General features: G+C 50.7%; 4 protein-coding genes and 1 long non-coding RNA gene across 5 annotated transcripts; 2 read left to right on the top strand and 3 right to left on the bottom strand.

The window, feature by feature from the left end:
• The first annotated feature begins 7,191 nt into the window (after positions 1-7,191).
• On the top strand, positions 7,192-12,034 carry LOC117061499 (zinc finger protein OZF-like). The gene is made up of 7 exons (XM_033174336.1): positions 7,192-7,267; positions 8,057-8,235; positions 8,551-8,632; positions 8,921-9,000; positions 9,709-9,835; positions 10,501-10,707; positions 10,798-12,034. The coding sequence occupies exons 1-7, from the start codon at positions 7,192-7,194 to the stop codon at positions 11,379-11,381; spliced, it is 1,335 nt and encodes a 444-aa protein (XP_033030227.1). The 3' UTR covers positions 11,382-12,034.
• Positions 12,035-16,287: 4,253 nt separating this feature from the next.
• Positions 16,288-39,462, bottom strand: KCNJ10 (potassium inwardly rectifying channel subfamily J member 10). Its single transcript, XM_033174834.1, has 2 exons — positions 39,146-39,462; positions 16,288-18,074 (listed from the first exon to the last, which is right to left on the bottom strand). Exon 2 carries the CDS (start codon positions 18,072-18,074, stop codon positions 16,938-16,940), a length of 1,137 nt encoding a protein of 378 aa, XP_033030725.1. The 5' UTR covers positions 39,146-39,462; the 3' UTR covers positions 16,288-16,937.
• Positions 39,463-47,481: 8,019 nt separating this feature from the next.
• Positions 47,482-61,939, top strand: KCNJ9 (potassium inwardly rectifying channel subfamily J member 9). The gene is made up of 3 exons (XM_033136037.1): positions 47,482-47,694; positions 57,575-58,538; positions 61,162-61,939. Exons 2-3 carry the CDS (start codon positions 57,611-57,613, stop codon positions 61,488-61,490), a joined length of 1,257 nt encoding a protein of 418 aa, XP_032991928.1. The 5' UTR covers positions 47,482-47,694; positions 57,575-57,610; the 3' UTR covers positions 61,491-61,939.
• Positions 61,940-67,823: 5,884 nt separating this feature from the next.
• LOC117039013 lies at positions 67,824-77,966 on the bottom strand. The gene is made up of 3 exons (XR_004425728.1): positions 77,646-77,966; positions 75,386-75,390; positions 67,824-67,839 (listed from the first exon to the last, which is right to left on the bottom strand). It is a non-coding gene; the product is annotated as an uncharacterized LOC117039013 (long non-coding RNA).
• A 2,001-nt stretch (positions 77,967-79,967) lies between these two features.
• On the bottom strand, positions 79,968-98,440 carry IGSF8 (immunoglobulin superfamily member 8). The gene is made up of 7 exons (XM_033135980.1): positions 98,338-98,440; positions 91,541-91,918; positions 88,113-88,592; positions 86,403-86,828; positions 84,797-85,201; positions 81,554-81,708; positions 79,968-80,061 (listed from the first exon to the last, which is right to left on the bottom strand). Exons 1-6 carry the CDS (start codon positions 98,390-98,392, stop codon positions 81,593-81,595), a joined length of 1,860 nt encoding a protein of 619 aa, XP_032991871.1. The 5' UTR covers positions 98,393-98,440; the 3' UTR covers positions 79,968-80,061; positions 81,554-81,592.
• Between the last annotated feature and the right edge of the window lie 15,759 nt (positions 98,441-114,199).

Below are 114,199 nucleotides of genomic sequence, written 5' to 3'. Positions count from 1 at the left end.
CCATGATTGCATGAATCTCTGCCATGACTTCCTTATGCAGAGCTCTCTGGTCAGGATCCAGCAATGCCCACTCCTCGTCTGTGAAAGAAACGGCGACGTCTTCGAAGCACACTGAACCCTAAGAGAGAAAAGGAAATGTCCTCCACTCAGACAGCATAAAGGTGATCTACTGCCCTTTGCTCTGTGGTTTTCTGCCACTTTGTTACTTTTAAGGGATTGTTTTCCTGCACATTTTAAGTATGGATGCTTATTTTAATGTATCAAATGAATTCTCCCTCTTGCGTCTTTTAATGATGGGTATTAATCATAGTAATAGTCCATGGACAAAGTAAAACTCCATGGACAAAGACAACAGGCATATAAAAGATATGACGCTGGAAGATGAGCCCCTCAGGTCGGAAGGCGTCCAACATGCTACTGGGGAAGAGCGGAGGACAAGTACAAGTAGATCCAGAGCTGATGAAGCGGCTGGGCCAAAGCCGAAAGGACGTTCAGTTGCTGATATGCCTGGAAGCGAAAGGAAAGTCCAATGCTGTAAAGAAAAGTATTGCATAGGAACCTGGAATGTAAGAACCATGAACCTTGGAAAGCTGGATGTGGTAAAAAATGAGATGGCAAGAATAAACATTGACATCCTAGGCATCAGTAAACTAAAATGGACAGGAATGGGCGAATTCAGTTCGGATGACTATCATATCTACTACTGTGGGCAGGAATCCCGTAAAAGAAATGGAGTGGCCCTCATAGTCAACAAAAGAGTGGCGAAAGCTGTACTGGGATGCAATTTCAAAAATGATAGAATGATCTCGATACGAATCCAAGGCAGACCTTTTAACATCACAGTAATCCAAGTTTATGCACCAACTACCAGTGCTGAAGAAACTGAAATTGATCAGTTCTATGAAGACTTACAACATCTTATAGAAATGACACCAAAGAAGGATGTTCTTCTCATAGGGGATTGGAATGCTAAAGTAGGGAGTCAAAAGATAAAAGGAACAACTGGCAAGTTTGGCCTTGGAGTTCAAAATGAAGCAGGGCAAAGGCTAATAGAGTTCTGTCAAGAGAACAAGCTGGTCATCACAAACACTCTTTTCCAACAACACAAGAGACGACTCTACACATGGACTTCACCAGATGGGCAACATCGAAATCAGATTGATTATATTCTCTGCAGCCAAAGATGGAGAAGCTCTATACACTCAGCAAAAACAAGACCTGGAGCTGACTGTGGCTCAGATCACCAGCTTCTTATAGCAAAATTCCAGCTTAAACTGAAGAAAGTAGGAAAAACCACTGGGCCAGTAAGATTCAATCTAAATCAAATCACTTATGAATACACAGTTGAAGTGAAGAACAGGTTTAAGGATTTAGATTTGGTGGATAGAGTGCCTGAAGAACTGTGGATGGAGGCTCGTAACATTATACAGGAGACAGCAACGAAAACCATCCCAATGAAAAAGAAATGCAAGAAAGCAAAGTGGCTGTCCAATGAGGCCTTACAAATAGCGGGGGAGAGAAGGCAAGCAAAATGCGAGGGAGATCGTGAAAGATACAGGAAATTGAATGCAGATTTCCAAAGAATAGCAAGGAGAGACAAGAGGGCCTTTCTAAACGACCAATGCAAAGAAATAGAGGAAAATAACAGAATGGGGAAAACCAGAGATTTGTTCAAGAAAATTGGAGATATGAAAGGAAGATTTAGTACAAAGATTACCACAATTAAGGACAAAAGTGGAAAGGACCTAACAGAAGCAGAAGACATCAAGAAGAGGTGGCAAGAATACACAGAGGAATTATACCAGAAAGATATGGAGGTCTCATACACCCCAGGAAATGTGGTTGCTGACCTTGAGCCAGACATCCTGGAGAGTGAAGTCAAATGGGCCTTAGAAAGCCTGGCTAACAACAAGGCCAGTGGAAGTGATGATATTCCAGCTGAACTATTTAAAATTTTAAAAGATGATGCTGTTAAGGTGCTACACTCAATATGCCAGCAAGTTTGGAAAACTCAGCAGTGGCCAGAGGATTGGAGAAGATCAGTCTACATCCCAATCCCAAAGAAGGGCAGTGCCAAAGAATGCTCCAACTACCGCACAATTGCACTCATTTCACACGCTAGCAAGGTTATGCTTAAAATTCTACAAGGCAGGCTTAAGCAGTATGTGGACCGAGAACTCCCAGAAGTGCAAGCTGGATTTCGAAGGGGCAGAGGAACCAGAGACCAAATTGCAAACATGCGCTGGATTATGGAGAAAGCTAGAGAGTTCCAGAAAAAACATCTACTTCTGCTTCATTGACTACACAAAAGCATTTGACTGTGCCGACCACAACAAACTATGGCAAGTTCTTAAAGAAATGGGAGTGCCGGATCACCTCATTTGCCTCCTGAGAAATCTCTATGTGGGACAAGAAGCTACAGTTAGAACTGGATATGGAACAACTGATTGGTTCAAAATTGGGAAAGGAGTACGACAAGGCTGTATATTGTCTCCCTGCTTATTTAACTTATATGCAGAATTCATCATGCGAAAGGCTGGACTGGATGAATCCCAAACCGGAATTAAGATTGCCGGAAAAAATATCAACAACCTCAGATATGCTGATGACACTACCTTGATGGCAGAAAGTGAGGAGGAATTAAAGAACCTTTTAATGAGGGTGAAAGAGGAGAGCGCAAAATATGGTCTGAAGCTCAACATCAAAAAAACTAAGATCATGGCCACTGGTCCCATCACCTCCTGGCAAATAGAAGGGGAAGAAATGGAGGCAGTGAGAGATTTCACTTTTTTGGGTTCCACGATCACTGCAGATGGTGACAGCAGTCACGAAATTAGAAGACGCCTGCTTCTTGGGAGAAAAGCAATGACAAACCTAGACAGCATCTTAAAAAGCAAAGACATCACCTTGCCGACAAAGGTCCGTATAGTTAAAGCTATGGTTTTCCCAGTAGTAATGTACGGAAGTGAGAGCTGGACCATAAAGAAGGCTGATCGCCGAAGAATTGATGCTTTTGAATTATGGTGCTGGAGGAGACTCTTGAGAGTCCCATGGACTGCAAGAAGATCAAACCTATCCATTCTCAAAGAAATCAGCCCTGAGTGCTCACTAGAAGGACAGATCCTGAAGTTGAGGCTCCAGTACTTTGGCCACCTCATGAGAAGAGAAGACTCCCTAGAAAATACCCTGATGTTGGGAAAGATGGAGGGCACAAGGAGAAGGGGACGACAGAGGATGAGATGGTTGGACAGTGTTCTTGAAGCTACTAACATGAGTTTGGCCAAACTGCGAGAGGCAGTGAAGGATAGGCGTGCCTGGCGTGCTCTGGTCCATGGGGTCACGAAGAGGCGGACACGACTGAACGACTGAACAACAACAAATTACTCATAGTAGCACAAACCACAACAAACGTAGCCTGCTGAGTATCATAAATATAATATCTTGTTTTATGTCACTGCCATCAAACAGGGTATGAAATTCAACTAAATGCTAAACAAGGATTACAAAATAAAATATATACAGGTCTACTTCACATGTGTAGAAAGAGGCCCAAAATAATCAATGCATGGAGGAGTGATAATAATTCATAAAGTTCAGTAATGTTCCATGCATAGGAATACTAGACACGAGCAAAATACGTGGAATGTAGTAGTTCCATGAGAAGATACAAGAAGGAACAAGGATTTCCAGAATATATTCTCCCTGTTTCGCCCTTATTTGGTGGTTTGTTTGGGTATTACGCATAGTTCAAACGGGCAGAGGTCCACACTGTGGTCCTCGTGTCTTTCTGCCTGCGCAAAGCATTCCAGTCTGCTGGAGAGAAGGATCCTCTCTGTCCTCTCCCTGGACGCTGTTCTTGGAGGAACCCCCCTGATGCCCTCAAGCAAACTTCAAGGGGCGAATGGGGACATTAGAAGAGAGAAGGGGGAGGGGAAGCCCTGCTGTGAAACTGATGGGGCAGGTTAGGTGAATCCTGGCCAGTGCTCTTCATGGTTTGTCAACTGCTTAGAAGCCTATTTCAGCATTCAGCGACAACTTTATAAAGAAAGCAGCAACAATGGAGCGACATTCAGAAGGTTAGCTGAGGTGAGGCAACTGTTCCTTATTCTCAGCACAGAAACCACCCGGAATGGCCTTTCCAGCTTTTGTGAAGGGCAACGTGGACAGAAGCCAAGTGAAGCAGGAATGAGACTCATTGGGGCCCAGAGGCTCCTGGCTGCCCCACCCCTCTGCCTCTTGACCCACACGGCTCCTTCCTCCTACCTGATCTGCTTCCACAGCCACCGCTTCCCCTCTGACACCATGAAAAGATGGGTGAGGTTTTGCCAAAGTCTTTCTGTCACCTGCAGGAGACAAAGGTAAGGTCTAGCAATGCACCTCTTACTACAGATGGGCGTTAGAGAAAGCCTCACTTGCTGGACATCTGTACCCATTTCGTAGCTCAGTTGTGTACATATCGTAAATCACCCTGAGACCTCCGGGTATAGGGTGGTATATAAATTCAATACATGAAATATACACCTCTCCTCCTTGGGGCTCTTGGCTTCAATTGTCTTCCCCCAAAGATTCAAAGAACCCACAGAATGTGACCAAACAGAGACAAACCTCATTCCTCCTTACCTAGTGGCCTCTCTCTGCTGTCCAACCGAGTCCTCTCTGCCTCAGAGGATCCTGAGCCCATACCTGCAAACAGATCCTTTCCCTGAAATCACAGAATCATAGAATGGGGTCAGCAAATCCACCCTCCTGCAATGCAGGAATCTCAACAGAAAGTCCAAACAGAAAACGGGGTGAAGGATTAGAAAAGGAACAGCAAATGAAAAAATGTTACGGTTATCATATAACACTCCTTGGATTATTTCCTATGAATAATTTGGGGACACTCTCCCTCATGTTGGGAGCCCCTTGGGAGTATCCAGAGGAAAGTCTCTCTCACCTGCTCCTCTGCCTGCTGACTCAGGAGGAAACCTTCGGCCAGGGCCACTGCCTGGGAACAGGTCTCCGCTCCACATTCCCTCACCCAGCTCTCCATCTCCACTGGAAGGACAGCCAGGAACTGCTCCATAACAACCAGGTCCAACATCTGAGCTTTCGTATGCCTTTCTGGCTTTAGCCATTGATGGTCAAAGCGGAAGAGCCGGCTGCAGATCTCTCGGGGTCCTTTGGTCTCCTGACAGCAGAACTGCCTCAACTGCTGGCTCTGCACCTCTGAGCGGAGGGTGTCCTCCTCACCCAGGATCTTCTGCACAGAGTTTTCCCAGAATCCCCCACTGCTCCCAGTTTTGACGCCATGGCCTCTTCCTGCTTCAGGGCCAGCTGAGGCTCGCTCATCCATCTCTGTTCTCACGAAACCACCAAGCATTCAGAAAGAATCCTTTTTTTCTCCTGCCATGCTCTGTCTGTCCAAATTAGAGCAGCTAAAAAATCCTGCAAAGCAAATGCATTACTCAGTTATAAAATGGACACACTGTCTGGAGAAAAGAAAAATGTCCCCTGATCAAGCGTGGATGAGGCCTGCTAGGAACCTGGCCTGGACTGCACCAAAGCCCTGATTCTGAGCTTTCTTTAAAGAAAGAAAATGAAAGAACAAGAAGTGAGCCTCGAGGCCCCCTGGAAGCAAAGTTCCCATGCAAAATGTGCAGGCACCTTAAGGGATCTCCTTCTCCCTAGAAAGAGAGGAGACTCCGCAGATCCCACGAGGCAACTGTGGCGGAGGGCGGGGGGGGGGGTTGCTTCTGCTCTGGAGGACTTCCCCCCTCTTTACCCCCCCCGCCCTTTCTAGGAATCCTGCTCAGTGCCTTTTTAACCCTTGGCAAGTCGAGCGCTCCCTGCTCTCTCTGCAACCGCCCCAAAACCCCGCCTTTTAACCCCCTTCTGCTGCTTCCTGGTGGAGCCTCCCGCTGCCGAGGCAGTCCACCCGAAGTCCCGGGCTCCCGGGCAGAGAGGGCGCCCCGTGAGAGACTCTACCGCGAAATGGCCGCTCCGCCGGTCCCCCGAAGGCCTTTCCCACCCTGCTCAGCCCAAGGCGCCCGGGAGGCAACACTTGCAGAGGAGAGAGACAATCGCCGCCTCCGCCCGGCTTTTGTAGGCGACTCAACCTGCCCTCTTCTAGCATGGCGGAAGGGGCACTTCCGCCCGCCCTCCGCCCTCCGTCCAATCAGCGGTGCCTCATCCGAGCGACGGGCGCGTCACTTCTCGCCCTTGGGGCCCCTCCTAAAATGGTGCCCTCGTCCAAGATGGCGGCGGCTCTCCAATGATGACGCCTTCGCCTCGGCCCACCGTGGCGGCGGTGCTTTCTCCACCCGCTTCCCGCGCTTCTTCTGCCCCCGGTGCCTCTCCTAAGGCGGCGCCACTCGCTCACTTCCTAGCCGCGTGCCCTCGTCCAGCAGAGCGGCCCCATCCCTTTCGGCCGCTTTCCGCCCTCTTCCAAGATGGCGCTTTTTGGTGTCTTGGCGTCACGTCGCTAAGCAACACGACGCCTCTTCCCGCCTCTCCTGAAATGGCACCTGCGGAGGACAGGAAATGACGAGAAGAAGCGGGCGAAAGCACCTCCCACACGTCACTTCCTGCCAGGGACAGTTGTGCCTGTCTCCTTTTTCCTCCATGGCGCTTCCGGGGTGAGGCTCCCCTTTTGGGGTGCTTTGGGGGGGGGTGCTTTGGAGCAGAGGTTGTGGGGTGTCAGGGGAGGGGGACACGGGGCGCTCCTCCTGGGGGTCCTTCACCCACCTTCAGAATGACAGAGCTGCAGGGTTGGAGGGGACACACGAGGTCCTCTAGTCCAACCCCTGCAATAATACTGGAAGCTGCGGCTGCTGCATCCATTCCCCAGGGCACTTGGAATTTCCGTCTCGGAACGAATGAAAGCCAGTGGCAGTGGCAGGAATGGGGGTGGGTCTCTGCAAGTGGGGTGGGGTGGTGGGGGTGCCAGGGGCGCCTCTGTGGGGAGGAGATTCCCCAAGTGAGGAACCGCCACCAGGGTGGCAAACCAAAAATCAGAGGGTGGCCAACCCTCTGCCCACCTGAACACCAAGAGGGAATGTAGGGAAGGAGGAGGCTCTTCGGATATTTGGGGGCCTAAGCGAATGGCAAATTGCACTTGCAAACAATCTGACAAGCCATGCAGCTGTGTTTAAAAGAGCTGAATGTGTTCTTAAGGGTTTTTGTGAGAATTGCATGAGCATGGGTAGATCCATGGATAATACCTTGAGCTCCTTGGAGAGGAAAATGACTGTCTTTAAAGGGAACTGTGAAATGGAGGGGAACCCAGGTAGGAATCTGGCCGCTGTGTTTTAAACCGGTTTCTGAGTCTTCTTCAAAGGCAGCTCTGCATAGGGAACACTGTAATAATCCCATGGGATGCAGAGTGTAGACTAGGACTGGCAAACAAGCCAGAGCTAGAAATGGGCACTGTGAGTCACCAAGGCCACCTGAGCCTCACGTGACACTCTTGGATCCAGGAGTAACCCTAGTTTCTGTTTAATATTTATGCTTCATCTTTTATTGGTGGGTTATTTTTGAAATTGAGACCTGCAGTTTTAATTGAATTTTTAAATTTATATTTTAATCTGTTATTTTAAATTGATCGTTTTTATGTTTCTTGCTGTGATTTTAATTGATGTTAGCCGCCCTGAGCCCGGTTTTCTGGCTGGGAAGGGCGGGGTATAAATAAAATTATTATTATTATTATTATTATTATTATTATTATTATTATTATTATTATTAGTTGAAGGATAAGCTTGAGTCAGTCCTAGCAGGCCTCATCCACGCTTGATCAGGGAACATTTTTCTTTTCCCCAGTGTGTCCATTTTATAACTGAGTAATGCATTTGCTTTGCAGGATTTTCTAGCTGCTGTAATTTGAACAGACAGAGCATGGCAGGAGAAAAAAAGGATTCTTTCTGAATGCTTGGTGGTTTCGTGAGAACAGAGATGGATGAGCGAGCCTCAGCTTGCCCTGAAGCAGGAAGAGACCATGGCATCAAAACTGGGAGCAGTGGGGGATTCTGGGAAAACTCTGTGCAGAAGATCCTGGGTGAGGAGGACACCCTCCGCTCAGAGGTGCAGTTCAGGCAGTTCTGCGTCCAGGAGACCAAAGGACCCCGAGAGGTTTGCAGCCAACTCTTCCGCTTTGACCATCAATGGCTAAAGCCAGAAAGGCACACGAAAGCTCAGATGTTGGACCTGGTGATTATGGAGCAGTTCCTGGCTATCCTTCCAGTGGAGATGGAGAGCTGGGTGAGGGAATGTGGAGCGGAGACCAGTTCCCAGGCGGTGGCCCTGGCTGAAGGTTTCCTCCTGAGTCAGGCAGAGGAGCAGGTGAGATAGACTTTCCTCTGGATACTCCCAAGGGGCTCCCAACATGAGGGAGAGTGTCCCCAAATTATTTATAGGAAATAATCCAAGGAGTGTTATACGATAACCCTAACAGTTTTTCATTTGCTGTTCCTTTTCTAATCCTTCACCCCGTTTTCTGTTTGGACTTTCTGTTGAGATTCCTGCATTGCAGGAGGGTGGATTTGCTGACCCCATTCTATGATTCTGTGATTTCAGGGAAAGGATCTGTTTGCAGGGATGGGCTCAGGATCCTCTGAGGCAGAGAGGACTCGGTTGGACAGCAGAGAGAGGCCACTGGGTAAGGAGGAATGAGGTTTGTCTCTGTTTGGTCACATTCTGTGGGTTCTTTGAATCTTTTGGGGGAAGACAATTGAAGCCAAGAGCCCCAAGGAGGAGAGATGTATATTTCATGTATTGAATTTATATACCACCCTATACCCGGAGGTCTCAGGGTGATTTAGAATATGTACACAACTGAGCTGCGAAATGGGTGCAGATGTGCAAATGCACCCTGCAAGTGAGGCTTTTTCTAACGCCCATCTGTAGTAAGAGGTGCATTGCTAGACCTTATCTTTGTCTCCTGCAGGTGACAGAAAGACTTTGGCAAAACCTCACCCATCTTTTCATGGTGTCAGAGGGGAAGCGGTGGCTGTGGAAGCAGATCAGGTAGGAGGAAGGGGCCCTGTGGGTCAAGAGGCAGAGGGGTGGGGCAGCCAGGAGCCTCTAGGCCCCAATGAGTCTCATTCCTGCTTCACTTTGCTTCTGTCCACGTTGCCCTTCACAAAAGCTGGAAAGGCGATTCCGGATGGTTTCTGTGCTGAGAATAAGGAACTGTTGCCTCACCTCAGCTAACCTTCTGAATGTCGCTCCATTGTTGCTGCTTTCTTTATAAAGTTGTCGCTGAATGCTAAAATAGGCTTCTAAGCAGTTGACAAACCATGAAGAGCACTGGCCAGGATTCACCTAACCTGCCCCATCAGTTTCACAGCAGGGCTTCCCCTCCCCCTTCTCTCTTCTAATGTCCCCATTCGCCCCTTGAAGTTTGCTTGAGGGCATCAGGGGGGTCCCTCCAAGAACAGCGTCCAGGGAGAGGACAGAGGGGATCGTTCTTTCCAGCAGACTGGAATGCTTTGCGCAGGCAGAAAGACACGAGGACCACAGTGTGGACCTCTGCCCGTTTGAACCAAGATTAATACCCATCATTAAAAGACACAAGACAAGAATTCATTTTATACGTTAAAATAAGCACCCATACTTAAAATGTGCAGGAGAACAATCCCTTAAAAGTAACAAAGTGGCAGAAAACCACAGAGCAAAGGGCAGTAGATCACCTTTATGCTGTCTGAGTGAAGGACATTTCCTTTTCTCTCTTAGGGTTCAGTGTGCTTTGAAGACGTCGCCGTTTCTTTCACAGACGAGGAGTGGGCATTGCTGGATCCTGACCAGAGAGCTCTGCATAAGGAAGTCATGGCGGAGAATCGTGGGATCATGGACTCTCTCAGTAAGGCTCCCTGTCGGATCAGAGTATCTGTTTTAAGATTCAGTGCCTATCTCTCTGTGACCTACCTTCCGTATTTGGATGGAGCTCAACAGCACCAGCTCCCGCCTCTGGGATTCTAGCCCTCCCCAAGCTATCTCCTGTTTGGTCTTTGAATATTCTTTCTCCAGTTCTTCTTATTACTATCATGCGCTTCATTTCTATACCACTGTATATTTTTAAGAAAAGAATCTCAAATTACTGTAGTTTGCAACCTACATTAAAAGTCAAATAAAACAATCCAGAATTAAACTTTGCAGAAGATAGTCTGGCTAGTCTGAACTGATAAGGGCTTTTTACTGTACGCTTCAAAGTTCTTAAAAAAGTGGAAGGAGCTTCTGTCAGGTTCTTTTGTTTTTGCTGGTACGCAATTTCAGTTGACCAAAGAGATTACTGACCTTAGAGATGAAGTGGATCCCATGATTGAGCCCAAAAAATCTCTCCCAGAGAAGAGTCAGGCTTTTTGGATCTGAGGTTCCCATAAATAGGCCTGTGATTACTGGTCAATGAAGACCATGAAGTCTGACATCTAAATCTCTTCAGTTCTTTGTCTATAACAATCTTTCATTCCCATTTCTCAATAATTGGGGGATTCCTGAGGATCTAATCTGTTTTTCTCTTCATTGTAGGTGGTGAAATGTTAGAAATCCACACAGTGGAGAAGGTACACAAATATTTGGGGCGTGGAGAGAGTTTATTTCGGAAGTTCCGTCTCACTTCCCAGGACAGAACTCGCAGAGGAGAGAAACAATATCGGTGCTTGGCATGTGGAAAGAGCTTCAGTCACAAAGCCAACCTCGCAACCCATCAAAGAATTCATACCGGGGAGAAACCCTTTCAATGCCAGGAGTGTGGAAAGAGCTTCAGCCAGAGCGCCCATCTCACTACCCATCAAAGAACTCACAGCGGAGAGAACCCATACATGTGTTTGGAATGTGGAAAGAGTTTCAGATACAGGCGCACCCTCACTTCCCATCAAAGAGTTCACACAGAGGAGAAACCGCATCAGTGCTTGGAATGCGGAAGGAGCTTCGCCGGGAAGAAATGGCTCACTTCCCATCAAAGGATTCATAAGGGGGAGAAACCCCACCAGTGCTTGGAATGTGGGAAGAGCTTCAGCGAGAGCACTTATCTCACATCCCACCAGAGAACTCACAGCGGGGAGAAACCATTTCGTTGCTTGGCATGTGGAAAGAGCTTCAGTCACAGGGCCAACCTTGCAGCCCATCAGAGAATCCACACCGGGGAGAAACCGTTTCAGTGCCAGCAGTGTGGAAAGCGCTTCAGCCAGAGCACCCATCTCACTACCCATCAAAGAACTCACAGCGGAGAGAAGCCATACCTGTGCCTGGAGTGTGGGAAGAGCTTCAGTCACAGGCACACTCTCACTTTCCACCAAAGAATTCACAGCGGGGAGAAACCGTACCACTGCTTTGAATGTGGCAAGCGCTTCAGTCGTAGCGACAATCTCGCAGCCCATCAAAGAACTCACAATGGGGGGAAACCATAGCAGTGGCTGTGTACATATTTAAATTTATGAGACTTTAATTAAACTGTAGGTGGGTGGGGATTGCAACTGTGTTCATGTCCTTTGACTACCCAGCAAAGAAGTCCTCCTCCTCTCTCAGGACCATGGAGTGCACCAATAACTCGGTGCCTAACATATCTTCACATTGCAGACCCAGATGTACAAAGTGCAATTTGGATTACTTTTTTGACGTTCCATTGGGGAAGAGGGTCACAAGTGGTTTGGCAACCCTGGTGAGGTCGTTGTCAACCAGTGCCATCCAGTTGCATTTCCCTAGGTGCTCTGGTCAGGAGAGAGAAAGGGAGAGTTTTAGGCAAATCACCCTTTTTACTCCTCTCCCTGGAGAGAAGAGGGATCAGTACACTCAAAATACTCCTGGTTTTGCACCTGTTGGTCACTGAATGAAGATGCGTGTGTAGAATTACAGAATCACAGAACTGTGGAGTTGGAAGGGGCTCCCAGAGGCATCTAGTCCACCCCCGGCTGCAGTGCAGGAATTGCAGCTAAATTGGGAGTGGATTGACCACATCGCCATCGATTAAAACGACACACACTTTAAAATCTGATTTCTTTTTATTGTTATTGAATGACTTTGTTCTAAACAGAAGAAGTAACACAGCTCCTTCTCTCTCTCTCTCTCTATTACCCCCTCGCGTCCCGTCCCCCCCCCCCCAAATTGGACCTTTTCTTTTTAGTGCAAAGTCTTCGGTGGATACAAATCTTCATATTTATGAAGTACAGTACGTAATTATGTCAGGCACAAAATAAAGTCGATCTCTTTCTTTAACAACAACAACAACAACAAAAAATCAAGTTAACACGAAGCTCAATTCCGTTATCAAGAAGCATTTGGCCTGTTTAACCACCTTCAGCCCCACAAACACCCAGCCGTCAATAGTTGAGAAATTAATGCCATGGTTTACTTGAGTTGCCAGCCAGCTAGCCAGCGCTAAAGGTCCCCCTTCCCCCCCCCCAGGGGTTGAGATTCTTTTAATAAATGCTTAGTTAAACATACTCACAGCCTTTTCTTGCTAATAGGAAAATGGCAAACAGGGATATTATTATTATTATTTTGGTAAATATTGTACTCTGAAAGGGTGCTATTATACGCATTTATTTATTTCTGGCATTTCTACTCCACGTGGTTTGCTCCCTCCTTGTTTAATCCTCACAACAACCCTGTGAGGTAGGTTAGGCTGAGAGAAATGGGACTGGCTCCCAAGGTTACACCCAGTCAGTTTCATGGCCCATTGTGGGGATTCGAACCCTGGTCTCTCTCAGCTCCTCGTCCTGCATTCACTACAGTACCACTGGCTCTTAAATGGGGGATTAATCCTGTAAACAGGTGGTTGAGGTATCACAACCAGGTCATTGGTAACAGGTTTTTTTTAATTTACCAGATTTCCCCCTGAAAAGGAAAATCCAAATTAATGTGTGTTTGGGGATATCGGTTGGCATTTTGATGGCATTGCCATATGGACCCTGCGAAAAACAACAACAGAAAGCTGATTCCATTATCAAAACCCTTCTGGGAGCGTCCCCTGATTGTATTCTATATCTCATCAATGACCAATTAGGGTGGGAATCCATTGTGCCTGAATTAATCAGATTCTTGTGATCCTCCTAAATCTCTCTCTCTCTCTCTCACACACACACACACCACCACCACCACAGTTCACTTGTTTAGGAATCGTGGAACTGATGAGATCTTTCCTCCCACATTTCGATGACGAGGGAGAAAATGCAATGTTATTTTAAAGACAAGGAACTAAGGCTCAATCATTGGCCCCTGATCCAGGTCACTTCTTGAAGCGGGATCTGAACTCTCTACATAACAGCTTATCAGACAGATGGACCCTTTGTTTTGTGGCCAGGAAAACATGCAGTGGGTGATGGAGTGGCATGACCCCACATAACGACACAATTCCCTGTGTGGTTGCATCGCTGCACTGAAGGATGAGTCAAAAATAACTGCATGATGGTGCTGGGGTGACACTTCCTTGCAAAAGTTGGGCTTTGCCAGCCATTGCCTCCAAAACTCAGGTGCAACTTGTGGCAGGGCAGAGGGAGAGAGATTCATCATCCAGCGTAACTGGAATTTCATCCGTGGGTCACAGGCCAGCTCTGCTCCAAGGCAGTGTGAGGCGGATGCCTTGGGCAACAGCTTAGCGAGCCAGAGGTAAGAAGGCACCATTTTCCATGCTGGCTTGTATCTATTACACGGAATCATAGAAGGGACCCAGAGGGTCATCCAGTCCAACCCCCTGTGATGCAGGAACCGCAGAATTCATTTCACCAGGGAGGAATTAACATAATCTATGTAATTAATCGGTGACATTGTTATCCCACCCTGTTTGCATTAATACAAGAAAAAGTAATGTGAACTGGGAAGGGCATAATCTACATAAATGTAGCAACAGTGAATCTCAATCGTATTTGCCAGATTGATTTTTGTTCCGGACATAAGGGGGCGTTTTCATTGGGATTCTCCAACATCACCTGTTGGAGAGCCGAACGGGGTATGTGCCAGACAGCCATCCATGTCTTGCAGCCCCTAAACTAGACTGCGCTCCTCGCTGTGACCCCTTGCCAGCATTGAAGAAAGGGTCAACTGCCCTTCCTCTTGGCTTTTGTTCATGGAATCACAGAGTGGTAGAGTTGGAAGGAACACCAGAGGACACCTAGTCCACCCCCTGTGATGCAGAATTGATGGAATCACCCTTTGCTCAAGACAGTAAAACATTTTGGGCCAGCTTTGGTTAGTTCCCCAATTTAAACAAGCTCCCCACCCCACTCCCATTGCAGAAATATCAGTGACTCATTTCAGAGAATGGAGTGGGAATTGCCACACTGGGCACAGTAGAATTTAGGAAGGAAGGAAAGAGCGAAAGGAAAGATGCCTGCAACATCTTGTATTTGCTTCCTCCTCCCGTTTTTCTTTTTGGCTCCGATAGCAATTTTTGAATCCAACTTATTTCCGACAAAGTGCAAAATAGCTCCATGACTCTCTCTCTCTTACAAATAACTACATATATCTCATTTGTATAAATAGATTTATATATTTCAATAGATTCTTTCTATGAAGAGGAAGTGACTCCCTCTTTTTGGATGCGTGTAACAACCGTTGTAGAATTTGTTCCTGTAAGAAACCATCTTAGGCCCATGACGATCCGACTCCTAAAAAAAAAGAGCCAGTAGCCACCCCCAAACTCCACCCCCACGACCCACAATGCTGTTTTATCTAGCCAGAAGTAGCTGTTTGGGACAGTTTCTGCACAGCTGTGGGTCTCCCCACCCACACACCCCAACTCCAGACAGCATTGGAGGCCTCTTGGAGATAAAAAAAAATAAAAAATCATTGGCCTCCTACCTCCACCCCCCCCCCACCCCAAGCCCCCAAAATCCAGCTCCTTCCTTTCCTCTGGAAGGCTCCTTTCAGCTGCAGTGACAACAGAGACCTGACCGGCCCCAGAAAGGCAAACAGTGTCTCATCCTCCCCAGAAGATCTCCTCCTTCCACTTCACCCTGGTGATGAGGTTGTTCCTGGGTTCACGAGTCTTATGACTGACCTTTGGCTCTGAGTCTGCTTCCAGGCGGGCACATATTTTCGGGTGGGAATCGATCACATATTGGGAAATTCCGTTGGAGTTCTCGTATGACCAACCCGATTCCCCAAAAGATCAGGCTTTCTCGCAGGAAGGAAAGTGACGAGGAAATGCATGGAGAGCGCAGGAGGACATTTGCTGTGATGCAACGGCATCTGACCTCCCCACAAACAGATCAGGGGGAGCGCTCAAAAAACAGGGTTGTGCAGAAGCGAGCTAACTCCACAGAGCTTTATGGAATTTGCTGTCAGTTCCGTTCACTGGGAGGTTCGCCCGGCACTAAAAATAAGCAACAGCACTTGAGAGCTGCATCCTGATGGATCTGTGTTAAAAGCCCATTTTGAAAGTGTGTTAGCTTTGCAAAGATGCAGCGCCTGCCTGTGGGGGAGGTCTTTCAATAGGGACTATCTGTCTGTCAGGCCAGTCTTCAGATTGGTACACCATGACTTCTTTTTTATTTTTTTGTCCCATCACAGACAAACAACCCTGGCCCCGTTACTTTTCAATAAGCCAGCTTCATCTCAACACACACCCAAAGTCCTTTCTCCGCTCAGTTGGGAAATGCCACAGGTGGGAGGTCAAAGAGGATAAATACGTTCTCGACAAGGTCTTCTTTCTTACTCATCTCCTTGGCTCCAAAGTTCAGCATTTTTGATGTTCAGAATTTACAGTAATAATAACAAGTACAGCAGGTCTGTTGTGATCAGAGGTTCACCTGTTGCTTTAAGGAGCAGGATTCAGGAGACAGAAACACCTGCGTTCTTTTTGGACTCTACCTGCATTCAGCTTGGTGCTTTCAACATATGCACCCTAGGCTGTTGGCTAGCTAAAGAGTCATCGATCCTTCTTTAGTCCAGGGATTGGAAGCTCTCTAGCATTGAAAAACAAGGATCATGACAGCACATTCCAGTTAATAAACAGGACATGCCTCTCCTCACACTGCAGCACAACTTTGCGAACGGACACACATCCAGGTTCCAATTGTTACAAAGCTTTCAAATGACACCTGCTTGTCCTCCCGCTCCACCTCCCTATTTTAATATGAGGGAGGATGTGTTTTTACTTTTTAAAAAAGTGGGTGGGTGGGTGTGCTTTAGAACGAGTCATCAGACCTCCAGGTTGGAGGTCACACGATAATTCTTAAGGTACAGCTTTGTCATAGGATACCTGTGCATTAAATATCAAGTGCTGGGGTGTGTTTCAAAACTTTGACGGGCTGCTTCTGAATTACAAATCGTTGAGGTCTGGTGGGTTTGTTGAATGCAGATTACCAGGCATGAATGTGTTTTCCAGCTTCATCTGAGGTATCCCATGGTGACCACAACAGAATATTAATTTGCACAGTTTGCACTAGTAGGATTTACACCCTCCGTTTCACAGAGCCTGGTGCGGTGGGGCACCCCCAGTGCTCTGTCCTAATCTTTGTGTTTCCCTTTCGCATGCATCCATCAATATCTTTCAGGTTAGGTTGGCATTAAAAGCTAATCTATGTGGTAAGAGTTTCCAAGGCAAAAAGAGAAAGAAAACTCCATATATTTATATTTTAAAAAGCATTTGACACAATAGTGTTGCTGGTACGTGTGCCTCTGCCTCCTATTAAAAACCACGACCTGGTGGTCCCCTGAACAATGACTGCACAATTATTTGTATTTAAGAAAGAAACACAATTAAAAATAGATATACTTCCAGCAGTTGGTCAAAACCACGGAGGAGACCTCGAATTCTGGCGCTAACTGTGAGCTGCTGTGTCAAGAGGGGAGCTGACCTTTGCGTTCCTTTAGCAGATTCCTAAAGAGAAGAACAGATTGCTCATCCTGCAGTTTGAGAGAGAGAAAATGCAGCCACAGAAAGAAGGGCGGAAGGAAGTCTGGAAGCTAATGAAGACACTTGGGTGCAATACTCGTGTAACAGGCCTCACAAGTCCTCTGAAGGGTCAAACGTTGCTGATCCGGACGCTCAAGGGGGTCCCTTCCCTCTCCGCTTTCTCCCGAAAGGATTCCTCTAGCTTCAGTTTCTCGGGGTCCCCATACCGCACCGTCTCGTGAAGGCAGCAAGGGGGCGCCACTTTGATCACCTGCTCAAAGAGGCTGAAGTCGGCCACGTATTTCCCGCTGGCCGAGAGGGAGATGACGGGGGTGAACTCGTAGCCCCAGAGGATCTCCTCGGGGAGGTAGGAGGTCCGGACTTGGCACGTGGCGCTGGTGGACTCCACAGTGCCGCTGAGGATGACCACCAGCTCAAAGTCTCCTTCCCCGGTGCGCAAGGCCATGTCCCGGAAGGGGCTGCTCTCGTTCACCACGTGGTAGAAGGTCAGGGGCAGGATGAGGAAGGGGCTGTCGGAGGACGTGTCCACCTGGAAGTCCACGTTGACCTGGTTGAGCCGGATGTTCTCACCTTCCTTGGTGAGGTAGGTCTGGAGGAGTTTGCCGGTCACCTGGCACCCGATGAGGAGGCTCTTCCTCATGTTGGCCACCCGGATCATCAAGCAGGTCTTGCCGTCGTGCTGGGCCACCACGGCATTCTGGCTGAACTTGATGGTCTCTGCCCTCTTCTTGGGACGGGCGATCTTGGCCAGGAAGGTGCCCGTGATGAAGATCTCCATGATGGTGGTGAGGACCAGCTGGCTGATGAGCAGGACGATGGCCAGCGGGCACTCCTCGCTGATGTAGCGGAAGCCGTAGCCGATGGTGGTCTGGGACTCCAGGGAGAAGAGGAAGGCCCCGGTGAGGGTGTGGACTTGCATGACGCACGGCGTGTGGTTGGCGGGAGGGTCGAATTCCAGGAGGTCCCCGTGCAGCACGGCCACCAGGTACCAGATCACCCCAAAGATGAACCACGTCCCGGCAAAGGAAGCGGAGAAGAGCAGCAGCTTGTAGCGCCACTGCATGTCGATGAAGGTCGTCCAGAGGTCCTTCAGGTAGAGGAACCTCTTGTCCGCGATGTGCTCCATGCGGACGTTGCTACGCCCGTCCTTCGTCATGACCCGCCTCTTGCGCAGGGTGGAGCCAATCAGGGGGCGACTGTCGGTCTGCGTCGTCTGGCTGTAGTACACCTTGGTGGACGACGTCATCTGGCCGGAGGCGGGAGTGGGGGAGAGGAGAAAAGGAAAAGAGGACGGGGTGAGATGGGAGAACTGACACCAGAACGTATAAAGAGCCCATCCAGGCCAGCATCCTGTTCTCACGGTGGGCAGGTACCCATGAGAACCTAAGAATCTAGGTAGACTTCCTCTACACCTGCAAGCTCCATGAGAAGATAAGAGCCTGGATGCTGGGTCAGGCCCAAGGGCGCCCATCTAGCCCAGCATCTTGTTCTTGCAGTGGCCATTCAGGTGCCTATTATGGGAAACTCACACAAGAGCCCTCTTCCCTCCTGTGGTTTTCAGCAACTGGGAAGCATTGCCGCCTCCGACTATGGAGGTGAAGCACAGACCTCCTGGCTAGTGGCCTTCGGGAATGTGTCTCATCCTCTTCTCAAGCTATCACCTTTTGGTGGCTGTCACTGCCATCTTGTGGGAGGGAGTTCCAAAGTTTAGCTCTGCATTCCCCATAGGGGAGTCAAGCTAAGAAGGAACGAATCACGTTTTTGATGTGCATTGTCAGTCCTATGGCAGATTAGATGATTTAAAAAGAGGATTAGAGACATTTGCAGAGGAGGCGGCTCAGCTCTGCCTCTGAGGTCCTGCTTGTTACATTTCCTGTCGGTTATTTTAGAGGTGTTCATTAGGAGGCTTAAGCAACTTAATTTTACCAAAAGCTTTTAAAAGTGGGTTGATACTGCTTTAAATGCATACAGGGCCTACATTTAAAGCATCCTGGGAGTTATAGTTTCTTAAGGGTGATGAGAGCTGTTGGGGGAGATCCTCTCTTCCTCCTCCCAGAGAAACAATTCTCAGAATGGCCCAACCACCAGTCTCTTCTCGGGGAAGTCTGCAAATCGCAGACCTTACAGGAAATCCTAACAACTCGCAGCACCCATAGCAAACTGCATCCCCCAGGGTGCTTTGGGGTGGAGAGTTTTAGCTGTTCACAGTGGGAAAATGCTGCTTTCCACATGGAAGACGGAGCAAGCTTGTTTCTGCTGCTCCAGAGGGGAGGACCCGAACCCATGTCTTCAGAGGACAAGGAAGGGAACCCCCACTCAACACTGAGGTGAACTTTCTGTGGATGAGAGCTGTTTTCAGACCCCCTGGGAAGGTGTTGGGCAGGGCCGGATTTAGCTTTGATGAGGCCCTAAGCTACTGAAGGTAATGGGGCCCTTCATATGCCCAGCTGTCCTTTATCAACAACAAATTGCTGCTGTTTTTTGTGTTGAATATATGCAGAATGTGGGCACCCTATATATAGAAATGAGCAAACCAGTGATATTTTAGGGAACAGGCTAGCAGGCAGGGCCCATGATTTACATCAGGGGTGTCCAAACTTTTTTCAAAGAGGGCGAGATTTGATGAAGTGAATGTGTGTGAGGGCCGACCAAAATTGTTGACCTTTTTTTTTGGATTGAAGTTGTTGACCTTTTTTGAAAAACGATTTTACCCCAGAGTTGTTGAGCTGCTTAAATGTAGGTTAAACTCACCGGCGGGCCAATACAGACTCTGGACATGCCCCTGATTTACTGATTTCTTTTTTATCTTATATTTTGGAAATGTACATCCATGTGTTTTTTTCCCTTTAAATTTTTTTTGGGGGCCCCCAAGAGAGTGGGGTCCTAAGCTATAGCTTGTATGGCTTATACGTGAACCCGGCACTGGTTCGACTAGATGACCCTTGGGGGTCCCTTCTACGATTCTATGGATGGCGAGACCATCAGTAGCACAACGGCGCCGGCCGGCCTCTCCCCTTTGCGCCAGCAGGTGGCGCCATAAAACTGGGCGCGCGGCTGCTGCCCATTCATTTCCCCCTTGCTCTTATGCAACCGCGAGCGAAAGGCTGGTGGCGACGCTCTTTGTGGGCAGTGGCTGCCTCCTGCGCACATCTTTCCAAATGCCCCCCCCCTTTCCCATCCGCTGCAACGTTTTCTCGAAGCGATGCTGTGCAAACTCTGGTGGGCTGGAGCCCCCCCGGCTGCTGATTATGTGTGTGACAAAAGACCACACACAAGGTCGCAACAGCCCTGCAGCTGATTTAAGGGAGGGGGGGGGCAGCTGCTGCAGGCTGAACCAGACGACTGCTCCACCTGGCCCAGGGTTGTCTGCACTGACAGGCAGCAGCGGCTCTTGGGGTTTCGGGCAGGGAGTGTGTGTGTCCCCGCCCCCCAAACTGGAAATATTGCCAGGGATTGAAGCGGATGCCTTTCCTTTGGCAAAGTTAAGTGCTCTACCACCGGGCTGCTGCCCTTCCCCTGAAAATGAAGATTCTAGTCCTCATGAAGGGCTGATTTAAATGAGAACATTGGAAGCTACCTTTTAATAATCCATTTATTTACTTCATAAAATACATATGAGGCTGGATTGTTGCTGTTGCTGTTTTAATCCTCAGTTTATACAGCTTTGTCTACACGGACCGGCATTTCAGAAGAGGAGTCTTTCCCCAGCCCTATCCGGAAACGCCAGGGATGGAACCTGGGACCTTCTGCACTGCGGAGCTCCCCTTAAAAATAAAGGTTCTAGTCCTCATGGCAATGAGAAGGCAGGAGGCTGACTCATTCTGAAGAGAATGACTTCAGGGGAACGTTCTCCAAACATGAACTTTTGTCTGTCTGCTTGTTTCGTTTGACCAAAGCAAAAATGCCCCCCACCCCCCACCCCGCGCGCCTTCTTGGTTTTGATTGTTTGAGTCCAGCATGTTTCTGCGTCTTGACTCTGGGAAGAGCACAGCCATGAGAGCCACTGGGAGTCCCCCCCCCCCCAGCAAGACGGGGCTGGTGCAGCCGTGCTGCGGGCCTCATAACCAGTTTGCCCAGTTTAAACCGTGCAAGTTGGTCGCCCTCCACGCCTCCTGAGGGAGAGTGTTCCGCAGTTTAACTCCCGCTGATGCTGGCAAACCATTGCGGGGGGTTGGACTAGATGACCCCGGGGTCCCTCCACACTTCTATGATTCTATGCTGCTTCTCCTGAAGCGGCCTGGCTGGCGCCACGTCTTGACAAAAGCAGAAACACCCGTGAAGTCAGCCCCGGTCCTGTCTGATTCAGAGTGACACCTGTCCCTCGGCCTGATCCTCGGAGGAGACGACATCCCCATCTCCCTCTCTCTCTCTCTCTCCCGCTGGCCTCTCATTCTGCCAGACTCAGCTTCCCTTTCATAACATCCGCCTCACATTCAGTTTTGCACACACGGCTGAGATGGCTCCATTGGAGGCTGTCAGGATCAGCCCCCTGCAGCTGGAACAGCATCTCGACAGCTCCTGCTCACAGAGCACCAAAACCAGCATTTGCGGGGGGGGGGGGGGGGAAGTTTCTCAGCCTGGCTGAGCCCCCCCCCCTCTGCTCGCCCCCTGGCACCCAAGCGCCACACTCTTGGATCCTGGGCAGTGAAAAGTCTTTCCCTTGTAGCACCAGGACTCGTGGGTGTCCCATCCCACGAAGCTGAATGCTGAAAGATTCAGGACAGATAAATGGAAATCCTTCTTCCCGTGGAACTCCCTCCCACTGGAGGCAGCGATGGCCGCCAACCTGGATGGCTTTAAAAGAGGATGAGACAAATTCACGGAGGAGAAGAGGGCTATCGAGGGCTAATAGCCACGATGGCTTTGCTCTGCATTCCCTCCACGGTCAGAGGCAGCAGTGCTTCTACCAGGTGCTGGAAAACACAGGTGGGGAGAGTTGATCTTGTGTTCGAGTCCTGCTTATGGATTTCCCTTTTAGGGCATCTGGTTGGCCCCTGTGAGAACAGGAGGCTGGACTAGATGGGACCCCCTTTGGCCTGATCCAGCAGCCAGGCTGTCCTTTTGGAGCTTCCAGGTCCAGAGGCAGTCTATCTGGATTCCTAGGATCTTAGGGGCCTTTGGCCACTGTGAGAAGAGGAGGCAGGGCTAGAGGGGCTCTGGCCTGATCCAGCAGGCACTTCGTATGTTCCTGGCAAACCCATGTTCCTTGGATGGAAGAATGCTTTTGCTTTGCCTTGCCACCCTGGGCTCCTCCTGAGGGGTGGCAGGGTATAAGGGCAGCGTTGCCTAGCCGTTAGAGTGTCTGAATAGGACCTGGGAGACCAGGGTTTGAATCCCAGCTCAGTCATGAAGCTCATTCAGGAGAACTTGCGCCAGTCGCTGTCTCTCGGTCTAACCCACCTCACAGCGATGTTGTGGGGATTTAATGAAGATGGGACAAACCATGTTTCCCCCTTGAGTTCATTGGAGGAAAAGGTGGGATAGAAATGCATAATGACGAAGAAGAAGAAGAAGAAGAAGAAGAAGAAGAAGAAGAAGAAGAAGAAGAAGAAGAAGAAGAAGAAGAAGAAGACCCCATGAAAGTGGAATCGATTTCACTTTAATTGAGATTTCTGCATTGCAGGGGGTTGGACTAGAGGACCCTTGGGGGTCCCTTCCGACTCTATACTGTAGTTCTATGAGTCTAGATTCTGAACAGACAGATATTTATCTCCCTCTCCCTTTCTTTCTGTCTGTTTCCTTCCTTCCCCCTCATTGCTCCTTCCGGCCTCTGACACATTCTGCATTTCAGGGAGGGAGGGAAGCCACCCGTGAACGCTGGCCAAAAGGAGAGTCAGGAGGAGAGTGAGAAGCCATGGCGAGCCAGGCTCTGCCACCTCACAGGCCCAGAGTCCTGCTGGTGGTGCCGGCCCTGATGATGGGCACCCTGTGATCGCTGCCTCTCCTCCTCCTGTTGGGTTTAGCGCGCAGCTTCATAAATGAAAGGGGGAAAGGAAAGCAGCGAGAGACAAACCCTTGTGTGTTTCCGACTGAGTCACTCTGCTCATTCCCCAGCATCTCTCTCACCCCCCTCCCCTTTAACCTCATTCCCTGCAAACAGAAAACATCCCCCCCCCTTCCAACTCAGAAAACAAGAAAGGGCCTTTTCATCTTGGCATCTCAACTGTTTGGAAACATCCCATGGAAACCAAGCGCTTAGATGGCTCCTCCCCAGTTGCCAGACCTCTGTATGGCGCTTTCTCTGGGGAGAAAGAGGGTTTTTTGGGGGGTGCATTGCTGCTCCTTCCTTCACCCCCCAACAATAAAATAATCCCCTGCCCCCTCTTCCTGAGGAACTTGCCCATCTCCCTCTGCAAAAAATTGCAGAGCCCCAATGTTCCAGGTCCCCTGGCATGAAAGGTTTCCTCTTGGCTAAGTTGGGGACACTGCCAAGCTCCCCAGGGGGCGCCCCAAGGATAAATCTCCCTTTTGTCAGGGATGAAGGGGGAGCTGCAATGGGTCCAAGGGATGGTCACAGTCCTCAGAGCCCAAACAGAGGTGTGGGGTGAGTTTCCGAGCGCCGGCTTCCATTGTCCCCCTTGGCGACGGCAGTGGGGTTTTCTGAGGCCTTGGGTTGAGTCATCCAAAATGGCGGAGGGCCGAAAGTGTCCCTCAGAGGGAAACCTCTGTTTCCTTTCCAGGCTTGCCCTCCAGCTCCCGGTCCCACCTTCCAAGAGGAGCGTTGAACTGGCAGTCAATAACCCCGACTGAGGGTGACTTCAGGACACCATCGCCAAAGTCCCCTCTCCTTCACTGTCATCTTTGGAAATCTTGGCTGATGCTCAGCCTCCAAGGAGATGTCTTCACCTTGGCTGGAAAAATGTCCTCTCCCTACCTCCCCAAAGTCCAAAGTGGGGCTGGAAGGAGGGCAAGGCCACAGGCTCAACAGAATTGTAGAGCTGGAAGGGACCCCGAGGGTCATCCAGTCCAACCCCCTGCAGTGCAGGAAAATGGTCACTCAACCGCTGCTTAAAAATCTCCAAGGAAGGAGAGTCTTCCCAGGGAGTCCATTCCGCTGTGAAAGAGCCAACAGGAGAGTAAATAAGGGCAGGGAGGAGAGCAAGTTCATGGCCCAGAGGAGCGAAAGAGGAATAGAGGAAGCTGCTTCAGGCTGACCAGGAACCCATCTAGCAGGCACGGACTGGCAGAAGCTCTCCAGGGTTTCAGAAACGGGATATTCCCAGCTCTACCTGGGAATAGGTTTTGATATCTGTTGGAAGCCGGCCAGATGGGTGGATTATTATTATTATTATTATTACTACTACTACTACTACTACTACTACTACTACCACTCTTAGATGTTAGATTTTGAATCTGAGACCTGCTTGCAAAGTAGGTGCTCTCCCACTGAGCCCTTTAAACGGAGGCAAGTTTCTAGTCCTCCTGATCATGAAGGAAAGGCTGCCTTTCCCAGTTAGGCCACCGGTCTTTCTAGCTCAGGACTGTCCACATCCCTGACTCGCACCCTCCGCTCCAACCTCACTAGTGCAGCTGCTGCTGCTGCTCCTCCCAAACTGGTTTGTATTTTATCTAACTTCCAGTTCGCCGGCGCATCCTCCAAGAGGCTGAGACTTTGAGCCTTTTCTCAGGAGGGGGGTTGAGGGGGCAATGCCAGCCTCCTGGCCACAGGACTGCTCCCCCCCCAGCCACCTCCTCTTCCATCGCTTATCTGAAACCTGAGCTGACCATCTGCCTTGGCAGCAGGTGGACAGGAGATCTCGTTCTGTGTAGCCTCGTGCCTGGGACCATCTCCAAGCAAATGTTTCTTAAGGAGGAGATTTTTAAGAGTTCCAAAAAGGGGGGAAAAAAGGTGTGTATTTGGCACCTGCCTCCCTTTGGGGCCAGGAGAGGGACTTCTGAAAATGGAAGTACCCAGTTGTATTTATGAGACTCTGGGGACCCTGTCATGGTAGCTTTTCCTCCATGAATGGAAGGGCCAGTCTGTGGCCAGTTGCCCTGGGCTCAGGGTGGGGTGGTACAGGACTCAGTCCTGGCAGAACAGGCTTTAGCCCAGGGGTGCTTTAAGAATCATGGAATCATGGAACTGAAGAGTGGGAAGGGAACACGAGGGTCATCTAGTCCAACCCCCTGCAATGCAGGCATCTTTCACCCAATGTGGGGCTCGAACCCATGACTCTGAGATTAATAGTCTCAGGCTCTACTGACTGAGCCAGGGCCGTCTTACCCATAGGCGCTAGGGGTGCGGGGCACCCGGGCGCTGGGCTCTCAGGGGCGCCAGGCAGAGAGTCTGGGGCCCGAGAGTTGAGTCCAGGGAAGAGGCCGCCAGTCGGTCGAAGCACCACACTGGGCTCTTCTGCTGCGGGCAGCTGTGTGCCGCGAGTTCGGGGGCGACTGAGCCAGCAAGACACTGAGGTGGCCGGCCAGCTCCGCCCTCCTGCATGCCTGGGACTGGGCAAAAGGGGGGGGGGGTGCCAGGCAGATCTTTGCACCCCAGCGCCACATATGCTTAAGACAGCCCTGGACTGAGCTATCCTTCAGGACATGAGCCTGCTGGATCAGGCCAATAGCCCATGAAGTCCAACATCCTGTCATCACAGTGGTCAAAGGCCCCCACAGACCTAGATAGACTGCCTCTGGACCTGGAGGCTCCATAGGCACATAAGAAAAGGCTGCTGGACCAGGCTCATGGCCCATAGAGAGCAGCATCCTGTTCTCACAGCAGCCAACCAGATGCCTATTATGGGAAATCCTGCAGGAGTGAGTTCTACAGTCCCAAACGCTGCAACCTGCCAGTTATAATAACTTTTTTCATTTTTGGTACATTGACTGTAATTAACTGATGGGTTGAAAACAATGGACAAAAGTACCTCTGAGCATGTACAAAGTACCTTGCCCTGGAGGGACCCCTCCAGGTGTCTATTTTATTGGGCATTCATAATGATTTGTGCTCATGTTGGGATCAGGGAAGTTGCCCACGATCCCACTTTCAGTACTGCTGCTTTGGACCTGAAAAGGTTTTGGGTCAGGCCTCATGCTTTGCTTCTGAATGGTGTAGATCCAGGGCCTCCCCCCCCCACCCCCACCCCGCTGGAGCTCAGCTCCGACCCCTCTCAGGTGGGTGCCACGGCCATTCTGAGAGTGCAAGGGAGAAGTTCATGGTGAGCAGACTCCGGCACCTCTTTTTCTAGAAAAATAGCACTGCACATATCTCATAACTTCCTACTGAAATAATGTGACTTTTCACATGGCAGATGAACTATGCAGTATATTAAAAATTGACTTCCAACTCTACAATTTTATGATCCTGTGGGTTCACGCAGCACTAGGGGAACTCCTTCCTGCAGGGAGGGCCACCAATTTGGGCGGCTTTTAAGAGGATTGGACAGATTCATGGAGGAGGAGGAGGAGAGGGCTCTCGGTGGCTCGGCTCTGCCTCCACAGTCAGAGGCAGGAGGGGAGAGTTGCTCTTGTGTTCGAATCCTGCTTGTGGGCTTTCCAAAAAAGGCATCTGCTTGGCAGCTGATCCACCAGGCTCTTCTGATGTTCCTGTGCAGGGTGGGTTTATTTTATGCTGGTGATGTTTTGCTATAGTACAGGGAAGACCCTCCAGGTGGCAATAGTGTGTTAACATTGGGCAGGCATTGCAGAGTGACTGATTTAAGAGGACGGTCTGGTACACCAGGCCACATTTACACCCCCCCTTTAAAGCTTTATCACACCACTTTAAGCAGTCATAGCTTCCCGCGAAGCACCCTGGGAATTGTAGTTTGTTAAGGGTGCTGAGAGTTGTTAGGAGACCCCAGAGCTCTCTGGGAAAAGGGACTGAGCCTTAAACCTCTCTGGAAATGTGCAAACTGTGTATATATTAGTAAGGACAGCGTACAAACACGCATTGCCTATAATGGAAAACCACCTTGCAAAAATTGTGTCTTATTAGGCAAGATTGCATACAAAGAATGTGTCGATTTGGAGAATTTAGCACTAAAATCCTGATTCATTTTCACGAGGACCTTTTTATTTTTATTTTTAATTGGGAACTGATTTGGAAAAGTGAAGATGTGAATTTCAGACTGGAAACATGCAAAACTGAGTGAAAGCGAAATTGACCAATTGACTCTTCTTTGTGACTTCTGGTTTGGAGGTTGTGAGTTGCAAAGGAGTGGACTTTGGGTGTGCCATGATTGCATCAGTATTCATTGCAGGTGGCTTTCCACCCCTTGGGTGATGAGTGACGCAGGGTTGCAGCCAAAAGAATCTCAGCGCTTGGCATGTCAAAAGCATGTTTCACGAGCGAGCACATGGGCTTCACAATGGAGTATACGGAGGGTGGGTTGTGCAGAGAAAGCACAAAGCTTTGAAGGAACAGGCAGCTTCAACAAGCTGTGAATACACAGCACTCTGGTACAAAACTGGGATTATAGTTTAATTTTCATTGTTGAATTTTGACAATACAAGTGATGGACAGGAATCTGTCTCCAAGAGGTAAGCAGAGCCAGCACATGCAGATACAAAATTGGATTTTCTTTTCAAAGCAGTTTTGAGGGGAGGGCACCCTTCCCCTTTGGAAAGAAGTTTCAGGGCTCCACAATCCAGGATGAAACTCATGGGCTTGTAGAGCTGGAAGGACCCCCAGTGGTCATCTAGCCCAACCCCCTGAAACGCAGGAATCACAGCTGATGAGATTTGGAAGGAACCCCTAAGGATGTGACCATCGGGCGACTCAAGGAGCCACCACCTTTGCACAGAGGAGAGAGCGCCAGTTTAGGGGGGGCAGGTCAAGGGACACATTTGCAAATGCTGCTCTCAGCCCACCTGCTCAGCTCCAGCATCCGGGGGCCCCCAAGACATTTTGGCACCTGAGGTGAACCACAAAACGTTGCTTCTTCCCCCGGTGGGTGCAGACCCCAGGAGACCCCAGAGGGCAGCTCCTCCTGCCATTTCCTCCCTAGGGGTGGAGGGGACCACAGACTGCTCCTCTTTGCCCAGAGGCTGCTGTGAAGGATGCAGGGGGTGGGGGCTGCCAAGGAACAGGCCGGTCCAGCCTCCAGGGAGACCACCACCAGCAGCAGCGACAGGTGGCCAGGCATTCCTTGGAGGCTGGGTCTGCTGCCCCTGAGTATCCTGTCGCCCAAGGCAGTTTCCTCATCTTCCCCCATGGGTGGGCCGGCCCTGCCAGACTCCCTCCTGACCAGTTGCATGACAGAGGCTGCCTCCTTTGCATAGCTGCTGCGGCCCTCCAGAGGTCTCCGGTGGACCCCAACTCCTGTATTCGGAAGCCCTGGGCGCCCCAAGTCCTGTTTCCAGAATGGAAGGATTCCCATCACATCGCCACCCAGGGCTGGATTTAGGTTTGATGAGGCCCTAAGCTACTGAAGGGAATGGGGCCCTTTGTATGTCCAGCTGTCCTTTGTCAACAACAAATGGTCGCTGTTTCTTGTGTTGCATATAGCATATACTGTATTCATGCTATATGGTCATTTATGGACCTAATGGGTATCTAAAGCCATTTGCACATAACAAAATATGTATTTTATCAAAGTAATTGTTGAACTTGAAATACAATTAAGAAGAAGTATATTAATAGTGAAATACAATTAAGAAGTATATTAATAATTAATAATAATAATTAATATTAATAATATTATTAAGCTCTAACTTAAAATGATTGGGAGCCCGTTACTTACATCATAGGAGCCTACACAACACAAAATACTGTTGCTGTATGTAGGTTTTATTTTATTTGTTTTTTAAATCATATTTTGGAAATGTACATCCAGGTTTTTTTCCTTCAATTTTTTGGGGAGCCCCAAGAGAGTGGGGCCCTAAGCTATAGCTTGTTTAGCTTATACATAAATCCGGCACTGTCACCACCTCTGGCTTTTCAAAAAAATTCCCCCTGGGACCGTCTTCCTGCAAAGCAAGGGCTTTCCTAAGGAGCTACAGAAAAAGCAAGATTCCAGTCCTCAGGGTTCAGAGTAAAGCACCGGTTTAAATAGACACACCATCCTCTACATTGACTGGCAGCGCCTCTCAGTGGTTTCAGGCAGAGGACTTCCCCAGCCCCACTGCTGCCAGTGGGGATTGAACCTGGGTCCTTCGCTCTACGCGGGGCTGCCCTTGAAGCTGACCCAGAAACTCCAGCGGGGGCAGAGTCTCCTTACGGGGTCCTTGCCATGGGATCACATTCATCCAGTGCTCTACCAGCTGCACTGGCTCCCGGTGGAGTACAGGGTCAGGTCTAAGGTGCTGGTTTTGACCTTTAAAGCCCTATGCGGCCTAGGACCCTCGTACCTACGGGACCGCCTCTCCTGGTATGCCCCGCGGAGGACCTTAAGGTCCACAAATAACAACACTTTGGAAGTCCCGAGCCCCAAGGAGGTCAGATTGGCCTCAACCAGGCCCAGGGCCTTTTCAGTACTGGCCCCGACTTGGTGGAATGCTCTGGCACAAGAGACCAGGGCCCTGTGGGATTTGACATCTTTCCGCAGGGCCTGCAAGACGGAGCTGTTCTGCCTGGCCTTTGGTTTGGACTAAGTCTGCATTTTAAAGTGTATTCTAACTTATATTTTAATCAACTGTTTGTTTGTTTGTTTGTTTGTTTGTTTGTTTGTTTGTTGCTGTTGTTGTTGTTTTAATGTTTTTACTGTATTTATATTCAGTTAGCTGCCCTGAGCCTGGTCTTGGCCGGAGAGGGCGGGGTATAAATAATAATAATATTATTATTATTATTATTATTATTATTGCAAAGCAGATGCTCTACCCACTAAGCAACACTTCCACACCCCAGACACCTGCATTCCAGCCCAGGGTCCATTGTATAGGACGCAGCCCCAAGCCTGAGCTCCAGCTGAGCATCAACCTCTGCGCACCTCCTTCCAGTGTTGCAGGGTGTTGTACCAGATGACCCTTGGGGGTCCCTTCTAGTTCTAAAATTTGGGGATTCCCAGCCCACCAAATCCAGTCTCCTTCCTCCCACTGCTGACAGAGCCCTGCAGCGCCCCACCTCAGAGGGACCGCTCCGCAGGGGCTGTCTGCACGCTCCAAAGCAGCTGCAGAGTGCTTTCTTTTTTGATAACCCAGATGCAGATTTTGATACCTGGGCAGCGGAAAGGAGGCCAAGGGCTGGAGGAAAGCCGGCTGTCCTAATCCCCAGAGGGACAGGACAAAGGCCGCATTGTGGGAAGGTGGATCAGTTTTCTCACCTGAAGACACAGGGATGGAGGAGAAGAAGATTCCTGGCTGCTGTGGCTGCAGGAGGAGGGAGAGGAGGGGGAGGGGGGAAGGGGAGCTGGATTGTCGGGGAGGGGGGCATTCTCCTTCCTTTGGGGTCCCTGCAGAACATGGCTGCGACGACACGGTAGCCACATATAAGTCACATTCCCAAATGGAGGGTTCGTTTTCTGCATCTCTAGCAGGACAGATAAAAGAAATTCCTTCTTCAGGCAGCACATAGTTAAACTGTGGAACTCCTTGCCACAGGAGGCAGGGAGGGCCACCAGCTGAGATGGCCTTGAAAGAGGATTAGACAAATTCACCGGGGGGGGGGGGGCTCTCAATGGCTAATAGCCACCATGGCTCAGCTCTGCCTGCGCGGTCGGAGGCAGCAATGCTACTGAATCACAGTTGCTGGAGCTTTCCAAGCAGAAGGAAACGGTCCTTATCCTGACCCACTTCTCCCATTGGCCCATTTCCCCTCCTTGCTTAAAACTTCTGCCATTCTACTAATTGGAAAGGGCCCAGATTTAATTCCCACTGGCCCTTGTTCGCTGCCTCCACTCACAGCTGGATGAAAAGACCACCCCAGGCCCCCCTTTTAATCTCTTATTCCTTTACAGCTAAACTTGGGTCCTACAATCAGGTCACTTCTTCTTCAGCTTCCTGATAAGCTGGCCGGGCGGCGGGAGAGATCGGGTCGGCTCAGGGCAGATTCCCACGAAACACGGCCTCTCCCCCAGGAGAGTTTTATCAGCTCTGGGAAGAAACGGAGGGTTGTTTCTCGGAGATGTACGATTATACCTTTCAGAAAAGAAAAGCAGCCTGACCGCATTGTAAACGGCCACTGAAGTAGCATTTAAGAACATCAGAAGAGTCCAAAGGGGACCTATCTGGTCCTGGACTCACAGCGGCGAAAACTCCACATAGAACTTAGGAATCCAGATAGACTGCCTCTGGACCTGGAGGTTCCATAAGGACATAAGAAGAGCCTTTGAGCCACCTAGTCCAGCACCCAGTTCTCTCAGAGCCCAGCCAGTTGCCCCCCAAAGGGAAAACCACAAACAAGATCTGAGTACAAGAGCCCCTTCCCTTCCTGGCATTCAGAAGCATCACTGTCTGTGACTGAGAAGACAGAGCACAGCTGTCATGGCTAGCAGCCACCCCACCCCACCCCGGCTCTCTTCTCCACAAATTTATCTAAAAAGCCATCCAGGTTGGTGGCTGTCGCTGCCCCCTGTGGCAGGGAGTTCCACCGTCTAACTCTGTGCTGCATCAGTAAGTCCTTCCTTTTAAACTGTCCCGAATCTTCCGACCTTCAGCTTCATTGGGTGCCTACGCATTCTAGTCTTATGAGAGAGGGAGAGAAAACTTTTCTCTATCCACTTTCTTCATGTATTATCTGGCTGGGGGCCTCTCCTGGCATGAGGGCCACATTTCCGCCTGGGAGATGCCCCAGGGGCCACATGCCAGTGCTGGGCAGGGCAACTGATGTCCATGTACAGTAGGCAAGTTTCCACACACTCCCCACTCTGGAAGGCAGCCCCTTCTCCTCTGCTGGAGGACTTTAAACAGAGTTTGGATGCCTACCTCTCAAGGATCCTTGAACTACAGTTCCTGAATTGCTGGGGGTGGACTAGATGGCCCTTGGAGGTCCCTTCCGACTCTGATTCTGTGACCTCAGGCGGTGGTGGGCTCTACTTGGTCTGAGGTTTTTAAGGAGAGGTTGGTTGGCCACCTGTCAGAGAGTCTTTAGCTGTGATTTCTGCATTGCAGGGGGTTGGTCTAGATGGCCCTTGGGGTCCCTTCCAGCTCTGCAGTTCTACGATTCTGTCTCCTGCCTTTGGTCAGTCTGCTTTATGGAGCCCCCTCCCTTGCCGACCCACTCCTGAAATGCTAAAACACTGCGGAAGCAGAAGGTCCCCTCCACGGAGAGGAGAGCCATTAACCTCTCACAGGCATTAAACATTAACCGCATGTGGTTTAGCCGGCATTAATTAGGGCAGAGAGCAAAGCATTGAGGGACTCCAAATGTACAGTAGGTAACAGTTTTATGCATCCTGCTCTTCGAGAAGGAGAAGGGGACCAGCCAGGGTCTTTCTCCAAGGGCACCTCTAAATATCTCCCCCCCAAAAAAAATGCATCTCTGGGGAAAGATGTTTTCTTCTCCTAAATCCGTGTAAGGCCCTACCTTCCACTGGAACTTGGGAGCGTCCCGTGAAGGTGAACGTTGGGACGATTCAGGACAGATCAAAGAAAGCCCCTTTCCACGCAGTGCAGATTTGGAACTATGGAACTGCCTCCTGCAGGAGGCAGGGGTGGCCACCAATCTGCCCGTCTGAATAAGAGGATTGGATGAATACATGGAGGCCGCAATGTTTCTGAATATCAGTTGCTGGGAATCGCAAGAGGGGAGAGAGTTGCTCTTGTGCTCTGGTCCTTCTTGCGGGGCTTCCCAGGACGGCATCTGGTCGGCCAGCCACCGAGAGAACAGGAGTCTGGCCTAGATGGGCCCTTTGGGCCTGATCCAGTAGGCTCTTCTGAGGTTCTTGTTTCCTGCCTTCCACCTGCGCAGTCTTGAGTTGCAAGGTCCAGCTACAATATTCTAAGCGGAGATGAAACATTCCCCATGTGGCTATTTGTCTTTCAGAATTTCACCCTCCGTGATAAGGCTCTTGAAGGATTCTGGGATCCTAACTGCATAACAAAACTCACTGGAGGCTTTTAAGCTGAGGTTGGGCGACCATCTGCCTGGGATTCTTTAGCTGTGATTGTAGGGGGTGGGCTAGATGTTCCCTGGGGGTCCCTTCCAGCTCTTCGATTCTACGAGCCCCTGGACTGGTTGCAAATAGGACGGTAGGCAGGTATGTAGAGGGAGGACTGCCTGGGGGACAGACTGAGACTGGTGGGGCAGTGCCCCATTTCCCACCATTTCTCTCCGCAGAACATTTTCTGGGGGAGTGTGCAGAGATTCCTCTCCGCTCCTCTGCCGAAACAGCAGGGATAGCAGCGCCACCCAAACACCACGGATCCTTTCCTAGCCCCCAGCAAACTCTGGTTAAACTGTAACCTCCGGTCCTTGAAAAAGATGATTGCTGCAAATCTGTTTCTTCCTCCAGGGCACCACTGAGGTACTAGGAACAAGAGCCAGCTTGTTAAAACCTGTGTTTGGGCGTGGAGGGAACAGGCCGGGGGCACGGAGGCCACATCTAGGAACGGAGGGTGTACAAGACCAGCGATCTCACATCACAGGGGGACGGAGAGGTGTAGGCCTTTTAGTGGAATTGCTCGTATTCCAAACCCACGTCAAGGTCAACGCTGGCTGCCTTATGTCCCCGTTGCCTTGTGTGCTTTCGCAGCACATAGCAAGCTGGGGTCTCTCCAGTGCCATTCCTCCCTAGGCACCTCACAGCTCAAGGAACATTCAGCTACGTTTGGCTGCGATTCTTGCATCACAGGGGGTTGGACTAGACAGGGGTCAGCGGCTGCTCCACTGTCCCTCAGACCTTGTGGGGGGGGCTGACTATTTTTTTTGGGGGGGGGATGAAGGAATTCCTATGCCCCACAAATAACCCAGAGATGCTTTTTAAATAAAAGGACACATTCTACTCATGTAAAAACATGCTGATTCCTGGACCATCCGCGGGCCGGATTTAGAAGGCGATTGGGCCAGATCCGGCCCCTGGGCCTTAGTTTGCCAACCCATGGACTAGACAGCTCTTTGGGTGACTCTTCCAAGCCTACAATACTGTCATCAATGATCTGGAATCCCTGATCTGCAGTCGCCCAGGCGTGTGTCAGCGTCTACTAGTGTCGGAAGATTCAGGACAGAGAAAAGAAAGTCCTTCTTCACGTCTTGTAAACTACAGAATTCACTGATTTTGGAGGAGGGGGCTTGGGTCTCCACTGTTGGAGGCAGCGATGCTTATGAACTTCTTGAAACCACAGGCGGGGAGAGTGGGCTTGTGCTTGTGCTCAGATCTTGCTTGCGGGTTTCTCACTGGGGCTGCTGGTTCCCCACTGTGAGAGCAGGCCAGGGCGCGGGGCTGGATGGGTCCCTGTGGCCTGATTGAGCAGCGCTCCTCTTTTATTCCTAAATGCCCGGCTCCAAGCCACCTCGATTGCATTTGAGAGCCCAGTTCCCTTCACCCCAAAATCCAACTTTGCAACCTGTCACAAGGAAGCTGCATGCCTCCAGGCCAATATTACACAGGAATGTCCCTTTCCAAACTGCTCCCATGCTTCTTTCAGATGCAGGGTTGCCTTCTTGGGGAATCTCACAAATCTTTAGGCCCGGTGGGCAGCAAAGGTCTTTCTGGTCAGGCCTGGCAATTCTGCAGGCGGCAGCAGAGAAAAGGGGAACTTCCTCCAGCACCACCCCTTGCTCCCCACTGAGGTGGCAGGATGTGTCCTGGTGGGAACTTGCCAAGAAACCAGTGGCTGCAACAGAGCAAGCAGGCGAGAACCACAGGAGCAGGAAGCGGGTGCCAGCTGGCATCTTCCAGGACCCACACAGGCACCTGCTTCCTCTCTCTCTCTCTCTCAGCTTGGGACTAGCCTTGCTCTCCCTCTCTCCCTCATTCCAGGCTGTGATTTTGGCAAGGCCAGATTTCCCTGTAGCTTTGGATAAAGCAAGGAGCAAGAGCAGGGACTGGGGGTTGTAAATGAGGAAGGCTGGGAGGTGGGTGGAGGAGGGCGACCAAGGGTGATGGTGGGTCTGACAACCAAAGCCGTTGAGGGAGCTGGAGATGCTTAGCCTGGAGGAGAGAGGATGGAGAGCTGGCACGATAGTCATCGGAAGATATCTGAGGGGCTGTCACATGAAGGATGGGGCAAGCTTGTCAAGGGGGGGGGGGACCAGAAGCGATTCAAATTGCAGGAAAGGAGAGGACGACTGAACATTAGGAAGAACTTTCTGTTGCTAAGAGCTGTTTGATGGTGGTGGGCTCTCCTTCTTTAGAGGTTTCAAAGCAGAGGTTGGATGGTCGTCCATCAGAGAGTCTTTAGCTGTGACTCCTGTTTTGCAGGGGGTTGGACTGGATGACCCTCGGGGTCCCTTCCAGCTCTACAGTTCTGTGATTCTCTGAAAGCCTCTTCCCCCAACAGCCAGATTCTGGAGCCTCATGGCAACATTGGCATGAGACTAGCTCCTCTCTCTGCCTCATCCAAGGTCTTATCCTCCCAGGGCTGCGATGACGGCAGTGCCAGGTGTCCCCCAAAGAGCTTTGGCTACACGAGGAGCGGAACGGGAGCAGGAACTGGGGGTGGCAAATGCAAAAGACTGGACAGCTCCCCGCCAGATCTCTGCAGGCCCTGGAAACCTCAGCCTCCTTGCTTTGAGGAGAAGGGACCTGTCCAGGCTCCAGAGTAGAGGAGGAGGAGGCGGCGAGGGCAGGGTGAAAAGAAGGGGATAGAAAGCATGGAGGTGAAAGCATTTGTCTGTTTTGCAGGGGGGAACAGGCCAGACAGTGGTTGCATTGTATGCAGAGGAAGGGCCTGAATGGAGCTTGGAGGGACACAAAAAGCGCTTTGACAATCAGGAGTTCATTAGTATGCGCGGAGGGGAGCCTCGCTGCCTCTATCTCCCCCTCTCCATCTTCCTCTCTCTGCTTCCAAAGAGGCTGCACTCTGTGTCACAGAGAGGTGAGCCATGCAGAAAAGAAGAGTGTGAAAGGGAGGATTTGGGAGGGAGGTAAAAAAAAAATTGGAGAGAGAGAGAGAGAGAGAGGCTGGGCACCCAGATGCACAGAAGGAGTCCAGCCTCTCTTTGTTACACGAAATAATGGAATTTTTGGCAATTGGCTCTGGAAAAGGTGCAAGAGGGAAAGCGGTCCTCTGGAGTTCTGAAAGGTTGGGGAGGGCAGCTGCCTTCCTATGCCCCCACTCTGACTTCCCCCAAGGTGATTGGGGTGAGCAGGGGGAAAGAAATGAACCAGGCTGCGTCTCCATCATCTGGGCCTGATCCACAGGGCTTGCCTATTTTATTTCCTGTTTCCTTCCCTCTCGTCCGAGATCTTTAAGGAAGTGTCTCCTTGATGAACATCTTGCTAGAGGTGTTTAAAATGCACAAGTCACCTTCAGGTTCTCTGAATGGACACTTGAGTTTTGCATCAGGAGGGAGGCGGGAGGGAGGGAGGGAGGGAGGGAGCTGTGATGGCCAACACCTTGGATGGCTTTAAAAGAGGACTGGATAAATTGAGGGAGGAGAGGGACCTACAGTCATCATAATAAAGTACATCATTTCAATAAACAGCTCTAAGGGATTGATGGATGAGCAGAACTATTTTGAAATACAAAATCTGGCTGGCTGATCCTACTACCCATGTCAGGTCAGAGTTCAGCTATCAGATGGTCAGAATCCCAGAATCGTAGAGCTGGAAGGGATCCAAAGGGTCACCTGGTGCAACCCCCTGCAATGCAGATGAAAGAAAGAAAGAAAGAAAGAAAGAAAGAAAGAAAGAAAGAAAGAAAGAAAGAAAGAAAGAAAAGTGCTGAGAGTGTCATACCTGGGAGAGACCAGGGCTTAGATGCCCACTCTGGCCATGAACCTCACTTTGGGCCAGTCATTCTCTCCCTAAGGCTAACCTGCCTCACAGGGTTGTTGTGCAGGATTAAATGATGAGGGAGAGAACCATTTACGCCACCCCAAACTCCTTGGAGAAAAACAAGTGTGATATCAGGAAGGAAGGAACTCATGCAAGTGATTCACAACTGATTCACAGATGGAACTCCCTGCCTATTGAGATCAAGCAGGCAGCTTCTCTGTACTCTTTTTGGTGCCTGCTTAAAAAAAACACCCTGTTTAGACAAGCTTAGAAAATTGAGGTAATTTTAATCTGTTTCAGTATGTTAACTTTCCTATGTTTTAAAGAAGGGTTGTGGATTTTTCTTGATTTTACTGTTTTTTCTTTGGTAAACCACTTTGAGTTTTGTTTGTCTGTTTACAATCTAGCAGTGTGTAAATTCCATGATATGAATGAATAAATAAATGTTTCAAAGTAGCGAGGTATTTTGCACAAGGCAGAAAACTCTGGGACGATACACACTTAGAAAGTTGGGTTATGCATTAAAAAATGTGGACTGACTTGAGGCTTCTGAAGAGAAATTCCACCCAGAAATTCTCCCCTGACATACCTACTCTGAAGCTTATCAGACACCAAGAGAGATTAAAGGGGGAGGAAGCAAGTGAAAGGGAATCATTGCTGCTCTGACCCAGAGGAAGGAAGTCTTCCACACCCCTAGCTGGGATCTTCTGTATGCAAGGCAGCTGTTCTGCCACTGAGCTGCAGACCTTGCCTGTAAAATAAGCTAAGGTTCCAGTCCTCAGGGTTCTGCACCAAGGGTTGAAATAGGAACGCAGGAAGCTGCCTTCGCCAAGACAGACCAACTGGTCCCTCTAGCTTAGTGGTGTCTGCACTGACTGGCAGTGGCACTCCCGGGTTCCAGGTGGGAGACATTCCCATACCAACCTGGGGATAGCCAGCAGTTCATCCTGGGACCTTCTGCAGGCAAAGCAGCTGTTCTCCCACTGCGTAAGGCTTCCTTGCCGAACTGGCTTGTAATGGGCTTTTGAGACACGGCTTCGTAAAGGGTCATTACAGCCCCAACCACAGGCCTGAAGAGTTCAGGTCCAAAAATGTTCAGGCTTCCAGTTTTGGACCCTCACTCAAGGCACCTGTTGTCCAGATAACTGCCTTCCTTTCCTGGTGGTGAAGGATTCCAGCTAAGAGCTTTTCAGCGGTGGAGAAGGCTGCCTGCCTCAGGAAGTTGGAGGTTTTTAAACCGAGGTTGCATGAGCATCTGTCAGGGGCTTGGGCAAAATGACCCGGCCAGGACCCCTCCTAACTCTGTGTTTCTGTGAAAGGCGATTCAGATGAAACACTAGCACTCACTTTGTGCTGGCAAGTTTTTAAACGGAGGCTGGATGGCCACCTGTCAGGGATCATTTAGTTGTGATTACTGCACCGCGGGGGGGGGGTGGACTAGATGTCCCTCGGGGTCCCTTCCGACTCTACAGTTTCATGAAGAAGGAGAAGAAGCTGGTAGGGCAGAGGAGGCAGAACAAAATCCCGGGAACATGGAATGCCAGGCTGGCAAAGCTCTGTGAGAGAAAGCTCTGTGTGTTTCCCACATGCGACAACCCACAGAGGCATGCATCCGCTCTCGTTCTGAGCGCCCAGCTGAGCACCCTGATCCAAGTCAGGGGACACCCAGGGGAGCCAGAGGGATGGAGTGAGACTGGGGGCTTCTTGGGGCCATTCAAGAAATAAACACGGCTGGCTGGGATTAAGGTGGGCCACTGAACGAACTCCTTGCCCAGAAGAGCTCAAGGAGAGAGAGAGAGATCATTTGCTACAAGATTTCCCTTGTTTCCAGGCTATCAGGATGTATCCGCTTTTGGAGGTGGGATGTTTAATATTCTGCCCTGCAATCTCAGAGAATCTCTAGCAAGCAGCCCGGGTAGCAATTCGGGGTGCCCAAATCTGTCCCTTTTGGTTCTCATTTCCCCCAAAATTTAAATCTGCTTCTCTGTATTCCTGCAGCAATTTGTTTTTCAAACACGAAAATATGTTAGTGCCCGAGTACAAATTGCTCCAAATAAATACACTTTTTTGCATGCCGTTTGGACTAAAGTTCATATTTTCTGCAAGCGTTCCCCGAATACAATGCAATTTTGCATGTTGTAGTCTCTAACGCACGCATTGCGAAGTGCACTGTTTCCGAACATAGGCATCTTTGGACAACTTCTTTGGCTGGAGAAGTGATCGCAAAATTCAGAGGGGCGCAAATCCCAAAGGGTGTTGGATCAAGTGCATGTTAGAGAGTTTCTCACTAGAATGCATGCCAAAAATTAATTTCTCCCCCCATTCTGAGTTGCAGCAGGAAGTTAGTGAAGTCCCTGAATCCACCCAGACATTTTGCCCACCCAGAGAGGTCTCTCCTTAGCATCTGGTCAAAGAGGACTGTAGATAGGTAGGACTCCCAAGACGGAAGCTCACTACCTGTGGAGCATCTCAGGAAGTCCCACTGTCCACCTGCTCAAAGTCAAATCGCCCTCCTCACCAACCATCCTGTCGCAGCTCCCACCATTTCACAGAGTCTTACCTTGAGTCCAGCGAAGGTCCGAAGAGCAAAACCGGTCAAGGGTCAGAGTTCAACCGGACTTTTCGCCGAAGGGAATCTGAACTAAATCGACGTTGCTCCTTTTTCTCGTCCCGCTGCCCCTGTGTGTGTGTGTGTGAACTCGTCTCTTGCACACACTTCCCAAAACTGGGGCTCCAAGAGGCAGGATTCAGCCACGGCTGCCAACACAGGGGCTCGGAGGCTTCTCGCAGAGGCTTTTAAATTCAGGACCCACCATCAGATAACAGCTGCTCTGAAAGTCTGAGTCTGCCCCATGGATTTTGTGCCTCTTTTCCCTCTCCCTCCCTCTCCCTCTCTCTTTCTTTTTTACCCTTACAAAACTTTGCCCAAGTTCAATTGAATGAAAGGATTTATTTTGTTTTGTTTTTTTAAAGCAGGGGGCGGAAGAGGGAGGTGATTGACGTCCTCGGCAGGCCTATCGCAGGAGGGCCGTGGCAAGGGACAATGGCGGGAGGTGGAGCTGTGTGGAGTGTAGAAGAAAGGGGGGGAGAAATCTGGCAGCGAAAGGTGGGAGGGGAGTGGGCACCAACAGGCAGAGCCGGAGGGTTAAAGTTTGAGAGGAGAGTTAATGAGATGGAAATCAAATCGCTTGCTGGGGATAGGGTTGCTTCTCTGCCCCAAACCCTCCATGTTAAAAGGTCACGGGACAAGGGAGAGGAGAAGGCAGAATGAAAGGGGGGAGAGAGACGTATTTAATTACAGCTGGGTTTAAAAGGCCCATGAATACTGTTGCAGATGGAGCACCCGTCCGTGGAGGAGCAGCGCTAGAGGTGGCGGCGGCCGAGGACGGCACCTGCACTGAACTGTGAACAGATTAGTCCTTCCCACCCTCTTGGGACCTTTGTGAGGTTCCCACGACACCCGGCCTCCTCCCATCTCCCACCCCCCCAATAAAGACTTCACAGGCACCAGTTGTGTAGCAAAGGATTAAAGAAATCTTTTAGTGCGGCAGAACATACACTTAGGAACTCCCTGCCTATTGACACCCGACAGGCACCTTCACTGAATGCTTTTTGGTGCCTGCCAAGAAACATCGTTGTTTAGGCAAGGCGATTGATGTAGGTTCCATCTGTTCTTCGTTTATTGCTGATTTTTGTCTTTTGAATGTTTTAAAAGAGCTGCTTTTACTGGTAATTTTATTGTTTTAAGCTCTTTGTAAACCGCTTTGAGGGGTTTGGGTTTGACTTATCCTTATTCTTATTAAAAAAAATCTACACTGCGCTTCATCTGAGGATCACAGGGCGTTTTACGACATCAAAACACAAAACTACACAACATAGTAACAAACTAAAACAACAACCCCCCACCCACAGTTGAAAAGGCCTGGGAGAAGAGAAATGTTTTTGCCCAGCACTTAAAGATCTGTAGTGAAGGTGCCAGGTGAGCTTCCCTGGGGAGTCACTGCGGAAACGGCCCATTCTCATGTTGCCGTCCTCCAGGCCTCTTGTGGACCAGATGCATGAGGAAGGGCCCCGGACTAGCATTGTAGGGGACAATTAAGCAGCGCATAGATTTTATGAAGCTAAATAAATACAGTGGGGCTGGAGAGCTGAAAATAATGCCAATATATTTCACATCTGGCCCCTTTGGTTTCAGACAGTACATGGGTAGATGAGTCTAAAACATCTGGGACACAAATTTTCACGGCCCTCTAGCGGCTCTGGTGGCTCATTGACCAGAAGTAATGTATTTAGTGTTAACACTGGAAGCGTAGACTCAATTCTGACCACACTAAGCCTCGGGGGGAACCTCCAGTTTCAGAGGCAGTCTATCTGAATTCCTAGGTTCTTAAGGACATTTGGCCATTGTGAGAACAGGATGCTGGATTATGTGGGCCTGACTCAGTTGGCTCCAGGGCTCGTCTTAAGCCCTGATGCTGAAATTGCTCAGAATGGATTTTCCATGCTCAAAGACAGAATAGCTCCGGATCCCAAATGCACTACAGAGTTCTTGCCCTCACACCCTGCCTATACTATTCTGGGTCTTCAGCATTCAGAGGCAAAAGGTAAAGGTAAAGGACCTCTGGACGGTTGAGTCCAGTCAAAGGTGACTATGGGGTTGCGGCGCTCATCTCGCTTTCAGGCCGAGGGAGTCGGCGTTTGTTCACAGACAGCTTTCTGGGTCATGTGGCCAGCAGGACTAAACTGGCACAACAGAAAACCATGATGGAAGCCAGAGAGCACAGAAACACCATTTACCTTCCCGCCACAGCGGTACCTATTTATCTATTTGCACTGGCGTGCTTTCAAACTGACAGAAGTTGGGACAGAGCAACGGGAGCTCACCCTGTTGCACAGATTCAAACTGCCGACCTTCTGATCAGCAAGCCCAAGAGGTTCAGTGGTTCAGACCACAGTACCACCTGCTTCCTGATTCAGAGGTAAACTTTATCTGAACATGGAGGTTCCATTCCTACCCATCACCACCAGCTGGCCTTCATCTTTCACCTGATCTGACAGGAGCTTCCCTGAGTTCATGTCCTCATGTCCTCAACTCCATCACCAGGGCCACAGATTTGTTGTGGCAAATTATTTCTAGCAGTACGGCACTCCTCTATCTCTGTCTGGGAGTTGGAGGAAGTGGCACGATCATCACCCAGCACAATACACATGTTGCGAGAGACCTACAAAATTACACATTTTGTGGTTTCCCCTATGACTAAAGGACTTGGGCGCTGAACTTTAAGGTTATTGTTCTGGGGGAACCGAAGGACTTAATTGAACCTTCAGAGTACAACAGGTTTCTTGGCGACGTTCTCATTCCTCTTGTTTCAACATAGTTTGCGCCAACATAATATATTTAGCTATTTTATAAAACACATGGCCCATGGGGTCACGAGGAGTCGGACATGACTAAACAACAACAACATAAAACACAAGATTGTAAGAAGAGCCCATTTGCTGGATCAAGCGAGGGGAACATCTAATTCAGCCCCCTGTTCTCACAACGGCTGACCAGAGGCTTCATTTGGGAAACCCGTGAGCATGATCCGAACCCAAGAGCAGCCCTCTCCCCTCCCGGGGTTTCCAACAAGTGGTATTTGCAAGCATTGCTGGCAGAGCAGAGCCATCCTGGCTAGCAGCCATCGATGGCCCTCTCTCCTCCTCCTCCGTGACTCTGTCCCATCCTCTCTTAAAGCCGTCCAAGTTGGTGCCCATCACTGTCTCATGCAGGAGGGAGTTCCACAGTTTAACCCTGCATGAAAAGATTCCTTTTATCTGTCCTGAATCTTCCAAAACTCAGCCTCGGTGCATGTCCAAGAATTCTGGTGTGATGAGAGATGGAGAAAAGCTGTTCCCTGCCCACTCTCTCCATTCCAGGCCCCTTCCCAAGAGCATAATAAGAGTGTGCTGGATTAGGCCACAGGGGGCCCACAGTGGCCAGTCAGATGCCCATTATGGGAGACCCACAGGCACAAGAGCCCTCTCCCCTTCCATGTTTCCATGGAACGGGCATCCAGGAACATTGCTGCCTCCAGCTGTGCAGGGCAGAGCATAGGCATTGCGGCTCTTCGTCGCCTTTGACAGACCTCCTCTCCCTAGTCGCCTTCCCTCTAAACTGGCACATCCCAAAGGCTGCAACACACACGGAGAGCATCCTGGGAAAGCGACCCCATACCCCGGTCGCTTGAAAGACATGGCGCTTGCAACAGGGCAGGTAACGAAAGGAGCTCCAGGTCAGTGCTATCAGGTAACTTGCGTGCCGGAGACGACATTCCGCTTTCCCCCTTTCTGTTGGGATTTTGCGAAGGCTGTTTTTGGCCCAGATGCCTCTGCAACAGTGATACTCCCTTGGAAGGCCGGGCCTTTTCAGCAGGGGAAATGGAGCCGGGGGCCGGGGGGGGGGGCAGCCTCATCGGGCGAGAAGTCCCTGGAGAGAAAAAGACGGAAGCAAATCAAAAGAGGGAGCTTTTTTGTGAAGCAGAAGGAACAAACATATCACACCTGTCCTTTGTCTCGTGGTTTTCCTTCCCACCACATTTTCCACCAGCTTTTCTTCCTTTCCATGACCCCGTAATTATTCCTCTCTTGCTGTTAAAACTGCTTCTCGATTCCAACTGGGTTGTTTGCAAGAGCTCCTGTATCATCGGTTTAAAAGTCACCTTTGACTGTCCATGTGTGTAAAAAACCAGCAACTCTAAATAAAAGTAGTTCCCACCCCCCAAAAAATTACTTTTAAGAACATGAGAAGGTATGAAGAGCCTTCTGAAGGGGCCTCATTTAGTCCAGGCTCCTGTCCTCACAGTGGCCAACCAGAGGCCCATTATAAGAAACCTGCAAGCAGGACCTGAACACAGAACTCTCCCCTGCCATGGCTTCCAGCAACTGGGATTCATGAGAATTGCTGCCTCTGACTGCGAAGACAGAGCATAGCCATCCTAGCTAGTGGCCACCAATAGCCCTCTGCTTCCATGAGTTTGTCCATTTCTCTTTTAAAGCCCTCCGAATCAGTGGCCATCACTGCCTCCTGTGGGAGGGAGTTCCGCAGTTCCACTCTGCTGCGAGAAGAAATAAAAATTCCATCCTGTCTGCAGAAAATGCAAGTGGGATGCTCCCCCCTTCCCTTTTTACCCTAACCCTTTCAAACACGCGGGGGGGGGGCTGGGAGAAGAGTCTTTTAATGGAGATCCTACCACGCAAGATAAAATGAGAAGCATCGAGGAGGCTGAGGCAAGGAGGCCCTTCTCTGAAATGCACGGGCCCTGGGTGGAATCCAAATGGCCGAGAACAAGAGATGTTCTGTTTTCATTTGTGTTGTGTGTCTCCCCCCCTCAAAACATGCCCCCCCTACAACTGGACCTGGCTGAGCCACTGAGAGAGAGCTGGTTATCTCAGCAAGAAGCCACCCCCCCTCTCTCTCCTGCAACCCACACGAACCCCCCTGGTGACAAATTGCCCCCGCCTGATCAATTTGGATCTTGGGCAACCTGACAGGTATCCTTCTTGACAGAGTTGGCTGGGAGGAAGCAGACACTGCATTTTGCAAGTGGCAGAGAGAGAGAGAGAGAGAGAGAGAGAGAGAGAGAGAGAGAGAGAGAGAGAGAGAGAGAGAGAGAGAGAAACATCATCAGCATTTCTTCAAAGAAAGGAAAATCTGTGAGAAGACAAGACAGACAGACAGGTGGAATCTTCCACTGTTGGTTTGGTAGTCCCCCCAGATGACAAAAGCATATCGGAAGAGCCTGCTGGATCCGGCCAAAGGGGGCCCACCTAGTCCAGCACCCTCTTCTCACAGCGGCTGTCATGGGCTGGAGGCACCCACTGGGGAACCCCCAAGGGAAGAAGTCTCAGAGAATCAAGTGGTTGGTGGTGGGACAATGATGGGTGGTCGGAGGGAGAAGAGTAAGCAGACTGGGAGGAGGAGGAGGAGGAGGAGGTGTCGGCAGCTGAAGAGGCAACAGGGTTTAGTGGCCTCCCAGAACATGAAGAGGAATGAAGAGAGCAGAGCCAAGGGAGAAAAGGTAAAGGAGCCCAAGGCTGCTGGGGAGGGGACCAGGGGAGGAGTCGCAGAGAGCCTTGGGGAGGCGGTCCTCACAGCTGCCTCATTGGGGCAAGGCCTACTGGGAAGAGCTGCTGTGACCACTAGGCCTGTGCTGTTTCGGTTTCTCTGAATAAAGAGTTAACTGACACCTTGTGAGTTATTGCTGACCTGCCCCCCAACTGCTGCCCTGACATAGGCCACCCATATTCTTCCTGTCCTCACTGTGGCCCATTGCCCCAAAGAAGATAGGAATCCAGATAGACTGCCTCTGCACCTGGAAGTTCCATAAGAACACAAGTGGAGCCTGGCTGCTGGATCAGGCCCATGGCCCATCTAGTGCAGCATCCTGTTCTCACAGGGGCTGACCAGATACCCATTATGGGAAATCAACAAGCAAATTCAAGCACAAGAGCAGCTCTCCCGTCCTGTGGACCAGATGGGCCCCCTTTTTGCCTGATCCAGCTGCAGGGCTCCTCTTAGGTCCTTCTAAGACAGCTCCTCCCATCCTTCTCCCCCCCCCCCCCATGCTTTCATTTTGTCCCCCCCCCCCAGCTGCTCCCTTCATTAAAAACTCATTGCTGCACTGTTGATTATTTCTGCTATGCAAACGTGGCCAGCAGAAAATGTATTATTAATTTGACACAGGGAAGGCAGTTGGGGGGCAGAGAGGGGCGAGTTACACAAGTCCTGCTGTCCTTCTGACGTTAAACTTAAGCAGAGCACACACAACTCCCTCCTCCTCCTCCTGGATTCACACTACATAGGAACAGTGGAAGCTGCCGGCTGCCCAGTCAAACCATTGGTCCATATACCCCAGTCTGTCTGTCTACACCAGGGGTCAGCAAGCTTTTCCAGCAGGGGGCCAGTCCACTGTCCCTCAGGACTTGTGGGGGGCAGGACTATATTTTGAAGGGGGGGTGAAGGAATTCCTATGCCCCACAAATAACCCAGAGATGCATTTTAAATAAAAGCACACATTCTACTCATGTAAAAACACGCTGATTCCCAGACCGTCCGTGGGCCGGATTGAGAAGGCAATTGGGCCAGATCTGGCCCCCGGGCCTCAGTTTGCCTACCCATGGTCTACACCAGTGGTGTCCAAACTTTTTTCAAAGAGGGCCAGATTTGATGAAGTGAAGTGCTGTTGTTGACCTTTTTTTAAGGATTGAAGTTGTTGAGGGTTGTTTTTTTTAGGATTTTACCCCAGGAATTAAACAGTCACAGGGGCCAGATTAAACCAACCGACGGGCCGGATTAGGCCCCTGAAACGGACTTTGGACACGCCTGGTCTACACTGACTGGCAGCAGCTCTCCAGGGTTTCAGGCCAGGAGTCTCTCCCAGCCCCACCTGGGAGATGCTGGGCATTGATCATGAGACCTTCTGCATTCCAAGCAGCTGCTCTAGCAAAGTCCCAGGGTAGCTTCCAGAAATATAATCTGTGGAAAAGACTTGAGGCCGATAAAGTTTTGAGGGCCGCTTGTGTGCTTCCTGGTTGGTTCCTGTGAGAACAAGATGCTGGACTAGATGGGCCCCTTTGGCCAGATTCTTCTTATGGAGCCTCCAGCTCTAGAGGCAGTCTATCTTGATTCATATGTCCATAGGTATATTTGGTCACTGTGAGAAGAAGATGCTAAATTAGACGGGCCCCCTTGGGCCTGATCCAGCTACAGGGCTCTTTTTTATGTTCTTCTTCATTTAATCTGCACAGCAACCCTGTGAGGTAGGCTAGGCTGAGAGGAAGTGATTGGCCCAAGCTCACGCAGGGAGCTTTGTGGCTGAGTCGGGATCCGAACCCTGGTTTTCCAGGTTTTCATCTGACACTACACCACACTGGCTTTCTGAGAGACCTTCTACTCTGAGCCAGGAAGGACAAATCACCCACCACCCATTATGCAACCGTCTGAGTGCCTCTACTGCTCCTGACAGCCTTGAAACTTACTTCATACTGACGTGGATTTCATTTTGTGCCTATCTGGACATCTGAAGAGCTGATACCTATATATATGTCTAAATCAAGAGGAGTGGATGGGTGCTTATTGAATCTTAATGTGAGCTGATTCTTTTGGTCACCTTCACTTTCTCTGTTAAATTCTTATTAAAATCAAGACTAAATAAATAATTGTAACAGAGTGACTGGCTGATGGCTGAACCAAAGGTCTTGGAAGGTGTTGGGCTTTCCTTTGTTGCAGATTTCTAAATCAGGTGGCCACATGTCAGGGATTCTTGAGCTGTGAATCCTGCATCACAGGGTGTTAGACTAGATGACTCTTGGGGTTCCCTTCCAACCATACGATTCTATGATTCTATGAACAACGACAACAGCAGCAACAACTCGTCTTCACTGGAGGCTTTTCAGCAGATGCTGGATAGGCCACCCATCAGTGATTCGTTAGCTGTGATTCCTGCATTACAGGGGGTTGGACTAGATGGCCCTTGGGTACCCCTTTCAACCCCACAATCCCATGATTCTATAAAAGCGTGACTGGCTGATGGCTGAACCAGGGGTCTGACGTTTCCCTTCTCTCCCCCCCCCCCAGTGACAGTGCACACACACAGCCCTCAGCAACACCATCCGACGAGTTCCAAAATCATGCCTTGTCGTGCATTTTCGGGGAGGGGGCGGAGATGTTGGTTCTGCTTCGCCCGCCAGAGCTCCCCCTCCCGGTTCTCTCTTTAAGCCGAGACGGTGCAGCCTCTCCACCATTTAGCATCCCAGCCAAAGGACGTCCAGAGCCGTTGCCTTGACGACGGCCGGGAAGTAAGGGTGCCTGGGAACGGGGTTGGGGGGGGGGAGTCTCCCATATATAGAGAGGGAGAGACTGACTCCAGGGCTGGAGAGCTGCAGCTAAATTTAGGCGGAGGAGGGAAGGAGCAAGAGGCGCTGGGGATGTCATGCAGGGGGGCCCGGGCGAGATGGGCCACGCTGCCGGGGAGCGGCCACGGATGCTGCCAGGCCCTCCCTCTCCGCTGTCCACGCCGCCGCTGCTGCTGCTGACCTCAAGAGGCAGGACGCTTTCAGCACCACCAGGTGAGCGGACAGCTCCCTCGAGGGACTCAGCGGCCTTAGCAAAGGATGGAGGAGGAGGAGGAAGATGCAGGAACTGGGTTGCCAAGGAAACAAGCTAGTGGCGGCTTCGCGGGCGGGGGTCCTTCTCGGGTGGGAGTCGGCTGGAAAGGAGGCCAATATAGAGAATAACCTTCTACGGGGAAGCAGCAGAGTATCTGTCTTGCAAGTGGAAGTCTCTGGTTCAACCCCCCTGTGGCATCTCCAGGCAGGGTTGAGAGAGACTCCTTGCTGAAATCCTAGCGAGCCACTGCTGCCAGTTAGTGTAGGCAATATGGAGCTGGGTAGACCAATGGTCAGACTGGGTAGAAGGCAGCACCCACTGTTCCTGTGAGAGGGGTGGAGGTCTTATGGACAAGCTGGGAGGTGTGTAGAGGAGGGCAAATCAGGGGGGAAGGGGAGAATCAGAGAATTATAGAGTTGGAAGGTACACCCAAGGGTCATCTAGTCCAACCCCCCTGCAATGCAGAAATCCTACCCACAGGTGTCTCTGGGTGGGCTCGAACCACCAACCTTCTGGTTAACAGCCAGACGCCAGAGAATAATACATACTACTCTATTTGGCCTTAGCCAGACCCCACCAGGAGTCCAGTGTCCAGTTCTGGGCACCACAATTTAAGAAGGATATTGACAAGCAGGAAGGTGTTCAGAGGAGGGCAACTAAGGTGATAAAGGGTCTGGAAACCAAGCCTTATGAGGGAGTTAGGGATGTGTAGCCTGGAGAAGAGAAGACTGAGACAAGATATGATAGTCATCTTCCATTATCTGAAGAGAGAGCAAGCTTGTTTCCTGCTGTTCCAGAAGGGAGGACCCAAACCAGTGGATTCCAAGGACAAGAAAGGAGATTTTGACTAAACATCAGGAAGAACTTTCTGACAGCAAGAGCTGTTCGGCAGTGGGACAGACTTCCTCAGGAGGTGGTGGGCTCTCCTTCATTGGAGGTTTTTAAGCAGAGGCTGGATGGCTGTCCGTCAGGGATTCCTCAGCTGTGATTCTTGCATTGCAGGGGGTAGGACTAGATGACCCTTGGGGTCCCTTTCGCTTCTATGAAACTTGCCATAGCCAGTCTCCTCAGTTTAGGTGTGTATATCTAGGAAGCTGCCTGGGACGTGGGTGGCGCTGTGGGTTAAACCACAGAGCCTAGGGCTTGCTGATCAGTAGGTCGGCGGTTCAAATCCCCACGACGGGGTGAGCTCCCATTGCTCGGTCCCAGATCCTGCCAACCTAGCAGTTCGAAAGCACGTCAAAGTGCAAGTAGATAAATAGGTACCACTTCGGCAGGAAGATAAACGGTGTTTCCGTGTGCTGCTGTGGTTCGCCAGAAGCGGCTTTGTCATGCTGGCCACATGACCCGGAAGCTGTACACTGGCTCCCTCAGCCATTAATGTGAGATGAGCGCTGCAACCCCAGAGTCGAACACGACTGGACCTAATGGTCAGGGGTCCCTTTACCTTTCTCTAGGAAGCTGCCTTAGGGTCCAGCTAGATCAGTATTGTCTGCACGGGCTGGCAGGCGCTCTCCAGGGTCTCAGGCAGGGATTCTCTCCCAGCCCTAGCAGGAGGCACTGGGGATTGAACTTGAACTGCCTACAGAGCAAGTGCTCTAACCACTGAGCTAGTAGCTCTTCCCCTTTACATAAAGCAAGTTTCCAGTCCTCATGGTTCTGAGTTGCAGAGTATACTGTGAGGCCTTAACAGCAGCTGAGGGGGGAAAGTCATATCTCACCTCCCACCTCTTATACTTCCTTTCCATAAAATCTGCAAACTTATTTTTATTTAAAACGTTTATTCTCCACTCTCCATTGCAAGGGCAATTGCAGAGTGATTTGCAAAGTAAAAATCAATGGCATTTCCTGTTTTAATTCAGAAAACAACAGCCATGGAAGGTAGCGAAGGCTGGGGGATGGGAGAGAAAGGCCAAAGGAGGCCATCAGCAGGGGAGAAAGGATTCGAACCCAGGCCAATTTCCCTAAAAATCACAGAATTGTATATGCTTATTATGCCTTGTTTTATCCTGGCAATAACAACTTTTTTAAGGCAGCAAAACCAGAGAGAGAGTTTTTTAAGGCTCTCTTGCAAACTTCCTGAGAGGCCAGGGGCTTGAACCAAGATCTCTTTTTTCATAAATATGTAATTTTTTAACATCTCATCCTTGCAAAACCAGCCCTGCAAAGTAGGATAAGCCTGATAGAGGGATATAAAATGCAGGGGAGTCTCTCTTTTGCAAGCTTCAAGGGTGGTTGGGTTTTGAACTGAAGCCTCTTGTCCAGATAAATGTGAATCTGTTCCCTTGTTTCCTTTTACAACAACACTGCTTGGTAGGACAGCCCGAGGGAGAAAGAGGGCCGAAGGAGATATTTGGGTTTTGGACACCAGTCTCTTTCCAATAAATATTTAAATCCTCTGTATTATTAGAGATACTTCAGTCAGTCAGTTTCTTAACTGCCTTTCTCAAAATAAAAAAAAACAAATTAACCCCCCCCAAGGTAACTTATAAAAATATATAATATGAAGAGTTTAAAACCAGACAGTAAAACAACAATTAATCCAGATATTAAAAAGCCACGCATGCACTCCAATTTAAAGAAAAGCAAATATCAAGACCAGCAGAAAAAGAAAAAGAAACCAGTCCCATCACATCGATGAAAACAGCAAAGAAAATATTTGACACCAAGGCGGATGTCAGTCCTTCTCGATAATGTTATCCTTTTGACAACAACCCTGAAAGGTAGGAGAGGCTGAGGAGCAGCAGAGGGAGACCAAGGAAGGTCTTCTTCTTTGAGCAGAAAGGGCATCTGAACTCCTAAGAAGCTGCTTTCTACAGAGTCAGGCCCTTGGTCCACACTGAGTGGCAACAACTCTCCTGGAGACATCACTGGACCTTGAACCCGTGACCTTCTGGCCTGCCGCTGAACAACAGCCCTTCAGGACCCCTGTCCTCATTGCAGGGGGTTGGACTAGATGAGCCTTTGGGTGCCTTTCTGCAATTCTATGATTCTGCCTGCAAATCCTCGTGCCTAACAATTGATCAGTCGGGTGGGCAGGAAGAGGCACGGTGGTTTTGTGGGGAGGACATCACCTCCTGATGCATTTCATTTTTCAACAAGAAAGTTAAAATATGTGGGGAAAGGGAAAGGGAAAGGGAAAGGGGGGGGGCAGTCAGGCTGCAAATTGAGGGCAAGGCAAGACCAGATGCTGGTGGGTTGGCAAGAGGAGGGAGCCTTTTCTTCTCCGCAGGAACATTTGTACGTTGGGTGGGGTTGACGGTTCTCAGGAAGGCCTCTGGGGTTGGGAACAAGCTCCCACCCACCCACCCACCAGCAACCACAAACAGTTAAATCCTGACACAGGCTGCAAGCAGTTTCTATGGCGTTCTGCTTCCAATGGATCCTGGAAGCTCAGCTCAGCTCAGCATCGGGAGATGATTCGGGATAGGACCCATATCCTTAGCACTGGGAGCATAGGGGGTTTGATGGATGGGGGGGGGCTCCCTGTGCCTTTCTACCCCCTTTTACCTAAAGGCTTTGGGGACCCTCAGCATCCAGACAGTAGCCCCCCCCCCTCTCTCTCTGCAGTCAGATCATAGCAGCTATCCTTGGATTAGAATCATAGAATCCTAGAGTTGGAAGAGACCCCAAGGGCCATCCAGTCCAACCCCCTGCCAAGCAGGAAACACCATCAAAGCATTCCTGACAGATGGCTGTCAAGCCTCCGCTTAAAGACCTCCAAAGAAGGAGACCCCACCACACTCCTTGGCAGCAAATTGCACTGTCGAACAGCTCTCACTGTCAGGAAGTTCTTCCTAATGTTTAGGTGGAATCTTCTTTCTTGTAGTTTGAATCCATTGCCCCGTGTCCGCTTCTCTGGAGCAGCAAAAAACAACCTTTCTCCCTCCTCTAGATGACATCCTTTTTATATATTTGAACATGGCTATCATATCACCCCTTAACCTTCTCTTAAGAACATAAGGATGTAAGAAAAGCATGCTGGATCCGGCCAAGGGGAGCCCATCCAGTCCAGCCTCCTGTTCTCACAGAGGCCAAATCCCCCAAAGGTCCTAGGAATTCAGATAGGCTGCCTCTGGGCCTGGAGGTTCCACAAGAACACCAGAAGAGCCTGGCTGCTGGATCAGGCCAAAGGGGGCCCGTCAAGTCCAGCCTCCTGTTCTCACAGTGGCCAACCAGATGCCTCTTTTGGGAAGCCTGCAAGCAGGACTCAAGCACAAGAGCGCTCTCCTCTCTGCTGCCAGTCAGTGTAGACAATACTGGGCAATGTGGGCCTCAGTGGTTTGACTCGGCATAAGGCTGTTTCCTGTGTTCCCGTCCCCAGTGAAAATAGGGGGACCCCTTGGGGCACAACACCCCACCCCCCATTCTCCTAAGTCTCTGCTCTGCCTCCGCACTTGGAGGCAGTGGTGCTTCTGAATGACAGTTGCTAGAAAATGCATGAAGGGAGAGGGCTCTCGCGCTTGAATCCTGCTTATGGGTTTCCCACAATGGGCATCTGCTGGACTAGATGCCCTCCCTGCTTTGGCCTGATCCAGCAGCCAGGCTCTTCCTAGGTTCTTATGAACCTCCAAGCAGCAGCCAGCGGACAGCAGGGTTGAGCCACCAAAAACCACCAGCCAGCAGCCCCTAGGTTGATGGGCAAAGAATCAGGACCATGGAGAGGGCTTCAGGAGGGGAGAGGAGCCTGGACATGGCTCAAAAATAAGAGGCAGCATCCGGGGCTGGCATTGTGAAGTCGCATCTGAAGTGCATGGGGGGGGGGTGCCACACACACACACACACAAACACACACACCCCTCCCCAGGGCTCCCCTACTCGGTGTGCTGGTTCCCCCCTCTCCTTGCCAGTCTCGCTATGAGGAGACAGGGGATGGGGCTGGTCCGCGCTCACCCAGCCTTGTCTCCGCCAGGGTGCTGGCATGGACTGGGTCCCAGATTGGAATGGGGGCATGAATGCAAGGCAGGAGCAGCAGTCAGGAAGAGGAGGAACCCCAGCTGCAAGAAACAAAACAGAAAACAACCCGCCTGGATTCTTTTTGCAGTGGGCACCTCAATCTTTCACTGGCAGAGAAGAGCTCAAGAGGGGCTTCTAAGGGCCTGGGTGTGCAGGGCTCAGCCTTGGGGTACAGAGTTGGGCCCAGGGAGGGGTTTCTGGGACCTTTGCCCCCAGACCTGTGATTTAAAGCACTGCCAACTTTGCAGCAATCTGCTCCTAGCGTCGTGTCTGACATAAGAGAAGCACACGGCCTCCTCTGCTCTGCGCTCTGGAGAGGGGAGAGAGTCTACCTGCAAACCATCAATATGAAAGGCGGGAGGGTGGGTGTCCTCTGGAGTCTGGGTCCCCTTGCGAAATTGGGATTTAAAAGGCAATGAGGGGCAGTGAATCCTGTAAATTAATTCTGACTCTTTTGCTTTTTGCTTTTTTGAAAAATAAAATAAAACAAAACACAATCTTCCTTCCATACTGAAACTACTGCCGGTCAATTGACCCAAAAGTTTGGGTATCCTATGAAAGCAAACCTTCTCTCAATCCACCTTCTGCATCATTTTTACAGAACTGTAGAATTACAGGGTTGGAAGGGGTATCCAAGGGCCATCTAGTCCAACCCCTGCAATGCAGAAATCACGGCTAAAGAATCTCTGACAGGCTGCCAATCCAAGCTCTGCTTAAAAACTTCCAAGGAAGGAGAATCCACCACCTCCCGAGGGAGTCTGTCCCACTGTCAATCAGCTCTTACTGGCAGAAAGTTCTTAATGATATTTAGTCAGACTCTCTTTTCTTGTCATTTAAACCCATTGATTTGGGTCCTCTTCTCTGGACCCCTCCCTGCAAAAAGCTTCATTGGAGCTTTTTAAGGAGAGGTTGGACGCCCTCCTGCCAGAGATTCTTGAGCTGTGAATCCTGAATTTCAGGGGGTTGGACTAGATGACCCTCAGGGTCCCCTCCAACCTTACAATTCTTTGAGTCTGTGAACAGGCCAAGGGTCCTTTTCTCAGGTGAGAGTGGCCTCTTTCCCCAAACACTGTCTATTAATAACCAAAGACAGACACGGTTTATCGGGAACGGGTGTAATTGTTCAATTATTGCTGCGGACGCAGCTTAAAAATAGAGCTGTGCTTAATCAGCCGAGCCATCTGGGCCTCGACAGCACACCCACCCGCTCTCCTCACAGCTTTGCCACCAGCCCTGTTGAGGGAGGCACAAATCCGTGGGCCCAGAGCAGGACAGGTACCCTGGGAGGGAGTTGGGGGGTCTTCTCCTCCAGTCTAATGACCCGAAACAAGCCTTTAAACACGCATGGGAGATAAGCATGTGACTTGAAGCTTTAAGTGATGTTTGCAACTTATTTTAGCTTCCACAACAACAAACTGAGGCAGAGGGGGAAGGATTGCATACTGCATTTTTTTAAAGGCTAAGTTTCTAGGCCTCGTGGTTGCAACTTCAAATTTTGAAGTGTGCAAGCCTTAGATCACATAGTTGAACTATGGAACTCCTTGCCACAGGAGGCAGCGATAGCCACCAACCTGGGTGGCTTTAAAAGAGGGTTAGACACATTTGCGGAGGAGAGGGCTATCAATGGCTACTAGCCACAATGCCTGTGGTCTGCTGCCCGCACAGATGGAGGCAGTCAGTGCTTCCGAATAGCCTTGTTGCTCAAAACCGCAGGAGGGCAGAGGGCTCTTGGGATTCCCTTTGGGGCTACCAATTGCCCACTGTGAGGGCAGAACGCTGGACTGGATGAGCCAGAGGTCTGATCCGGCAGACAGAATGTTGCCTTCAAGCCCTTTCCCAGTCTCTGTGTGCATTGCAATCATTCCCCATTCCCTTTAGTTTCTTTGGTGTTTGCCACCCTGCGCTCTTTCGGGAGGGAGGGCAGGATATAAATTTAGGATCACAGATTGCAGAGCTGGAAGGGCCCCCCCTAGGGCCCCCATCTAGTCCACCTCCTGCCGTGCAGGAATCACAGCTCAGGAGTCCCAGCCAACAGAAGCCGCAGGAAGAAGGCTTCCTGTTCTGTGAATTTCAGCATCCAATGTCTCCCTGTGCGGAGAAACATGGCTGTTACGTAAATCCCACTTTTTCTGTGTTTACACCTGCAGAGGTAGGTGTGTGTGTTAAAAAAACTGATGCCTGTCTAGGCACAATACCCACTTAGTGAGAGCCTTTCTTTCCCCCATCCACGTCACCCTCTCCCTGAACCCACCATGTGAAAAGGGTGCCAGTTTTAGCACCAGCAGGTCCCACCCCCCACGCAGGGAGTTTAAAAACACACAGGCACATGCCAGGAGCAGGGTGAATAATGCTAATGTTTTTGCAGCAGCATGAAAATGATATTTTCTGCAGCCAGCGATCCCTGGGAATAGGAATGTGCGATGCAGGGCCCGCGATTAATTGCTAAGCGGGTGCAGGAATGGTAGCAAAAAAATTAATAATGTTTCCTGGGAGCAGTTAATGTTCTTGCAAGCAAAATTAACAGAGCGCTTTCTGGAGACTCCAGGGTTCCCCGCGGGGCCCAGTGGCTGCCACCATTGGTCTGTTACATCAAAAATTCACAAAACAGAACCTTTGTGGGCTATTCTGCCACAAAGGCAACTGTGGGACCCTGGGCTGCTTTCTCAGTGGTGGTGGGTTCACAACCTGGACTCTTCTCCATGTAATCTGGTGCCACAGTAAGCCTGCAAGCGCTTAAGGGGCCACAAAACTCATAGAATAATGGAATCGTAGAGTTGTAAGGGTTCCCAGGGGTCATCTAGTCCAACCCCCAGCAATGCAGAATTCACAACTGAAGCATCCCTGGCAGATGGCTGTCCAACCACTGTTTTAAAACCTCGAAGGAATAGGAATAGTTTTATTGGCCAAGTATCAGTCATACTTGGAATTTTGCTTCGACTACATTGCAATGTAAAGAAAACATACCTCATACAAACACTATTCCCCTCACGATACAACAGCACAACAAAGGAAGCCCATACCACCAACTGACCTACCTCCCTTCCGCACACAACTACAAAGTCAACAGTTTGATGGCGCAAGGGGAAAAACTATTCCTGTGCCTAGGTGTTTTTGTGTATAGAGTCCTGTAACGACGTCCGGATGGAAGTAGATCAAACAGGCAATGACCGGGATGCGAAGGGTCTGCGACGATTCCCTCTGCTCTCTTCCTGGCTCAAGCAGCATAAAGTGTCTCTATTGGAGACAAACTAACACCAATTACCCTCTCTGCAATTCTTTCTGCTCTTTGGAGCCTCTTCTTACCCAGCTTAGAGGCTATGCCATACCAGGCAGTAATAGAATTACAGAGGACAGTTTCAGTGGTACCTCTGTAAAACTGGATCAACAATTCTTGGGGCAAATTAAATATTCTTAGTTGTCGCAAGAAATACAATCTTTGGTGGACCTTTTTAATAATAATATTGATGTTGTCTGACCAATTTAAATTTTGAGAAATTATAGTGCCCAGGAACTTAAAGGACTCGACCACTACAACCATGTTACCAAGAATGGAAGGAGAGTCCACCGCCTTCCAAAGGAGACCGTTCCACTGTTGAATCTTGAAATAATATTCCTGAATTTTAGCATAACATTCCTTCCTTCTCCTTCCAGCCCACCTTCCTCTCCTCTCCCCAGCATCCGTGGATGTACAGAAGGTAGAACTGGCACCCTCTAGCATCTAGTCTCGTTCCCAGGGATGAGGGTCCCAATCCCAGGAGACCAAAGCCTCTAAGCAGAACACCCACAGTCCAAACAAGTCGGGTCCAGAGCATCAGTCTTGGTCCAAACCTGGTGCAGAGGCAAGGTCAACATAATAAGGCTGGGTGTGTGTGGCTAGAGTGAAGAGCAAAATGCCAAAAACCTGCGTCTTGTATGCTTTAGTTGAGATTCCTGCACTTCAAGGGGGTTGGGCTAGATGACCCTTGGGGTCCCTTTCAGCTCTGCAGTTCTGTGATTCCTGAAGGTCCACGATCTTCCTCTGGGGGCTCTGTGATTGACACCAGGGAAGGGTTGGACACGACATCAAGAAAGGTCTCTATAACACTAGCCAGGATTTGGCAAGCGGATGCAGTTTTCACAGTGAAGATTTAAGCATAAAAGGCTTAAAAATAAAGGAAAGGAGTGACACTCGCCTTGTGATTGCACAATCGCACTCTCAAATTTTGACACTTTTCTGGTTTTACCGTTTGAAGATAAAATGCTTCCGTTTTGTGGAACAGCCTCCCTCGTCGCTGCTCCTGTTTCATCTTCTCTGCTTATTGCCTGGGTAGCAACTTGCGCCCGGCTCCAACCATAGCGCTGTCTGCCAGCTGGTTCAGAGCGGGCATGGCATGGAGTCAGTGGGGAAGGGTTCCAAAACTGGCCTCTGGTGGATGTAAAAGAGAGCACTTGAATAGTTTGCTGGTAAAAGGTCCCAGATTTCGTCCCCTTTGGCATCTCCAGGTAAGTTTGGGCAAAGATCCCCGGCCTGGAATATCCTGGAGAGCTGCTGCTGCCAGTCAGTGAAGGCAGAACTCAGCAAGATGGACCCCAATAGTCCAACTCAGTATAAGGCAGCTTTCCTCAGGTAAACTCTTTATTCTGAATCATGAGGACTAGAATCCTGCTTTGCTTTTGAAGGGAGGGCCCTATGTCAGTGGCAGAGCACCTGCTTGGCAAGCAGAAGGCCCCAGCTTCAATCCCCACTAGCAGCATCTCCAAGAAAGGCTGGGAAAATGCCCTTTCCTGCCTGAAACCCCAGAGAGCAGCTGCCAGTCAGAGCAGGCAACACTGTAGTCAGCGGCCTGGCTCTGCACCAGGCAGCTTCCAGCATTAACCCGGCCTTGTGTGTTTCCCCCTTTTCAGACTCGGAGCCGCTGCCCGGGCCCCGCGAGCGCTAACATGGCGAAGGACAACTCGGCCTTCTCCTCCATCCATGAGCCCCTGGCGCCCGAAGCCAAGGTCCCGGGCCCCCAGCTCAAGCCGGCAGCCCTGCGGCGCCTGGGCGAGGAGCCCGAGAAGGCGGAGAAGAAGCGGGGGAGGCAGCGGTATGTGGAGAAGGATGGCAAGTGCAATGTCCAGCATGGCAATGTCCACGAGACCTACCGCTACCTGACGGACATCTTCACGACGCTGGTGGACCTCAAATGGCGCTTCAGCCTGCTGGTCTTCATCCTGGCTTACGCCAGCACCTGGTTGTTCTTCGGCCTCATCTGGTGGTTCATCGCCTACTGCCGAGGAGACCTGGACCACCTGGGCGACGACGCCTGGACGCCGTGCGTCAACAACCTCAACGGCTTCGTCTCGGCCTTCCTTTTCTCCATCGAGACGGAGACCACCATCGGCTACGGCCACCGGGTCATCACGGACAAGTGCCCCGAGGGCATCATCCTTCTCCTGCTGCAGGCTATCCTGGGCTCCATGGTCAACGCCTTCATGGTGGGCTGCATGTTTGTCAAGATCTCGCAGCCCAACAAGAGGGCCGAGACGCTGGTCTTCTCCTCGCACGCCGTCGTCTCCCTGCGCGACGACCGCCTCTGCCTCATGTTCCGCGTGGGGGACCTGCGCAACTCGCACATTGTGGAGGCCTCCATCCGAGCCAAGCTCATCAAGTCCAAGCAGACCCAGGAAGGGGAGTTCATCCCCCTCAACCAGACGGACATCAACGTGGGCTTCGAGACCGGAGACGACCGCCTCTTCCTGGTCTCCCCGCTCATCATCAGCCATGAGATCAACGAGCACAGCCCCTTCTGGGAGGTCTCCCGGGAACAGCTCAAGAAGGACGACTTCGAGATCGTCGTCATCCTGGAGGGGATGGTCGAGGCCACAGGTAGGCAGGGGGACGGTACGGGAGGGAGGGAGACACTCCACTACCACTACTCCCCCAAAAAATTATCTAACCCATAAGCCAAGTTTTATATGGCCACTGGAAACTTTTCTATCCCACAAGGACCTGCCCAGGGAATTGAGAGGATACCTTTCCACAATGGTTAACTTATGTCTGGATTTCCCCTGACTTTTAATAGGGTTTTTATTGTACAGGTGTCTTGCCAAATATGCGGCTTAGGACCCTCGTACCTAAGGGGCCACTTCTCCTGGTATGTCCCGTGTAGGACCTTAAGGTCCTCAAATAATCATCTTTTGGAGGTCCCGAGCAACAAGGATGTTAGGTTGGCCTCAACTAGGGCCAGGGCCTTCTCAGTATTGGCCCCGACTTGGTGGAACAGTCTGGCACAAGAGACCAGGGCCCTGCGGGATTTGGCATCTTTCCGCAGGGCCTGCAAGACGGAGCTGTTCCACCTGGCCTTTGGGCTGGTTTCTGTTTGATACTCATGCTTCATTCTTTTATTGGTGGGCTACTTGAAAATGAGACTGCAGTTTTAATTTTGAATTTGTATTTTAATCTGTATTTTTAAATTGATTGTTTTATGTTTTTGCTGTGATTTTAATTGGTGTTAGCCGCCCTGAGCCCGGTTTTTGGCTGGGAAGGGCGGGGTATAAATAAAAAAATTATTATTATTATTATTATTATTATTATTATTATTATTATTATTATTATTATTAAAATTAGATTCAGAATCATTACAAATGCAAGTGGTTGAGAAGATTACAGATTTTATTCCAAATAGCAAGCAGTACTGTATGTACATTACCAAGCAAGCACTTCAATCGGCCACTGGGGAGCCCGGTCAGAAGTGGCGAAGTGACCCCCAGGTAGTCTTGATGCATGGCACTGTGGCCACAGCCTATTCGGAGCTCCCGACTGGCAAGCTAAGAAACTAGGTATTTTACAGACCTGTGTCCTGTTGGACTAGCGCAGGCTCAACCACAGCTACTCTACATCAAAGGCTTTGCTGACCAGTTTCATCCACATATCAAGGGCCTTTTCATAAAGGATATGGAAAGCAATAAAACACGCTAACCAGAGTCAGGAAGACGGAGAGCTGACCATGCCAGATCACTATCTCCTCAAAGTACAATAATCTTCCGCAAATGATAATTCCATACAACAGTTTTGTGGTTTATTGCTGTAAACAGCTGAGAGAGAGAGAGAGAGAGAGAGAGAGAGAAATCATTCTGATGATTTCCCTGCCTTCTTACCTGACAGGACTAAGGCAGCTTACAGACAGAAACAAGAACCGCTAAAAACACAGAAAATTTTATTATTAAAATACAATTAAACATTAATAGAATATAAAACTATATACACATGTGAGCTCTATTAAAAACCACACCAGTAATTGCAATAAAAACAGCACGGCCCCAGGCCTTTCCTTAAAAGCAGTCAGCTCCCAAACGCCTGTTGGAACAAGAATATCTTCACCTGCCAGCAGAAGGGAAGGACAGCCAGGAGGTAGCTCCAAAGTTGCCTGGGAGCAGCCACCACCAAGAAGGCCCTGTGAGAACAGGATGCAGGGAGGGAGGGAGGGAGGGAGGGAGGCAGCACAGCTTATATATCTCTGGTTGGAAATGAAAAGGTGTCCACAAAACCAGACATGGGGGGGGGGGGAAATGTGGCTTGGTAGGCAGAGCAGATGACCCCCAATGGTCTGGCTCAATATAAGGCAGCTTCCTATTTAAATCAGAACCATGAGGACTAGAACTTTACTTTTTTTAGATGAAAGCCTCTGTGGCAGAGCATCTGCTTTGCATGCAGAACGTCCCAGGTAGAAGTGGGGATGCTTGCTCTTTCTGAAAACCTGGAGAGCCACTGCTGCAAGTCAGTGCAGACAGTACTGAGCTAGGTTACCTGCGCTGCTTAAACTCAGGCCAAAGGGTTGGTGTGCTTTGAAAACTGGGGTAAGTGCTCTTCTGCAGTTTTTCTCTTGGCTGCACAATTGAGTGGGGCAGTGAGGCCATTTTCTGTTTGTTAAGCTGCTTGGGGCTATACAGACATTCAGTTGCCTAAGAATTTCTTCCTTTGATAGCGTTTTCACCTGTTTTACCTTGGCTTTCCCCCTTTAACAACCATCCAAAAGATGGGAAAGATTGTTCTGTGGAGCATCCTGAGACCTCCGGGTATATAAATTCAGTAATAAATAATAGTAGGTGGACCCAACAGTCAGTATATAAATCTAATAAATAAATAACTAAAGAGGGGAGCATTCCTCAGGCAGGCAGGGTGAGGCCTCTTGGCCTTCTGCCGCCCGAGGCAGGTGATTCAGCTGGCCTCATCGGTGGGCCGGATCTGCTCTTTGCATATGAAAAAGCTCAGCAGGAGACTTGATGGCTTGGCTTAAGAAAACGGTGGGCAGCTCATGTAAGGTAGATCCCTGGCTGTCTCAATAGGCAGGGAGTTCCACAGGGTAACTACTGTCGCATATAAGATCGATTTCATGCCAGGGCACCAGATCGGGCGGTCGAATGTCCGCCTCCAGCTGAAGGTGGCGTTTGGTGACTCTGCCCGTCCTGACTCAGTTTCCTTGCTTTCTCTGCTTTGACCCCCCCCCCAGGGATGACCTGCCAAGCGCGAAGCTCGTACCTGATGGACGAGGTCCTGTGGGGCCACCGCTTCATGTCCGTCCTCTCTCTGGAGGACGGCTTCTACGAAGTGGACTACAACAGCTTCCACCAGACCTTTGAGGTGCCCACGCCCAGCTGCAGCGCTCGGGAACTGTCCGAGGCGGCCGCCCGCATGGATGCCCACCTCTACTGGTCCATCCCCAGCCGGCTGGACGAGAAGGTGGAGGAAGGGACTACTGAGAAAGCGGCGGTGGAGGAGGACGCGGACAAGGAGAGGAACGGCAACCTCGCCAGTGCCGAGAGCGAGTCCAAGGTCTGACGCGGCCATGGGGAGAGGTGGCCAGGCCACGCCAGGAGGCCTCGCTCCAGGTCTGCTTTGCGGCGAGGAGGAAGCACCGACAAGCCGCAGAGAGAGAAAGGCGACAGGGCGGGTGGCAGGCTGCATCTGCGGAGAGCGGAAGGAGGATGCGGGGCTTCATGGCCCCGAAAGGGATTCTTAACGACCCCCGTAAAAAACAGCTGTTCCCCTAAACCTGGGACCCCTCCAGATATCGTCCGTCTCCAATGCCCAGCAGCCGGGATTTGGGACGAAGGGATCTGTCATCCGTTGGCACCCAGAGGGCATGGGGTTGGCGAGGTTTGCCTTCGACACACACACAAACCCTTACATTTGTATCTGTACAGCTAGCCAATAAACCTGGGCAATAAAGAGGGAAGGTGGAGTCTTGACTGGTGATCCTGGAGGTGGTCCAACCTCATGGGAGACTCTGGGGCTGGGGAGGGCGTCTTTCGCAAGGGGGTGGAGAAGGGATGGGAGGCTGGCCAGGAACCACCCCCATGAACCCGCCTCCCTTCCTTACAATCACAGAGCTGTCAACTTGGAAGGGACTTCTAAGGGTCCTCTAGTCCAACTCCCCGCAATGCAAGAATCACAGCTAAACCATCCCTGACAGACGGCCAGCCAAGCTTCATTTAAAAACTTCCAGGGAAGGAGAGTCCACCACCTCCTCCTGAGGAAGCCCATCCCACAGTCAGACAGCTCTGAGCACCAGAAAAAGATTCCTAATGTTTCGTGGGAACCTCCTGCCTTGTAACTTGGAAGTCCAGCGAGCGACCTGGCTGATGAATTCTGCACTGGCTGAAGTGGCTGGGGAAACCCAGCCAGATGGGCAGGCAGGGTATAAATAAATTATTATTATTATTATTATTATTATTAGTCAGACGCAGGTCTGCAGAAAGGTGCAGGTCTCCGTTGACGGTGAACTCTCTATTCAGGAAATGGCATGCAACTCAGCAACACATCCCAGCAGATTTTGTACCTTTGGGGAGGTGGCCAGGACTGAAGGGCCCCTCCTTCCCCCCTTTCCCGGATGTTTCCCAAGCAGTGTCAAATTGTGTCTGCACTAAGGTTACCAGATTTTTTTCAAAGAATCTGGGGACACTTTTTTTTTTTTTTGAAAAGAAGGGAAAAAAGTTTTTTTAAAAAAATAATTATTAAGAAGTAATATCTTCTCTTTTGTGGTTGCCTCTGTCACACGGCCTTCCTCTGGGAACTGGCCTGTTCTCTTGGAGCGCTAGCTGCCATGGAGCAGGCTTGGGTCGGGCCTGGGCTCGGCCACGTGTCCTTGCCCTCCTGGTGCTCTCCTACCTCTCGTCCTTACTGGCGCAGCAAGGTCGGGGCTCCCCTCTTTTTTCTCCTTCTTCTCTCTCTCTCTCCCTTCTCCTCCTTCTCCCTTCATCGGCCCCGGAATGCAGCTGGTCAGTCGGCTGGGTGGCCGGGTGCTCTCGCTTCCGGCTCAATTTGGGTCATGGGGGGGCAGCGGTTCCCCCAGCTGACACAGCGGGCATCCCCGGTGCCCCCTTGGCAGTGGCGGTGGCAGCAGCAGTCTCAGCAGCCCGGAGCCAGGCTGGTAGCGCAGTTGGCTCTGGCTGTCTTCAGGAGCTGCCCGCTGCCGTGGTGCCCACCATTTTGCCTCGCCGGAAGTCCCCATATGATGTGCCTTGTGCCGTTGAACCAATCACGCAACATTCATTCCCTACTAATAAAATCTACAACACTTAAAATATAAATTTGGGGACGTTAAATGAAATCCGGGGACATTCCGGGACAATTTTGTCCAGGGACAGATTTGTAAATCCAGGGACTGTCCCCGGGAAACGGGGATATCTGGTAACCACAGTCTCTGCACCTCTGGACCCTGTTCTGCTCTTTTCATTCTCTGCGTGTTCTGGGAGGACAACGAAGGGGGGAGCTTGTTGCAGCAGAACAGGGACACTCTCTGAATTCTTCAGCAGCCCCTTGACCCCCTCCTTTGCTTCAGCCTCGGAGTCTGAACTGCTCCCTGTCACAGGTTCTTCCTGCTCACTAAAGCCCGTTGTCCCTCCTGCCAATCTTCTCCCTCTGACCTCACCTTGGTGCCCCACCACCAATCCCTAGACTCCCACCCATATTTTACCTCCCCTTCAGCTATACAACTACAAATTTAACAATTTAATGGCACAAGGGAACTCTCTGTGGCGCTTTCATAGGTAGGAGAGGATATATTAACTGCGATTTATCCCTCCAGGCGCCCATGAGTGTGGGTGTGGCTGAAGAGTTCCAAAGCCCCACCCCTAGCAGCAAAACTGAAACATGTAGGAATCAGCTGTGAAGGCTTCGTTTAAGTAAGTCCAACTGCAAAGCAAGTGGAACCCCCCTTTTCCTTTAACTTGCTTAACAAAGAAATCAGGCAACAGACCGTGGGAATCAGCTTTAAATATGCATTACTTACAGGTACTCATATTCTTGCCTTGGTTCTCAGCTGCAGCATGTTGTGCAATGTCCAGACTCTTCATATTCAAAAAGAACTTTCCTTTCATAAAGATATAACTGAGAATAACATACCTACAATCTCATGCTTATTCACTTTGTTCCTGCACAGGATTCTCTCTATTAACATTTCGGGATCTTCCTCTGTCTGCTTGACTTCAGGCAGATCACCCTGACAGGCACTCAGGAGCCTGAAGAAACCTCTCTCTCTCAGCCATTCTCCCTCACGCACACAGAGAGAAGAGCAGAAAAGGCAGTTAAAAAATGACAGTTGCTGGAATAACAGTCACAACGGAATGGAATGCCTTTCCCATGTGACTCACAGTCAGCCAATCACATGAGAGAGCTACAGCCAAAGGAAAAAAATACCATACTAAAAGTACACAGCAAATTCACCTAACCAAACGTTCCCATTTCAGGAAATTAGACCATTATCCTTAACACGGCAGCAGTAAAAACTATGCAGGTAAAATGCTTATATTTACAATAGAAACAGCCTCAGGCATTTGTCTGGGCTGGAGCTAGCAAACAGCATGTCTATCCTCATGGCTACTCAAAGAAAGGGGGGGGGGAGGAACAGGAAATTATATATGCCTTCCCAGGAAAGGAGGGAAAATGACATCACACAGAGCCCTCTCTCCCAATTACATTTCTATGGTTTGAGTCTTTGCCTATCAGCAATACAGCTCTGTGGTCTTCTGCACCTAAACCTACTAACTGGGAAGAATAGACATTGTTAGATTTTGACCGCAACGTCCCACACTCTCCCGCAGGAAGCAGTGACAACCAACAACTTGGATGGCTCTGCAAGGGGATGCGTCAAATTCATGGAGGAGAAAGGGGGCTATCGATGGCTACTGCTAGCCACGACGGCTCTGCCCTGCCTCCCCAGTCGGAGGCAGCAGCCATGCTTATGAATGCCTGTTGCTGGAAATTGCAGGAGGGGAGATTTGCTCGTGTGCTCAGGTGCTTCTTATGGGCTTCCCTTCCCACAGGCATCTGGCTGAGCACTGTGAGGACAGGAGGCTGGGCTAGGTGGGCCCCCTTTGGCCTGATCCAGCTTATTGATGCTCAGACCTGTCACAGTCTGACTCCTGCAGAAGCAGGCAAAGGGCCACCTCCCTTTAGACCGGGCTAATCCACAAGGCTCGCAACTTGAAGAGGGTGTTTTACGCTCTCTCCGTTGGGTAGCTTAGCGAGGCTTAAGTTTTGCAGATCACAGCCGATGTCAGGCTGATAACAGCAACAGCGAGACGCTTTCATCTGCCTGTCACAAAGAGGGCACAGAACAACATGGGGGGTGGGGTGGGGGGTTGGATAAAAAGGCCTAAGAGGGCACCAATCCCACAAGTCCCCTCATAAGAGGACATAGACCTCAAGCACCAACAAGGCGCTCCGATCTCTTGGCCGTTGAAAATACCCCCACCGGCATTTCCACATGGAAGACAAAGAGAAGAAGCTGCGTCCCTTGCCAGGCAGTGCCTGATATTACACTCACTTTTCTGTGAGCCCTGGGGACTCATTGCCACAAGATGTAGAGGTGGTTGCTAGACATGGGGAAGGATCGGCAGGGCAGGATTATCAGTAGGGGAGATGTTAGGAGTTTGGGCTCAGCTCAGCTTGCAGAAGAGGGCTTTGCTTGGATGGAGAGATGGCAGATGGAGGGATGGGGTTTCAGATTCCAATATAATCATCATCATCATCATCATCATCATCATCATCCCATCTGGCTGGGTTTCCCAGGTGAGGAAGCAGCGACCTGATAAATATTTGCAAAACTATGCATGTGTAGAGAAAGTGAACAGAGAAAGGATCCCCCCCCCCCCCGTCTCATGATACTAGAACTCATGGACACCCAGTGAAGCTGAACATTGGAAGATTCAGAAGAAGCTGAACTTTGGAAGATCCTTTGTCACGCAGCAGAGTTAAACCATGGAACTCCCTTCCGCAGGCTCTTCTCATGTTCTTATGGACCACCATATTGCTCAAAGCAGCGGCCCCAGGTACAACTCTCTCCCTGCTGGCAAGAAAACCGCAAGCCACACCAACGGCCAGTGCTATGAGCCAAAGATAGATGAGAAGGGGGGGGGGGACCCAGATAAGGAAAGGAGGGCTCTGCTTTGGCAGCCTTCCCAGCTTGCAGCTTGCAGCAGATAACCAAAGCCTCTCATCTGGTTTTATTCTTTCAGTTGGGACCCAAGGCTCCCCGCAATCAGGAAACAGCAGCGATCGTTTGGGAGATTGGTAGCAGATCCGAGCAGCCATCACCTGACCTGATAAGGTGAGCAAGAAGAGAAGAAGGTGCTTCATTGGCTCCATCTAGCTCAGTGTGGCTGACACTGACTGGCAGCAGCAGCAGCAGCAGCTCTCCAGAGCTTTAGGCAGGAGACTCTTTTCCTAGCCTTGTCTGGAGATCCCCTCAGGGGTTGAACCTCAGGCCTCCTGTACCGCCAAACCTCCCCATAAGGACATCGGAAGAGCTGGGACCCCCAAGGGTCATCCAGTCCAACCCCCTGCAGTGCAGGAATCTCAACTAAAGCATCCATGACAAATGGCCGTCTGACCTCTGCTTAAACACCTCCAAGGAAGGAGAGTCCCCTTGGGGTTCCTGCCCAGCTCTACAAGTCTAGGATTCCCCAGACTTTTGAAGATCACATTTAATTCTCTGGTTTTTAAAAAAATATATATATAGAAGACTCCTCCTTCATCCAGCTATTACAATCCTCTCTTGATCAGCTCCGACAGGGGCTGTTTTGCATTCTTTGCCGCCCTGCTTGCAGAGCGGGCCCATATCTTGATTTTGGGGGGTTTCTTGTGCGGAAAGGGGAGAATCATACGCCACCTGCGCAAGATGCCAAGGCAGATTGGCTCTTGCTCTTCTTATCTTGGCTCCGAGCTCTCCTTATCTGTGTGCCAGGAAAGGTTGACAGTTGATGGCTTGTGGTCGCCTCATCGGTGACTCACAAACTCCACTGTGGGGCGGGCAGCACTCTTTGGGGAAAGGAAGCCTTTTGTCCAGCTGCCCGGTGTTATCGCTGCAAGGCTCACCGTTCGTTCACCTGGCATCTCGGCTCAACACGTGTGCCCAGAGTGGCCCATCCGAGTGGGCAGCTGGGTAGGACTGCAGAACCGAGTGCGGAGTCTGCAGGCTGCAAAAGCGTCTCTGGCAAATTATAGCCGGGATCAGCCTTCTTATACTTCTCTGCTGCTTTTCGTGAAAAACCCCAAACAAACACATTTCAGTTTCGAGCCCTGCAGCTTACTCTTCACAGAGTTACAATTCCCAGTGCCCTTAAACTACAGTTGCCAGGATTCTTTGAGGAGCGAAATGTGCTTTCAGTGTGCTTCAAATGTATGGTGTGCGCACAACCTCACAACTACCAGGTGTCAAGCTGCTCATTGATGGACACCCCGCCCCCTCACGGCCCAGCGATTTAGATCTCTCTCCAAGCCCTGTGGCCCGCCCGGGGCCCCCCACCTAAGGACGTGACGTCGGGAGAGGCTGGCTCTTGGTCCTTCAACTTCTGAAACCTCTGATCATTCATTCTTCCATTACACAGAACCAGCAAGGACGTCCCCTGGCACTTTCTGAAAGGTGTTCAGAGCCCAAAGGGAGGCCTCTCTGGCAACCCTGCGGTGCGGGACACATGCTCCCAAGGTCCACCCTGGGTTCCTTGGCCTGACCTTCAAGAAGGCGTGCAGGAAGAAGCCACTCCCCACCCTTGCTGTGGGCCAAATTGCAGAAAGGAGAAGGAGAGGCGGCTGCCCCACTGAGCTGCCCAGGCTCCTCGCACATTGATCGTTGCCCCAATCTCTCCAGAGAGACCGGCATGGATCCCCTCGTCTTCCTCCTCCTCCTCTGCACCTTCCAAGCTGCAAGTGAGTAAAATCTGGGAGACTCTCAGTTAAATTCTCTCTCTCTCTCGGCTCCATAATGCAACACCCTTGCCTTCTCTCTCTCTCTCTCAAAAGATAACCTTACATAAGGTTATACACAATAACTGTAACCATTCCAAAACATAAAAATGAAAAAGGTTCTTTCGAACCTTCAGACCTCCTTCCCTCCCCCCATGGGTTCCAATTCTAAAGATTTTATCTTTTTCTTTTTTCCTGCATCTTTTACCGTTATGCATACTCATAGTAACCAAAGTTCATTTCCCTTTACAAGTGTCACTGTATCCCTGCCAATGATTTTAACTGCCCACAATGGCCTTTTAAGTATATTAAGAAGCTATTCCAATCTTTTAAGAATACTTGGGTCTTCCTAGTTTCTGATCTTTCCCGCCAGTCTGGCCATTTCTACGTATTCCATCAGTTCGGTCGGTACTTCTTTCCATCTGTGTGCTAGAAGCATTCTCATTGCCGTCCTTGCAAACATAAACAGTCTTTTATTTTCTTTTGGTAGTTCCTCACCTAGTATATCTAACAGAAAAGCCTCTTAGAGACCAACTCAGTTTGTTCTTGGTATAAGCTTTCGTGTGCATGCAAACACCAAGAATAAACTTAGCCTATACCAAACACAAACTTAGTTGGTCTGTAAGGTGCTACTGGACAATTTTTTATTATTTTTTTATATATATTTAGAAAAGCCTCTGGTTTTTTAACAGAAGTTTTCTTCCAATTTTCTTCAACTCATTATATATCATTTCCCAGAAAGCTTTTACCACCCCACAGGACCACCACATATGATGAAAGGTATGCCCTCTTTCCTTTTACATTTCCAACACAAATTTGAGCTCCTCTCTTGGGGAGCCTTTTGGGGTTCAGGTACAAGCAGGCAATGTGCGTGGAGAAATAGGGCTCCTCTTTTGCATTCATCCTGATTTGCTCAGCTGGAGGTTAGATGGCATCCTGCCTTTATTGAGGGTTCTCCCCCCCCCCATTTGTTTTCAGGGAGGCTATTCAACAGTGAACATTGAGAAGGATTTGCTGGTGGGGGGCTTATCCATCTTCCCCTGAGTCATATGTTCATTCCACCCTTTCTTTTTAAAGCTGGATCTTGTCAGGTGAGGGTAGCAAGGGACCTTCCTTGTACAAAAAAAATTCACTTGAAATCTCTTACCACTCAGAGATTGGGGGGGGGGGGATAACATCTTGTCCAGGGCTAGATTTAGGTTTGATGAGGCCCTAAGCTACTAGAGGTAATGGGGCCCTTTATATGTCCAGCTGTCCTTTGTTAACAACATTTTTTTGCTGTTTTCCATGTTGAATATATGCTATGTGGTAATTTATGGACCTCATAGGTATCTAAAGCCATTTGCACATGTTGCCCTGCAACCAGTCCATGCAGAATACAGGCACCCTATATATAGAAATGAGCAAACCAGTGATATTTTAGGGAGCAGGCTAGTAGGTGGGGCCCATGACCTACATCATAGGAGCCTACACAACACAAAACACTGTTGCTGTATGTAGGTTTTATTTTATTTGTTTTTTATCCTATATTCTGGAAATGTACATCCAGGTTTTTTTTCCTTTAAATTTTTTTTGCCCCCCCCCCCAGATTGTGGGGCCCTAAGCTATAGCTTGTTTAGCTTATACGTAAATCCGGCACTGACCTCGCCCCTTCTTGATTTGTTGCCCCAGGGCTGGATGACACGGAAGGGGTGCACCTCACCAAAGGTTTTGGGGAGTCTGTCACTTTGCCCCTGGCGATTCCTGCCCAGAACATCTCCACGCTCGTCTTGAACTGGAAGTCTTTGTCGAGGAAGAAGGCACTGGCTCTGTGGAGCCCCCAGGAACCCTTGTTTGTCATTGACGCACAGTATTCTGGCAGAGTGAGCTTCTCCAGGGCAAAGAGCGTCTTGCAGATACGCAACTTGACCCTGGCGGACGGGGGACCCTACGAAGTCGTGATGGGAGTTGTCCCCGGCGAGAGCATCTTAAAAAATTACACACTGTTCATATTTCGTAAGTTCCGAGGGCACAGCAAGGCTTCCTTGGGAAATGAAGGATCGTAGAAATGTAGCGTTGGGTAGGAATCCCAAGGGTCCCAACCCCCTGCAATGCGGGGATCACTCCTAACGGGAGTTGCTATTTGTGGCATCAGTAGATCTCCAGAGAAATGTTGCCGGGTGGAGTAGGTGAGAGGAAAGTTAGTGTTAGAGAGATTCAGCTCATAGGTTGGAAAAATAAGGGGCATTACTGAGGATGTGGGGTCTGTATATTGGGCTACAGAGAAAGCCACTTGGTTCAGGACTGGCAAAATAAAGTTCTTCACGCAGAACATAGTTAAAACTGTGGAACTCCCCTCTGCAGGAGGCAGTGATGACTTTAAAAAGAGGATTGAACAAATTTGTGGAGGAGAAGAGGGCTCTGCCCCCACATCCTCAATAATGCCCCTTATTTTTCCATAAGGGCGGCAGCGATGCTCCTAATACCAGGTGCTGGAGATGGCAGGAGGGGAGAGGGCTCTCGTGCTCCGGTGCTGCCTGCAGGTTTCCCAAAAGAGGCATCTGTTAGAAGAGGCGGCTGGACTTGAGGGCCCCCTTTGGCCTGATCCAGCAGGTTCTTCCTCTGTTCTTATGGAACCTCCAGGTTCAGAGGCAGTCTATCTGGGTTCCTAGTTTCATAGGGGCATTTGGCCACTGTGAGGGCAGGATGCTGGACTAGATGGGCCACTGGCCTGATCCAGCAGGCTCTTCTCACGAGGCAAAATGTGCATGTACTATTATTTGGGGGAGGTCAGAAAGTACACTGCTCCCCACTTTCCAGTGCTCTATTCCCGCCCCCCCCCAAAAAAATCCTGCAGATGAATCCAGGGCCAGCAGCAGCCCCTCACCCCCCCCCTCAAATTCAGAGAAGCAATTAGCCAAAACAGTTGCATGCTTCGCATAGAAAGATAACAGGAATGGGGAAGCGCCTGCATGGGTGCGTGTGAGCAAAACCAGAACGCAGTTTGAGAGCCCAGGGCGTGACTAGAGGCTTTCATGCCGTGCCTCGGACTGGTTTCCTGCGATGGGCTCAACTGCATCTCTGGTGATAAGAAACCAACCTGCTCCTCTCAGCGACTCAGATCCCTTCCACGAAGAGCCGAGTCAAACTTTCAGGTTCCCGAGAGGACATTGCAAGTACATTTCGTCAGAACATCAAGGCCGTGGGCCCACCTGGTCCAGCCTCCTGTTCTCACAGTGGCCAGCCAGTTGCCTCGTGCAGGATCCGAGCGAAAGAGCAGCTCTCCCCTCCTGCAGCTTCCAGCAGGGGCATTCGGAAGCCTTGCTGCCTCCAACTGTAGAGGCAGAACAGAGCCCCCTCCCCCTCCATGAATCTCCTCCCCCCCCCCATTACTCTTATCCAAGTTATTGGCCATCCCTGTCTCCTGGGGGAGGGAGTTCCATAGGTTAACTCTGCACTGTGGGAAGAAAGGTTTTCTTTATCTGTCCTGAATTTCCCAACGTTCAGCTTCAATTGCATGCCCACAAGTTCTAGTATCTGAAGAAGTGTGCATGCACACGAAAGCTCATACCAAGAACAAACTTAGTTGGTCTTTAAGGTGCTACTGGAAGGAATTTTTTTAAAAATTTTATTTTGTTTTGACACAAGTTCTAGCGTTATGGGAGATGGTCATCTGTCCTGGATCCTTTAGCTGAGGTTCCTGCAATTGCAGGGGGTTGGACTAGATGACTCTCGGGGTCCCTCCCAACTCTACAATTCTAAGCTTCTAGACAGAATTTTTTTCCTCTATCCACTTTCTTCACCCACCTTCTCACTGTTTGGGTGTCCCAGATCGTAAGCACCAAAGCGGCCCCCAGGAGGGGACCCGGGGGGGTGTCCCCGGTTTGACATCATTCAGCAAGGTTCCCCAAACATAGAACCACAGAATTGTAGAGCTGGAAGGGACCCCAGGAGTCATCTAGTCCTGCAATGCAGGAATCGCAGTTTAAGCATCTCCCACAAATGCCCATCCAACCTCTGCTTAAAACCCTCCAGGAAAGTTACAGGTGGGTAGCCGTGTTGGTCTGCCATAGTCGAAACAAAATAGACTCAGTTGGTCTCTAAAGTGCTACTGGAAAGAATTTTCTATTTTGTTCCTCCAGGAAAGGAGAGCCCACCACCTTCTAAGGGAGTTCGTTCTGCTGTCGAACAGCTCTACCGGCAGAAAGTTCTTCCTAGTTTAGTCGAAATCTCCTTTCTTGTAATCTGAATCTGTCGGTTGGGGTCCTGCCCTCTGGAGCGGGAGAAAACAAACCTGCTCCGTCTTCCATGGGGCAACAACCCTTGAGATATCTGAAGATGGCCATCAAATCTCCTCTCAGTCTCCTCTTCTGCAACTCTCTCAACCTTTTCGCCTAAGGCTTGGCTTCCAGACCCTTGACCATCTCAGTCACCCTCCTCTGCACACGCTCCAGCTTTTCAATACCCCCCTCAAACTGAGGAGCCCAAAACTGGATGCAGGACTCCAGGTGGGGTCTGACCAAGGCAGAATCGAGCAATGCTATCACTTCCCTTGATCTGGGCACGAAACTTCTGTTGATGCAGCCTAGAACAGCCTTAGCCTTTTTTGCTGCTGCATCACACGGTTGGCTCACTATGGCTAGTTTCAGTCACATAAAGGGTTGGAGAGGGAATAGAATGATGTGCTTCTTTCCCTGTCCCCCAATTCTTGTCCATCTCCCCCCCCGCCACCTTTCCCTGCCCCTCTGCAGGCATCAACATCACCAAAACATGGTGGGAGATCAGCTCCTGCACGTTGTCCTGCGAGTTGGGTGCTGGGGAGATGGTCAACGTGACCTACAACTGGACTCTCACAGCGACGGGGGCCCCCCTTTCCCAAAGCAGCCGGCTCAACCTTGTCATGCACCCCACAGATGCACATCAGTCCTACTCATGCGGCGCGGAGGCTCTTGGGGTCCAGGTGAGACAGGACATCTCTCCCTACGAAGACTGCGGGGTCAAGGCTTCAGGTAAATGCCTTCAGGGAATCGTAGAATCAAAGAACTGTAGAGTTGGGAGGGCCCCCCGAGGGTCATCTAGTCCAACCCCATGCAGTGCAAGGGACACGACAGAAGTTTCTAAAATAACGCCTGGCATGGAGAAAGCAGATAACAGAAAAGGTTTTCTCCTCTCCTGAAACTAGAATTCATGGGCATCCAAGAAAGTTGACCACTGGCAGATTCAGGGTGGATAAAAGATAGTACTTTCTTCACAGCAGCACAGAGTTAACCTATGGAACTCCCTCCCACTGGACAGGAGGCAGCAATGGCCAACGATTTGAATGGATTTGAAAGAGGATTAGGAGACAAATTCATGGAGGAGGAGAGGGCTACTGAGGGCTGCTAGGCACAACTGGTGGCAACTGTGCTTCTGAATGCCAGTTGCTGGAAATTGCAGGAGTGAGAGAGCAGCTCTTGCACTCAGATCCTAGTAGTGAGCTTCCCTTTGGGGTACCTGGTTGGCCACCGTGAGGAGGCTGGATGGGCCTGATCTGGCAGCAGCCAGGCTCTTCCTGTGCTTTTAAGGAATCTGTCCAGATTCCTAGGTCCTTCAGAGTATCCAGTTCCTGAGAGATTAGGATGCTGGGCTAGACGGGCCTGATCCTGCAGGCTCTTCCCACGTCCTTATATTTGTTTCCAGACGAGCCGGTGGTTTTAAGCCAATCCTCTTTGCACAGCACGTGGGAGAATTTGTGTTTTGGGCTAAATAATTTTTATGCTTGTTTATTTTTCCCAATAAACAAACATGAAACAAGTATCTGTCCCTCTCCCTTCTGCAGGACTTTTCATGGTGCTCTGCTTCTGCGTTGCAAAAATCACCCTCACGCCCGCCCCCCTCTTCTTCCTCTACTATCATCATTTCAAGAAAGTCAAATCTGCACAATATACTGTCACAAGGGAACGGACAGACGTGGACTATGAAGTGGTCCACTTTGAAGAAGCCGGTTACGAAAGGGACTACGCGAATTAGTGTCCACACGGAAACAATTCCTTAGAAAAGGCGGGGGCCAAGTTTGCCGCTGCCTCCCACCCACCCCAAGGTCTCCAAACATTATTTCCAGTCTTACGGGAGTCAGCATCATTGAGCTCACTGGGGCTCCTTTCTCCTAGCTAAACAGGACCACTCGCTCTGTCAGTTTCACCCTCAAGTCCATGGGTGTGCAGACTAAGGCCATGGGGGCCAGATCCGGCCCAATCGCCTTCTAAATCCGGCCCACAGACGGTCCAGGAATCAGCATGTTTTTACATGAGTAGAATGTGTCCTTTTATTTAAAATGCATCTCTGGGTTATTTGTGGGGCATAGGAATTCGTTCATATCCCCCCCCCAAAAAAATAGCCCGGCCCCCTACAAGGTCTGAGGGACAGTGGACCGGCCCCCTGCTGAAAAAGTTCGCTGACCCCTGTACAAGTCAGTTGGAAGGAAAGAGTCAAAGAACTCTTGGGTTGGGGGGAGGGAGACAACCCCAGGGCCATTAAGTTCAACCCCCTCCAATGCAGGAACCCAAGGCCCCAAGCATACAGAATCTTTTTGAGACCTCAGTCACAGCATCATAGAATGGTAGAGTTGAAAGGGACCCCTGCAGGTCATCTAGCCTGACCCCAGCTAAATCAAACACTCAACAGATTGCTGGGCAGTGTGCAATCACACGCCTCCTCCCAAATAAATTTTGGGTACTCCCCAAAAGCACGCTGTTATCCCATTTCCAGCAAAGAGGAACAGAATCAATGTCAAAGTTGATAGTCCACCCTGCAGCTGACACGTGGAGCAGAGGGAGATGCCTTATGCAGAGTCAGGCCCTGGGCCTAACTAGCTCAAGGTGGCCCACACGGACTGGCAGCAACGGCTGGCTCTCTGGGATTTCAGGCAGAGGCACGTGCCCAGCATGGGGAATTGAGCCTGGGGCCTTCTGCATGCAGAGCAGATGCCCTGTCCCTGAGCTACCTATACTTCTTCCACCCTTTCCAGCCACAGTGCTATGCACCATTTCCTGAGCATCTTAGGTCCAGGGTAGTGCAGGGACAGTCTGAACCCTTATATCGCAGTTCTGTCCTTGAGATCATCCAGACTTTGGTCTTTCCATGAATCCGTGAGGCTCATTTGACAGCAACAAGGAACTGAGCTTTGAGTGTCATTGGCCCAGCCCTGCGGAACTCTCTGCAACTGGAGAATCAATAGGCGCCTTCTAACTTTTAAACACTTGTTGAAAACTTTCCTATTCTGCCAGGCCTACGCAAGCAATTAAGACACCCTTCCATGTTTAATTGACGCCCGTTTGTAACTGTATGGTTCCATGCATTTTTGTTGGAAAGTGCTTTAACGAAATAGTGGTCTATATTTTTCATAAATAGATCATTTCGCCCTCCACGCTATTTCAAAATTATGACCAGTTCACTACCTGAGCCTGTGTTGATGCCCTACTTAGAGAGGAGGGGGCCGGACCCCTGAAGGCTCAACAACTCTCTCCAGCAACTCCCCCTAACCAATTTTTTTTTAACCAAGGCATTTCCCCAAAAGCCCAGACAGAAACAAAACAAAGAGGGGAAAGGGGTGGTTTACCATAAAACAAGGTTGTCTGGGAAACGGGTACTGTTGAGGCATATGTAACAAAGCAAGGCGTTAATTAGGAAGTGCAGCTCCATCTTTTTTTCTTTGCAGGGGGGCTACCGCAGAGGAGAGGAACGAGGCTTCGCCAAGCTAGGAGGGGAGGGAGGGGAGCAATCCCAAAAAAGGAATTTGTGGCAGCAGAATCTGAGCCTTTGGGAACAAGCTCCAGTCCCTGAAGGCACACCTCCAGGTAGAGGTCTGGCTCACTAGGAGGCAACTTCTTCTGCCCCCCCCCCCAAATAAAAGGTGCTAGTCCTCATGCTTCTGTATAAAGGGCTGACGTAAACAGGAAGAGCCATAACTCAGGGACAGAGCACCTGCCGGGCATGCAGAAGGTCCCAGCTTCAATCCCCACTGGCAGCATCTCCACGTAGGTCCGAGAATGCCCCCTGCCTGCAACCCTGGAGAACTGCTGCCGGTCAGTGCGGGCAGCACTGGGCTAGGTGAGGCAATAGAGCTCGGTATAAAGCAGCTTTCCTGCCCTCCTGAGACACGTTGGCAAGAGAATGTTGGGGGGAAAGGATCCGGATCCCGAATGGCCAGTCTGGCCTGGGTCAGAGTCTCTCTCTCTCTCTCTCTGTGTGTGTGTGTGTGTGTGCTAGCCAGGCTGAAGGAGAAGTGTTGATAGTGGCTCTACAGCGCCTCCTGCAAGAGTGGCCAGAGAGGGGCACTGCAGCTCAACTGGGCCCAGGAGGCTGCAGCCCCTTTTGCTGGCCTCTAGATGGCAGCATTGGCCGGGAAGCAGCAGCGACTCCACCCCAAACGATGCCCTAGATGAGAAAATATAGCAGGGGGGCAGCGACGACTCCTGTCCTTCCAAACTGAGGAATCTCTTGGCCCCAAATCCATCTTACAGGGCATGCCGTGGCGTAGCCTCAGCAATATTCCCACCCTGGAGGTGCCTTCCTTAAGCATCCAGTTTCCCTTTCCTCTCTTCAAACGTCTGCATTGGGGGGGGGGGGGAGTTTGGAGTTGGCCACCTGCATTTTCTACCTAATTATTTCCGAAGACGCCTGTTCTCGCCCAGCCGGGATTGTTCTGGCCAATGAATGCAGAAGTGTCTAAGCCGCGTTGACATCAAGCGCCAAAACACTGAACAGCGTCATTTTGGGGTTTTATCTTCTTTATAAAAAGAAATCACATTTCTCCCCATTAAAATAGTTTTCACAAATCTGTGGCTCCCGGGGGTTGGACTAGATGACCCCCAGGGTCCCTCCCAACTCTACTAAATCTATTTTAAACGAATCGGCTTGCCCTTGTTCCGTTTGGCTCTGCCAGGCTGCACCATCCGTGACCCCTTTCTCTTTCTGAACTGCCCCCACCCCTCAAAAGCACCCCCACCCCAAACATCAGCCCCAGAGACTGGTGAACCGGCAAGGAAGCCCAAGCAGCCACTGCGGAGGTCTGTCGAAATGCACGTCCTCCCTGGGGCTGTGTGAGCTCTCTGCCCGCCCCGTGGCCCTGCTGAGCTCGGCATGGGAACAGATCTAAAAATAAACCTGAGCGGACAGAAAATAACAACGCCGGTTTCTGGGTAGATTCTCCCGCTGGCTGAGTGGCACGCCAGGATCCTGTCACTTCCTGAAAGGCTGTCGAAAGCCAGATTGCCCAGGACAGCTGCTCTGGGACCAGGATGGGTGAGGCTTCAGGCCTGCGGGATCTACTATTTTTACTGGCTATGCCTGCTGGCTTGCATTTACAATTGACGGATTGCATTTATATCTTGCCTTTTTCGATGGATGGGTGGACCGCACCCATATCCCACCACTATTGATTGATTGGTTGCATTGATCATAGAATCCTGGAGTTGCAAGGGACCCCAAGGGTCATCCAGTCCAACCCCCTGAAATGCAGGAATCTCAGCTTTATATCCCACCTGCTTCTTCCAAGCAGGTCAAGGGGCCACAGACACTTCGCTGCCGCCGGTCTTATCCGCACAACAACCCTGTAAGGAAGCGCAGGCGCAGGGTGGGTGACTGGTCTCCCCCAAGCCCTAGCCAAGCACTCTAACCACTACACCAGGTGCGGAAGAAACACACTTAAGCCGTAAAGAAGTCAGAGCCAAGGGATTTATTCTGAGTACCAGAACTGGATGCAGCTCATGGCCCTTCTGCATTCCCAGCCACCCCAGTTCAGATGTATAAACTTAGCCTTTTGTTGCTTTGCTCTGGGAAAACCACCAGGAGTCAGAAATCCTTGCGAGGCACCCAGAGGTCCACTAGCAGACTGACCACCTGCTCTGAAACGGGGTGGTTTCGACGGCATCGCAGTTGCCTGCTGTTTCGACTTGAAAGCTCAGGGAAGATACCTAGCTTTATAAATTCATAGAAAATCCATACTTTAACTGACTCTCCTCATTCCAACGCCATGTTAACCCTTAAAGAAAGGTGAATTTGGGCTCCACCTCCCTCCATGAACCAAGAAGCAGGAAGTCACGCAGGCAGCAGGAACAGAGCATCCTGCCACAATTCCCCAAGTGTGAGAGCACATACATGGCCCCCCCCCCACCCAGGGAGTGATGGGGGGGGCAACCAGAGACACCCCCAGAGGCAGTTGAGCAAGTCAGGTGTTCTGGAAGCCCATCTCCAGACAAGTCCTGAGGGCCAGGAGATGTCAAGGGTTTTACTGTGTACTTCTTACGATGTGTTGGGAAAAGTATCGGATAAAGTGACCTAATGTTAAACTGGTGTGACCCTTGTTTCCCCCTCCCCACTTGTGACATGCCAGTGATGTAGTAATGATGTATCAATGGTGCCTCTCAAAGTGTATTCTGGGGGAAAGAAGGAAGGTTTGAAAGAGGGGGTCGCCCCATGCTCAGGGTTCTAACTCCTGGGGGGACCTGTTGCGCATCAGTAAAGATCATGGTCTACTGACCTCTGTTACTTGGCTGTAACTTCCTTATTTTACTGGCTGCATGGAACCGCGGGGGACTTGCACCCCGACTACTTAGGCTGTTGAGTAGTCTCTCCCCCCGGAATTTTTCCCATAGCACTGCCATGATGTCATTGTGGGGCAGATAAAATGGGATATTTCTCGCAGGAACAGGCAACTGCGAAGCTTAGTGGGGGAACCCCCAGGCAGACTCACCCCCTCCCCACAGACACAAGACAAGCACCTTTGGCTAAAATGGTTTTTTGCAGGCAAGGTGAGTGCTGTCCGCCTCATCCAACCTTTCCCAGAGAAATCCAGAGAACCACCCTGGGCAAAGGGGGCGCTGCCCCAGGCTTCCAACTGCAGATTCGGGGAGACACACCCCGCCAACCAGGAAGCAGGTAGGTAGGGCCCAGAGGGAAGGCTCTTCTTCTTCCGAAACTTTTAAAAATTACAAAAATAGACAACGATGGCTGTCGTAGAATAATGTTCCATTCTGCCTCTTCTGTTTCTCTCTCTCTCTCTCTCTGCTCATCACTCTCGTGTTGGGGAGAAATCAGTCTCGCAGTTGCCTCTGCGATGAGAGTCCCGTGGCTCAGTGGTTTCATGGAAGGGATTCCCAGATGGGCAGGACTTGCAGCACAAGGATCCCCAACAGGTGGCCCTCCAACCTCTGCTGAGAAACCTCCACGGAAGGAGAGCCCTCCACTTTCCGACGGAGTTTCAGCAACCATGAAACCGGGAGGGGGGAGGGAGGTTGAAAATCACCACTGGGGGTCAGATATTGCAGGCCGGAGTCCTTAGTGGTCCCCTAAACCGATTCATTTGGCACAAGTAAGATCCTCCCTCCACCGGCCTGAGATTCTCCATCCCAATGTTTTTTCAAGAAACAGAAACAGAGGAAGACGGCTGACGGCAGAGTGGTGCTTCTTGGCAGATCAACAACAACAACACATGCACCCAACCTACACACAGAGCTTGGGTTCCTGCCTACGTGATGAGAGCAAAATGTTGCTGGGGGGTGCTGGCAGGGACTAGCTGCTTGGACGGCGTGAGCTAACAGCCGCCATCCAAGAGGTTTCTGGTGCTGCAGCAGATGGACAAGAGGGTCTTGCTCAGAGGGCTTCCTTTTCTCCAACGAAGAAAGCAACAGGGACCCTTCTGTCCACTCTCTGGCCCCCAACAGGCTGCAAAGAGCCCCCCAAGGTGATCATCGTAGCGTCGTGTCATAAACATGCAGCTCATCGAGAAAAGGAAGGGTGAAAGGAAGGAAGGACAGTCACAGGCAGAGAGAAAACAAGAGAAGGCAGGGTCTGCGTTGATGGCAGGAGACAGACGAGGAAAGACCCCCATCAAATGGCAGGAGGGTCACCCCCTTTCTCCCTCTCCTCCTCCTCCTAACTCAAGCACAGCACCAGTTTCTGCTGGAGAAAACGGAGGGAATCAAGAGAAAACGTTTGGGCCATTGGCAGGATGGGGAAATGTCCTTCCCAAGAGGTCCTGGAATACTTCCTGCTCAGGAAGAGTTTGGGGCGGCAGAGAGGAGCCCAGTCCAGAGTCAAAGAGGAGGAGCAGGGGGTTCCTTCGCGGAGCTTGCAGAGAAACTGGATCACCAGCACGACAACGACAAGGAGAGGAGGGCAGCCGGAGGATCGGAGACAGAGGAAGCTCCTGCAAAAGGGGAGAGGGGGGGGGGAGTGGATGTGGGTCAACAGGCACAAACCCCTCCCACATCAAACCTCCTAATCCATATTTTACCCCGGGAGGCTGTGGTGAATTAATTGCAGAAACCGGAGCAAAAACAGCTTGCTTCAAACACGGGAGCCGATTTATGGCCTGTGGACAATAACTTGTTTGCCGTGACCCGGTTTTCAAAATTAAGGGGATCCCGGGAAACCGTTCCCAGTCAAGGGGACTTGGGGGCAAAAGAGGGCAGGGAGCTCCTTCCCTTAAGGGTCGTCTTGGGACAAATGAACCTGCGAGGTGAAGCCACCAGATTACGGGGCATTGGGGCGTATCAGTTTAGCTGGGAACAACCCAGGATGAGCCCCACAACTGAAGAGAAACACTTTCTGCGCCAGATTCAGCAGACTGTGGCCCATGAAAACCTCTGATGCCACAATTAATTTGCAAAGGCTTTCAGGGGCTGCAAGACTCAGGTTTCGTTTCATTTTTTTGTTGCAGCAAAAGGAGTCACCTTGCAAGGAACTCCTCACTGCTGGGAGATCCAGCACAATCGCATCTGACACACATCCAACTTGCACCATTTCAAGCTGGGCTGGTTGAAACTGCGCTCCTTAAATCCAAGCCAGGTGGATTTAGTGTTAGTATTTTAAACTTTTTTTGGTTGTTCTGGACTATGGTTGTGAATTTTTCTCAGTTTTCTCCCTTAACTTTTTGTAAACCACCTTGAGGGGTTCGGTTTTTGTCTTTTCTTTTCACAATCGAACAGTGTACAATTTTAATGAAATAATTAAACAGCAGCAGCACCCGTGGGTTGGGCTTAATTTGGGGAAAGTTACTTGCCTGTGAATACTGTTCCTTATCAGATCTGCCTGGATAAATTAGGTGGGGCAGCTGGTTGCAAGATAAACAAATGCATGCAGCAAAATAGGTAAAGGTAAAGGGACCCCTGACCATTAGGTCCAGTCGCGGACGACTCTGGGGTTGTGGCGATCATCTTGCTTTACTGGCCGAGGGAGCCGGTGTTTGTCCGCAGACAGCTTCTGGGTCATGTGGCCAGCATGACTAAGCCGCTTCTGGCGAACCAGAGCAGCGCACGGAAACGCCGCTTACCTTCCCGCTGGAGCGGTCCCTATTTATCTACTTGCACTTTGACGTTCTTTCGAACTGCTAGGTTGGCAGGAGCTGGGACCGAGCAATGGGAGCTCACCCCGTCGTTGTGGGGATTCGAACCGCCAACCTTCTGATCGGCAAGCCCTAGGCTCTGTGGTTTAGACCATAGCGCCACCCGCATCCCATGCAGCAAAATACCTGATGGCTATTCAGCAACTGAATTTGCAAAGGAGGGGGGGCCAGGAGCAGGTCTGACCCCCCCCCCTTTAAGCAGAGAGCTGAGGGTCCCCCCTGCCTGCTGAGCCCAGACCCAAAGGAGGACAGGGAGACACGGAGCAGAAACACAGACCTGCGCAGAGCGCCCCACCTGGCAAACGTGCATCACCTCCATCCTCTCGGCCGGCTTTCACCTCTTCCGGAGCCTCTGCATGAAGCAACAGGTGACGGTGACCAGGACACTGACCCCCACGAAAAGGGCGCTGGAGACTCCGGCCAGGAGAGGGATGAACAAGGTGTCGATGGCTGCGGAGAGGAGAGGAAGAAACGGAGAAGGTCAAGAGGCCAATGGGATACGTTGAAAAGCACCTTTCCCCCCCAAAAAACCAGGGTCCTTTTCGTTGGGATAATTCAAAGGGAAATTCCCAGGTGTCAAAAAAGACTCTTTATGCATGCCACTACAGCAGTCCGTGCTGTGTTAGCTTGGTAGCCAGATTCTGTGCCCAGATTTGTAGGCACGGATCATCCTCTAGAATAAAATAGCTTACTAGGGAAAAGCTGAAGTCCTTTTTTGGGGCGCCTTAGGATCAAATTTGGGGCGCCTTAGGATCAAATCTCAGTCGTACGGATGTATGTGTATATATATCAATTTTAACTCATGAGCTATTGCTGCATTCTATTCTAATTGTATATTTTATCTTGAATTATGAATGCTGTCACTATTGTGTTATGCGAGTTGGTCTTTGTAAAAATATTATTATTATTATTATTATTATTATTATTATTATTATTATTATTATTATTATTATTTTACAGCAGACTGCGTTTTGTTAGCCCAAAAACGGAAGGTTCCAACCAAAGAAGAATGGCAACTTAAACTGATGGAATACGCGCAGCTTGCAGATTCAACATACAGAATAAGAGAACAAGAAGAACATATGTTTAAAGAAGACTGGAAAATGTTTTCTGATTATTTGGGTGAAAATTGTGTTCATTTAAAAACGTTGGCAGCATTAAGATAAACTCAACAGTGTAAATAAGTTTTGATGAATGTAACAATGGATTACTGAATGGTTTAGTTCACGCAAAATATGCAGGGATGTGTGGTCTGCAAAATGAACCAAGGAAAGAGAAGAAAGGACGTCATGGATTTAAGGTTGTTGAAATGAATATCTTGAAATGTAAATTAGAAATCTTAATAAAAATTAGAGAGAGCGCAAGAGAGCGCAATGGGCTACTGCAAAGGAGGGCATCTCCATGCAACACTAAGCCATTTAGAATCAGAGACGCAGAGAGTTATAGAGTGGGGAGGGTCCCCCAAAGGCCATCTAGTCCAACCCCCTGCAATTCCGCTCAGGAAGAACACCTTGCAACAGGAGGGCCTTTCTGGGGACTGTTTTAGAACCCCCCCCCCCAATGGATGTAAACTGTCCTTGGGCCTAGTGGTGAGAATCAGAGAACTGCAGAGATGGAGGATGCCCCCCAGGGTCGTCTAGGCCAGCCCCCTGCAATGCAGGAATCTCAGCTGAAGAATCCCTGACAGGTGGCCATGCAACCTCTGTTTTGGTTTCCGGCAACTGGCACTCTTTCATCATGCGAAAGGCTGGACTGGATGAATCCCGAGCCGGAATTAAGATTGCCGGAAAAAATATCAACAACCTCAGATATGCTGATGATACTACCTTGATGGCAGAAAGTGAGGAAGAATTAAAGAACCTTTTAATGAGGGTGAAAGAGGAGAGCGCAAAATATGGTCTGAAGCTCAACATCAAAAAAACTAAGATCATGGCCACTGGTCCCATCACCTCCTGGCAAATAGAAGGGGAAGAAATGGAGGCAGTGAGAGATTTCACTTTCTTGGGTTCCATGATCACTGCAGATGGTGACAGCAGTCACGAAATCAGAAGACGCCTGCTTCTTGGAAGAAAAGCAATGACAAACCTAGACAGCATCTTAAAAAGCAAAGACATCACCTTGCCGACAAAGGTCCGTATAGTTAAAGCTATGGTCTTCCCAGTAGTAATGTACGGAAGTGAGAGCTGGACCATCAAGAAGGCTGATCGCCGAAGAATTGATGCTTTTGAATTATGGTGCTGGAGGAGACTCTTGAGAGTCCCATGGACTGCAAGAAGATCAAACCTATCCATTCTCAAAGAAATCAGCCCTGAGTGCTCACTGGAAGGACAGATCCTGAAGTTGAGGCTCCAGTACTTTGGCCACCTCATGAGAAGAGAAGACTCCCTTGAAAAGACCCTGATGTTGGGAAAGATGGAGGGCACAAGGAGAAGGGGACGACAGAGGATGAGATGGTTGGACAGTGTTCTCAAAGCTACCAACATGAGTTTGGCCAAACTGCGGGAGGCAGTGAAGGATAGGCGTGCCTGGCGTGCTCTGGTCCATGGGGTCACGAAGAGTCGGACACGACTGAACGACTGAACAACAACAACAACAACAACAACAACAACTGGCACTCTGAAGCATCCCTGCCTCCATCTTGGCTTGTGGCGTGATGATAGAAAAAGAGAGGTGGTTTGCTTTTGCTGCCCAACTCCCAAGGGACTGAGTCCCCTAAGTCCAGGATTGGTCAGAGATGAATGGATGGGTGCTGGATGCAGCGAAAGCAAGGCAGGTCTTTGTTGCAACAGAGACACCGAACCAAGAAGAAACATCTCTTTTAAGGGTTTGCATTTTGGCGAGGAGAAGGGGGACATCTCCTCTACAAACCGCCAGCGATCGCATCACACACCAGGTGGGGTTCCTGTGGCTCAGGCAGGCCGAGGTGTGGTATTCCTGAGGATCTGGCAAATTTTACGCGGTTCCAGACACAGTTTACACAAGACATTAGCATTTGATAAGACCATCAGACATCTCTCAATGCAGAGCAGCTGGGCAAGCAAGGACAATTCATACCAAGGAGGTTCATAGATATAGGAGAGGAATTCCTTCAGGGACTTTCCCTGACTGCTATCTGCCTCCCTGTTCTCAGGCAAGGGGGGTTAAGGAGGCAGAGGAAATATTTAGCGTCTTAAGGAGACCCAATATGACTTTTGGATTGCTCTCCTGTAATATTATAGACATGTGGGTTATATACTTATGTATGTGTGTTTACCTCGTGCAATTATCAACATTTATTCTATATTTAAGACCTTAGAATTGCTATAACAGGCAACTGACAGCCCTCTCCTCCTCCTCCATATATTTGTCCAACCAGATTTTAAAGGCACCTAGATTGGTCACCACTGCCTCCTGTGGCAGGGAGTTCCACAGTTTAACTCTGCGCTCTGCAAAGAAGGCCTTTCATTTCATCTGTGAAAAAGGACATCACCTGCCCCAGATCTCCCAACAGGAGGATTCTGCCCGACTCCCCCCCCCAAAAAAAGAAGGGGTTACTCACCCAACGTGTACGGATAGACAGTGACCACGTTGGACTTGGCAGATCCAGCCTTGTACCAGCTGAGGTCCGGGTAGCGCACCCAGGCGGTGACGGCGCAGTGGTACTTGCCCTCGTCCGACGGCTGCACCCCGTGGAGGCGCAGGCGGTGGCTGGTGGGTCCGGCTTTGTCCACGCTGACGGCGCCCCCCGAGGGCCGGCTGGCCAGGTCGGCCACCCCCTCGCGGCTGACGGAGGCCAGCAGGACTCCGTGAGATGTGGGGCCCTCGTCGGGCAGCTCCACCCACCAGCTGAGGGCCAGGGCTATCTCCTGCGTGGCTTCCACCGAGACGTTGCAGCGCACCTCGGCCGTGTCCCCGCGGTAGATGGTGGCGGACGGCAGCCACGCCGTGGCCTCAAGCACCACCGCTGCAGGGGAGGCAAAGAAGGGGAGGGACTCAGCATCGCCAAACCCCGGCAACGTCTCTCAGTAACACACTCCTCTGCCCGGCAGCTTCAATTATTATTTTTCTTAGCCAACCCATCGAGTCCAGCACCCTCTTCCGACGATGGCCAAGAGAACCTGGGAACCGAGGTAGACTGCCTCTGGCACTGGAGGTTCCACGGGGACCTAAGAAGAGCCTGGCTGCTGGCTCAGGCCACAGGGGGCCACCTAGGCCAGGGTCCTCTCCTCACACTGGCCAACCAGATACCCCATTTCCGAAAACCTTCTCCCCTCCCGTGGCTTCCAGCAAGTGGCATTCACAAGAACGGCTGCCTCTTCACTCTGGAGATAGAGCACAGCCACTGCGGCTGGAGGCCATCGATACCTGTAGCCCTCTCCTCTGTGAACTTGCCCAATCCTCATTTATTTGCATAAATAAATATTTTTATAGCGCTGTATTATAAAAAATGTATCACAGAGGTTTACAATATGAAAACCCCAAACCAGACAGTAAAGTCACGGGAAGTTTAAAGCAAGTCAAAAGCAACAAGAAATTGGGAACAGGCACCTACGGGCCTTTGTGGAGGGAGGGATGTCTCCCAAACTGCCTGCCTGGCAGGAGAGAAAGATTTTCAGTGGGCATTTAAAAAGTGGCACAGAAGGCGCCCGCCCGGTTCTGTTCGTCCTTTTGATTTTACATTAACTAAAAATATATATTGTTTGATTCAGCAGCACAGGTGTGTGTTTTTTTAATTTTTACGGTTTATTTCCTCCTCCTCATTTTTTGCCTCACAACAATCTTGGCAGGTAGGTGAAGCTGAGAGCGAGCGACTGGACTGAGGTCACACACAGTGAGCTGGTTCAAAGCTCCCCAGATGCTTGGAGAGCCAATGTGAATTTTAAAATACTGCCATGTTCCTTGATTGTACTGTTTTGTCTTGTTTAAGCCGCTTTGGAGGTTTGTTTTTACAATCAAGCGGTGTGTGCGTTTTATGAAATAAATATAAATGAATAAATCTATGTAAAGGAGAGGAGGAGGAGGAGGAAGAAGATGATGACGACTCTAAACAGGACATGAGCGTGCAATCAGCTTTAACGGTTCCAGGGGTGCGAAGTGTCCTTGTGCCAGCAAATGAGAGGGGCAAATTTGGTGACCCAAAGCCAGCTCAGCGGCCCCATACGCACCTTCCGATTTCATGTCCACCGCCAGGGCCTCGGACCGGACACTGGCCACTTCGCGCAGCTTGGCGCCGGGGGAGCGCACAAAGGCCCACACCACGCACCGGTAGGAGCCCACATCGCTGGGCTGCGCAGACTCGATCCGCAGCTGGTAGGAGCCCAGGGGAGAGGCCAGTTTCTCCAGGGAGACATGGCGCCGGCCGACGTCGCGGTTGGCGTAGCTGTCGCCCAGGACGAGCGTCCCGTCCGGGTCCAAACGGGCCACCAGGCGCCCTTCTCCGTCACTGCCCTGGCTCACTTCCCAGCCAAGGGAGTAGACGGCGTGGGGCAAAGGGGAGGCCTGGAGGCCAGAGGCATTGCAGAGGAGTTCCAGGGCTTCTCCAGAGCCGACGCGGACTTTGGCGGGGCTGGCGGAGGCAGCCAACTGGCTGGCTGAAAGCAGAGCAGAGGAAGTCAGGGGCGAGAAGGTCAGAGCAGCCCATGCGCAAAAGGATCGAGGGGTCCTAGCGGGTCACAATTTTGACAGGAGGCAACCTTGTGATGCAGCAGCAAAAAAGGCTAATGCAATTCTAGGCTGCATCAACAGAAGGCCAGTGTGCAGATCAAGGGAAGTAATAATATCACTCTATTCTGCCCTGGTCAGACCACACTTGGAATACTGTGTCCAGTTCTGGGCACCACAATTTAAGAAGGATGTTGACAAGCTGGAAGGTGTGGAGAGGAGGGCGACCAGGCCGTATGAGGAGCAGTTGAGGAAGCTGGATATGTTTAGCCTGGAGAAGTGGAGACTGAGAAAAGGTATGAGAGCCATCTTCAAATACAGTGGTACCTTGGTTCTCAAATTTAATCCGTTCTGGAAGTGCATTCCAAAACCAATAGAAAGTAATGCAAAATGGATTAATCCGTTCCAGACTTTTAAAAACAACTCCTAAAACAGCAGTTTAACATGAATTTTACTATCTAATGAGATCACTGATCCACAAAATGAAAGCAATAAATAATGTACTGCAGTCACACAATCAATCAATCAATCGGCAGCTGAACTGGGTTCCACGCAGTCACAAAAACAAACAAAAAGAGCCGCAAAAACACAAAATAAATAGCAAAAACAGACAGACCTCAGCGTAACACTCAAAGCGGAGCACGTTCGGCTTCCAAAAAAAGTTCGCAAACCGGAACACCATACTTCCGGTTTTGCAGTGTTTGGCTTCCAAGTTGCTTGAGCACCAAGGCACCGCTGTATCTGAAAGGCTGTCACAAAATGTCACATGGAAGAGGGGACAAGCTTGCGTTCTCCTGCTCTGCAGGGGAGGACACAAACCAGTGGACCCAAGTTGCAAGAAAGGAGCTTCTGACAACTTTAGGAAGAGCCATTTGGCAGTGGAACAGAAGGTGGCGAACTCTCCTTCGCTGGAGGTTTTTGCAACAGAGGTGGGACGGCCACCTGTCAGGGATTCTTTAGCAGTGACTGCAGGGGGTTGGACTAGAGGACCCTTGGGGGTCCCTTCCAACTCGTACGATTCAACGAATGCAGGAATCGCAGCTAAATAATCCCTGGCAGGTGGCCACCGAACCTCTGTTTCAAAGCCACCAGCGAAGGAGAACCGGACGCCTTCTGAGGGAGTCCGTTCCACTGCCAAACGGGTCTTAACCCTCAGACACTCCCACCTCCAAGAGCCACAGTGAATCCCTCTGTGATCCCCGAGGAAGACTCACCCAAGGTGCGGACGGTGACTTGAGCCAGCACCACCCGCTTCTCTGCAATCTGCTGCCAGCTCCCGTCGGGGTCCTGGATCCACTCCCCGGCGACGCAGTGGTAGATCCCCGCGTCTTCGGGCCTCAGCCAACCCAGGACCATCTGGTACTGCCGGTCGCCCGCCTTGGCCAGCGACAGCTCTTGCGCTCGGTGGCGCTCAGCAAATCTCTCGCCAGCCTCCACGGCGAAGTCCCTGCGCACGGCGATCACCTCCTGCAGAGCCTGGAGGTCTTTGGAGGCATCGGGGGAGGACAGGCCGAAGGAGACGGAGAGGTGGACGTGCTGCGGGGTCTGGCTGGTCACTGCGCACGTCAGCTGGAGGTCTTGGCTTTCCCAAAGCGCCACCTGCAGCGGAGAGGCGGGCAAAGCCCCCCGGCTGCGGAAAGGGGGCTTCGGGGCAGAAGGAGCAGCCGGCAACACAGAGAGCTTGTCGGGGATGACTGGGGGGGCAGGAGAAAAAGCGGGTCAGTCACATCAGGCGAGGGGAAATTACGGCTCTGCAAAAATGTGCATCCCGAAACACATCAGCACTAAGGTGCAGGTGAATTTTCAATGGGGTTTTAATTGTATTTTGAGGCACACCTTCTCCAAATCTAGGCATGCATAGACAGTGGTACCTCGGTTTTTGAGCATCTCGGAAGCTGGACGTTTCGGTTTTCAAACGCTGAAAACCCGGAAGTCATTGCTTCCATTTTCAAACACACCTCAGAAGTCGAACAGCATCCGCTGTGTGTTTTTCAGTTTTCCCAACTGAACTTGCAGCCAACCCTTTGTGCCTCGGTTTTCGAACGTTTCGGGAGTCTTCTGGAACGGATTACATCCGAGAACCAAGGTACCAATGTATAACACACGCGCCAGTTAGAGTTGGAGTTGCACTGCAAAACTGAGAAAAGTGCAGATTCCAAAAAGTGTGTTTTGGTTTTTATGTTGCTTCAAGAAGAGAGAAAGATTATGTTTCTCATGAAAAATCAGGTGGTTTTTCATTCGACTCTGAGCCCACCGGACTCCTGTGCGTTGTGCTCACTGAAATTAATCAGCATGGTGAACCTAACTTCATTCATTTCAATGGGTGTATGCTTGAGTAGAATTTATTGCATTCCAACCTCATCTTTTTCTCCAATGAAATCAAGGGGGCTCACAGGGTTCTCCCCCTCCCCATTTTATCCCCACAACAACCCTGTGAGGTAGGTGAGGCTGAGAGAAGCCCTGAGGTCCCACCCAGTGCGCTTCATGGCTGAGTGCAAATTTGAACCCTGGTCTTTCCAACATCAAAGTCCAGGACTCTAACCACTACACCGCACTGCCTATTTTGTTTTATTTTCCACCTGTCACTCAAAGGTCCCGGGGAGAGCTATGAAAATTTAAAGCAGTTGAAAAACCTGCTTAAAACAACAACAAAAACTTACACTTCCATTTTACAGACAAACAAAATACATTTTAAATTCCATTTCTGTCCTGTCCTCCCTCCCAAAGAAGCCCAGGGCTGTAAGTGCACCGTCAAAGCGCCTTGAAACCAGTTTCAGTGCTGAAGCAGACTGGGAAAGATATCCATAAGGACATGAGAAGCGTCTGCTGGATCAGGCCCAAGAGAGACTATTGAGGTGCCCATTACCAGAATCCAAACACAAGAGCAACACTCTTCCAGCCGTGGAGGCAAAGCCAAGTCATTCTGGCTAGCAGCCCTCGATAGCCCCCTACTCCTTTATGAATTTATCCAAACCTCTTTGAAGCCATCTAGGCTGGTGGCCAGCACTGCCTCCAGTGGCAGGAGGTTCCACAGTTTAACAGCACTGACTCTTGATGCAGGGACAGAGAAGAGAGGTGCACAAAATTTACTTTAATAAAAAATACTATTTTAAAAAAACAACACCCACGGTCCACAATGAACAGAGGCAGGAGCTGCCAGCCCCAGAAAGATTTCTTCCTGGCCACTCTCTGGATTTAGCTGCCAGGAGTATGTGGGGGCTTCAGGTGGGGAGCCAGATGGGCCCTCCTCCTCTCACGCCCCCCCATGGCCCGCCCCGCAGGGCCGCCGCGCTCGGCAGAGCTTGGCCTGTAGACAACTGCAGGCTCAGAAGCCATCTGCTCGTCCCAGCCGCTAAACGGATTAGCGGAGCGGACGTAGGAAAGGCAGCAGCGACCTCGGGGAAAATCACCATTGCTAATGCAGTAAACCTCCACGTCAGATGACCGCGGAAGGTGCCTGCATCCCACAATCGGTCCCAGAGGCAGCGAGGTGTAGTGGTTAGAGTGTCGGACGAGGACCTGGGAGACCAAGGTCCAAATCGTCCCACTTGGCCAGTCACAGCCTCTCTCGGGCTTGCCTGCCCCACAGGGTTGTTGTTGAGGGGATTCTTTGAGGACCAGGACCTGGAGAGAATAGGGTTCGAATCCACACACGGCTGCCACGAAGCTCACAGGATTTGACCTTCAATGAACATAGTATTGCCTATTTGAGTAGGCATTTTCCAGTGCCTTAGGAAGTCAGGCTGCTGGATCAGGCCATCTCGGCCAGCCCTCTATTCTCATGGTGACAAAATCCCCACAGGGCCTAGGAATCCAGATAGACTGCCTGTGGAGCTGGAGGTTCCATTAGGTCATTGGAAGAGCTTACTGGATCGGGCCAATGGCCCATGTAGTCCAGCATATCCACAGTGGCCAGTCAGATGCCCACAAGCAGAAACCCAAAAACAAGCCCAAAACCTAAGCGCAACTCTCCGCACTTGCAATTCCCTGCATTTGCTGCCTCCATCCGTGGAGGGAGAGCAGAGCCATGGGAACGTCAGGAGAGTCTTGCCCATCAGAGCCAGAGCGGCGCAGTGTTTGCGGAGCCTCCAGCTCCAGTGGCAGTCTATCTACATTCCTAAGTTCTTGGGGGAATTTGAGGAAAACTCTGATCCTAAACCTCTCCTGCCTTTCAGCCACACACATTCATGAGAAAGGCTTCGGGTGCAAACCCCGAGAAAAAAATCCGAACCTGCTGCCTTCTTTGGGAGAAGATAAGGCTGAGGAGCAGGCCTTACACAAATCCCTAAGGCGGCTGGATGGCGTTTTGTACGCCTCCTTCCGGCAACTCCTGCAGCCACGCTGGTGCCAAATGTCTCGCTCTGTTTTCCTTTGGGCCAGTGAGGCCGAGGAGGGGGGTGCCTTGTCATCTGGGCAGCCCAGGACCTCCAGACCCACCGCCCAGGCTTGCACCCTGGAGAGGCAGCAAAAGCAAAGCGGGAGGCAGCAGGTAAGAGTTACCTGTCTCTGCAGCCACAGCAGGCTGGGCTAGGATTGGACCCCTCTGGCCGATCCAGAATTACTCTCCTTACGGTTTCGTTGTTTTCAACTTTCTCCCCCTCTTCTGGTCCTGCCCCCCAATACCCCCCCATCGCCCCCTTACCTCTCAGCTCCACCTTGCTGCTGTACGTCCCGTGGTACTTGGAGTCGGTGGTGGGGGTGTAGCATTCGTAGACCCCCGCGTCTTCCGAGCGCACCCCCTTGACCCACAGCGCCACGGCGTCCCCCCGCAGCCGCTGGATGGAGATGTTGCCCGCCTGCACCCGGGGCGCGAAGATGGCGTAAGGGAACTTGGGGTCTTTGGTGCTGACCACCCCGATGGAGATGTCGGGGGCCGACGGGCGGTACAGGAACCACTCAAAGTGCTGCAGGGTGGGGCCCTCGTACTCGGAGACGTTGCAGGGGATGGAGACGGACGTCCCTTCCACGCGGTACAAGGGCCCCGGAGGGAGGTGGACTTCCCGGGCACCGGCGCTCAGGGCTGTGGGGAGGGAAGAGGAGAAGGCATTGAAGAACTGCAGGGAGGGGAGGGACCCCCCGGGGTCATCCAGTCAACCCCGACATGCAAGAATCACAAATCGCTGGCGGGTGGTCACCCAAGCGCTGCTTAAAAACCTCAAATGAATCATGGAATTGCAGGACTGGAAGGGACCCCCAGGGGTCATCCAGTCCAACCCCCTGCGCTGCAGTTGTGGTTAGAACAGGGTCCTAATTCCTCACTCACTTGGGTGACCTCAGGCTAATTACGAGCTCTCTCTCTCATTTTTTAATTACATTTTTCAAACGTTTTCACAATGACCTTCAAATCAAAGAATCACATAGTCTCGTGATTTGTCTTTCCCTCCCTCGTCTCCACAGTGTTTTTGCTCAAACTTCTTCCACTGCATTGTATCTTTATCCATTACAAAAAGTTCCCCTGTTAGCAACTATTTTGTAATTTTTCTTCCGCTGCTTTTATCTCAAACGCTGTAATTTCATTTGACTGCAATGCTTTTCAAAATAGTTCACATTCTTCTATGGAAAGTTCATCATTCGGACCTCTTAGTTTCGCCGTCAGCTTTGCCCTTTCCGCCAGTCCCTCATTCGAAAGCCGTTCCTCCTCAGTTAAGTTGCAGCCTCTAAGCCTAGCCTACTTTGCAAGTTTGTCGTGAGGACGAAGGGAGGAGGGTCAAATCCTGAGCTCCTCGGCAGGATGTAAATCAAGCCAAGGGAAGACGGAAAAACAAGCACCGAGAGACCTTTGGTCGGGTGTGAAAAGCCGAATTATGGGGCCAGGTTTCAGGCAGAGTTCAGCTGTAATCTTCATTGTTTTAATGATTAAACGCAGAGTTGGAAAAAGCCGTTAATTCAGCAGCAGGGCCATGAGAGGTCATATCGGCTAATTCCACCAGAGTGGTAGAAACAGCTATGAGTTGACACTGGGGTGGGAGGAATAATTTTTTTTCAGTGAGGTGGGGCTTTCCCACAAGAAATAACTCAGGGTAACAAAATACCGCTCCCCCCCCCCCATCTACAAAACAGATGCTTCTTGTTGTTTGCTTGCTGGTTTTTGATGAGTCTATTCATAGAACTGTTGAGTTGGAAGGGACCCCCAGGGGCCATCTAGTCTGACCCCCTGCAATGCAGGACTCACAGCTAAAGCATCCCTGGCGGATGCCACCCAACCTCTGCTTAAAAACCTCCAGGGAAGACGGTTCTGCTGTCAAACGGCTCTTGCCGTCAGATAGCTCTGCCTAAAATGTTTAGCTGGAATCATTTCGTTTCTTTATCCCCCACTTTTTTTCTCTGTCTGACAGGGACTCAAGGCTGCTAACAGATAAAATAAGAACAGCTGAAAAACATAGAAAGAATAAGAAAAAAAACATTCATTAAAAAGAAGAAACGTTAAAAGGTCAAGGACCCCTGGACGGTTAAGTCCAGTCAAAGGCGACTCTGGGGTTGTGGCGCTCATCTCACCTTCAGGCCGAGGGAGCCGGCATTTGTCCACAGACAGCTTTCTGGGTCATGCGGCTAGCAGGACCAAGCCGCTTCTGGCACAACGGGACACCGTGATGGAAGCCAGAGCGCACAAAAACACCGTTTACCTTCCCACCACAGCAGTACCTATTGATCTACTTGCACTGGCGTGCTTTTGAACTGCTAGGTTGGCAGGAGCTGGGACAGAGCAACGGGAGCTCACTCCGCGCGGGGATTCGAACCGCCGACCTTCCGATCGGCAAGCCCAAGAGGCTCAGTGGTTTAGATCACGGAATTAAAGCTATCTATCTATGATCTATTTCAGTTTAGATCCTGCCCTTCCTACCAAAGGACCCTTTCAAAGGTGTGGAAACCAGGCTAAAAAAATCCCCATCTCCCTTGGTCATCTCAGTCGCCCTCCTTCTGCACACGTCCCAGCTTGTCGATATCCTTCTTAAACTGGGGTGCCCAGAACCGGACCCAGGACTGCAGGTCAGCTCTGGCCAAGGCAGAATCCAGCAGTGGTATCACTTCCCTTGATCTGGCCTGGAATAGCATTCGCCTTTTTTGCTGCTTCATCACACCACTGGCTCATGTTGAGCTCGGAATAGATGACTCTTGGGGTCTCTCTTCCATCCCTACGCGGGGGGGGGGGGGCATTATAGTGGGTTAAGGCTGGGCATCGAAAGAGATGCACTGGGAAGAGCATATTAAAATATGATGCACTGGGAAGAGCATATTAAAATATGACACCCCAATCTGACTCGGTAAATGTGGGGTGTTCAAGAGGACCTCAGCGTGCGGAATAATTTCCAAGGGCTGGAAAACAAAAGCAATTCTCTGCAAGTCAGCTCAGCTGGGAATCAGCGCCAGAGAGAAAAATACCACACGGCCCTTAATTCCATAACAGACTCATTAAGCCAAATGAGTCCGCTGGGGAACCCTCCCTCCCCCTGGCAACTGGGGCAAGGGGATTCTCTTCCCGGCAACAAACAAATCCGCCCTGTTGATTACAGAAATCTCCAGGCCGTGGACCGGGAGCAAGAGCTGCTGCTGGGCGCACCATGCGGTGGTCGCAGAACTCTGCACGCGGTTATGGAGAGACGGAGACGGGTGGCCTGGTGCCCAAAGGAGACACCCCGCAGCAGTAGCACGCCAAGGAGAAGAACAACAAAGCTGCCTTCTTCTCTGGAGAGGAGCTGCAAAGGCAGACACCCAAATCTGGGGCACCATGCATGCGGGCAGCCGGCAAGATCTAGGTCAGCCCACCTCAGCCAGGGGGCCCCCTCCCCTCCCAGGCACGGCAGACCCCACCCAGCGTGACTCCAGACTGCAAAGATGCCGTCCTCGGGTTTATTAAAGGACAGCGTGACACAGCGGTCAGGGTATCAGGCCAGGATCTGGGAGAGACGAGGGTAAGGATCCCTGCTCTCGCAGAGTGTGACCTCAGGGGCCAGTCCCTGCCTTTCTCAGGCTCTCCTACCTTGCAGGGTTGCTGTGCGGATTAAATGACAAGGAGGGGAGAGAACCGTTGGCACCACTTGGGGTTCTTTTGGGGGGGGGAGGTGGGACAGAAATGCCATTTATAAATAAGAAGGCCACAACTCCCCAGGGAATTTCTGCTTGTGGAAATAAGGAAAGGAAATGTGAGCTGTTGCTAGGTACTTTTTCCAAATATATAAATCGAAAGCCTCTGCAAGGAATCCAATGGCACAAATTTGCCTCAGCTTTGCATCTGCTGCTTTGCATATATGTAGATAGGGGGAGCTGGCTTGTCTGGGCAATGGGGCACTGCCCCCCAAGCTGCCTTGTGACTTGCATCTGATTCCGGAGCCGGCCCTGACTGACAGCTCCCTCTTCCTGCCACTCCAAGCAGTCATGCGACCTTTTTAATGACAAATTTCTACAATAGAATAACTGGACTCCTCTCTCCCCCTCCCCTATTGATTCTTTCTTTCACCTCGTCCTGCTGCCTCTCTCCCCCCCCCCTTAAATTGGAAGCACCTCAGGGCAGAGACCTCTCTCTCTTTCTGCTTGTTCTCCACTGTGGATAAAATTCACTGTACATGAAGAATTTTGGCAAGAACCCCAGTCGGCGACAGGCAGAAAGTGGTCCATGAGGAATTACTCCTGTGAAGAGATGTGCACATTGAAGGCTCAGGATAAATAACTAAATAAGAATCAACATAGCAGCTGAGTTTTTGCAAACCAGGAAGTCTGGCAGCCCTGTCTCTCTTTCCTTCCCATAAGATACACTTTGGAACTCCCTGCCTATTGATATCAGGCAGGCAGGCGCCTTCAACTTATCCTTTTCGGCACCCGCTAAAAACAAGCCTGACCAGAGAAATGCTGGTGCTAATTTTAGCCCGCTTTAGAATTTTAATTTTTTGTATAGTATAGTTTTGGGGGGGGAAATAACATTTTGTGAACTACTTTGAGGTTGTTGAGGTTTCACAACGAAGAGGTGCATAAATAAAGGTAAAGGTAAAGGGACCGCTGACCGTTAGGTCCAGCCGCGGACGACTCTGGGGTTGCGGCGCTCATCTCGCTTTACTGGCCGAGGGAGCCGGTGTACAGCTTCCGGGTCACGTGGCCAGCATGACAAAGCCGCTTCTGGCGAACCAGAGCAGCGCACAGAAACGCCGTTTACCTTCCCGCCAGAGCAGTACCTATTTATCTACTTGCACTTTGATGTGCTTTCGAACTGCTAGGTTGGCAGGAGGTGGGACCGAGCAACGGGAGCTCACCCCGTCTCAGGGATTCGAACTGCCAACCTTCTGATCGGCAAGCCCTAGGCTCTGTGGTTTAACCCACAGTGCCACCCATGTCCCGGAGGTGCATAAATATTATGCAATTAATAAATAATATAGGTATGCAATGCTTTTTTCAGGGTTGGTGTGAATAAGGATTTTTAAGATGATGAGAAACAGTATCAGGGTAGAGGCTAGAGACGGAGATTTGGGCTAGGGCAGGGGGTGGGGGTTTCGGAGGCTCCCTCGACCATTCCTCATGAGGCTTGGTTTCCAGACCCTTGATCATCTCGGTCACCCTCCTCTGAACACATTCCAGCTTGTCTATAGCCTTCTTAAACTGTGGTGCCCACAATTGGACACAGTATTCCAGGTGGGGGCCTGACCAAGGCAGAATAAAGCGGGACTATGACTTCCCTTGAGCTGGACACTAGACTTCTGTGGATGCAGACTAGAATAGCATTAGCCTTTTTTGCTGCAGCATCACACTACTGGCTCAAGTCAAGCTTGTGGTCTGCCAAGACCCCCAGATCCTTTTCACATGTACTGAGGTCTTGAGGGGGGAGGTCTCCATTAGTAGCCCCCCATCAGGATACGGGTCTCTAAATCTATTAAAGACCCGCACCCTTGTTCCAATGCCACTCTATTCCTAGAATCCCACAGGAGGCAATGATGGCTTTGAAAGAAGATTCAGAGACAAATTCACAGAGGAGGAGAGGCCTATCGAGGGCCACTAGCCACAATGGCTATGCTCAGCTTCCACAGTCAGAGGCAGAGGTTTTTCTGGATGACAGCCGCTGGAAATGGCAGGAGGGGAGGCCGTTTTGGTGCTCCAATCCTACTTGCTGTCTTCCCACTGGACTGCAGGGGGTTGGTCTAGATGACTCTGGGGGTCCCTTCCAACTCTACGAACTGTTCAGCTACTGTGAGAAGAGGATGCTGAGCTAGAGGGGCCATTGGCCTCATCCAGCAGCCTCTTCTTGCATTCTTATTTTCCAGCTTGTCCGTGTCCTTTTTAAATTGGGGCGCCCAGAACTGGTTGCAGGACTCCAGGTGGGACTTGTATACCACTCTGGAAGTGTTGCAGACCCCGCCCCAGGGATCTTAGCGCAAAAGGCGGTTAATAAAAATTACAAGATAATTGTTATTCATAATATTTTCTGAGCGAGCTGTCAGAACCTGAGTCTTCCCCGCCCCCTCCTACGCATTTCCCCAAGCAGAACCCCCCCCCCCGCTTTCTCTTTCCATCTGTCCACCCCCTCTCCTCCAAATCCTCCCAGATGTCCCTCCAAAACTCCTAGATTAGGTTGGGGGTTTATCAGGCGGCTGGGGAGGGCGGACTGGGAGAGGCATCTGCAAAATCCTGGCAGGCCAGCAATTCCCAAAACCCATGGAAAGGCTGATAGGAACCACATTCTGCACCCCCCACACACACACACCCTTCCCACAAAGCCTGAAAACCTTCCAAGCCACTAAATGCATCTAGCGCTCTTCTCTCCCCCCCCCCCCCGGTTCCATTCAACAAAAACCAAAACCTTGCAGCCTGGCTGAGTCAGGCCTGCATGGAAAAATCTTTTTTCTAGAAGCCTTGAAATGTGTCAAAGGAAAACAAATGGCATTTCTGCTGTTAAAGACAAGACGCTTTGTACTTGCGAGGGGGGGGGGGGGAGAGAAAGATAAAGAGCCAGAAAATGAAATCAGATTCAACCTCGGATGCAGCCACGCCACTGGCAACTAACCCCCGCCCCCCCGCTCTTCTTTACCATGATGCCCCAGCAGAGAAATGGCACAAGATTGCGCCCCCGCCTCCCCAAGCATAAAATGCAAAGGGAAGTCTCTGCGCTCGCCACCCTGCAATGCCTCGCAAGATCAAAGTCTTCGCATAGGGAAAGCAGGATTGCAAACCACCCTCTTTTTGCAAGCAGAAGGGGGGGGAACAGTTGCGGTCCCCCCCCCCGGCCCCAGTCCCTGCGCGCGCCGTTTCTGCCTGAGGATGCAACAATGAAGGCTTTTGCCTTGCAAGGGCGGGAACGGGGGCGCGCAATCGAGCCGCCCACAGACCCCAGCCCCTCCCCACAGAACCCCCCCCCCACCCTTCTCCTTCCAACCCACCAGGCCCAGCAAAGGCTTCCCCCACCCCTCCAGAAAATGAAGTCCAAGCGGCTCCACGGAGGCACCCCCGGGCCGGACTCACCGGCCAGCAGGAGCAAAAGGAGATTCGGCGGCGCCTGCTTGCAAGCAGCGTCCATCTCGGAGGGAGGGGGGCAGGCCGGATCGGGACTGGCCGCTTGCAAATGATGAAGATGAGGATGAGGACGGGGCGCCTCTGCCGGCTGCTTCCCGGGCTCCTGCAAGCGCTCCCCGCCTGGCCACGCCTCTCCCTCTCCCCCTCCCCCTCCCCACGCCGCCTCGTGCCAGCCAGATGTGGGGAGGAGGGGGGAAGCGCGGGGGAGTCAAGCGCGCGTTTGCACTCTGTGCATGCCCCGGAAAGGTTGCCTTGCTCGCTCGCTTCTTAACCTGCTTTTAAGGACGGCGGATTCATTGATCCAGATCAAAGCAGACGAAGATGGCGGTGAAGGGAGGGAGCAGGGGAATCGAGCGCGCTTTTGCACTCTGCACGCGCTCAGGGGACTCTTCCGACAGGGTTGGCTTTCTATATTTCAGAAGCATTTCTCGCCTGCCATAAGGGATCGGTCATAAATAGATCTATTATTGTCCATAGCCCGCCTTTTATTTTATTTTTTACCGAGGCAGTGACTCAAGGCAGCTTACACAAATTAACTGCGCAGCTGAAATGCAGAAGGCTAAAAACGTAGGAAAGAGCATCGTTAAAAGGTAATTAAACTCCATCAAAAACAAAACTGCCAAAATGCTGATACAGTAATAAAAACAGTGTGGCGTTATTTAAAAGCCCTTTATTTTAAAAATAGTCCCAGAGGCCTCTTCCAAACCCCGGTTGCTGGAAGCCACAGGAGGCAAGAAAATTCTCTTGCGCTCGGATCCTGCTTACAGGTTTCCTTTTGTGGCATCTGGTTCACCACTATGAGAACAGGAGGCCGAACTAGATCCCTTTGGCCTGATCCAGCAGGCTTCTATGTTCTTGTGAAATTTGGGACCTACATTTGCACTGTGAAGGTATGGAAAAATGAAGAAAACTCTAATAAACAAGGAGGAAGGTCCTCTTTTCCACCCTTCAGCACCCCTGATTCCCACCGGTGTGAGTCAGGAAAATGGGTGCAAAGTGTGTGTGTTGGGGTGTGTGTGTGCATTTAGCTGTGGTTTTAGCCAGTGCTGAGCATCCCTCTCTGACGTTGTGTATAACCAAGACCCTGCCATGTGCAGTCTCAGAAACAGCCACTTCGGGTCGCCAAAAGCCAAACGGACGGATGTGTCTCCATCTTTCAGCAGCGCCAGGAAGACACACTTATTATCTGTTCTCTGGTTTCTTAATTACCTTCCCGCCACCCTGAGGTCCCAGGGCGGGTCACGACATTTAAGAAAAACAGTTTCAAACTACTTACAACCATTATTATTATTAGATTTGTTGTTGTAATAATATAATAATAATAATTTATTATTTATACCCCGCCCACCTGGCTGGGTTTCCCCATCCACTCCCGATGGAAGACTGGGAAAATGAGAGGAAACCTGAGAGAAGCAGATGCCGTCAGATGAGGGAACACGAAATGTATATACCTCTTGGTTGTAAAAATAAAAAATAGAAACCCTCAACGTGGTTTACCGAAAGATGGAATAAGATAATCAGGGGGAAATTACAACAATACTTCAACAAGCACAAAAAGTTAAGGTACGAAAAAAGGTTCAGCTTCACGTCAGCTTTCTAAGCCTCTGGACAGGCTTGGCTAAACTAGAACGAATTGAGCAGGCACAGAAGATAATGTCAGTGAAGGCTCCTTCCTGGTGTCAATAGGCAGGGAGTTCTTACAAATGCAAAAACAGACAGATCCCTACACTTGAATCGCCTTACCCCATATATTCCCACTTGACTGCTTTGAATGTCGGAATTGGCACTACCACGGGAGTCAGAGAATATCTGTTCTGCATGGTTCCCCCGGCCACTCTGGGCGGCTTCCAGCAGAATATTAAAAAGCAATGATTCATCCAGTATTAAAAGCTTCCCTAAACAGGGCTGCCTTCAGATATCTTCTAAAAGTCAGATAGTTGCTTATTTCCTTGACATCTGATGCGAGGGTGCCACCACCAAGAAGGCCCTCTGTCTGGTTCCCTGTAACCTCACTTCTCACAGGGAGGGAACCGTCAGAAGGCCCTTGGCACTGGACCTCAGTGTCCGGACTGGACAATGGGGGTGGGGACGCTCCTTCAGGTCTACTGGATCAAGGCCGTTTAGGGCTTTAAAGACCAAATTGCAAACATGCGCTGGATTATGGAGAAAGCTAGAGAGTTCCAGAAAAACATCTACTTCTGCTTCATTGACTGCGCAAAAGCATTTGACTGTGTCGACCACAGCAAACTATGGAAAGTTCTTAAAGAAATGGGAGTGCCGGATCACCTCATCCGTCTCCTGAGAAATCTGTATGTGGGACAAGAAGCTACAGTTAGAACTGGATATGGAACAACTGATTGGTTCAAAATTGGGAAAGGAGTACGACAAGGCTGTATATTGTCTCCCTGCTTATTTAACTTATATGCAGAATTCATCATGCGAAAGGCTGGGCTGGATGAATCCCAAACCGGAATTAAGATTGCCGGAAAAAATATCAACAACCTCAGATATGCTGATGATACAACCTTGATGGCAGAAAGTGAGGAGGAATTGAAGAACCTTTTAATGAGGGTGAAAGAGGAAAGCGCAAAATATGGTCTGAAGCTCAACATCAAAAAAACTAAGCTCATGGCCACTGGTCCCATCACGTCCTGGCAAATAGAAGGGGAAGAAATGGAGGCAGTGAGAGATTTCACTTTCTTGGGTTCCATGATCACTGCAGATGGTGACAGCAGTCACGAAATTAGAAGACGCCTGCTTCTTGGGAGAAAAGCAATGACAAACCTAGACAGCATCTTAAAAAGCAAAGACATCACCTTGCCAACAAAGGTCCGTATAGTTAAAGCTATGGTTTTCCCAGTAGTAATGTATGGAAGTGAGAGCTGGACCATAAAGAAGGCTGATCGCTGAAGAAATGATGCTTTTGAATTATGGTGCTGGAGGAGACTCTTGAGAGTCCCATGGACTGCAAAAAGATCAAACGTATCCATTCTTAAAGAAATCAGCCCTGAGTGCTCACTAGAAGGACAGATCCTGAAGTTGAGGCTCCAGTACTTTGGCCACCTCATGAGAAGAGAAGACTCCCTGGAAAAGACCCTGATGTTGGGGAAGATGGAGGGCACAAGGAGAAGGGGACGACAAAGGATGAGATGGTTGGACAGTATTCTCGAGGCTACTAACATGAGTTTGGCCAAACTGCGGGAGGCAGTGAATGATAGGCGTGCCTGGCGTGCTCTGGTCCATGGGGTCACGAAGAGTCGGACACGACTGAACGACTGAACAACAACAACCAACACACTGAATTGTACTCGGAAACATACTGGTGCTGCATTCTTTATGGTGCCGGCTAAAAGTATTCTCATTTTGACAAGCCTGTCCAGATGTCTTGGTATATTAGCTTTTTGTGTTCTGTATACTTTTTATTAAGCTTTACTATTTTTCATTTTAGAATATTCAGTTAACTTCCCTGCTTCTCTTTCCGTGGTTCAGTTCGCATGCCATAAATCCCTGCATATTTTACAAAACTAAACCTTTCAGTATTCCATTATTACATCCATCAAAACTTATTTACACCGTTGAATTTATCTTCTCAATGCTGCCAAAGTTTCCAAGTGTACACAATTCCCCCCATATATTCACTAAACATTTTCCAATCTTCTTTAAATGTATGTTCTTCCTGTTCTTTATTCTATAAGTTAAATCTGCAAGCTGTGCATATTTTCCAAGTCTACCACATAGGATAGGGACGCAGGTGGCGCTGTGGTCTAAACCACTGAACCTCTTGGGCTTGCCGATCAGAAGGTCGGCGGTTCAAATCCCCGCAATGACGGGGTGAGCTCCCGTTGCTCGGTCCCTGCTCCTGCCCACCTAGCAGTTCGAAAGCATGTAGATAAATAGGTGCCGCTCCGGTGGGAAGATAAACGGAATTTCCGTGCACTGCTCTGGTTTGCCAGAAGCGGCTTTGTCATGCTGGCCACATGACCCAGAAGCTGTCTGTGGACAAACGTCTGCTCCCTCGGCCTATAGAGCAAGATGAGCGTCGCAACCCCAGAGTCGTCTGCAACTGGACCTAACAGTCAGGGGCCCCTTTACCTTTACCTTAACACATAGGATAGAACATACCCTCAGCCTCATTGCATTTCCAGCACTTCTCTGATTCAGTCTTAATTTATCACTGTGAATCCTTCTAATTGGCACACACGCCCCCTTTTATCTTTACAATCAAGTGGTTTACAACTTTTGCAAAACAATTAAATCCACCTGCGAAACTCGGGACAGTGACCCGAGGCGACCACCGTTGTTGGCAGGTAGGGAAATGCGACTGTGTTTAGTCGGCTAAGATTTCCGCTCGTATCGTTCCTTCTCTCCGTCGGAATTTAGCCGGCGGTTTCTGTCGCAATCTTGTTTGTGCTGCAGAGAAGAAACACCCCCGGCCCGGCCAGCCTGGAGGAGTCTGGAGATCCGGGGAAGGAGGGAGCACGTTGTGGCCACCGTCCATGGAAGACAGTGTCCTTACAGAGACCCAGCTCATTCCTGGGGCCCACGCAGGCCAGCGCTGGAATTTGAGACCCAGGCAGGGCATGTGAGAAGAGCGTGGAGCCATGTGGACATCCCAGGAAAACCGTCCCAGCTCTGGCCATGGCAGGGCGCTCCCATCCCAGCCCCAGACATTGAAGGAGAATGGGAGAGGCGGGAGGAAAGGGGGGCAGGAGAAGGAGGAACGAGGCGCTGCAAGAAAGGAGATTCTGGCTAAACATTAGGAAGAACTTTTGGAGGGTAACTGCTGTTCAACAGGGGAACGGACGACCTGGGAAAGTGGTGGGCTCTCCTCCCTTGGAAGTTTCTCCAAAGTGATAAGTTACAGGTAGGCAGCCGTGTTGGTCTGCCATAGTCAAAACAAAATAAAAAAAACTCCTTCCAGTAGCACCTTAGAGACCAACTAAGTTTGTTATTGGTATGAGCTTTCGTATGCGTGCACACTTTTTCAGATACAAGAAGTGTATCTGAAGAATACACTTCTGAAGAAGTGTGCATGCACATGAAACCTCAGGACTGGTGTTGTGTGGTCTCGGCGGCCGCTCCCAGTCACCAGTCTAGCTTTCTTGATAGCAGGGCTCCGCACACAGTGTATTCCCCAGAAGACCTCTTTGGCAAAACTCTGTTGCAGGTGGGAGACACAAATAAGAGAAAGGAAACCTTTTACACAGCAAGTTATAAAAAGATAAGATCGTTGCAGGAAACGTAGCGAACACTGAATCAGAAATACAGGTGTTTAAGTGTTCCCTATTTTTGCATAGCGGGAAGGGGGGTGTTGTGGGTTGCCTCCTTTATAAGCACCACGAGAGAGAGCTCAGCATCCCTTGGTGGGGCTTGTTACTCCCCTCCCCTCCCTGACCCTTTGGCAGCAAAGCCACATTCCTGCTTCCTTCCCAGCTGTGGGGAGGCCTGTGGATTTGTCCTCGAGGCCACAGCAAAGGCAGGGGGACTCTCCTGCTTGTTTGTATTTATTTAGTATTATTATGATCATTTCCAAGTTCCTGACGCGGGGCTGTCATGCGAGGATGACCCCGGTCCCTTCCTCCCTGCAGGTCCCCACCTGGGATAACATGAGGCTCTCCTCCCCGTGGTGAGGTGGGGGCCATCCGGACAGGCCCCTCCAAGCCTCGGAATTGCCTGTTGCATCACAGAGCTGTTCCAACCTCTTTCCAACCTGGAGCTGTTTGGAGGGCTGCTGGGTCGTCCCACGGAGCACATCTTCCTCTGCCTTGATTCCCATGGCCCCTTCCAGAGATGGACTTGGCAATCTCACCGCAGCTTCCTGGATTTATTTGCACAGCTTGGGAAGGCTCTCTGATCAGCGTTGTTCATCATTGGTAAGAAGACCCCTGCTGCTGCTGGATCAGGCCGAGGGCCCGTCTAGCCCAGCCTCCTGCTCTCACAGGGGCCAAATGTCCCTAAGAACCCAGGAACTGAGATAGACTGCCTCTGGAGCTGGAGGTTCCACAAGGACACCAGAAAGAGCCCTGCTGCTGACTCAGGCCCAAGAGAAGTCCTCGAGTCCAGCCTCCTGTTCTCACAGTGGCCAGGGGTGCCCAAGAGCCCAGGGATCGGCATATTGGGGTAAATTTGCAGTAAAGCGCTGGTGAATGCTCGCGAGGACTTTAAAGCACGCTGAAGCATGCAAATGATGTGGAGAACCAAAGGTTGGCAAAAAGGAGAATCATCCAGCCTATGGTTGACATATTTCAAACAAATGAAAATCCGGCACAGAAGTTGTTGAGCTTTTTGGAGATTCTGAGGGGGGTTTCCCAGACATTTTAACGGATTTTTGGAAATTCCACCCGGACACTATTTCTGGATATGTTCTGGACTCCTGGACATAGGGCAGACCAAGCCGAAGCCCGTGAAACTGAGAGAAACTGAAATGGGCCTAGTTGCCCTTTTGCTGGTTGCAGTGGTGCAACAGCATCGCCAGGTCTGCTGCAGAAAAGGCCCCTTGGTCCCTCCCTCCGCCTTCTTCAGACCAAACTCTAAAGTCAGGATCCAGCCTGGCAAGAAGCAGTGCCAGATCCCAGGGAGCAAAAGCCCCAATTGAAGCAAGAGCGGGACCGTGAATTGCCCCAGCCCCCTCCATTGCAGCCCCCCCCATTATTCCTCCCCTTCCTGCCCCCGCCAAACCCAGCCACCGCTTCCAAGCTCTGCACACACACACATTCCCAGAGAAAAATATCCCCCTGAATGCAAACATTGTTTTGCTTCCTGGAGATCTGGAAGAGCTGAGACACAATGAGGACCTCTGTCTTATTTGGGCTATAAATACGGGCACCCCGATCTCTGGGCAGTGAGAGGTTGGGGGGCCCCTCCCAGAGCAGTGGTTCCCACACTTTGGGGGGGGGCAGCTCCCCCTTGGTCCCATATATGCATTCCCACTGCCCCCTACCCTGTTGCTGTTTTCTGAGCATTATTCAGAATAGCAGTTTGCACAGCCCGCTAAGGAAGAAGAAGGCAAAGCGTTAGCAATTAGTTGCACATTAATTGCACAAACCACTTAATAAATTCAACAAAAACTTGATCCGGCGATGCCAGCTTTTCAAAGTCGTGGGCATTTACACCCCCTGAAGCTTCCTTGTCTGCTAGCATCCTTCTGATTCATGCTTTTTATAGGGATAGGTTTATGGAAGCCAGGGGCGAAAAGGTTTAGCGACCACTGATTTAGTCTAACCTCAAGCTCAGTGCAAAATGTACGAGTTTCCCCCCGGAGTTTGAGGACAGTGTCCGTTCTGAAAAACAGGCTGGCAGCAATTCTGAATGCCTTGGCCGGCTCTTCCCAGGGCTCCTCTGTTCCCAAGAGCAGCCCGTCCGTCCTCTTGCCTTTGGGGATGCCGGGAGGTTTGGCCGTTTCCATGGGGACACAACCCGCTCAACTCAGAGAGAGGAGGAATAAAATGCAGGCCTATGAAGAGCCAGAACTAATTTTCCGCGAAGAGAAAAGGCAAGGGAGAGGAGACATGACAGAGGTGCGTAGAATTGCTTGCGGCATGGAGAAAGGGGCTAAAGACCAGTTTCTCCTAGGAGTGGTGGGCAGCCAGGGGAGCTGGATGCTGAAAGACGCAGGGCAGCGACAAGGAAGGACTGCTGCAGGCGGCACATGGTTAACTTGTGGAACTCCTTTCCGCAGGAGGCAGCGATGGCCGGCAACTTGGATGGATTTGAAAGAGGATTGGACAAATTCATGGAGGAGGAGAGGGCTATCGGTGGCCATTCGACCTCTGTGTAAAGCCCTCCAACAAAGATACGAGATTGCAGAATCTGTAGGATCTGAAGGGACTCCCAAGGGCCATCTAGTCCAACCCCGTGCAACACCCTCAAAGGTCCTCATGCGGCCTGTTGGCTACCCCAACTTTCATTGGAGGTTTATAAAGGAGAGAGTGGATGGTCACCTGTCGGGGATTTCCCAGGTGCGATTCCTGCATTGCAGTGGAGGTGGACTAGATGACCCCTGGCGTGCGCTACAAATCAACAATTCTGTGACTCCAGGAAGAGTCGGGGGAGAGAAGGGGAACCCCTTCCTCTCTGTTTTACTCCCTCCACCCCGCTTGGCAAGGGGGCCCAGAGTTGTGGGTCATGTTCCCACTCCATAGACGGTGTGTGTGTGTGTGTGTGTGTGTGTGTGTGTGTGTCTTTTTACTTTTCCCCAGAGGCCTCTTGGGATTCTCTCCACACCTCAAGGACTTTGGCAAGAGGCATTTAACATTCTCTATGTGTCCCTGACGGCAGCCAGAAATTAGGTCCTTTCTCTCTCCCCCCCCCCCCGCCTTGTTCTTCCTCCCTTTTTCCCACCCCCCATTCAGTTATTCAGTTCCAACAAGCCCTCCTCTGAATGACAATTGAGGCCGAGAGCATCTTCCCCCCCCCCCCCCCCCGAGTCAGGGACAGCTTGGGATTTATAATGTGGGTCAAGTAGAAACAGGGAACAGGACAGCGGATGAGGAGCTGTGTATCTCGGCTTCCTTTATTGCAGGTTTTTTTGGGAGTGAGAGAAGAAACACTGCCCTTTTGCAGAAGGGACGGATCCTGGTTTCTCTTGGCATGTCTAGAAGACCCTGCGAGGGCGAGAGGAACAGGTGGGGCCCTCAGGGATTTTGAGAGATGCACTGCCACCGTCTGAGATGATGCAGGTCCTGGTTGGACCCTGTGAGAAGAGGACGCTGAGTTAGTTGGGCCCCCTTTGGCCTGATCCAGCAGCCGAGATCTTCTGGTGTTCCGATGGAACCTCCAGGGCCAGGGACTCCTGGGTTCTTAGGTGCCTTCGGCCTCTGCAAGGGCAAGACCCGGGACAAGATGGGCCCCTTTTGGCCTGGCCCAGCTGCAGGGCTCCTCTCAGGTTACGGTGGAGCTTCCAGGTACCGAGGCAGTCTATCTGGATTCTTTGGTTCTTTGAGGCATTTGCCACGGTGAGAAACGGATGGGCCACTGGCCTGATCCAGCAGGCTCTTCTTAGATCCTGACATTCTTATCAAGTCATGCGCTTTAAGTGTGCTCTAGACGGATGGCGCAGATGTAGCCTCTCTCGTATAGAAATGCACGCACACACGCCTTGGCTTACTTGTTTGAGCGATGCGATGTGTGTCTCTCTCTCATTTACACACTCCTGGATGTGGAGCTGAAACAGAGACTGGCAAACACGCAGAGGATGTTGCCTCAAGAGCGCCACACGGCTCTCTGTGTCCCCAATGCGCATTGTGCGCTTGCTCCGGGGTCACCATGGGCTTTGATCTCAGGAGGCGCCATCCGATCGCATCAGCCTGCCCTCGAATTCCTCTTTGCGGCAATAATCGGCCCCCACTGGGTTCTGGGCAGCCTCGGCCAAGGAGGGGGAGTCCTTTACGCAACGAGGACCTGGTCTTTGCAATTTGTCTCTCCTGCTGACGCTGCAAATCTTTTTTGCTTCAAGCCGAGGAAGGATCAGCGTCTCCTGCCAGGGCAGGAAAGGAGCTGGAACCCTGGAGGGCCGGACTCCCGCAGATCTCCGGCCCTTGCTGGGACGGTCAGCTGGTTCTTCCGTGACTTGCCAAGATCCGGCCAGGTCCCTGCAGGATATCTGCGGGGGAAGCAGCACAGGGCAGATGTGGGGAGAGACTCAAAACTGCTTGTGGACATGCGCTTTGCTCAAAAACAACAGCACACCACCAGCTCTGCCTCTTCTCTGGGGCGGAAGGAACACACGGTTTATCTGCAAATTGGAAGGTCTGTGCAGAAAAGCTCAAGGAGACCGAAATCTTGACCCTTGACCCCTCCCCATCATGCTTGTGGGTGCCTGGAAGGAAAGGATGCTGGACTATGATGGGCCCCCTTTGGCCTGATCCTGTTGGCTTTTCTTATGTTCTTATAGAACCTCCAAGTCCGGAGGCAGTCTATCTGGATTCCTAGGTTCTGTGGGGCATTTGACTGCTGTGAGTTTGAGATATTGGACTGGGTGGCCCCTCTATGGCCTGATCCCACAGCCGGGCTCTCTTTACATTCTTACGTTATAATGAATCGTGTAATTGGCATGAGCAAATTGTTCTCAGGTCTTTGACGTCGTTCCTGGTGGTTTGTTATGCAGCCGCTCTCTCCGTCCATCACCCACTGGCACTCGGACTCAGCCCACAAAACGGACAGGGGACATGTAAACAGAGACTCCCCATGGGAATCTGCCACGGCTAATTTTAGAAAAAGAAGAGGGGGGGGGAGCCATAGTCATCCTGGCTCTTTCAGTGTCACAACCGGAGGCCAAGTGGAGGAGGAGGAGGGGAGGGAGCGTGTGGGGTCTCCCTGCCCCAAGGACTGTGAGGGACAGCAGCACGCCAAGGCTTGCAAGCAGAGCCAGACTATCGTGTTGTGGAATTGTGGAACTGGAAGGGGCCCCCAAAGGTCCTCGAGTCTAACCTCCTGCAGTGCAGGAATCCCAGCTGCCCAGCTGATCTAGCTTGAGAGGCAGCCAGGGTTAGCAATAAGCTGGCTATCAGCGAAGATTGACCAAGCATCCTGGCCAAAGAAGTTGGTGAGCATCAGAAAAGACTGCCAGATCAGGCCAGTGGCCCCTCTAGTCCAGCATCCTCTTCTCAAAGTGGCCAGGTACCCCTAAGGACCGACCTAGGAATCGAGATAGACTGCCCCTGGACATGGAAGCTCCATAGGAAGCCAAGAAGTGCCTGGCTTCTGGATCAGGCCCAATGAGGCCCACTCTCTTCCCACAGTGGCCCAGAGGGAAGCCCCCCAAACAGGAGCTGAGCACAAGAGCCCCCTTTTCCCCCTTCCCAGCATTGCTGCAGAACATAGTGATTAGTAGCCATCGCCAGAGTTCTCCTCCTCCATGAATTTCTTTTGGGGCCAAAGGGGTCCCGCCCAGACTCGCCTCCTGTTATTGGTGTGGCCAGCCGGGTGTCTTTTCCGGGAACTCCGCAAGCAGAGCAGCTGCAGAGCTCTCCCCACATGGGATTCGCGGCAACAGATGAAGGGGAAAATCAGAATTTTGTACAGGAGCGATTTTCAACTTCCTGTGCAGAGGATGCACTGAAACGTTCTGTCGTTTTTTGCTGCGAAAACAGTCAAACGAGGCTCGTGGCACCGTTTAGAGACCAGCCCAGGCTCACCGCTGCTTCTGCTTAGCTGCCTCCTTGGGAAACTCGATTTGCAAAGCGGCCGGCATCCCTTGTGGCGGCCTCAGATATCCGACTGCCTCCTCCTCTTCCGCCCACTTCTCCCTTATCAGTTTTGCTCCAGCTTTAGAAACAGACCTGCAAGGCCTCTGATAGTTCAAGGGGATTCAGTGCATAATTCACAGAGTTGTAGAGTTGGAAGGGACCCGGGGGTCATCTAGTCCAACCCGCTGCAATGCAGCAATCGCAACTCAAGCACCCCTGACTGATGGGCATCCAACTGACTGAAGGAACTCACTGCCGCAGGATCAGGTGATGGCACCAGGCTCAAATGGCTTTCAAAGGGCGATGCTAGAGGTTGGAGCAACAGGAGAGGTCTGTCCACAACCTGCAAGGCACAGGAGCTAAACGAAGCCTCCATGACAGAAGCAGTCTACCTCTAAACATCAGCTGCTTTGGTGGGGTGAGGCTCAGAGAGACGACATTTGCCATAGAGCCTTCTACTTACATTCTTAGGGAGTAAAAAAAAAAAAAAAAAACTTCCCAAGGCCTTGCAGCTTCACAAATTGGCACAGGAGCTAAACGAAAGCAGGGCATTTTCTCCTTAGATCAGCTTGCGAAGAACCTCAGAAGAGCCTGGCTGCTGGATCAGGCCAAAGGGGGCTCAGGCTCCTGTTCTCACAAACACCCTCAAGAACCTAGGAATCTAGGTAGACTGCCACTGGGCCTGGAGGCTCCATAGGGGTGTAAGAAGAGCCTGGCTGCTGGATTAGGCCCAGGGGGCCCCCATCTAGCCCAGCGTCCTCTTCTCACAGTGGCCAACCGGAGGCCCCAAAGGGAAACCCGCAAGGGATCCGAACTCAAGATCACCCTCTCCCCTCCTGCAACTGGCAGCCAGCCAGGATTGAACCCGGGACGTTCTGTATGCAAAGCAGGTGCTCTCCCTCCTGAGCCATGGCGGCCGTTCTTTGCTGAGCTGTTCTGGGCGTGCAAGGGCTGGGAATGTAGGGAAGAACGGACAAGCGCCAAGGATCAAGGTTTTGGTTTCCTAAGTTACGAAACCCCGGGGGCTGAGGAAGCTGCCCACGCCAAGGTCAGCTCAAGGACTCGGGGAGGGGAGCTCAGGCAAGAAGCAAACAGCTTTCACGGGTTGCTTTCGTCCCTCATAGAGCTGTAGGACTGTAGAGGTAGAAGGGACCCCCAAGAGTCATCTAGCCCAACCCCCTGCAAGACAGGAGCCACGGCTAATGTTCTCCTTCCTCCCGAGGGTCTGTGCGTTCAGTGTTTCTGTGCAGAACCGATCGCTCCATTTTACCTCGGGGACCTTTGGCAAAAAATCTGTCACCTCTCGGCCTCCAGCTGCTTTCGAATCCGCAGCACCAGGCTCGCAGCCTCCTGACCTTTGGGGCGGTGCATTCTGCTCAGGAAGAGGGCTGGGGAGTCAGGCCTGCCCTCTCTTGAAGTCGGGCATTCGGGAGTTTGGGGTGAGGCCTTCCAGCCTGGGGGTGAAGCCACGAGAAGGGCAGAGGGGCGTGGGAAGTTCTCAGTCAGGCCCTCGCCCATCTAGCCCACTCTGACTGGCAGCAGCTCTCCAGGCTAATGCCATTACCCATAATAATCACGCCTACCACAACCTCCTGTCGCTGGCTGATTTCTCTTCTTTTTCCATGGGCTCTACTTAGCTTCTGACAGCTGCTTCTCCTCCTGAGTGAATTTGTCCTGTCCTCTTTCAAAGGCTTCTGGGTTAATGGCCATCTCTACCTCCTGCAGGAGCAAGTTCCATAGTTTAACTATGCGCAGGTCCCGGTTTGGCGCTCTAACCACTGGACCACACACCCTCTCTGCTCTTGTTGCAGGGCGGAGGATCTCGGGCGCTTGGGAGGCAAAACCCCACCAGCGACCCACGCACCGAGGCAGCAGCACGTACACGCTGAGATCGCTATGCAAAGGATGGAAAATCTTAGCCTCCCCCGTGGCCCTGGAGGGAGACTCAGTACAGGAGGTTTTTCCTTTCCCTCCAAAAACGTATTAAAAAGAGATTTGAGAGAGAAATAGTTCAGCTCCTCAATCCCTGGAGTTTAATTCCTTGTGGGCCAGCAGGGGAGATCAGCCTTTCATTAAGGCCAGGAAAACTTCCTTGGCAAAGTTCTCTCTTCACATGAGAAACCGTCTCCAGCCCACAGGGTGCCCAAATTTGCCTGCTGGCTACGGATCTTAGCGTCCTGCCAAAATATGGCCTGTGTCCAGGATCCCTGAGAGACCCCCCCCTTCCCCCCAGAAGCCCCCCTGGTTCTTGTGGTCTATTTGCAGGACCCAAAGGACAAGGCGGTGCCCCTCCACCCCACATGGAGGGTTTTATTCAGCCGAGGCAGTGTGGTGTAGCGGTTACAGTATCAGGCAAGGACCTAGGAGGGACCAGGGTTCAAATCCCCATCTGCCATGTCTTGGTGGGTGACATTGGGCCAGTCAAAGTATTTTGGTACCAAAGACTTTTCATTTTGGAAGGACCCCCGGGGTCATCCAATCCACTCCCTACAATCACAGCTCAAGAATCGCTGGCAGATGGCCATCCCAGCTCTGTTTAAAAGTCTCCAAAGAAGGAGAAGCCATCATCTATCTTCAGAGCTTGCCCGTTCCACTAAGAGCTCCTCCCCATCTTCCTGGTGTTTGGTTGGAATCTCCTTTCTTGCCACATTGGAGTCCATGGGTTTGGGTCCTCTCCTCGCGAGCAGCAGGAAACAAGCTTGCTCCATCTTCGGTGTGGTGACCGTTCAGATCTTGAATACACCAAACAGTCTTCACTTCTCCAGGCTTCTCCAGCTGCTGCCTCTCAGCCTGGCCTACCCCACAAGGCTGTTGTGGGGAGAATTAAGTCAGGATGGGGAGAACCACATTTGCCACCCAGAGCTCCTTGGAGAAGGAGGGGAGATATGAAAGCAACAACTGAATAAATCCTACCCACTGTAGACACATCGAAATGAATGAACCGAAGTGAGCCATGCCCATTAACTTCAATGGGTCTATTCTGAGTAGGACTAGGATTGAGCACAACCCATAGAATTCAGCCAGACCACCAGATGAATGAAAAACCACCTATTTTTTAATGGGAAGCTCCCCCATTCGCTCTTCTCGAACCAACATGTGAACTTTAACACAGCCATCCTTCGAAATTTGCACTTTTCTGAATTTTGAGATACAGTTCCCCAACCAATGTAGCTGCATAGATTTGGGGAAAGTATGCCGAAATATTTTGTTCACACCCTTGTGAAAATTCATCAGCATTTTAGTACGAATTTCTCCTTAACAGACACATCGTCACATGCAATTTTGCCTAAGATACTTTTTGCAGAGCAGTTTCCCCAAATACAATGCATTCCTGGCTGTTGTTTTCAATAATATATGCCTTTCTAGGCATGCTTTACCCAGGTGGGTGCATTTTCGCACACCTTCATCGGCAGGAGAACTGCGCTACAAAAATTCGGAGCAGTGCAAATCTTGATGGACGGCTGAATTTCAGTCCAGGTATTGTGTCGAAAAGTGTGAATGGGGTAAGTCTGCCTTTAAGGTGCAAAGTGGACTGAGCTTCTGCTGCAGGCAGAATTAGGATTGGGCTTTTTTGTGGGTCGGGTTTTTTGCTCCAGCAAAATACCTCTGACATGCCTCTGCCGCCACCTCCTCTCGCTGCCATTGATAAGGGAGGGAGAGGAAGGATCCCTATCATCCCAGAGAGAGATAATTGCTTCCCTCAACCTTTCCTCGGTCCTTATCACCCAGGTAGCGTGATTCCCTCCTGACGCACACAAGCAGCTCAGAGTCACAGTCCTTGGTTTTTGAACCTAATCAAATCCTTTTGGGGTCCTAGATTGCGGATCCACCTGAATTCTATTACTGCCTTGAGGATTAGGCTATCTCTGTGGGAAGCTTTTGATGGCGTTTATCTTTCGCCACGGCCTTGTGGGGAAGAGGCCTTGACACGGAGGGCTTCTCAGACAGCTTCACCAGAAGACACACCAGGCTCTTCTCATAAGCCCACGACCCTGCCGGGCTGTGTGAGCACATAAAACCATGATTTGTTTTAACCATGGGTTGTTTCACAGATGAGCAAACAAACCATAGTTTATGCTGGTTCAGGCCAATGGCCCATCTAGTCCAGCCTCCTATTCTCACTGTGGCCAGATACCCCTCGGAACCGAGATAGACTGCCCCTGTACCTGGAGGTTCCATAAGGGCAGAAGGAGAGCCTGGTTTCTGGATGAGGCCAATGGTCTGCCTAGTTCAGCATCCTGTTCTCTCAGAGGCCAACCAGATGCCTCAATAGGAATCCAGCAAGCAGGATTGGAGCATGAGATCCCACACCCCTCCTGCGGTTTCCTTGCAGCTGGCATTCAAAAGCATTGCTGCCTCTGACCCCGCAGGCAACCAAGGGCCCTCCAGATGTTTTGGGGCTACATCTCCCAGCAGCCAGCATGTCCGATGGTCAGGGATGATGATCAATCATAAAACTGGGCACCAAGGAGTCATCTAGTCCAGCCCCCTGCAATGCAGGGACCGCAACCAAAAGATCCCCGATAGATGGCCATCCAACTTTGGTTTATAAACCTGCAATGAATCATAGAATGGTAGAGTTGGAAGGGACCCCCCAGGGTCATCTAGTCCAACCCCCTGGCAGT

This window comes from Lacerta agilis, chromosome 17 (genome assembly GCF_009819535.1).
Source record: "Lacerta agilis isolate rLacAgi1 chromosome 17, rLacAgi1.pri, whole genome shotgun sequence".
NCBI lineage: Eukaryota > Metazoa > Chordata > Lepidosauria > Squamata > Lacertidae > Lacerta > Lacerta agilis.
This window is presented reverse-complemented; position numbering and strand designations above follow the sequence as displayed.

Coding starts and splice junctions, on each gene's coding strand:
- KCNJ10 (XM_033174834.1), bottom strand. CDS start 18,074: ATGACGTCGTCCACCAAGGTGTACTACAGCCAGACGACGCAGACCGAC.
- KCNJ9 (XM_033136037.1), top strand. CDS start 57,611: ATGGCGAAGGACAACTCGGCCTTCTCCTCCATCCATGAGCCCCTGGCG. Junction 58,539..61,161: donor GGGGATGGTCGAGGCCACAG/GTAGGCAGGGGG, acceptor CCCCCCCCCCAG/GGATGACCTGCCAAGCGCGA.
- LOC117061499 (XM_033174336.1), top strand. CDS start 7,192: ATGGATAATACCTTGAGCTCCTTGGAGAGGAAAATGACTGTCTTTAAA. Junction 8,236..8,550: donor CAGTGGAGATGGAGAGCTGG/GTGAGGGAATGT, acceptor CTGTGATTTCAG/GGAAAGGATCTGTTTGCAGG. Junction 9,001..9,708: donor TGGCTGTGGAAGCAGATCAG/GTAGGAGGAAGG, acceptor TTTCTCTCTTAG/GGTTCAGTGTGCTTTGAAGA.
- IGSF8 (XM_033135980.1), bottom strand. CDS start 98,392: ATGGACGCTGCTTGCAAGCAGGCGCCGCCGAATCTCCTTTTGCTCCTG. Junction 86,829..88,112: donor AGTCACCGTCCGCACCTTGG/GTGAGTCTTCCT, acceptor CTCTGCTTTCAG/CCAGCCAGTTGGCTGCCTCC. Junction 81,709..84,796: donor TGTCTATCCGTACACGTTGG/GTGAGTAACCCC, acceptor TCCTCTCCGCAG/CCATCGACACCTTGTTCATC.